The sequence below is a fragment of the Mirounga angustirostris genome, unplaced genomic scaffold (assembly GCF_029215605.1).
Source record: "Mirounga angustirostris isolate CCGP_5_RB_7025 unplaced genomic scaffold, mMirAng1.0.hap1 SCAF_13, whole genome shotgun sequence".
NCBI classification, from domain to species: domain Eukaryota; kingdom Metazoa; phylum Chordata; class Mammalia; order Carnivora; family Phocidae; genus Mirounga; species Mirounga angustirostris.
In genome coordinates, this window is record NW_026991721.1 from 1,450,199 (window position 1) to 1,586,307 (window position 136,109).

Below are 136,109 nucleotides of genomic sequence, written 5' to 3' on the forward strand. Positions count from 1 at the left end.
GCGTCCCACAGAACAAAGGTGTGACTTGTGTCCCGGCAGCTGGAGGCTGATGCCGTGGAGGGGTGCTGCCCAAGCATCCTCATCCGGCTCCACCTGAGATGTGACCAGCGGCTACCTTTCCAGGCAGCTGGCTGCAGCTGACCTTCTCTGGAAGAGGTCACACTGGGCCAGCTGTTCTTGGGGGAGTGGGGGCAGGCCATCTTGCCGCAGTGCTCCCAGAGATGTCCTTGTGGCAGAGCATCAGGGAAGGGGGTGTCCGCAGGGGACCACCCCACAGTGGTGGGGGCCAGTCCCAGCTCACCTCCACGGCTGGGAGAACCTGCTCCACCTCAGCCTGACCCGGAACAGATGTTATCACTCCTGCAGCCCTCCACCCTCGGCCCACAGCCAGCAGGGCCGCCGGGCTCTTTCCCAGGGCTGGGCCGGTGGCTAGCGGTCAGTACCTGCCTGCTCTGGGGGATGCCAGCTCCTTGCGGCACCCAGCCCCTCCCAGGCAGCCTGACAAACGGGTCTGGGGCTGCAACGCCCCCTCTCTTTGGAGCGATGACTCAGAAGGGCAAGGAGAGTGGGTGGGGGCAGGTGGCCCCTGTGTCCCGTAAACAATGCCCCTATTCTTCCTTCGCAAACGCCCAGCCGGGATGATGGGGGCAGCGTTCTGGAGACTCTAGCTCAGACAGTCCATGAGCTGAGGGGCAGGGAGGATGGGCCTCGGCCCCGCCCGGAGGCAGACGCCCAGGCCTCCCCGTTCAGTCCTGGAGGGACCCGGCGGGGCAGTGGGGGCCGTGGATGCGAACCCCCACCCTGCAGGTGACCCAGGGCTGTCCCTTGCACTTCCCACTACACGCTGCCAGGAAGCATGGCTCTGAAGACACACATGATTCCCGCCGCCCCCCCCACCGCCTCGCGAGAGCTCTGGCAGACCCTCAGCTTCTCTAGGCCTTGGGATCATGATACAGACCTCTCCTGCAGTGGGCGGGGGGGGGGGGGGGGGGGAGGGGGGAGGCACAGCTCCCGGCGTGGCCCAACCCCCTCTGTCTGAACGAGGACTTGGACCACCTCCCTTCTGACCTCGCTCTGTACTTTCTAACTGAGGAAGCTCCTTGTTCCGGCTCATCCCGTAACTCAGGCGGAAGACCCCAGGGGAAGCGTGCCCTGATGGGACCCGCAATGAGCCCTCCAGCACAAGGACGGCCCCGAGCCAGCGGGACCCCCGCGTGACAGACCCCAAGACAGTGATCAACCTTGACTGCCCACCTGCACAGACCTGCCCACCTTCGCCCCACATTCTCCTTACATAAACCTGCAGGGACTTCCAGCGCTTTGGAAGCCGTGTTGGAAAGGCCAGTCCGCAGTCCTCCCAGGAGCGGCCTCGTGGAAATAAACCCCTTTCTTATGTCATCACCACTTGTCTGTCTGCCTCTGGATTTTCTAAGTGGCAAGCAGCTGAGCCGAGCAGTTTGGGAACCCTGGAGCCAGGTGCTCCCACACCCCCGCCCCCCAGCTACATGTCCCCTCTGCCCACAGGCTGAAGGGAGAACCCCAGAGCATGCGAGAAGTGTGGGGACAGAACTCGGGGACTCAGAGGCCAGGGAGGTTGGGGTCCAAGGGAAGGGCAGCCGAGGTGGAAGGGGTTTTGCTGGTGAGTGGAGGCCCCGAAGGAGTGCACCTGGGGGGCCCCCAGCGAGGGCAGGGCGGGAGAATTCTGTGTGGCTCCTTCTGGCGTGGCTGGGACGGATGGTGCACGGATGGAGGGTGCTGCAGATTTGGAGGCCGGACGGGCAGGTCACGGGGTATCGTGAGGAGCCTCGAGTGCCGAAGTCAGGGGCTGAGTCTGTTTACAGGCGATGCCCTTGCAGGGTGCTGACTGCAGGAAGCAGACCCCCTCTCTCGGCCCCAGCCCACCACTCACGGGTCTGCCCTGAGTTCCTAGGATGGTAGCCTCATAGGAGGCTCAGGCCCTGGGCAGAGGTCTCCGTGTAGGCCGGGTTGCGGGGGGTCTCCTGGGGCCAGAGGTCCAGGGTGGAGCAGCCGCACCAGGGAGATACCTGTGCGGCGTCCACGTGGGCACTGGGGACGCGTCATGAGCAGGACCAGCCGGGCCCCGGCCCCCAGGAGCCGATGGCCCGGGTGGGGGCAGAGGCGGGAGGGACGAATGTCCTGAGTCAGGAGGGGACAGCCACTCGAAGAGCCATTGAGAGAGGGGGCACAGCGCTCTGGCCAGGGGCATGTCACAGCTTACATGGGAGGTCGGGGTGATGACCCAGGGAGAAAGTGAGCCTCCTGACCACTGGGGGCAAGTGTCCAGGCAAAGGGACAGGGCAGCAAGTGGGAAGGTCCCAACGTGAGCAGAGGAGCCCGGGAGCCGCCCTGAGGTGCTGGAGCTGCTCCTGGGGCAGCAGAGACGGGAGGAGCAGGGGGAAGGCGCCAAGCGCAGGGAGCGCGGCGGGAATGGGGCAGAGGAGGGCTGGCGGCCACCGCTCGCTTGTCATCCCTGGAAGGAACAGCCCGCAGGGATGCGGTCAGAGGGGCAGCTGGTGACACGGGGAGAAGTGTCCCCAGGGAGAGCCCTTCAGGGGAAGACAGAGTCAGAGAGAAGCAGGCAGGTCACCGAGATGACCGCAGGGTCCCTGGGCGCCAGGAGAGGCCCCGGGCCCAGCTGATCTCTGAGCCCGTGATGAGAGGCCTTTGTGCGGTCGGCAGGCTCAGCCAGCAACTTCCTTCCCTTTCTTCAGGCGGCTTCTGCTCTCGGGGTGTGTTTTGGGGGCAGTCATGGGAGGCTGGTCTTTGCCCTGGGCTCCACCTGCCCTGTCCCATCCGACGCCCTGCAGCACCGCCTGGGGGAGGCAGCCCCTCTTGGCGGCCACAGCCGGCCCCCTGCCCACAGGGGCCCGTGCTCCTGAAGGCCCTTCGAAGTGGCCACAGCCCGTGGGCCCTTCAGGTCCTCTCCCACAGGCCACTGTCACCTGGGTGGCCCTGCTGGTCCTCCCACCTGCTGGGACCTCCGACCTCTGCCCACCCAGCCCCCACCGTGGAAGGTCTCAGGACCTGCCCGGCAGCTCGAGGAGTCCAGGCCCCGTGCCCCCGTGGGGGACAGAGCAAGAGCACTGCATCACCCCGTCCCTGACCCTCAGTCCCAGTGCCCTTCTCTGTCCTTTCTTGCTGCCCAGTCCCTCTGTCCTTGTGCTGGGTTGACTAGTGCTCCCCGCCGATCCCTGCCCCAACAAGAGATACCCATGTCTGTAAGGGTCAGTTTTATGGGTCAACTGGGCTGGGCCCCAGGGAGCTCAGATGTTCGGTCAAACATGATTCTGGGTGTGTCTGTGCAGGTGTTTCTGGATGAGATGCACACGTGATGGGTGGACTGAATAAAGCAGATGGTTTGCCACAGGGTGGGTGGGCCTTGTCCAATCAGTTGAAGGTTGGACTAGCTCAAAAGGTTGACCCTCCCCTGAGTCAGAGGGAATCCCTGCCTGATGGCCTTTTCCTGCCTTCAGACGACTGGAACTGGAACGCCGGTTCTCCTGGGGCACCAGCTTGCCAACTGGAGCTCTTGGGACTTGGCAGCCTCCGTAATCATGGGACCCAAGTCCTTGTAAGATGGTGCGTAGATAGATAGACGGATGGATGGACAGAGAGACAGATATCCTACCGGCGGTCTGTCTGGAGGACCCTGACTAACACAACACTCTGATCCCCGGAACCTGAGAGGACGTGCCTCACTGGGCAGAGGAACTTGGCAGGTGTACCCGAGTGCAGGGGGGACTGTCCTGGAAGGTTTGGGTGGGTCCTAACTGCAATCCCAAGGGTCCCGACGAGATGGAGGCAGGAAGGCCAGAGACAGGGAGCTTCGGAGGACACGAGGCCACTGCCCCCGTGGTTGGGGGACGGGGCCATGCGCCACCGAGTGCGGCGCCCCCAGAAGCTGCCAAGGGCCAGGAGCGGATCCTGCCTCCGAGCCTCCAGGAGAGCCAGCCCCGAGGATGCCCTGATTTTAGTCCAGTGAGACCCACGTTGGACTCCCCACTCCCAGACTGTAAGGGGTGTTGAGCCTGCACGTTGGCCGTGGGAAGGGGATACGGCCCTTGTGGAGGTGACTCACCCTCCCGGCCGGCCCAGACTCCCCGTTTTCACAGTGACAGTCTTCTCGTCCCTGGGGCAGCCAGGGCGCCTGGTCAGTCTCCTTGTCCCTCTCGTGTGTTAGTCCCCAACTTGCCAAGGAGCGACGACGTTGCCCGCGTGCCCACTGTGCCGGAGCAGAGCGCTGTGTCCGTCCTGCCCTCCTCGGAGAGGGGCCCACTTCGTGGTGAGGACATCGAGGCATGGACGGGTCAGGCAGCCCCCCAGCAGTGGTCGGGAGCCTGAGCCCCACGACCACTGAGGGGGGCCCCCAGAGAGGAGTCTCCCCCCCAGACAGCGCCTCCCCAGCTCCCTGACACTCCCGGGCCCTGTGCCTCACGTCCTGCTGATCTTGCTCGTCACCAAGTGCAGCCCCGGCGGAGACCCAGGGGGCCTCTGGGGGTCAGTGCCAGGAGCCCCCAGTCCCCGCCAGCGGCAGGGGCCAGGCGGGGTGGTGACAGCAGCCTGCTCGGCCCCCCTCCCGCCCTCCCGGCTCCCCTGCAGGCCAGCGACAGAGGGCTGGGCACTGTCACCTCATGCGCCACCCGGAAGCAGCCCCCCAGCATGGGCGGACCTGCCTGCCCCTGACTCCTCTGGAGCCCTGCTTCTGTTTTATCAGTTTTACCCTCTTACTGCTGGGGGCAAACAGCTCCCTGAGGCTTGTGCAGAAGCGCTAGGACCTCGTTTGCTCAGAGCCACTTCTGCAAACACCACGGACGGGGCTCACAGCAGAGACTCACTGTCTCCCGGTCCCGGAGGACGGCCGGGATGCAGGCGTGGGCAGGGCGGGGTCCTCCCGAGGCTCTCTCCTCGTGTGTGGACGGCCGTGCTCTCCCTGGGTCCTCATGGGGTCATCCCTCCGTGCAGTTCTGTGCCCCGATCCCCTCTTCTCGTCAGGACCCCGGTCTCGCTGGGTCAGGCCCACCCCGGGGATTCTGTGTCATCTTAAACACTGTAAAGACACGACCTCCGCGTGTGGTCACATTCTGAAGTACTGGGGGCCAGAACTCCAACATATGAATGTGGGGGACACAATTCCGCCACCACAGGCAGCATCCTCTGCCCCCCACTTACACCTGCAGCTTTCTCAGTGGGTTCTTCCTATGCGTACTTGCACCTCCGTATTTCCCACTATGCAGTGCAGAGCCCTAGCCTTCTCTGGTCACGCCCGGGATCCCCACCTTCCGACCCCTCTGCCGGCGCACCCAGGCTGCCAGTCCTCTGTTCTCTGCACTCCAGAGCCCCCAGACTCCTGTGCTCACTACAGCAAGGCCTTGGGGGCTTGTCAGAGCCCATTCCTCTCCCCTGAAAACTTGCTGATGGTCCCCAGTGCACCTGGAAGCAGGACCAGGTCCGTGTGGTCTCCCCAGGGCCCCACAGCCCGGCACTTCACCCCCGCTGAGCGCGGCCGCCCCCTTGGGCGCCCCGTAGACCCTTCCCCAAGTGGCCCGCGGGCGCCAACCCCAGGGCTAGCTTGCTGTCCGTGCCCCCTGTCCTCCAGTCCTGAGGCCCTGCCCCCCAGTCCAAATCGACAGCACATTTCCTTTGAGCCGCCGGCCACCACGTTCACGGCACCTGCTCGGGAGAGGTCACGTGCTGCGCGCCCGAGGTCCCCTTGTCCCTGCCTTTATCAGCGGCCGCTTGCTGTGGCGTCCGCGACACGTGACCACGCACTCAGGGCCTCAGAACAACACAAACACATCACTCCACAATCCCGGGGGTCAGAAACCTGGACGGGTCTCACTGGGCCAAACTCTGGGGGTCACTGGGCCGTGCTCCTTCGGGAGGCTCTAGGGACCCCCCGGCTCCTTGTCCCTTCTGGCTGCCCGAGGCCCCACATTCCGTGACTCATGGCCCACGTTCGTCTTCAGAGCCAGCCACGGCAGCCAGTCCTGGTGCCGGGGCCTCCCTCCGGCCTTCTGCGAAGTCACATGTCCCGCTCCCGCCCTGAACACCCTGTGACCCCAGGGCGCACCGGGATAATCCAGGGTAATCTCCGGCTTCAGGGTCAGCTGCCTAGCAACCGAAATTCCATGTGCAACCTCGTTTCCCCTTCGTGGGGGTAGCAGAACCTGGACGCAGTTCCTAGGGTGGGGGCATGCCCGTCTTCGGGGACCCTGTTCTGCCCGCCTCAATCGCTGTCACGTTACTTTTCGCTGACGACCAGTGTCCCAGAACTCGCATGCGTCCATTTCAGCGCAGATGCGCGGGTGGGCGGCTTCCAGCCGCGGGTGTTCCTCGTGCCAGGCTTCGCGTGGGCATCCGGTTTTGACTCTCCTGGGTGGACATCCGGGAGCGCAGGGTCGTGTGGGAGAGGCGGGGAGTTTGTGGAGACACGTCCACATGGTGTCTGCTCTCCACTCACACCAGGGTGTGTGGGGACCCCAGCTGCTCCACACCCTCCTCGGGGCCCTGGTTCCAGGGTTAGCTGCGCCAGTAGGAGTCTCGTGGCCTCTCGATGTGCATTTCTTCTGCGTTTCCCGAATGATTTATGAATTTGAGCACCTTTTCCCGTGCTCATTGGCCACTTGTGAATCTCCGTGGAGTGTGCCTTAAACCTTTCTCCCATTTCTCTGTTGGGTCCTGTTTGTCTTATCATCAGGTGGGGAAAGTTTTTTACATATTCTAGCTCTACAGCCTTCACTTTTTTGCAAAAACTCGATGTTTTGCAAATATTTTCCCCCAGCTGGTGGTACGTGTTTGCGTTCTTTTGACAGCGTCTTTCAAAGAGAAGTTTAAAAAAAAATTTTTTTTTGATGACGTCAAATTTATTGATTTTTTTATACTGTTTTTTGGAGTGCCGAATTTAATAAATCTTTGCATGACTCAAGGCCAGTATGATTTTCATCTGTGCTTTCTTCCAGAAGCTTTATAGTGGGATCTCTGACATTAGGTCTCGCCTCCCTTCTGAATGAACTCTTGTCTACAATGCCAGGTAAGGGTTATGTTCCTTTCTACGACTACACAGTTGTTCCAACACCTTCTGTTTAAAAAGTAATCCTTTCTCCGTGGATTTGCTTTGGCAACTTGGCCGAAAACCAGTCGACCAACATGTGTGGGTCCAGTCTGGACGCTGTTCCGACGCTCACGGTCTGGGCTTTAATGGAGCTCGGACACGAGGTTCCACGTCAGCTCCCTGAGTCCCCAGTGTTCTTCTGCAACGTGATTTTAGCCACCTTACATCCTTGCATTTTTTTTTAAAGATTTTATTTATTTATTTGACAGAGAGAGAGACACAGCAAGAGAGGGAACACAAGCAGGGGGAGTGGGAGAGGGAGAAGCAGGCTTCCCGCCGAGCAGGGAGCCGGATGCGGGACTCGATCCCAGGACCCTGAGATCATGACCTGAGCCGAAGGCAGACGCTTAACGACTGAGCCACCCAGGCGCCCCCAAATCCAATGAATTTTTAAAATTAATTTATTTTTGTAAATTCCAGTATAGTGATTCGCCAATTCTATGCATCACTTCTCAGCGCTCGTCAGGACGAGTGCACACCCTCATTCCCATCCCCTGTCCCCCCGGCCCCCCTCCGCCGACCCCTCTCCTGTCCCCTGCCCTCCTACCTCCCCATATCCTGTCCCCTCCGCTGTCCGCCATCCCCCGCCTCCCCCGTCCCCTATCCCTCATCCCCTCCCTTGTCTCGTTTCTTTGCTCGTTTGTTTTGTTTCTTAGATTCCGCACATGAGTGAAATCATACGGTATTTCCCTTTCTGACTTATTTCCCTCAGCACTACACCCTCTAGGTCCATCCATGTTAAAGGTGATTTTATGTATTTCTATGCTGTGTTTCCATTTTCGATCTGCTTGAAACGCTCTCTAATTTTCCTCTTGAGTTCTCTGATGCACATTACTTAATTTCTATATTGTTCTCGTTTACCATTTGCTGCATGGCCAGTTACATATGTGGTGGCTTCCAGCAACACCCCCTTCTCTCCGCTGGTCCCAGGGGCCAGGATCCGGCTAGGCAGCGCTGAAGCTGGGGTACTGGTGGCCTGGCCCCCAGCTGGAGCCCAGGGTCCTCTCTGCTCATGCCTGTCGCTGGCTGAACTCAGGCCGTTGCAGCTGGAGGACTGACGACCGTGCCTCCCGGTTGGCCCTGAACACCTGGCACTATTCTCAGCTCCCTGAGGCCCCTCTCAGGTCCTCGCTCCTCCGCTCCCGTAATGACCAACCTCTTCTCTCTCCTGCTTCAGATCTCTGCCTTGGAACTCTCTGATGGCGTTGGGCCCCGCCCCAAAAATCTCCCTATCTTAAAGCCAACTGAATAGTAACCTTAATTACATATGCAAAACTCCCTTTGTCCAGTTAACATAAAAGAGTAACACCGGAGGGCACAGGTCATGAGTCCATCTTAGAATTCTGCTCGCCACCCAGGGATTTTCCACATACTGTTCTCTTTGACGTTCAAATTCAGTTTTATTGTGGCCTCACTCTGTATGATTTGAATCCTTTTAAATTTACTAAGAATAGTTTTATGGCCCCAAATATGGTTTACCTTGGTAAATGCTTCATGTGTACTTGAAAAGAATGTGAATTCTGCTGTTTTCAGGGTGGGGTGTTTTATAAATGTCAGTTATGTTGGTTGGATTGGCAGTGGTAATCAACTCTTCACTGCCTTCCTGACTTTCTACTTACTTCTCTCAATTATTGACAGAGAGTTGCTGAAATCTCCTCATGTAATTGTGGATTTGGGGGCGCCTGGGTGGCTCAGTCGGTTAAGCATCTGCCTTTGGTTCAGGTCTTGATGCTGGGATCCTGGGATTAAGCCCCGAGTCAGGCTCCGGCTCATCGGGGAGTCCGCTTCTCCCTCTCCCTCTGCCCCTGCCCCCTGCTTGTGCGCACTCACGCGCTCTCTCTCTTTCAAATAAATAAATAAAATCTTAAAAAAAATAATTGGATTTGTCTATTTCTCCTTACAGCGCCAATAATTTTTGTTTCCCTGGTGGGAGACAGCTCTGTTTCTGTTCTCGTTTTTATTTCCTTAGAAGGTTTTGACATGGAGGCCGCAACTATTTCTGGAGCAGTGAAGCCAGTTTTTGCTTGGTTCTGTGTTGCGATCTAATTGCGACTTGTAGCAGAAGAACACACAGACGTGAGCTCTTGTAGATAAAGTAGAAGGAAGATTGTTCCGGCAGGTGATAGTGTGTTTCTGATACACATCGGGGAGACCATTCCTGCCGAGATGAAGCAGCAGGGACCAGGTTCACCCTCCATCCTGAAACCAACCAAGTTTCTAAAAATATGGGGAAAAATTGTTTCTCAGGCATTGGATGCCTGGCAATTGCAGGGCAGGGGTCCTTGAGAGAGGAAACCAACATGTGAGAACAAAAGTTGCACCAGCCACCTGCCTGGAGAGAGCTTTCAGGATCCAGGCATTCCCTTTGTGCTCAGAGAGGTTTTAACCTGCCAGTAGGCAGCCCCTGATGCAGGTGCTGCGTTCCTGGGCCCCAGGTTCACCTCCTGGTGTACCTCCACCCCCCAACATGGACCCAGGACACCCTTGAGCCTACAGGAAGGTGAGTGTGTGGGGGGGTCACATCTCTGCCTTTGGGCACTAGATCTGAATTAGTTTGAAATCTCTAGAACCAGAGCAGGACTTCAAGGGCCCTGCTCTCAATCCAGGTGGCACTGGGAGCTATAAGCAAAACTGACCTGGTCACAGGTCAATATGGACACTAGACTTATAGACAATTCAATATGGACACTAGACTTATAGACAAAAGGGAGCAAGGACATCAGCATGGCCCGCCATGAGCTGCTGATGGGAGTTTCTACCAGACCCCGCTTAGAGATCTGGAGGGAAATAATACACAGTTCCTGATACCCGTTTCTTTATATTTTGTGTGTTTTGAGTGAGAACAAGTTTTGCTGATGGATACAGAGTGGGATATGAAGCAAGGAGGGGTTAAGGTGTATGGCCCGAGCCCCCAAGGGAGCAGGGCTTCTCTTTGCAGAGCTGGGCACATCAGAGGAAGGAGGAGGCTGGGGATGGGAGCATGTAGGGCTTGAGGGTGGGGCACCCACGCCGTGAAGCTGAGAGTTGGATTCAGGAGTTCAGGCTAGAGGTCTGTGGATACATGGAATTTAAGGCACGGGAATCACTAATCTCCCTGGGGATGGAGCACACCCAAAGGAGAGACAGGGTGGAGGCTGAGGTCATGAGGCATTTCAAACTGGGGGAAGATGGAGTGTTGAAGAAAGTGGCAACGGAACCATTATTTCACAGCCAGGAGAAGGTGTGTGCCTCATCTCCTCAAAAACCCATCCCAGATAGATCGATGGTTGAACAGTAAAGAATGGGGGGCGCCTGGGGGGCTCAGTCGTTAAGCGTCTGCCTTCGGCTCAGGTCACGATCCCAGAGTCCTGGGATCGAGCCCCGCGTCGGGCTCTCTGCTCGGCGGGAAGCCTGCTTCTCCCTCTCCCATTCCCCTTGCTTGTGTTCCCTCTCTCGCTGTCTCTCTCTCTCTCTCTCTGTCAAATAAATAAATAAAATCTTTAAAAAAAAACCCAGCGAAGGTGGAGCTCTACAAGGAGCAGCGCAGACAATGATGGCAGCAGAGTGGAGTGAATGAGAAGAGTCTCTGGAGGTTGAGGGTCAGGGTCCCAACTGGCTGGGCCAGGTGTGACCTCTGTGACCCTGTGAAGGTCACGAGCCTCCATGCCTCCCATTACTCATCTGCACAATGGAATAAAGGTAGGGTTACCTCCCAGAATAAAAGGCCGGGCCCAGATGAGTCACTGGATATGAGCTGGCCATCATCGTCCTCATTACTGTTTTTATGTTTTGTGGCTTTAGTGTCTCAGAGGCGGGGGACAGCCTTTCTAAGTGTGACACTAAACCCAGAAGCCAAAACCCTGAAAGACTCATGAATTTGGTTACATACATTTGTTCTTTTATGTTTAATTAGGTTAAAAAATTGTTGAGTGTTTCATTAAGTAAAAACCTAAATGGGCAAAGTCAAAAGGGCACTGACAAACTCGGAATGAGTTACGATCACAGAAGTTTCGTTTCCCTAATATACAAGGAGCGCCTATAAATAATTTTCTTAAAAAGAATCCAATGGAAACGTTGACAACCAAGATAAGCAAAAATTCAGAGGAAAGGAAATACAGTTGGCCTAAATATATGGAGACAATAAAAGAAATGTGGATGAGAACACAGAGATACCATCAGTTTCTTATCAGATGAGAACAAAGCCAAACAAACAAAGGCTTTAACGTGCACACAGGTCTATAAAACAAGAGAATGGGGCAAAAAGTCCCGGGTGCTTTGCTGGAGGGAATATAAATCAAAACAACTTCTGCAAAGGCAATTTGATAAAATGCAGTGAATTTGAGGCGTACATAACCTTTGACACAGCAGGTCGCATTCCGGGATTTCTCACGCAGACATCCTTGCACACATGCGTGCTAGCAGGGGTCCATCAGACCTGGATGTCCATCCCTGGAGGGCTGGTCAAGTATGTATGGAACACCCATGCCATGCGGCACACGTAACTACAACAGAAATAAGAATAAGAAGGGTCCTTATATACACTCGGAATGATCTGAGACATTTGTTAAGCAAAACCAAAAAATACGGCACAGAATAATTGGTACGGTATGCATAGAAAAGAGGAGTCCCAATCATATTTTTTAATGTTCCTTTACTGTACAGGATATCTCAGGATGGACACAAATGCATCTGGGGACACAGGAGTCTTCTGGGAGGAAGGGGGTCTGGGGAGGTAGAGAGGGGAAGCTGTCCATCAAGAGTTTTGACTGTACACCCCTCTGAGTTTAGAGCCATGTGAACACATTACTTAGTCAAAAACAATAAATTGAATTCTAAACATGTTTCAAGAAAATCCGTTAACAGAAAAAGAAGGAAAACCATGTGATCATCTTATAGGCTGTGGAGATTTTCCTTATAAAATTCAACATCTGATCATCATTTTTTTAAACGAATATCATAGCCAATTAGAAACCGAAGGGAATTTCTTTAGCTTGATAACAATTAGCTACGGCAAATACTATATGATGAAATACTAAAAGTGTCTTTTCCAAATCAAAGATATAACAAGAATGCCCACGGTCACGGTTTGTTCTTTAGCATTAGCAGAAAGCCTGGACAGCCTATAGACTAACCAAATCAATCTAAGGAAGGAAGGAAAAGGATAAGGATGTGAGAAGAAAATTCTTATCAATTTCAGATGATGTCACTACTAAAACTCAGAGAATCTACAGGAAAAAAAATTAATAAGGGAATTTAGCAAGACTCCTGGATAAAAGATCAATATACAACAACCACAAAAATGAAATGCCTTTGTACAAACTAGGAGCATCAGAACATATACTTAAAAATTACACGCATCATTTACAATAGTAAAAAAAAAAGGTACCTGACAAACATGTTTATGATATTTGTGGAAATAATTATAAACACTGTGTCGAAGGATTGAAAGGAAACTAAATTAGTGGAGGGATAGACCTCTGCTCCCCGAGGGCTTAACTCTCTGCAGACTCATCTGTAACCTGCCTAATTCTGTTCAGTTTCAGGACAGTTTCCCATTAGACTAGACAACCTGGTTCTAAAATTTATATGTAAGAACGGTGTTGTCAAGAATTACCTTGTATTTAGTAACTGGAGAGAGACAGAGACAGAGAGAGTGTGAGGTGGGGACCTGTTCCTTGATTTTCTTTCCTCTTTCTGGTGCGTTCTACCTCTGATTTCACGTCTTCCGAGCTGTAGGTACACTCGGGTTTTATTGTTCTTGGACTGGCCTAATGTTCTTTTTCTGGGAAGTTGTTCATCCCAAATACAACTTCAAATTGCTTTGTATGCAGTTGTTGATAGCGTATTTTGAAAAATTTTGGATGCACCTGTATTTGTCTCCTTTTCACTGTTGATATTGTAGGTTTATCCTCTCCCATCTCTCTCCATCTCTCTCTCTCCATCTCTCTCTCTCTCTCCATTTCTCTCTCTATGTCTTTTTCTCCATCTCTCTCCCTCCATTTCTCTCTCTCGGGTCTTGTGAGCGCTTCTGATACGTCTTTGTTTTCAATGTCATTAATTCCTACTGCATTTTTAAAAATTTTTTTTTTAAAGATTTTATTTATTTATTCATGAGAGACAGAGACAGAGACAGAGAGGCAGAGGGAGAAGCAGGCTCCCAAGGAGCAGGAAGCCCGATGCGGGACTCGATCCCAGGACCCTGAGATCATGACCTGAGCCGAAGGCAGACGCTTAACCATCTGAGCCACCCAGGCGCCCCCCTACTGCATTTTTAAAAATGTGTTTCTCTTAAATTCTGGGAAGGTGGTTATTCACTGTCTTCTCCTTCATATGCACTGTGGCCACCCCTCTGATCTCAGCCCGGTGTCCTTTCCAGTGGAGAGATCCTGGTTTTCCGAGCACAGCGCCGGCTGCGTTACTGAGGCTCTGCTTCACAGCTTTTCTTGTTTTCATAATTGCTTTGTGCCAAGCTCTATCTAATTTCCATTATGAGTTATTCTTTGCTCTCCAGCTATTTTAGAATGTCTATTTTTTTCAGGCTCAAAAAGGCATCTTATATGCTCTTGTTGCTTTATTTTTCTAACTTCCTTGTAATACGATCAGAGACTGGGGTCAATGTGATGCAAATTCACTGACATATGCGAGATGGACTCTGTGGGCTCACCTGTCATCAGGTGTCACAAATGTGTGCCTGTGGAGAATGCTGATTCTCTAACTGTCGGATACAGGGCACTACATCGGTCTGTTAGACCGCGCTTGTCAACTGTGTTGTTGAATCCTCCAAGCAGCCTGGGTTCCAGAAACTGCAAGTAGCTTGTATCAGACTAGCTCTCCGTAGACAAAATATACATCTTTTTGACTTCCTAGAGGAACTTGGCAGAGCTACAAGCAGGCAGAAGCCTGATGGGATTCAATGTAAGGGCAAACCCTGGGGGCTGTGATCCTGAGGGTCTCCAGCCCGGGCAGCAGGGCGGCCTCAGTGCGAGCAGCAGGCTCCATCTTGGTGGGCTCAAGGGCCAGAGGGCAGAGTTTGGGGTGAGGGAGGAAATCCCAGGTAGGGAAGGGCCACAGAGAGGGGAACAATCTGCATTGACTTACTCCAGATCCGGGGCTCCTGACCCCTAAAGCAAGCGTGTGCAGGAGGAAATCCAGGAGCCTGGCTGAGAACAACAGCAGGAGCCTGAAAGAGCTCGGAGCTTTCAGAAGATGCTCACCAAAGCAGCACCAGAGTTAAAGTCTGAATCCCAGCACAGTAGAGACTCTGGTACACACCTCGGGCATCCATCAAAACCCCAGAAGGGCCCTGGCCTCAGAGCACAGACTGTGCCCCAAGATTAAGTCCCAGGACAGAGCGAGGTGTGAGACGAAGACTTTGCAAGGTCCAAATGTGTGGGTAGAAAGTAAATGGTCCGCTCCCTAAAGGCAATGCTAGAAATCGAGGGCGGATTTGAACTCGCAGATATGACAGATGAGCAGAAATGGACCAATTTCTAAAAACCCACAGACTACTCATATTCGACTGAGACAAAATACATCATCTGAATGTCCCTAAAACTACTGAAGAAATTAAACGTGCAATTTAAAACCCCCCGAGAAAGAAATCTCCAGGCCCTGGAAGAATTAGCACCAATGTTAACACAAAGTGTTCCAGAAAGTTGAAACTCATTCTGTGAAGCCAACTTTGTCCTGATACCAAAACTAAAGACAGTGCAAATCAGTTTCAAAACCTTCAGAAGATGTAAGTGTTAAGAATATTTTATTTGGGCCCAAATGGAAATTAGGAAAAAAAATTAAAAATACTTTAAGAAGCCTCCAAATATTTGATATTTGATAAAAAAAAATTATAAGGGAAATTAGAAAGCATTGGAGCTAAGTAAAAATGAAAGTAAAAACACGCCATCGTGGGATGCAGTTATTGCTTAGAAGGAAATGAATAGTTTAGAGGGACTATTTTAGCAAAGAACAAAGATTTAAAATACATTTCCACCTAACTTTAGTTGGAAAACTAAAACTGAGAGCAGATGCCGATAAAGTAAAAGGCAGAAGAATAATAGAGAAAAATTAACACACAGACGCAAAATCCCAGCTAAAGTAAGGGAGGAGAAGAAGGAAGCACAGTTTAGGGCCGTGGGATGAGGGGCTCTGGCGGCCCACGCGGCTCTCGCGTTCTTCCCAAGGAAGGCCGCAGAGCAAGCGGCCTAAGAAGGTCCTTAATGCCCCCGAGGGGCAGAAGGCGGACTGTCCAGAACAGCGGGCATAAGGTCTCCCTCCCGGGTGGGTGGGCTTGCTAGCAGCCCCTTATACCGTCTCGGGGTGTCCTAGATGGGGGGTGCTCAGCTGGGACGCAAACCCCCGGCCTTTATGAGCCTGTGTCAGCCGGGGAGGGGGAGGGCGAGATTTGAAGAAAATAAAAACCAAGATAAATGGAGAGACGGATGCACTTTGAGGGTCCGTTCCCTCCAGCCCCGTTTGCTGGGGAGGCACGAGCAGGGTGGCTGAGAGGGGCCCCCTCTGTTGCGGCCACGGGGTGGAAGAGGAAGTGGTGAGCCCAGGGAGCCCTGTCGCTGAGGCCGAAAGCAGCATTCCTCATAATCACGAAATGCTGTAAACAATCCCAGTGAACTGCGACGTGGGGACAGATAAATGCACGGAGACACGTCCACGTAACCGAAGAACAGGCTGGCAACACCGACCCGGCTGCCGCGTGGATGCGTCTCGGGTGCATCACGCCCCGGGGCGAAGACTGTTTCCTACAGTGGCCGGAACCGCTTTGCTGCCCAGCAGCCGTGCTCCACACCCTCGTCAACCTGTCCTCCTCACAGGTGCGATGTGTTCCTCGCTAGGCTCTGATCTGCACGTTCCCGATGGCTGATGATGCTGAGCATCTTTGCACTTGCTTGTTGGCCACGAGTGTGTCTTCTTCGCAGAAATGTCTACTGATGAGTGCAGGTTTAATCAGCATTCCCTGATTACACATGGGGGGAATATCTTTTTTATGCATTTACTGGCCATTTGAATTTCCATGCTTGTGGAGTGGTTGTTTAAACAGTTTGCCCATTCTCTATTGTGTTATCTGTTCTGTTTTCTTACTGATTTGTTGGGAGTTGACTGTACACCACGTCTTTGCTTTTAAATGTGTTCCAAACCCATTGTCCAATTTGTGGCTTTTCCTCGAACCCTGTTTTACGGTGCCTTTTGATGAATGGAACTTAGGGAGTTAGCTAGATTTAAAAATGCAGTAAAATACACCAATCTAGTTTCCTTTCAAATTTGGTTTAAGAAATCTTTTCCTGCCTTAGGTCGTGAAAATACCCTCCTGTAGTCTCTTTTAAATGTTTGGGACATTGATCCGCAGAAGGGGTTGTATATTTCTTTCTATGCACGTGGATATCCTCTTGTCCCAGCACCACGTTTTAGAGTCACTGGTCAGGGCCAGCGCTGCCCTATGTCCCTTGTTCAAACACATGCGGCCTGGCCTCTGGAGCTCCATTACACCCCGTTTCTATCAGTCATCCCTCGCCGAGCATACATACACCCTACTATCTCAGCTGTGACAGCTCTGTACACTCATACAGTCTGCTTGGGGACCTTCTCCCGACTTCCTGTTCTCCCAGAGCGTGGCATTTTCAGTTTTAGATTCCCACCCACCTGGGGAGTGTGTCATATTGTTTATTATACTTGCAATTTGCATTTCCCCAACTGCCAATAAGCACCTTTTCACATAATTGTAAGAAACCTGGAAATGCTATTTTGTGATGAGCTGGTTTCGGTCACTTGCTGATTTTCAGTAGAATTACCTGCTCTTTCCTCACTGAGTTCCAGGAGCCCTTTCATTCTGAATATTCAGCTCCATACATTATCTTTTCACTGTTCGTGGGGATGCACTTCATCCACTTTACTGAGGATAAAGTTAAATCCAATCACATGCACAGACTTTAAGTGTATAGCACCGTCCGGTTTAACACATGGACGCTAATTGAACTCTGATTGTATTAGGGTATAAAACAGCTCCATCCCTCCATGAAACCCACTCACGTCTCTTTGGAGTTAATCCACACAGTGCCGCCTGCCCCCACATTCCCACTTGTCTGTCCCAGGCCACCACTGATCTGAGTTCTGTCAACAGTAAATAAGTTTTATTTGCTCTCGAATTTCACAGGTATTAATTTTCATCTAGCTTCCTCCACTCAAAATCATGTCTGCAGGATTCACTGGTGTTGGGTGTTTTGGTTGTTGATCTATTGTCATTACTGGAATCGAGATGGCAGATTTGTTTGTTCTGTCAACAGCTGATGGACATCTGAGTTGTTTCCAACTTCGGGCCACCATGACTAAGCAGCCCTGAATATCCTCGTAGAAGGCTTTTTGAAGATACGTGTTTACACATTTCTTTTGTAAGTTTCTAAAATACATGGGCCATAGGAGAGGTGTATGTGTAACTTTATGGAAAACTGCAAGACCACTTTCCAATCTGGTTGTACCTTGTAATTAATTATTTACTTACTGATTTTCACCAGTCGAGTCCTGCACATTTTCAGATCCAGAAAACACTCTTACAAAATATCCTGAGCTCGCCATTGTTAAACTTCCGGAACTTTTTAAAGAGAGCTTTATTACTGTACAATAAACTGCAGACATTTAAAGTATATGGTTTGCTAACTCTTGACATACATTAGCACACAGTCACCATGCTAAACCTTCCCATTAGTTCCCAAAATGTCTTCACATCCTTTTAGTGTCTGTTTCTCCCTCCCAACCCATCCCTAAGCAACACCTGGCCTTCATCAGGTGGATAGCTGAGATTCTCCCTGATATCATTTTCCTTTATCCTCGAGGATCATCTGGTATTTCTCCTCGTGCAGGTCTGCTGGCAATAAGCCCTCCCATCTTTTATCCGAAAGCTCTTCTTTCACTCCCGTTTTTGAAGGATTCTTTCACCAGATACAGAACTCTGGCTGACAGGTGTGAGTGTGCCCATGCACTTCAGAGATGTCGTTCCGTTGTCTTCTGGCCTCTGTTGTTCCAGATGAGTAGTCGGACGTAATCTACACTGTTGGCCCCAGTACGTAATTTATCATTAGATATGATTTTTTTGGTATGTATCCTGACTGACATTCACTGGCCTTGAACTTCACAGTCAACGCTTTTCATCAAATTGGTGAAATTTTCATCCATTTTTCTTTAAATATTTTTTTCTGTGACTTTCTCACCCTACTTGTTCTTGGGGATTCCAGTTACACTTACGCTAGACTATTCGATGTGTTCTGAAAGGTCACTCGGTCCCTCTCTCTAGATCATTGTTATGGTCTGTCTTTGGCTACCCGGACCTGTCTCCTGTCATCATATAACTGCCAGGGAGGCCATTTAGTAACTTTTTCATTTCAGGCCACTGTACTTTTGAGTTCTAGAATTTCCATTTGGTTCTTTTCAGTCTTAATTCCTCTTGAACATTTTCCTGTGTGTTCACATATTAAGACTGTACTTCAAGTCTTGAACATATGTGTAATAGTTGCTTAAAGTATGCTAAATCCCAAATCTGGGTCATTTGGGAGTCTATTTCAATTAGCTGCTATTTTTACTGACCATGGGTCATATGTTTTAAATTTCTTGCATATCTGGCCATTTTTAGCATGTACTTGCCCATTATAGCTGACACTAGAGGATTCAACACTGTTTGTATGACACTGGTTTTGTTAGATTCCACATCTAAGTGAGATCAGATAGTATTTGTTGTTCTGGGTCCTGCTCATTGCACTGAGCATAACGTCCTCCAGGTTCATCCATCTTGTCACAAATGGAAGGACTGCCTTCCTTTTTAAAGCTAAATAATATTCCACTGTATCTATGTACCACATGTTCTTTATCCATTCATCTGCCAAGGGACAGGTAGGTTGTCTCCATATCTTGGCTGTTGTGAATAATGCTGTAATGAACATGGGAGTGCAGAGCTCTCTGAAATACTGTTCTTTGTTTCCTTTGGGAAAATACTCAAGCAGAATTGGGGATCACATTCTATTTTTACGTTTTTTGAGGCGCCTCCATACTGTTTTCCAGAGTGGCTGCCCCAGTTTGCATTCCCACCGACAGTGCACGAGAGTTCCTCTTTCTCCACATCCCTGCCAACACTTGTTGTTTATTGTCTTTTGTGTTCTAGCCTTTCTGACAGGTGCAAAGTGATATTTCAGTGTGGCTTTGATGTGTATTTCCCTGGTGATGAATGACGTCCAGGATATTTGCATTATCTGTTGACCATCTTTATGTTTCCTTTTGAGAAATGTTTATTCAGGTCCTTTGCCCATTTTTAAATCATGTCATGTGTTTTCTTGCCATTGAGTTTCTGCTTTATTTTTAAAAGATATTTTCAATGAGTATAGAATTAAGTCAGTAGATTTTGTTTTCAGTCTTTGATGAGATCACTTCATTTTTTGTGGGGTTTGTTAGCATTTCTGGGGAGAAGGTGGCTGACAGTTTACTTGTTGTTTCCATTCAAGTAATTTGTCTTTTTTACTCTGCCCTCGTTAAGATTTTCTCTGTCATTGGTAACTATAATATATCTAGCTGCCAGATTTCTTTCTTTCTTTCTTTCTTTCTTTCGGAGTTTATAGGGTTTCTTCAATCTGTGACTTGGTGCTTAGGTCAGTTTTGCAAAGTCTCGGCCATTACCTCTTTGACATATTGTTTGGATTCCATCCACTTTCTCCTTCCAAAGTCTGATTACACGTTAGATATTTCCATTATGTCCCATACAGCTCTTCTGTTCCTTTCTGTATTTTTTTAAAATCATTTTGTCTTTCTTCCCCTTTAAGAATTCTCATTTAAGCTGCATCTAATTTGCTGTTAGGTCCATCACACCACCACTGAGGGGTCTGTGCTTTCTATTTCTACAAATCCCATTAGATCCTTTTTCATAATTTCTAGTTTTCTGCTGAATTTCTCCACCTGGTTCCTTAAGTTCTTGAACGTCACAACCTGAGAATTATTAGTCATGTTAGAGACACTTCCAGCATCTGAATCTCTCGTGGGTCTGTTCCTATTGTTTATTTTTCCTCTGTTTGCAGGTGGTTCCCATGTTTTCCCATGTGTTCTCACTTCTGGTAGAGTTCCAGGCCTGCTGCTTAAAAAATCCAAGAGAGAATTAGAAGCTCCGTGGGATAGTATAACCTCCAGAGAGCATTTTCTTCTACAATTGTTGGGTGACCATACTAAAGAGGATCATTTTAGTTTAAGCGAGAATTGAGTTGACTCCAAGTGAGATTTCAGTTCTTGAAAAGGCGGGTCTGCTTCAGCTCATCCTTCCTCCTTGTGGTGGCATTCCAGGGTCCCAACAAAAGTCTGTGGTTCTCACCAGGGCCTCTGAGATGCTCTTTGTCCCTCCTGCCATGAGAGACAACTCACAGTTGTCCTCAACTTCTCAAACTTTCAGCTATGGAAATTGTAGGAATGTGTAATTTCCCAAAGGGAAAAAGTGGTCCCAGAGTCTGACCTCACCTCCTGGGCTCCTTCCCTCCTTTGCTCTAGCTTGGACAGTTAAATAACCGTGATAAGCCCTCCAGTGTCTTGAAAATCTCTTTGGGGGCGTCCTGCCTCCCCACCACCAGTTTTTCTAGTTGTTCTCAGCAGCAGAGTTGGTCAAAACGATTTACTTGTCCATTTCCAGAGGCTGAGTTCCTCCTTTTTTTTTTTTAAATCCTCTGGGGACTGCTCTTGTTTTTTTGGAAAGCCCAGCTGTAGTGTTTAAAAGGATCACAGTTTCCCATGTATGGCTATTTTGTGTGGGGAGATATTTAAGCCTTGTGTTCTCCATTTTGCTATAAATTATAAGTCTCTGCTCGTTTTCTTAATTGCCTCCCAGCAGAATGTAGAAACGGCATCTACACAGTGCTGGGAAAACCGCGATCACAGACAAGTGTGGTCTTGGGGTGGGTGGGTCAGTCTTGGTGACCAGGTGCCCCTGGAGCTATCAGAAGTAAAATTCTCTATTTTCATTTTGACCTGAGTAAATGTAAACAGAGCCCTCTCCTCTCAGTTGGGCTCTGGAGGAAACATATTCCACACTTGGGAATTCTGCTCTGGCCCACGAGCTGGGCGACACAGAAGGCCGCCAACCTCAGCAGGCCCTGCAGCAGGCCCAGGTTGCAGGGCGAGAATCCCCACCAATTGAAACGTCCAGTCCCACAGGCCCTATGGCATTGAAGTGACAACCAAGGGACCAGATGGCACGTGGATGCACCTACAGCCGAGAATCATCTACGTTCTGAGAAGCAGCCGCCGCACTGCAGGATCCTGCCGGAGACCAGCGCCCGCCTGAGCTCGATGGCTGGGTCCTGCTGTACCCGTCAGTCAGGGGCCCCACAGCAACTTGGAAATGGTGTTGCAGGATCAAGCCCAAGGAGAACCAGCGCGCTCGTGTAAGCTACGGGACCGACTAGCCTGGACCACCTGTCACCCAGCTCATGCCTATGGCCGTAGGGCGGTCCCCTGTGACCAGGGGGAAGAGAAGGAGGAAGCCTGGGCTTGACTTCTGGAAGGCTTGGCTCACATGTAGGTGCGAGGCAAAAGGAATGGCAGTTACCCGCTGTCCTCGGTCACAGGCGGCCTTTAAAGGTATTGGAGGAGGAACGCCCACGCATGGCGACACGCTCTGTTAAAGCGCAAAATTGGAAGCGACCCACGTGCCCCTACGTGGGGCCTGGTTGGATAGACCACAGGGCACCCACTCACCGAGTCCTGTGCGGCGGAGGAGGGAGGGAGACGTCCACACCGTGCGGCCAGCCGGCCTCCCGGACTGGGGTGGGGGAGCAGCAGGGGCAGGCCAGGACGGGCACCAGCGGTCGTCGCTTCAACAGAGGGCCTGCGGTGCGAATAAATAACATTTTAAACAGGTGACAGCTGTGAGTACCTACAGGCAAGAGAAGAAACAGCCCCAAGGAGCTGGGGGTGGGGGTGGCCTTGCCCTGTTCCACTGTGACCTCAAATCACAGAAATGTATGATGTGGTATAAAACACAATGATGTCGGAATGGCAAAAGCAAGCCCCGGGTGAGAGAGAGTGGGAAAGAGTGGACTGGGCTGTCCATCCAGTCGGTGACTTAACCACCCAGAAAGTTTACTTCAGGCCACTTTAAAACACAGTCATTTGAAGACATCTGTCACGTGTGGGTTGTGTGTGTGTAATTGTGTTAAGTGCTCTTAGGAAACAAGACTTCCAACGTTTAAGACAGACTGAAATACACAGTCTATGGAACGAAGAAAAATCTTGAAATCCTGCACCCAAATTGGAAATACAGTGTGATTCCAGGATGGATTTTATTTTTAAAAATATGTTTTTCCTAAGCCAGTCACTAAAACACACTGCAGGATTCCACCCGCATTAGGTCCCTGGAGTCTCCAGATTCACAGGGACAGAGAGTGGACAGAGGGCGCCGAGGGAGGGATGGGGGTTGGTGACTCAGGGGGACAGAGAGTGGACAGTGGGCACTGGGGCCGGGGGAGAGATGGGGGTCGGTGACTCGGGGACAGAGAGTGGACGGTGGGTGCCGGAGGAGGACGGGGGTCAGTGACTCAGGGGGACAGAGAGTGGATGGTGGACACCAGGGGAGGGATGGGGGTCGGCGACTCGGGGACAGAGAGTGGACGGTGGGCGCTGGGGGAGGGGTGGGGGTCGGTGACTCAGGGGGACAGAGAGTGGATGGTGGGCACCGGGGGAGGGATGGGGTCGGTATCTCAGGGGGACAGAGCTTCCCTTTGAGATGGTGGAAAGTTCTGGAGATGGATGGTGGGGACAGTTGCACAACAGTGTGAATGTGTTTAGTGCCCCTGAGCTGTGGGCTTAAAGACGGTGAAGATGGTACATTTTATGTTATGTGCTATTTTATCACAATAAAAAAAATTGGAAAAAACAGGAATTTCCTGGTTCTATTCACAAAAAGACCTAGAAACAGTGGCCAAACCAGCAGCAGTGAGGACCCTGTTGCCCCAAGTGGGGCCTCCGAGTACCCACGAGCATCCCTGTGAAAGGGACCCAGGATCATTAGAGAAATGGCTGGTTCCAGAACTGGATACAACTTTCACAAGACTCACAAATCCGTCCAGACCACTGTGTCACATCAGGACGGCACACTGGTCAACGGGGAAGGGTTCCCTTTGGTCAAAGACAGGCAGTCTGGGCACGAGTCAAGAGAACAGGGACAGCGAGTTGGGACACACCTTGTGGCGTGGGACACACCATGAGTCAAACAGGCATGCACCACACCTGCCCCTGGGTGCATGCCAGGCTGGTGACTTGCTTCCCGCCGGCGGACTAGGGCAAATGCAAAAGGATTCTGCAGAGGTAGGCAAGGCCTCTAACCAGCTGCCTTTGCGTTGATCAGGGGAGGTCTTCCTGCTGGACTTGAGCCAGTCGGGTGAGCCCTTTAGAAGAGGGTGCAGGCCTTCTCGGAAGTCAGAGGCCAGGAGCCGCTCTGGGAGAGCAGGATTTGGTTTGCTGACTCCGGGTCCCGAAAGTGTCGCCAGGAGCTGCTAAAACCATGAGAAACCATGATGGGGACCCTGATGGCAGGTGGCTCTAGCTGGCCACACCCTGCCCACCGACAGTGGAGGGGACACACCTACCTGATGTCACAGGAAGGGACACACCAACCCTCAAGGGCCTTCCCCTTCTGAAGCAGTCTTGCCAGAAAACTTGACCTCAAACCAATCAGGTCTAACGAGAAATACAGAGTGTGGAAAAACATCCATAAAGTCTGGGATGTTGGAAACTCCATAAGACCCATGAGCTTGTTCCTTCCACAAATTAATGGCAAGAATTATAGGGGGGGCTTATTGATCAAAAGGGGGGCCTCCGAGACAGGGCAGCAGTGCCCATGTGAGTTCTGCGGGGGTCTAGACGTGAAGAAGCCACCCCAACCCATTCGGGGGGCACGCGGGAAAATGTGCTGACGTGGAAGGGTTATTGAAGGGTTACTGGTGCGTTGTTCAGACGCGATGAATGAGGGCGGAGGGTCTGTGAGCAGAGCGGTGTGTGTCTGGGACGGGCCTGAAAGTCGTCTGGACAGTGAGTCGAGGGGCGTAGCTGGGACCAGACTTGCCTCTGGGTGACAGTGGCCGAATCTGGGTAAGGATCCTAATGTCGGTGCTCTGGTCTGTGTGCGAGATTCTCCAGCCGCAGTGCACGGTCCTGACAGGCAGGCGGGGGAGGGGGGTGGCTGGGAGTTTTGGGAGAGTGGGGCCCATCCCGTTAGAGGACCCCAGGGGAACAAGGATCCACGTGGGGGCTGGGCCCGGGCAGGGGGGCCGGGAGCTCCCCTGGACCACCAAGTGTTTGTGAGCGGGGCCGGTGTGTGTCTCAGGGATCCCTTCCCTCCATAGGGCCCCTCGGGGCCCTGTTTCCGTGCCCAGGGATGCCCACGGGGTCCTGAAGCTCGCCGCAGGCATGCCGGGACATGGGGGCCCCAGAGTGGGGTGAGAGTGGGCCCCACAACTCAGCAGCAGACCCACCAAGTGAGGGAAAGTCAGTGACCATCCCTGGGGCCTGTGTGGTTGGCCCACCTCCCTCACAGGCTGTGGGCGCCTCTAGCCGGCGCTGCCCCCCTGCTGCCAGGGTCAGAGGCAGGCTCGGCCGCCGGTGCTCTGGCCTCTGGCATCCTCTGCTCTTCCTGGGACTCGCCTGGACACTTGTGGGACCTTAGCACATCCCACCTGGGTCCCCTTAGGCGCAAGGCCCTGGCCCAGCTCAGGTTAGAGCCCGGCCGGCCCGTGGGCGCCAGCTTCCACGTCCCCCATCCCACGGTGTGCCCTGCAAGTATGGTGTGTCGTGCTTCCCCGGTCTTCTCTCTCGCTGAGCAGGCCAGGGTCTCAGGCCGGTCAGTGGTGCTCCCAAATCCCCTGCCTGGCCCTCAGGCCCACATCCCATTCTGCCAGGGTAGAGAGACGTCCAGGGGCCTCGGAGCGCTCCAGGATCGTGGTGAGCCCTGCAGCTGGGCTTGCCGGAGTGCACTCCCAGTGTCCGGTCCCTCCGGCAGATGAGACCCTGCATCTTCGCCCAGCAAAGTCATGGGGAACGACTTCAGGGGCCCCCATTCCACATGGCCGAAGGCTCCTGGGAGAACTGCGTGGCAGTGGTCGCTTTCCTTGGGACCCCTAGACCATCAGGGTCCTTGGGCACAAACTCCCACACTCCGCTGCCGAGCTGGCCTCAGGCACGTCCACCCTGGCTTGTCCTCAGGGCCTCAGGTCTCCAAAACTTCTCTGGTCTCAGGAGACTGGGCCAGGGCTGCAGGGGGTCAGACATGGGGGGATGGACGGGGGGAAGCGAGGAGAGGGTGGTACAGTTGATGGGGTCTGAGGTCAGCCCCTCCAGGCCGGGCCCCAGCCCTCCAGGGTCCCTGTCGTAGGACACGCGGCTTCCCGAACCTGCAGCCTCAGCAGGAACCAGAGCCCTTTGCTTGCTTGGGTTAAGGACGTTCTGGGCCATCTCTGTGCAGAACCAACTTGGGATGAGCAGTGGGGTAAACACGGAGGTTGCCGGGCGCCTGTCTGGGGCTCCTGGCAAGGAAGGGGCTGTGCTGGTGGAACCCTGGGGCTCCCACGGCCAAGTGCAGCCTTGTGGGTTTGCACTGCTGCCTCCGTGCTGAGCACCAGCTGCTCCTGCAGTCCCCGGCCTCTCCCTCCCCGGCTCCTTTCCTACCAGTCCTTTGCCCCCCACCCCCCCACCCCCCGCCCACCCAGCGCAGGCCAGGCCTCTCCTGAGAGCAGGGTCCCCTGCCCACGGGCAGTCTGCGCCCCTGATCTGCTGCAGCGTGGGCCTGGGCCCAATGTTGATGGGCTGCACTGTGGGCTGGGCCTGCTTGGACCTGAGGAGTCCTTTCCTCAAGGTCAGGGTCAGCATAGCAGTCTCTTGCCCCTGGCTGGGGCCAGTTCAGAGGAGGGAGAGCCCCAGGGGGCAGCTGGAGGCTGGAGGCTGGGCTGGGAGGCCGGCATCTGAGCAAGAAGCCCAGCCCAGGGCCAGGGTGGGCTCTCGGCTGGTAGATGTGGCTGGAGCAGGAGGTGCTGGGGGGTCAGACAGAGAAAGGTGGGGGTGGAGGCCGGCTGGAGCAGCAGGGGGCTGGGCAGAGGGGGCCCCTCCCCCATCCCCCGGGACGAGGCTGGCTCTGGGCTGGGTGCTGGCCACGTGAGGCCCCACCTGCGCTGCTTGGGGCCCAGGGCTCTGGTCCAGTGGCTCGCAGCTCGGGTGGAGGCAGCCGGAGAAAACCGGTAGCCTGGCCGGTGCCCGATCACGCCCCGGCCAGAGAGCCACCTGCTTGCGGCCAGAGCAGCGCCCGCGGGTGTCTGTGTGTGGCTTGCAGCCGGGCAGAGCGGTGGGCCGGAGCCGGTGGCCTTTGTGGGACCAGGACTCCTGCCGCCCAGAGCAGGTCTGCGGCAGTGGGAGGGCAGAAGGACGAGCCGTCCGCGGGGCGGCCTCCCAAGCATCAGCTCCCCCTGAGGGAGCACGTGCAGGTGTGTGCCAGCAACCTGTGCATGGCGAGGGGTCACCTGTGCTTCCCGGAGCCGCCTGCAGGCTCCGCGGCCCCCGGCTGGCCGCATGCTGGCCCCTCGTAGCCGAGGGAGGGGAGGCCCCCTGCACTGTCCGGTGGGCCGGACCGTCTTTCCCTCGTCCTCTCGGCCTCCCCAACACCTGCTGCCCCAGGCGGGCCACCCCCATCCTCACGGCTCCTCTGCCCCAGGCCACTGTGCACCTCATCACCCCAGCTGCACCCCCAGGAGCTGTTCCTCTGTCTGTGAGCTGATGGGAACCCCGTTCCGGCCGGTCCCAGGGTCTGGGAGCTGGGTAGCATCCCTGTGCCTCCCTGGCTTCCTTTCTCCGTCCCTCCCAGTCGCACAAAGCGACTCCATCCTGGCCCTGGATGCCTCCCTGTCTAGGACGTAAGGTGGCCCTCTGGCTGGGGGGCTGGAGGGAAGGCCCGAGACCAGGAAATCACACCTCTTTCCACGATGACCTGGCTCTCCCGGGGTCCCAGCCAGCCGGGCCCCGAGCTCGTCGGGGGGCAGGAGGGGTCCCAGGCGAAGGGCTGCTTGGGCAGGCCTCCGGTCAGAGGCTTCTGCTCAGACCAGCCCCCCCGGGGGGCCTGTCATCCGGAAAGAGGGTCCCGAAATGGTGCCTCTGTGGGTAGGGGCCCCAGGACGGAGCGTTTTGGAGGCTCGGGGTCCCAGGACGGGCCTCTGGGAAGAGGGTCAGGCTGTGGCTTGTGCTGAAGGGGCCCAGCGAGAGGCCTGTGTACGGAAGGGGGCGCCCACACGCAGGCCAGGGCTGGGCAGCAGGCGGAGCCAGGCTGGGCGGGCAGGGAGGGAGCACAGGGTCGGGCGGGAGCGGGAGGTCAGGCCGCCTCCAGGAGCGGCCAGCGGACAGCAGGGGGAGCTTGGAACCTGACTGATCCGGCCCTGCCCGGGCCACCCCGCCACGTAGGCCCCGGCCCGACCTCCTGGGCCAGGGCGCACCTAGGGGCCTGCGTTCTGCAGGGGACTCCGGCCACCCCGGGGGTGGCAGCTGTGGGCCAGGAGAGGCCCAGGAGGGGGACCTGTGGGGAGGGGCCCGGGCCAACCAGCACCCCCACGATCACCTGCAGGAAACCAGCTGCATGCTGGGACGCAGGCCAGGGAGCCCCGACTCGCCTCATGGACACCCCAAACCTGAGCGAGGGCCGGGGTGGGGGAAGCAGATGCTCCAGGCCAGGAACGTGGCTGTGCAGGGACTGGGGTGGGAGTGGGGGCCTGGGGGCGCCCCGGCTCGCTCCCTGAGTCTCCGTTATGGGGCATCACAACCCTTGCCCACAGTCCACACCTGGACTGCAGAGTTTCCGCGAGTGCTGAGATGTGTAAGTCACTGCAGGCTCGGTGTCCCCCGCTCACTGTCCCCACCTGACAGGAGTGTCCCTGCAGCCCACGAACCTGGGAGGTGGCCCAGAAAGGAGTACACCTGCTGTAGACGTGTCCAGAAGGCCTCCCAGGGCCCACGGCCTGCAGTGCCCCCCAGGCTTGGGTCCCCATGGCCTGAGCTCCCCCCACCACCTCCCAAACATGCTTGAGAGTGGGGTCCTGTGCATCTGGCCAGAAACCTTGGTGGGCCTGCCACACCCCTGGGGAGGACTGGGGGGCAACAGGGGTGGTGGGAACAGGGCCAGTGGCCAGGCTTTGCGCTGCAAGGGAGTGGGAAGGGGCAGGCGGGGGCCCACAGAGCGTGAGGGAGGTAGGCAAGGACAGCAAGGCATGGAAGAGCCAGGATGCTCCAACCTGGACCTGTGGGGTCCTGAGAGAGGGGTCCACCCAGAGATGCCCCAGAGAATACAAACCAGCCTGCCCCCACCCTGGGAACCTGAACCAGAAAGCCTGGGCAGACCCGGCTCACATCCAGAGAACACATGCCTGTGTGTCCTCCCCTCACTGACCCCCAGGGAGCCTGCATGTCCTGGCCTGACCAGGCCTCTCGCACACAGGGGCCCTAGGGGGTGCGTCTGGGTCCTGGTTCACAGGGGACCCCAGGGAAGCGGGGAACCCCCTGGGCAAGAAGAGGTCACGTGCACACTCCCTTCCTACCCCGGACACGGGCAGGAGACAATGGAGGCAGAGCGAGGCCAGCTCCAGAGACAGCTGGATGGGGAGGGGGTGCCGGAGCGAGGGGCCCATTGTCCCGTGGGCCCCACAGCCCCCAGGTGGGGAGGCGGCCGGCTGGGCAGCCAGGGGTCTGCGGCCTGCCGAGACGGTACCCCCCAAGCAGCCTCCACCCCCACCCCTGGCCTGGGGCCCCGGGACCCTGCCCTGAGCTGCGGGGGACAAGCCTTGCAGCCAGGTTGCCCCCACCCTTCCCGGCAGGAAATGGCGGGCTCGGTGGAGGGGTCTGGAACGTGCACACAGCCACTCCCGTTGGCAGCCTGTCCGGGACATGCCCCGTGTACGGAAGGCTTTGATCGCGTGCTCCCGAGCCGAGGGTCCCCACTCTCCCTCCCCATGGCCATCCCCCTCCCCTGCCCCACTGGCCAGTGCCAGCAACACCAGGGTTTGCATTGGCCTTCGGCCAAACCCCGGAATGTGCCTGCTGGCTGCTCGGCAGCTGTTCCTGGAACAGGCGCGACAAAGCACAGACTGTCTTTGAGACGTGGGCGGACGGGGTGCAGCCTGCCCAGAGCCACGCATGAATAGGGCACAGAGGCGCTGGGACAAGATGAATGGGCTCACACAGGCCGGACACCCATGAATGGGCCGCGGGCGTCCAAAGACGCGGTAGAACTTGGAACGGGCCGGTGGGGCCCGAGAGCCGGGGACATGAGCCTACGTGAGGTGTGGAGTGTAGGCCGCTGAGGGTACACGCCTCTAAAATCCCCAGTGAAAGGGGGAACAGTGCACCCCAAGACCCAGTGTCATGAGTGCACTCAGGAGTGGGGTGCAAGCTACAGAGCCCAGACATCCCCGTGAGCATCTAGAGATCCACAAAGGACCGGTCTCCAGTTCCTGGATCCATGGGGCACTGGGCGTCGGCTATGCACGGTCACGGGGGGCCAGGACCCAGACCCTTGCATGGTGGGGGATGGCACCCCTCAGATGTTCCAGGAAGTGTGGAGGCTTCAGACCCCCAAGGGAGGGAAACGGAACCCCCAGACAGAGTTTAGACAGCAAGGAGCAGCCTGCCTAGAGCCATGCAGGAGCTCAGCACGGAGAGGCCAGGAGGGGCCTGAATGGGCTCCTGCAGGCCAGATGCCCGCGAACGGGACCAGACGTCTAAAGATGGGGCCTGAGCCCTGGGATGTGGGACTATGTGGGAGGCAGATGGTGAGGGGCTAGGCTGCCTGAGACCCTGATGACTTTGGGGTTCAGGCAGCCAGAGAAGAGAGCGTGGGAGCCAGCATTCCAATGCTCAGGGACTAGGGGTGGACGGCCCCGAGGCCATGGAAACGGCGGGCAGAACACTGTCAGGTTGATGGTTGAAGTCGGAGGAGTGGGGTATGGGCTGCCCGGAGTGGTGGGTGTCTGGGGCCCGAGTCTTCAGGTAAATGGTGCAGCCAGATTGGGAGGCTTGGGGAACGGAGGGCCAGACCCACATTCAGAGTTGGGTGGTGGAATCTAGAAATTCAGGGTGGCAGGCCCCCGGCCCCCATCTGTGCGGGCGAACAGGCTGCAGACACGGGCAGTTACCCAGAGCCACACAGAACTCGGGTGGGGCGGCGGGATGGACGCCGGCTGCGCCGGGCTAAGGTGACCTGGATTGGGCAGCCAGAACCTTGGCTGGAGGAGCAGGAGAGGGCCACCTCCCATAAGCCAGATGTGACGTGCCTGGGGCCCGAGGCACCCAGATGCAGGACTAGTGGGGTTCCAGGTCTGCAGTCTCCCAGCCGGACTGGGTGCACACCATCCAGCTCAGAAAAGCTGAGGGGGCTGAATGGCACAGAAGTCCCCCCATGGTCCAGGGAGCGGGATACAGGTCCCTGAGCCTCAAGAACAGAATCCACAAGGACGGATACAGGCCACCAGGCTGTAGATGCTAAGGCATGTGGGGTGGGCAGTTCAGCTTTTCAGCAGGGGGGACTCGGGTACAGGAACCCAGATGCTCCAACTGAGGGGGTTCAGGACCCACTCAGGCTAATGGGGTACAGGACCCGCATACATCAACGAATGGGGTATGGGACCCAGGCTCTCAGACTAATGGGCTCCAGAACCCAGACACTCAGTGCAATGGGGGACAGGGCTCCATATTCAGGCACATGGGCTTCAGGACCCCAGGCCCGTCTGGGTGGAAGCCCCACTTGTGGGAGGCCTAGCATGGGCATCCCAGACACCTGGGCGGCAGGGCAAGCCAAAGGCCCAGCACACAGATGAATAGCGCACATAGCCAGAGACAAGGGTGACAATCACAGGCAGGGGGAGGAGAGAGCACAGGGCGTCCAAACCATAGGAACGAGGCCACCGGGCCTGGCCTGGTGCTCTGGCCTACAGGAGATGTGCCTACGGGGGACCCAGGCACCCAGGGGGCCAACGAGTGGGTATGGGTTGTCCGGGCACCTGGTGACCACAGCCCAGAGAGTCCCAGTGTCCAGACCTCAGGAGTGAGGGGAGAAGGTCGTCAGGTGCTCAGGGGGTCAGGCGCGTCCCCAGGTATTCGCCCCGACGCCAAGGGTACCCCCCGATGAACAGAGACCCTGAGAGCAGGTGAAGGGGGCCCTCCCAGAGCTATAGAGGAACGGGGTATGTGGTCCCAGAAGCCCCCGGGAGGGGCCGTCCATGGGGAGGGGTGCCGGCGGTCCCAGGAGGGCCCCGGTGCCCGGGTCACAGAGAATCCCAGTTTTCTGACACGGGGGCTTTGGTCAATGGATTCCACACGCAGTCATGCGATGAGGAGGGCATCCACCAACTTCCAGGTGAATGGGGCCAAATCACCCAGACACTCCACAGCACGGGGTCCACGTCCCCCAGGAATACGGGCTCACAGACAGCGCGGGGACTCTGGGAGAAGGGAACAAAGCTCTGCGAACAGCACCTCAGCGTCAGTGTTCAGAGGCGTAGGGCAGAGTGGGGTGCAGGCTCCCGGAGGCTCACATGATGGGGTAGGGGCAGCCCAGACGAAGAGGGCGCGGAGAGCCGGAATCCCGGCGCTGGGGCACGTGCAGGCTGAGAGCCAGCAAACGGGCACAGGGCTCCCCCCCGCCGCCCGGGGCCGCGGCCAGGCGAGCACCCCGGGGCCCAGAGGAGTGGGGGGCGGCCGCCGGGGCCCGCGCGGGCAGGGTGCTCACGTGCTGTCCTGGCACGTCTCGCGGTTCCGTGCCGGCAGCTCTCGGCTACGCCGAGCCAGCGTTTGCCATGAGTTCCAACCTCAAACATTCCCAGGCAACCTCAAAGGAAGCACCCCCGTCCAGGAGCCCTGCCAGGGCCTCCGTGTGGCTGCTGGCTGCCAAGCCGCCGTCTCGGGGGCTGTGGGGCTAGCCGGGGGCTGCCAGCTCTGTTTGGTTTTCCCCATCCCGCCCTGGAGCCTCAGACGCCCGTCTCGCCATGGAGGCGCCCGTATCCTGGGAAAGGCACAAAGACCCTACAGTGGGGCCGGGGAGCGCCGCACGCGGGGGCCATGTGCTCGCTGCACGCCAGGACCCCCCAGCACATGCGGCCAGCGTGCGTCTTGCCCCCAAAGCAGGGGCGCCGGCCGGCCCCCGGGGCACGGCCGGGGCTGCCCTGGTCCACGAGGTGTTCGCTGCTTCTTCCAGATCCCCCTCACTGGGTAGGACTCGGAGAAGGAGCCGAGCCCCGTACAGGCGGACACGTCCTCAGGGCCGCGCGTGACCGGCACGCCCGCCTCCCACCAGCCGCCTCCCAGAAGTCCTGCCCCACCAGCCGGGCCGGCCGCCCCCATGTCACCAGCTCTCCTGTTAAGCATTAACCAGCTCCATGTCCGGTCGCAGCAGGAATGGGTTCAGACACCCTGGCCTGGGAGGGCCATTTAGGGCCGGGCCCAGGGAGGGACCTGAGCCAGAGTGACCAGACCAGATGAGCTGGCCAAAGTTGCGTGGGGGCTGAGCTCATAGGCCTGCTGGGTCTGTTGGAGCAAGGGGGGGCGGGGTAGGTGGGCCAGGACTTCCGGCCTGCTGGCCCGAAGGGAACCGAGACCTCTGGGGACTGGCCCGGCCCAGCCAGAGGCAGAGGCATGGATGAAGTGACCTCCAGAAGGTTCTCTGGGCTCCGGAAGTCCAGACGTCAGCAGGACCAGGCAGGCTCAGATAGTCACCTGGCGACAGTGCCACCCGGCCAGGGGCCCTGCGCTGCACACACAGCATGGTCCTGGTTCCAGTGGCACCTGAAAGCTATGCTCCTCCAAACCCAGACGTCCTCGTGACTCAGGGCACCCCCCTTGGGTGTAGAACCTTCCCAAGTCCAGCCTGACCTCCCTCCCTCCTGCTGCCCCTCCCAATGTTCAGCCCAAATAGGCCGTCACCCCCTCTCACAAGGCCTCTGGGAGGATGAAGAGACCCCAGCGTCCCTGGAGGGACCCCTGAGGGTAGCCCCACGCCTGGACGCCTGGCGCCTGGGTCTCGGGAGGGACCCTCCTCCCAAGGGAGTTCCCTGGTTGCTGAGGGCCAGCAGTTCCGGCCCTGAGGTGGGGCTCCCCGAAGCCCTGCCTCTCACACCCGCTCCCCCACCAAGATTAGGGTCTCATTCCCTGGAGGCCAGGGCTCCCAGCGCGGTCCTCGCCTGCCCGGGGTAGAAAGGCCTGGAGGCCAGGCCAACCACAGACGTGCAGGCAGCAGGTGAGAACGTGCTATACCTGGGGGTTGCCACCCCCGACATTTGGGGAGCCTTGCTCTTCTCCAGGAGGGGGGCCCGCAGAAACTTGCTCCCATAGTACAAACAGTCAGACTGAAGAAGGAGGGGGTTGCTTGGCTTGGCTTTCAGGGGTGTTGGGCCCCAGGCTGACGTGGAGCCCCCTCGGCCTGGGAGAGCCGGGGCTCCTGACTAGATGAGGCAGGCTGGGTCCAGCACAGGCTGCCAGGCAGGTCAGGTTGGAGGGCGGGGAGTGATGGGAGGGCTTCCTGGAGGAGGTGGGGCTCATGCAGGCCTCGAAGGGGGAGGAGGATGGGGATGGGATGGAAGGACAGCTGGAGCCGGGCCAGTGGCAGCAAAGCCCGGTCTGTGCAGGGAGGTGGCCAGGAGGCCGGGCTGTCCCCGAGGAGCCACAGGGCTGCATCTGCACAGTGGCGGGAGGGGGTCCCACGACAGGTGTCTGGGACAGGGACCCCATAGGAAGGACGCCCGGCTGCTCCGTTCCTGGGAAACAGCCTTAGCGCTAGAGAGGGATGCCCCCCTGGGCCACGGAAGCCAGAGCAGAGGAGGATCCAGGAGGTGGTGCCGGGAAGGCAGCCCCGGAGGCAGCCCCAGGCCGGGGCTACCTGGCTGCCCCGGGTCCCCCTCCCCCGCGCTTCCCGAGCCGGATGTGGCTGGGTCCACTGGAGCCCACGGCGCCACCTGGTGGCTGCGTGTCTGCCTGAACCTTCACCACCATGGGGACCCGGAGGTCCTGAGGGACCCTGTGCCTCCCCTCCAGGCCTGGGGGTCCCGCAGCGCTGTGGCCCGCATCCCCAGTGTCCCGGGACCCTCCGGGGCCAGCCTCCAGACATGTCCTGTGGTCCCGGGGTCCACCTTCACTGGGATGGCCCGGGAATCCTGCCAGGCCTGCAGTCCCCAACCCCGAGAGTGCGTGCCTGCCCCGCCCCCGCCCCCGCCCGGGGACACGGGGAGAGGCACACACACGCAGTCCACACGCACACGTGCACACACACACACAGATGCTGTGCTGACCTCGCACCTGGAATTCTCAACCATAAGTCTCCAGTGAAGCGACTTTAGTTCCAGAAGACACATGGGCCCTGGCATTCCGGAAAGTCAGGCTTCACTCTCAGTTCCATGTGGGGGCTGGGGGCTCGGGATTTGGCCTCGGGCGTCCTGCTCCAGGGCCCTGCAGGACCCCCAGGAGCCCTCAGGCCATCCGCCGCCCCTCCCCGAGGCCCTCCACCAGCCACGTGGACTGCAGAGCAGACCTAGGGTGTCCTTCTGAGGACAGAGGGCGTGGAGGCCTGTGGGCTTCCCCGAGCACCCGCACCCCACGGCAGGGGATCACCCAAAGGGAGTCCAACCAGAATCAGCCCCGTAATTTGCAGGGCCCATGCAGAAAACGTGCAGCCTTTGGTGCCAAATGGTTAGAATTTCAAGACAGCAATGGGGGGCGTTAAACCAGGCCCGGGCCCTTCTCTCTGAGCGCTGTTTCCTCCTGCCTGCGGGGCGGGCCTTCTCGGTGCTGCAGCTCCCTGGCCGTCTGCCCCTCCCCCAGCTGTCAGCTTCCTATTTGTACAAGACCCTGCAGGGACAATGCACACACAGCCCCTTGAGGGTGGCACAGCCGGGCCTGGGAGTGGGACACCTGGGGCCTGGGCACTCTCTGAGCTAAAGCTCCCTCCACCGAATTCAGAAGGGTCAGGGGTTCTGGGAGCAGGGCGGCCTCCATCCAGCCCACTGGGGAGGGGGCATCAGTGCCGTGTGCATGGGTGTCATCTGTGGGATCGCGGTGGGGCTCCTTCCTGCCTCTCCCCATGTGGGGTGCAGAAGGGAGGGGATCCAGCCCTACTGCCCCCTTACTCCTGGAGGGAGTGTGGCCCAGGCCCCTGGGTGGAGGGGAGGCAGGCTCTTGTGGATGAAGAGGCAGAGCCCCTGGTTGGAGGAACCATGACCTTGGCTGCCAGTGCCCCCCAGGGGAGGGGAGGCCAGGAGGAGCTGAGCTGGGGGGGTTCCCGTGGGTCGGGGGTCCCAGCGTGCCCCGGCGTGGCATCCGGCCCCCCCGCTCCGAATCCCCGGTCCCTGCTGTGGGCGGGAGCAGCCCGCCCAGGCGGGCCAGGTGTACTCCCGGCCCGGGCCCCAGGCAGCTAGGCTGCGCCAGGCCCACCCTCCCTCCCACCAGCAAGAAGGGTGGCAGGTCGGCAGGTGGGCAGGTCCGGGCAGCGGCTGCTGAGTCAGTTTGCAAGGAATGTTCTGGCCGCTGTCAGCTTCACCCTGTCCCTGCCTGCCCCCACCTCACCTGCTCCCCGGGCGCTCCTGGCACGGCGCCCTTGCTGGGAACGTATCTTCAGCCCAGGCTTGCTTGGACAGGCTCCCCCCAGCAGCCGACCCCCACTCCTCTCCCTACGTGCCCCCATGACCCCAGCAGAGCCCTGGCCCCTCAGGGCCCCCGTCTCCACGCTCCCCGGTTACTCCCGGGCCGCCGCAACCCCCACGTGTGAACAGGGCTTCACCCATGTGACCGACAACCAGGGCGGGCCTGAGGTCAGGGCCAGGGACGAGTCGGGACCCGCAACAGCCCCCAGGTGGGGCCCAGGGCCCAGGGGAGAGAGGCCGGGAAGGAGGGGGCTTCCTGGAGGAGGAGGCTCTGTAATGAGGAGGCCTGGCCTGCTTGGCTGGGGGCTGGGGGCTGGGGGCTGGGGAGGTGGCCAGGAGGCTGGGCCTGTGGCAGGCAAGCCGGCACTTTGGCCAGAGCCCAGCGCCTCCCTCCCCTTGGCTCCACTCAGAGCCCTTGCCCCTGGCCACCCTGGGCTGCCTCCTTGCCCAGGCAGACCCTGGGCCCGCTGCTGCTGGGCAGATGGGGCAGTTGGCCGGGGGCCGGGGGGCCAGCCCCAGAGGTGAGCCGGCCACCCCGGCTGTCTGCTCCCAGCCAGCAGGGACAGGAGATGGGGCACCCCTGGGGCCCCCACAGCACCCCGGCCCCGGCGGGCACCACGGCTGTACCCGGGCTCATTCCAGACCTCATCGTCAGGCTCCCCTGTGAGTTGTGGGACCCCTGGGGCGGGGGGGGGGCAGCTGCTGTCCATGGAGGCATCTCAGCTGCATTTCTGCGTCCACCCCCAGGGCCCCGCTGGGTGCTCATTGCCCTCGCTGTGGCAGCTGGTGTCCTCACGGTCTCCTGCAACCTCTGTGCTGCCCACAGGAAGAGGCCCAGGGACAGGGAGGCTGTGGGCCTGGGTGGTCCTCAAGGGACCACCACCGGCACCTACCTGGTGAGGAGCATGCACCAGCGCTCCCCGGTGCCCAGCTCCGGGCTGGGCCGCCCCCGAGGGCAGCTCAAGGCCCAGGGTCGGGGCAAGCTCAGCCCCCAAGCTGGTCTGGTTGCCCAGGAGCAGAGGCAGGGAAGGCCCTCCCAGCAGGGGAGGTGAGGAGCGAAGGTGAGAGGGAGGCAGGAGAAAAGGGAGGCAGGTGGGACTAAGGCCTGGAGGCCCCAAGTGCCAGCCCCAGAGGTTGGTCCACGGGCTGCGGGGAGCCACAGGAGGTTCTTCAGGAAGGCAGTGGTACTCGAAATCAATTTAGGGGAGATCCAGCAGCTAAGCCCCGTCTCACAGAGCTGAGCTGAGGATGTGAGCCCTTGTGTGGCCTGGCCTGGGATGTGGCGCTGCCTCCTTGGGCGTCCCAGCAGCACCTGTCACCTATCCCTACCTACCCAACAGGTGCAACCGGACATGGATAACTTGGAGACTGCCCCGGGGGGCCCCCAGCACTGGGGGCGCCTGCAGCTCTCCCTGGAGTATGACTTTGGAAGGCGGGAGGTGCGGAGCCCCCTTTGCTGGTGCAGAGGGCCTGCGGGTTCAGGGAGGGGTTGGGTGCCGGGTGGGTGCTGGGTGCGGGGCTGACCAGGGAGGGCCCAGGGGGCTGAGCCACCCCTGACTCCCAGATCAAAGTGGGCCTCAAGCAGGCTACAGACCTGAGGGCCTGTGGTCCGGGCGGCACGGTGGACCCCTATGCCCGAGTCAGCCCGTCCAGCCAGGCAGGGCACCGCGGCACACTCTGCCCCACGTTCTAGGGGACCTGCTGCTTCCACATGCATCTGGGCTGGGTGGCCAGGGGGCCTGGGCCGCGTGGGGGTGCCCAGCTCACACCCTTGCTTGCAGGTACTGCAGGAAGAGCTGTCTCAGACCACCCTGCAGGTGTGGGTGCTGAGCTTCAGGCGCTTCTCTGCCCACGAGCCGCTGGGCAGTCTCAGCCTGCCACTGGGTGCCATCGACCTGCAGCACGTCCTGGAGTAGTGGTGCCAGCTGGGCCTGCCGGGCGCCACCGAGGTGAGGCCATGGACTGCCGCGCTCCAGCCTGGCCCTGCCCTGGGTGCCACACGGGAGACTGAGGCCCCGTCTCGCTGCCCACAGCCCGAGCGGTCTGGAGAGCTGTGTTTCTTGCTCCGGTACGTCCCCAGCTCGGGCCGGCTAACCGTGGTGGTGCTGGAGGCGCGAGGCCTGAGCCTGGGCCTGGCAGGTGAGAGCCGTACCTGCCCCTCTGCGTGGAGGGGGGAGCCCCGTGCTTGGCCCTCAGACCTGGCACACCTCTGATCCCTTTCGCCTGCCCAGACCCCTGCGTGAAGATCCAGCTCATGCTGAACCAGAGGAAGTGGAGGAAGAGAAAGACTTCGGCTCGCAAGGGCACAGCCTCCCCCACTTCAACGAGGCCTTCACCTTCCTCGTGCCCTTCAGTCAGATCCAGGTGGGCTGCCTGGAGGAAGCGGTGGGTGGGAGCACCCTTGGGGCCAAACCGACTGCTGTCTTTCTCTTTCCCCATGAGCTTCGGCCTGCCTCCGCCCAGAGCGTGGATCTGGTGCTGGCTGTCCGGGACCGGGGCCCACGGGTTCGGGCTGAGCTGCTCGGCGCCCGGGCCTCTGGGCAGCCTCTGGGCAGCCTCTGCAGCCGCGGGCAGACACGCTGGCCCACGCCCGGCGGCCTGTTGCCCAGTGGCACCACCTGCAGCCGGCCGGGGAGGTGGACCAGGCTCTGGCCCTGAAGCCCCGCCCGCACCTGCCCTTGCCTGGCCCACGGGACTGAGGTGTGGGTGCTGTCCAGGCTGCCCCGTGGGGCCGCTGTAATAAATCCCTCCTTTTGCTGGGGCCGTGTGTCTTTCCCGAGCCTGTGGGGACACGGGGTCAGGGACTCCTCCATCGCTGCTGCGGGGAGAGGACTCTCTCCAGGCTCGCTGGGCCCTGAGGCCTCTGGCCAGTGCCCGACCCCTCAGGGGGGTGAAGGGGTCCCCTTCAAGCCCGACGGGGATGGTAGGAAGACGTAAGCAGTCCTCCCTGTCAGTGGGGCTGCTGGGTCCGGGAGGAAGACTACAGCCGGCCCCATGGGGACACAAGGGGTAATTGGGAGGCATTTGGGGGGTAGTGACAGTGGAGGGAAAGGACCCCAACCCAAGGGGCCGCCTTAGCCCCCCCGCAGGGCCCCACACTTTCCAAGGGCTGTTGCTGCGGGGCTTCCTCTTCGAGACGGCAGGGGGCAGTAGATGTCTTAGGAAGCCTCCTTGGGCCTCCGGGGGCTCAGCCCTGGCCAGGAATGCAGCTCTAATCCCCACACATCTGGACGGCTTCAGCTCCCCTGACCCTCCCCACGGCCCTGAGGCCGGCAGGGCTGGGGCCACGCACCCCCAGCTCGGAGGATGCCAAGTCATGGTCCTCCGGATGTCTCTGCTGGGTGGGGGCCCGGGCGGGGGGTGCAGGCCCGGGCCAGGGTGAGAAGGGCAGCAGTGCCGGGCCTGCCCAGGCGGGCCCCAGGCCCCTTGGGTCAGGGAGAGGTTCCCAGGCGGGTGGTGCCGCCATCCTTGGGTTGAAGGACGTGTTCCGAGTGAGCCAGGAACCACCCCAGGGCAGGGCGTTCCGGCCCACTGCACGTCCAGGCACCCTCCCTCCTGTTCCCGGGAGGACAGGATCCCAGCGGGGGGAGGGCAGCCCCCACCCAGAGGGCCCCCGCCACTGCCGTGGGCCACATTTGGGGGTCCAGGCCTTGCCCCTGAGCTGGAGCCAGCTTGGAGGAAGGAAGGGACGCGGCCAGCTCATGCCCGGGGACGCCTGGCAAAGGCAGCAGTGAGCTGCAGGGGAGCTGCTCCACCCCAGGAAGCCGGCCCCCTGGGGAAGCAGAGGGGAAACTGAGGTGTGGACCCTGGCTTAGGACCGGAGTGATCCCTCAGCTGACCCTGAGCCTGTGCCCTGCGGTGGCCCAGCAAGGCCACCTACCGCTGACCAGAGGCTCCTTGCAAGAACAAGGGAGGCTTCTCGAACTTGTCACTGAACTCTAAATAGAGCAACCCAACCTCGGCACCCCCCCCCCCCCCGACACACCAAGACTTCTTGGACTGGACGACAGCACGCGGCTGGGCCGGGCCAGGCGGCCTGGGCAGGTGGGGAGGCCCCTGTGCCCCCATTGGTCTGAGGAGGGCTCCATGCCCTTTCTGAGCGGGGGCCCAGCCTGGGGGAGGCCATTTATACCCCTCCCCCTGGGCCCACCAGCCCAGCTTGCCGCCGCCGGCCTGACCTCGCTCCCGGCACTGCTGCCCAGACGCTAGGTGAGGCCAGCCCGGCCAGCTAGGCCGACGACAGGCACTTCTTGAGCTAGCTTGCAGGACGACGTCCCAGGGTGGGGGTCCTGGGGGTTGGGGGCCGCCTCCAGCAGCCTCTCTGGGGGGGCTTCCATGGAGCTGGGAGCCAGACGGAGATGCACTGGGATGCAGCTGGTGGGGCAGGGGTCGTGGACAGCCCCTTGATCACCGGGCCTCACTGCCGGGTGGGACACGAGGAGGAGATTTGACAGGTTGAGGGACCCCAGGCCAAAGTGGGGAGCAGTTTCTTGCATGCACTTGGGCCCAAAGCCGAAGGAACAGAACTAAAAATAGCTGGATGGCTCTGGTGGCCACCTGTGCTGGCCCGCCCCCCCCACCCCCCCCCCCCGGGACAGCTGCAGCAACCCAGGCCCCGCCCGGGACATTTCGGGAACACTTTCTCCTCTTCTCACCCTGGGAATCCCAAGACAGCGCCTCCAAGGAGGTCCGAGCTGGGGGCAGGGCGACAGGGGGCAGGGTTGGTCCGAGGGCTGCCCCCCCCACCTGTGGGTACGGGGGCCGTGGCCCTCATGCCCAGGCCTTTTCTCTTCCACAGGCTCTAAGCCCAGGACTTCAGGATGGGGGAGTAAGTTCAGCTCCAAGCCCAGGGCCCCTGCCGCCCCCACCCTCCCCCCACTGGGGTGGAGGTCTCTGCAGCTCCCCAGCCAGCTCTGGCCACCTCCCCCACCACCCCATCACACTGCCCCATCCATGTCCCTAACCTCTCTCTTCTCTCCCTGCTACCGCACCTGCCCCCTCCCTGGGACAGTGAGGAGGTGAGTACCTGCTTGGGGCTGGCGGGGCATGAAATACAGAAGGGATGGTTCCCCTTACTTGGGATAGGTCCGAGGTCAGAGCTCAAGGGAAGCTGCCCAGCCCTCCCCTGTGAAGGTGCCCCACCCCACCTCCCAGACACTGACGAAACAGAGGACGTGGCCTCCGTGCCTCACGGGGCAGGGGAAGTGGGGCTGTGGCTAGGTCACCAGAATCGCTTCTTCTTTTGACCGCTCCCCCCACCTCCTGGGCCCTGCCGGGATCCCCCGCCCCTCCCACTGCCCCTAGGCACGGCCCCTCTCCACCCACTCCCAGCCTTTGGACCTCACCTGCCACCTGGACACAGGTGTCCTGGGCCCGGGGCCCCCCAGCAGGGCCTCCGGAGCCCCCAGGTCCAGCTGCCCCCCCAGGCAGGGCTCACCGACCCAGGTGGGCAAGCGTGGAGGGATGTGGGGGTGCTGGGGACCCGGATGGGCCCTGACTCTGCTTCTTCCCCCCATACCCTGCAGAAACGCAACAGGGCCATCACGGCCCGGAGACAGCACCTGAAGGTAGGTGCTGCCCCCCGAGAGGGCCACCCTGGGGTGTGCGCAGGCGGGGGCCCCACGGCCCCTCACTGGCCTGCCCCCTGCCCCCCGTCCCCCGCAGAGCGTCATGCTCCAGATCGCCGCCACGGAGCTGGAGAAGGAGGAGAGTCGCCGTGAGTCGGAGAAGCAGAACTACCTGTCTGAGCATTGCCCCCCACTGCACCTGCCCGGCTCCATGTCTGAAGTGCAGGTACCCTCCCCGAGCAGCGCTCCAGCCTGCTGCCTCAGTTTCCCCATTGGTCAAGAAGGGGGTTAGGGCAGGTGGACCACTGCCCAAGCCCCCCACCTGCTGCTCCCCCCCAGGAGCTCTGCAAGCAACTGCACGCCAAGATCGACGCGGCAGAGGAGGAGAAGTATGATATGGAAGTGAGGGTCCAGAAGAGCACCAAGGAGGTGAGCGGGCGAGGGGCGGGGCCGGGCGCACGGTGAGGGGCACTCCGAGCCGGCGGGGGGGCCTGGCCACCGCTGGCCCCCACCAGCCCTCGCCCCCACCTCACAGCTGGAGGACATGAACCAGAAGCTGTTCGACCTGAGAGGCAAGTTCAAGAGGCCCCCGCTGAGAAGGGTGCGCATGTCGGCCGATGCCATGCTCAAGGCGCTGCTGGGCTCCAAGCACAAGGTGTGCATGGACCTCCGGGCCAACCTGAAGCAGGTCAAGAAGGAGGACACCGAGAAGGTAGGTCGCGGTCCCCTCCACCCGCAGCGCGGCCCGGCACCACCGCCCAGCGCCCGCCCCGGCGGGGCGAAACCGAGGCCACGGGGGTCTGCAGCCCCTTCCTGAGCTCCATACCAACCCCTCCCCAGGAGCGGGACCTGCGCGACGTGGGCGACTGGCGGAAGAACATCGAGGAGAAGTCTGGCATGGAGGGCAGGAAGAAGATGTTCGAGACCGAGTCCTAGGCCGCCCGCCACCCCCACGCCCGGCCTGGTGCCCCCCGCAGAGTGAGGGAGGACACGGCTCGTCTCAGTGGTCAATAAAGGATTCCAATCCCCATGATTGGTCCGGTCTGGTCTGGTCCTGCCCAGCCTCACTGCCCACAGACTGCCACTGGGCGCCCAGCAAACTGCTGCGTGCCGGGGAAACCCGGGCCGAGGGGCCGCGGGCAGCTGCACGCAGGCTTCTGGGACTTCAGGCGCTGCTGGGGGCGGGGTGCCTGCACCTGGGGCTGGGCAGCGCGGTCAGCCCCCTGCTGTCCCCCAGGGCTTGGCCTGGACACGCCCGACCCAGCAGGCCTGCAGGTCGTGGCCCGAGTCCTGTCTGAGCCATAGTTCTGGACCACGGCATGGTCATCCTAAGGGGACCTGCTAGGCCCAGAGACCCTGTCCATGCGGCATGGTTCCAGGCCGGGGGTCATGCAGGCGTGCCCTCCCCAGGCAATGTGGGCAGCCCCCATTCCTCCTGCAGGGGGCACACGGGCACAGTCCAGGATCAGACAGCTCCCAGGGTGGCTTGTGCCCACGGAGCAGGGACACACAGAGCTGGAGTCCACGCTCCTGTCTGCCCCACAGCAGGCCCAGGGGGAGGGCTTGCTTTGCCTCTGCTCCTCCCCAGGGCCGTGGCCCTCCTCATACATCAAGGGACGATGTCCCAGACAGGCCCTGATGAGGACCGTCACAGCAAGGTCACGGCTGTCCCACCTCCTCTGTGGGGAATGACACGGTGACCCGCCAAGGTCCCTCTGCTCAGATCTTCGGAGGGGTGCCCAGGGAGGCCAGGCTGCCCGCCGTGCCCTTGCCCTCTGGACGTGCCAGCAGCTGGACACGGGAAGGGTATGCCCTCAGCCGTGGGTCACCTCGAGGGACCACGTCAGCCTGCCCTGTGGCCTTGCCTGAGTTCTGCTCCCGGGCCCCACTGCCGCCCAGGGATCTGGGTCCGTCCCTCCAGGCGCTCCCTGAAGGCCCTCCTTGGAGAGCCTGAAACTTGGGGCCCAGCCTAGGCAACCCCTGGGCCCTGCGCCTGTAGGCAGGGTAGAGAGGACCCAGGGGTGTTCCGGGCTGAGGCGCATCCCATGCAGAGCGGAGTGTGGGGATTCAAGGAGCAGGCTTTGGCGGCTGGATAGAGATAGAAGCAGTGCCCCACCACGGACCCGACAGAGTGGGGAGCCGGGCAGCCGTCCAGGGTCTGTGCCCACCGGGAGAGGAGGCAGGGACACTGGGGACCTGGCTCCCACAGCTCAGCTCACTGGGTTTAGGAAGACTCACTGCGTGGTGAAATGAGTTTTTTTTTAAAGTCAAGGAAATGTCAAATACAAAATTCTGGGTAGCGATCCCCCAGGGCGGGGGTCCGAGCAGGGACAGATGGAGTGGAAGCACCTTGATCCATGTAGGTTTGGGGGATGTTGTAAGTCTTGGACTGGAGCGGATCTGTGGGTGTTTGCTATACTCTAATGACCACGTGAGTGAGGGAGGGAGGGAGCAGAGGACGCGACAAACCAGACCAGACCAACGAGCAGAAATGGAGACCAGCTCCGCTCTGGCCTCCGCACCTCTCTCCCGCCCGCCCGGCCATCCAGGTACCCCGGGCAGAAGGGCCTGCAGACACAGCCTCGGCGGGATTTCTGCCAAGCGTGTGGTCCAGCACCTAGCACGTGGGTGGGGACGGCTCTGCGTTCTAGAAAGATCTCTGCAGGGTGGAGAACAGGGGCTGGAGTGGGACAGGGCGTAGGAACCACGGCCACCTCCTGGGAGGGACAGCAGTGGCGGATGGGGACATGTATAAGAGGCGGAGTCCCCCCGATTTGGTGGACAAGGCAGGTGGGACGCCCAGGCCCTTGTTGAGGGGGACCAGGCTGGGAGCTGTTCTCCAGGGAGGGGGCTCAGAGCAGGTGAGGGGCTGGCTCTCAGCTGTGGGTTTGCTGGATGCAGGGGTCTGGGCTGGAGATGGGGGTCTGGGCGCCCTCAGAAGTGAGTGCCGGGTGATGCCCCAACGACGGGCAGGCAGGGGAGGAGGGGAGGAGAATGCTGGTCCAGGAAGCCCCAGCCACACGCAGCCCAGGAAGGACCCCCAAAGGGAGGAGGAGGGCAGCAAAGGTGCAGGGACGCAGCCTGCGCCGTGGGTGATGCTGGAGGTCAGGGTAGACACGCAGCCCCAGGAAGCCCCGGGGGGACCTCAGCTGGGCTGTGGCCGGGAAGGGTGAGGGGCCTGGAATCAAAGTGCTGGAGGTCAAGGACAAGAGGGTGTGGGTGGGCGAGGTTGGTGTGTGTGCAGGTGGGTGGGGTGCACCTGCCTGGGGCAGGCTCGTGCCCACAGCCCTTTCCCTGTGTCCAGCCATGAGGCCGGGAGGCGAGCAGCGCCCCAGCGCCCAGGCCTTGGTCCCCGACTGCATCCTGCACAGAGGGGCTCGTGGAGGAGGGGCTGAGCGCTGAGCTGGGCGAGCAGTGACATAAGTGAGGGACCAGGCGACAAGGACGCTGCGAGGCAGGTGCAACGGAAGTGGGGTTTCGTGCCGAACGGGCTGCCGGCCCTGGACGCTAGCACGTGGTGATGCTCCCTGCAGCCATGGTGGCTTGAGTTCAGGCCTCCGTGGGCCTCGTGCCCCCGTGCTCTGCCAGGTCAGGTTCCGACCCAGCCGTTGTCCTTCTCTGGCCTGACCTGTTCTGTATGTTGACCACTTCCCTGCTCTTGACCCCTCCTCTCACTCTGTCCACCCTCTGGTCTTGTCACCCAATGTCACTGAGTGTGTGGTCCTGACACCTCCTTCCCTGGGGAACCCGCCCCACCCGGGCCTTAGAGGCCACCTTGCCCATGGACCCTGCTGCCCCTGGACAGTGGCCTTGGTGTCCCCCCGACAGTGTGAGTCAGTAACCCCCCAGCTCCTTCTGTGCCGCCCGCCCCGCAGAGACCTCCTCCCGGCCTGGCTCTCAGGGCCTCGCGCTCCTCGGCTCGGCACGTGCACTGTCAGAAGCCCGCCTGGCGCCCCCCGGCTGCCAGCAGAGCTGGTTCCGGCCTGGCCTGGGGTCAGCTTGCGGCTTCACTTGACCACTCACTGTGTCACCGGACCCGTCACCGGCCTCGGAGGGTTTGGAGGCCCGAGGACGGACGACACGAGACCTCTACCCTCTCGACACCACCCTCTTGCGCTTTGAACGAAGCCAAGGGGACAAACGGTGGAGTGTCTGTGTCTCGGGCAGACTCAGCTCCTCAGTGGAGGGTCCCCGGATGCCTCTCACCGCGTCCAGCCTGTCGGTGCAGGCTGAGTGCAGATGAGGGACCAGGAGGCGCTTCCTGCGAAGGGAGGCGTGGGAGGCCCAGCGGCCAGGGCTGGATGGCCCGGGGTTCTGGGGGGCGCTGCTGAGCAGGGGGCAGACCTATGCTGACCTCCACGGCCTCTGTGAAGTGAGGGTGACAAGGAGGGAGGCCCAGGTGCCCCTGCAGGGGGGGGACGGCAGTGTCTGAGCCCCTCCCTCCCAGGTACCTCACCAGGTGGCACCCCACGTACCCCCAGGCCCCACAGAGCGTCCTTGGGCATCGTGGCCCCACCTGGCGCCCCCAGAGAAGTGGACTGCCTCCTGCCCTTTGGCCCCAGCAGGTGTTGGGGAGACTGGGGGCGGGCAGCTGTCAGAGCCCCATGGCCAGAGCAGCGTAGACAGCAGAAATGCATCGTCCCTCCCGGTCCTGGAGGCTGGAAGGCCCAGCTCCAGGTGTGGGCAGGTGGGTCCCTTCTGAGGCTGGGAGGGAGAGTCCATTTTGGGTCCGTCCCCTGCTGCTGGTGGTTTCCTGGCCTCTTTGAAGTTCCCTGGCTTTTGGCCCCACCCCTTCCCCACCGGCCTTCGCCTCCATCCTCACATGGCCTCTCCCTGCGAGCAAGTCTGACTCGAGTTTCCCCTTTTCATAAGGACACAGTCATAACAGATGAGGGGCCCACCCTAATGACCTCACCTGCAAGAACACTATTCCCAAATCAGGTTCCGTTCTGAGATCCTGGCAGTCAGGACTTCCCCCTAGGAATTTGGAGGGGGACACAGTTTAACCCCCACCAGGAGGGATCGGGCTGCCTCTGGGCCTTTGGGGCTGGGGGTAGGCAGAGGGGGAGGGCAGCACAGTCCGGAGGGCGCTGGGGTCTGGGGAACACAGGTGCCAAGTTCTGAGAGGAGATTAAACAGGTGGGCTGGGCAGGTCAGGCCAGGCCTTGGAGGACAGAGCCGGCCTCGTGGGCCTGGAAGGGGCCTGCACTTGGTTTCAAGCACCACTGTTTCCCTTTGGAAATTCCTCATAGCTTTTGACTCAGAGGCCCCGCATTTTCACTTTACTCCCGGGCCCCTGGCGTCAGGGCGCAGGCCTAGCCCTCAGGCAGCGAACGGCAGGGTAGGGAAGCCCTGTGTCGGGGGGCGCCCCGCCTCCATCTGCCCTCACCCATCCTGGCAATACCCCTACTGTTAACAGCCGGGATGCTGGGATCAACCTCACCACAAGCCAGAGGGAAGGACCCCAGGGGTGGGTTGACCCGGGGTCGCAGCCACGGACGAGGTGCTGGGATGGTCTGTGTCCCTGGGCATGCTGGGGTCCAGCCCCCACTCGGGTGGACATCCAGCCATAGCATCCTTGTCCGTGGTTGGACAGCGAGTGACCCCTGGAGACCACAGAGGGGACAGGAGAGGCCTCAGGCTGAGGGGTCCCTGGGGGCCCTGTGGGCTCCCCCGTGCAGCCCCTGGGCCTGGCCTCAGTCCAGCCCCGCCCCATAATCCCCGGGGCGGGACCCTTTCCTATGTCTCCAAGTGGGAAGGCTTCTTGGGTGTGTGTGGCGGGTGGGGGCTTGCGGCCCCCCCATCGGCTTGTCCCTTGGCAGGCCCCACCTGCTGGCTGAACACTCTGGGGGCCCTGTCGCCCGCCCCCACCTCACTCTGCCTTGGGGTCCTCTGCAGGTCACGTCCAGCAGGATTTCTAGGCCCATGGCTGACCTGGGTGTGGCAAGATGGCCCGGCGCTCCCTCCTTTCCTTCTTGGGGCCCGGGATCAGCCCAGCTTGCCAGGGAAGTCTCTGACGCCTTCATGGCCAATTCTGGGTTCTGGCCCTCACAGCCCCCTGACACCCCTCACTGACTTCTGAGCCCCTGGTCTGGTGACTCCCAGCAGTCAAGGACCGTGAAAGGTGGACGTGGCCTCAGTCCATCCTCTTGTCCTGCCAGTGCCTCCCGGGGGAGCCCCTGAGCCCCCTGCCTCCAGACCCCAGTGACGCTGACTGGGCGTGGTCAGCTCCAAGCTCCCTGAGTATGGGGGTGAGGGGGCCGGGGGGAGGGCAGCTCAGAGAGCAGGGAGCCCAACAGTTCAGGAAAGTAAAGGAGGCACAGAGAAGATATGGGGGCGTGCAGCACGGGGCATTTCCTGCAGGGCCCCAGCTGTCAGTCGTCTGAAGAGCTCAGACAGGTCGGCGGGGCTCGGAGCAGGGCCTTGAGGACCACCCGGTCCCTCATCTGCACTTAGCCTACACCGATGGGGTGAGATGGCCCAAGGCCCAAGGCTCAGAGACAGGTGCATCCGTGCTCCACTCTGCAAGCTCCAGGAGAGCTCCATCCAGAGAGGCCAAGGTGCTTCACCTGGAGGCCCGGGGTGCTCATGGAGAGCCAGCCAAGCACAAAGAGACGTCGAGGCCCGGCCTGCAGGGGATCCTCAAGGAGCGTGGGGGGCTGCCGGGCAGGTGTGTGCACCCCCCGCCGCCTTCCCAGGGCCCCTCTCTGTCACCCCTGCCCTTGCAACTTGCCTAACACTTCCTGGTTTTTTCTCTCCTCTTGCATCAACTGATTAAAAAACAGCACCCCAGCCCCAGCCCCAGCCCCAATGTACTTCAAACCTCAACCTGCAGCCGGAAGCGGGAAGTGAAACCCGGCTGGGGGTGGGGGCTCTGGGGCCCGCCGCCTGAGGAAGCACCCAGAACCACAGCACATACGCACGGCCCGAGTCGTCCTGGCGCCAGCCCAATGGCGGAGGCTCCCAGCCACCCCAGCTCCGAGGAGCAGGAAGAGCTGTTGGCGGAGAAGGATGCCGGGTAGGGGTCTGTTCTGAGCGCATTTACACGGGGGGCGGGGGCGCTTCACCTGGTGGTGGACGGTGCCGTGGGGGCCTCAGGGCAGCACAGGGGCGGCAGGGTGCTCTCCTGGGACCCCGTCTCTCCCCACGCTGAGTGGACGCCTCTGCAGCGGGCTTTGCGGGGAGAGGCCAGCTCTGCCCACCAGTCCGTGGGACACCTGGGCACCTGATGCAGGGACTCGGACACGGCCCGGACAGCCTGGGAGTGGACGGGCCATGGTGGGTCGGCGCGGGCCAGAGCTCCGAGGGCAGGAGGTGGGGGTGGGGGTGGCGGCGGGGAGGGGCCTGGGCCAGGAGGACTGGACGAGAGGGGCTGCTTGGCCCCGGACCTCCGAAGCCTGTGCGTGAGGCCAGGCCGGGCCCCCGCCCCCGGGCTGCCCCGCTGCCTCGCGGTGACGGAGGAGGCCGAGGATGCCGGCCGGTGCCTGTTCTGGGGCTGGAGATGGAACATGAGGGGGCATGGGCAGCGGCTGTGCGCTGGCAAAGAGCTACCCGCACCACTGTGGCCAGAGCCAGGCGGAGAGCCTGCGGAGCCGCCGGGTGGCAGCCCGCACGGGGGCAGAGAAGGGCTGCCGGTGGGCCGGCGTCGGGGCTGAGCCAGGCCGTGGGGGTCTGACGGCTCCGGGGCACAGAGGAGAGTCGGGGCTCGGGGCCGGTGGGGCTTCGAGGGGCAGACCCGTGTTCAGACAGGCCGGGGACGGGAGCCAGTGGAGGATAGAGGCCCCCCGCGCAGGAGGAGGACCGTGGCTGGGGGCTGCTGCCTGGGGAGCGGAAGGCAAGGAGCAGGTGCCCCAGGCCGGAGGGAGAGGCGGGACACACACCGACCGCAAGCAAGGAGAGGAGAGTGCTGTGGGCCGCGGTCACCTGCCACAGGGCAGAGCAGCTGCCGGTGGGGCCGGGGGGGCCACCAGGCCTGGCCTTAGCAGCCCCCGGGCCCGACTTGCCTGCGGAGGCTGGTGGCCGCTACCTGATCCCGTGACCATGCCTTTATTCATAATGAGGGAAACGGTGGAAATGTCGGCCGTGAGTCTGTGTGCGTGCGTGAGGGCGGGGGACGGTCACCTCCCCTTGCCCGGTCCCACGGGGGGCCCTGGTTCGGGGGCTTCGGGGACCCGAGCGCTGGGGCGTCTGGAAAGAGCAGTCAGGGTCAGGGTGCATGAGCCAGGCTGGAGCTGTGGGGGCCACACAGCCCCTCGAAGGTCGCTAGGGGGCCCGTCGCCAGGGGTGGGGCCGTGGAGCTCGCCGTGTCCTTCCACCCAGGGACGACCGGCACACAGCTGCACCCCACTCAGAAATGGCTCCTCACGTCAGCACCGTCCCCGGGCTCCTCGGGCCACCGCATGCCCATAGAAGGGCACGGCGTGAGCAGTCTGGCCACGGCCCCCCCGCCTCCCTCCTTGGCCCCATCCTTGGCCCCCCCGCCCAGCTGTCCCGCAGGCGGAGGAGAGAGAGGACAGCGTGGACCCGGCCGAGGCCTGGGCAGGCGGGAGGCGGGGCCACACCTGTGCTAGCCTTTGGTCAGGCGCTGCGGCTGGAGAAGGGGCTGGCCGCCCCCCGCCCTAGAGCCTGGGACCCCGCGAATGTCACCCCCCCAGTGCAGCGTCAGAATGAAACCGAGACCCAGGGTAAAGCAGGGTTCTCATTTCACAAGGTGACTAAGGGAACCAGGGATTTCCCTGTCCAGGGTGGTGAGAAGTCCTGGTGCCCAGGGTGGGGATGTGGGGCCTGGGAAGCCCCACCCGGGGAGACCCCAGGATGGCCAAGGCTGGGGCACTGCAGCCAAGACCTGCTGCCAGGCCCCCCCACCTTGCCCCACCACTCCCGCCCAGCCAGATCAGGCCGCACCCCTCCAACGAGGCAATAGGCTGCCCCCTCAGATGCCCCAGGATGGGGCCTCCCCACCTCAGACAGCTCCAGGACGGGGCCAACCCCTCAGAGGCCCCAAGACAGGACCACCCCCCTCAGATTGTCCCAGGATGGGGCCACCCCCCCCCCCAGATGCCCTAGGACAGGACCACCCCCCTCAGATGCCCCAGGATGGGGCCACCCCCCTCAGACTGTCCCAGGATGGGACCACCCCCCTCAGATTGTCCCAGGATGGGGCCACCCCCCCTCAGATTGTCCCAGGATGGGGCCACCCCCCCCCTCAGATTGTCCCAGGATGGGGCCAACCCCTCAGATGCCCTAGGACAGGACCACCCCCCTCAGACTGTCCCAGGACGGGGCCTCCCACTTCAGATGCCCCAGGACAGGACCACCCCCCCTCAGATTGTCTGAGGATGGGGCCACCCCCCCTTAGATTGTCCCAGGATGGGGCCACCCCCCTCAGATGCCCCAGGATGTGACCACCCCCCTCAGATGCCCCAGGATGGGACCACCCCCCTCAGACTGTCCCAGGATGGGGCCACCCCCCTCAGGCTGTCCCAGGACGGGACCACCCCCCTCAGATGCCCCAGGACGGGACCACCCACCCTCAGATTGTCCCAGGATGGGGCCACCCACCCTCAGATGACCCAGGACGGGGCAACCCCCCTCAGATGCCCTAGGACAGGACCACCCTCCTCAGACTGTCCCAGGATGGGACCACCCCCCTCAGACTGTCCCAAGACGGGACCACCCCCCTCAGATGCCCCAGGATGGGGCCTCGCCCTTCAGATGCCCCAGGATGGGACCACCCTCCTCAGACTGTCCCAGGACAGGACCACCCCCCTCAGATGCCCCAGGATGGGGCCTCCCCCTCAGATGCCCCAGGACAGGACCACCCTCCTCAGACTGTCCCAGGACGGGACCACCCCCCTCAGATGCCCCAAGACGGGACCACCCCCCTCAGACTGTCCCAGGACGGGACCACCCCCCTCAGATGCCCCAGGACGGGACCACCCTCCTCAGACTGTCCCAGGACGGGACCACCCCCCTCAGATGCCCCAGGATGGGACCACCCCCCTCAGACTGTCCCAGGACGGGACCACCCCCCTCAGATGCCCCAGGACGGGACCACCCCCCTCAGACTGTCCCAGGACGGGGCCACCCCCCCTCAGACTGTCCCAGGATGGGGCCACCCCCCTCAGATGCCCCAGGTCGGGACCACCCTCCTCAGACTGTCCCAGGATGGGACCACCCCCCTCAGATGCCCTAGGACAGGACCACCCTCCTCAGCCTGCCCCAGGATGGGTCCCCCTCAGAACCTCACACTGGGGCCCAGGACCAGGGCACCCCAGCAGCGAGCCCCAGGCAGGGCGTTGGCCCCTCTGTCTCACCTGTAGACCAGGTCAAGATGCTCTCTCCTTGCTCCCGCTCCCAGCTGTGGGATCCCACAGCGCTGGCCAGGGCCACGGGGCTTAGCATGGCTCTGCGGGGCCTCCCTGGTGGAGCTGAGGTGTGGCCGCGCACCCCGCCCTGTGGGGAGCGATGGACCCGGGACCCCGAGGAGGGCAGGGGCGGGGCTTCCATACAGGTGCCCCGAGAAAGGGCTTTCAGGATGCCCCAGGGATCCCGGGTTTGACAGGTCCAAAACCTTTGAAGGCCCCGTGTGCACCCCAAACTTCACCAGGGCCGACCATGCTGTGCTGAGTCCTCCCTGTGTCCACATGGCAGAAGAGCTGCCCCTCACCTGCAGACAGGCCTCATCCCTGCCACAGCCCAGCCCGCTCCCCAGCTTGGCAAGATGCCCTCTCCTGGTGGTCTCCAGGCCCTTATCCACCACGTTCTTTCTCCACGAAGCCACTGGACCCCACGTGTGGAACCATTCACCACAGGGCAGCTTCTCCGTGCCTCTGGGCAGCGACTACAGGCCTGCCCTGGTCGCCCTGACCTCACTTCCCCTCCAAGGTCTGGCACTCCGGCACCTCCCAGTTCCCACAGGAGCCAGATCTTTGCAGCCTTAGCCCGGACCCTTCCCAGCGCTACCTGCTGCCCCGCCCCCGCCCCAGCTTTCCAAGGCTCATCGGCCCACCTCGGGTGCCCACTGCCCTTGGTGCCCACCACCTAGGTCCGGGCCAGCCAGGGAACCCTGGTTCTGTCCTGGGAGCCCTATTTCTGTCCCGGGAACCCTGGTTCTGTCCTGGGCACCCTGGTTCTGTCTTGGGAGCCCTAGTTCTGTCCTGGGAACCCTAGTTCTGTCCCGGGACTGGAGTTCTGTCTTGGGAGCCCCGGTTCTGTCCTGGGAGCCTTAGTTCTGTCCCGGGAACCCTAGTTCTGTCCCAGAAAACCTAGTTCTGTCCCGGGAACGCTAGTTCTGTCCTGAGAACTCTGGTTCTGTCCTGGGCACCCTGATTCTGTCTTGGGAGCCCTGGTTCTGTCCTGGGAACCCTAGTTTTGTCCCAGAAAACCTAGTTCTGTCCCGGGAACCCTAGTTCTGTCCCGGGAACTCTAGTTCTGTCCTGGGCACCCTGGTTCTGTCTTGGGAGCCCTAGTTCTGTCCTGGGAACCCTGTTTCTGTCCTGGGAACCCTAGTTCTGTCCCGGAAAACCTAGTTCTGTCCCGGGAACTCTAGTTCTGTCCCGGGAACCCTAGTTATGTCCTGGGAACCCTGGTTCTGTCCTGGGCACCCTGATTCTGTCTTGGGAGCCCTGGTTCTGTCCTGGGAACCCTAGTTTTGTCCCGGAAAACCTAGTTCTGTCCCGGGAACCCTAGTTCTGTCCCGGGAACTCTAGTTCTGTCTTGGGCACCCTGATTCTGTCTTGGGAGCCCTGGTTCTGTCCTGGGAACCCTAGTTTTGTCCCAGAAAACCTAGTTCTGTCCCGGGAACCCTAGTTCTGTCCCGGGAACTCTAGTTCTGTCTTGGGCACCCTGGTTCTGTCTTGGGAGCCCTAGTTCTGTCCTGGGCCCTATTTCTGTCCCGGGAACCCTGGTTCTGTCCCGGGCACCCTGGTTCTGTCTTGGGAGCCCTAGTTCTGTCCTGGGAACCCTAGTTCTGTCCCGGGACTAGAGTTCTGTCTTGGGAGCCCCGGTTCTGTCCTGCGAGCCTTAGTTCTGTCCCGGGAACCCTAGTTCTGTCCCAGAAAACCTAGTTCTGTCCCGGGAACGCTAGTTCTGTCCTGAGAACCCTGGTTCTGTCCTGGGCACCCTGATTCTGTCTTGGGAGCCCTGGTTCTGTCCTGGGAACCCTAGTTTTGTCCCAGAAAACCTAGTTCTGTCCCGGGAACCCTAGTTCTGTCCCAGAAAACCTAGTTCTGTCCCGGGAACCCTAGTTCTGTCCTGGGCACCCTGGTTCTGTCTTGGGAGCCCTAGTTCTGTCCTGGGAACCCTAGTTCTGTCCCAGAAAACCTAGTTCTGTCCCGGGAACCCTAGTTCTGTCCCGGGAACCCTAGTTATGTCCTGGGAACCCTGGTTCTGTCCTGGGCACCCTGATTCTGTCTTGGGAGCCCTGGTTCTGTCCTGGGAACCCTAGTTTTGTCCCGGAAAACCTAGTTCTGTCCCGGGAACCCTAGTTCTGTCCCGGGAACTCTAGTTCTGTCTTGGGCACCCTGGTTCTGTCTTGGGAGCCCTAGTTCTGTCCTGGGCCCTATTTCTGTCCCGGGAACCCTGGTTCTGTCCTGGGCACCCTGGTTCTGTCTTGGGAGCCCTAGTTCTGTCCTGGGAACCCTAGTTCTGTCCTGGGACTGGAGTTCTGTCTTGGGAGCCCCGGTTCTGTCCTGGGAGCCTTAGTTCTGTCCCGGGAACCCTAGTTCTGTCCCAGAAAACCTAGTTCTGTCCCAGGAACGCTAGTTCTGTCCTGAGAACCCTGGTTCTGTCCTGGGCACCCTGATTCTGTCTTGGGAGCCCTGGTTCTGTCCTGGGAACCCTAGTTTTGTTCCAGAAAACCTAGTTCTGTCCCGGGAACCCTAGTTCTGTCCCAGAAAACCTAGTTCTGTCCCGGAAACGCTAGTTCTGTCCTGAGAACCCTGGTTCCGTCCTGGGCACCCTGATTCTGTCTTGGGAGCCCTGGTTCTGTCCTGGGAACCCTAGTTTTGTCCCAGAAAACCTAGTTCTGTCCCGGGAACCCTAGTTCTGTCCCGGGAACTCTAGTTCTGTCTTGGGCACCCTGGTTCTGTCTTGGGAGCCCTAGTTCTGTCCTGGGCCCTATTTCTGTCCCGGGAACCCTGGTTCTGTCCTGGGCACCCTGGTTCTGTCTTGGGAGCCCTATTTCTGTCCTGGGAACCCTGTTTCTGTCCTGGGAACCCTAGTTCTGTCCCGGAAAACTTAGTTTTGTCCCGGGAACCCTAGTTCTGTCCTGGGAACTCTAGTTCTGTTCTGGGCACCCTGGTTCTGTCTTGGGAGCCCTAGTTCTGTCCTGGGCCCTAGTTCTGTCCCAGGAACTCTAGTTTTGTCCTGGGCACCCTGGTTCTGTCCTGGGAACCCTAGTTCTGTCCCGGAAAACTTAGTTCTGTCCCGGGAACCCTAGTTCTGTCCCGGGAACTCTAGTTCTGTTCTGGGCACCCTGGTTCTGTCTTGGGAGCCCTAGTTCTGTCCTGGGCCCTAGTTCTGTCCCAGGAACTCTAGTTCTGTCCTGGGCACCCTGGTTCTGTTTTGGGAGCCCTAGTTCTGTCCTGGGCCCTAGTTCTGTCCTGGGAAGGCTGGTTCTGTCCTGGGCACCCTAGTTCTGTTTTGGGAGCCCTAGTTCTGTCCTGGGAACCCTAGTTCTATCCTGGGCACCCTGGTTCTGTCCTGGGCACCCTGGTTCTGTCTTGGGAGCCCTCGTTCTGTCCTGGGAGCCCTAGTTCTATCCTGGGCACCCTGGTTCTGTCCTGGGCACCCTGGTTCTATCTTGGGAGCCCTCGTTCTGTCCTGGGAGCCCTATCCTGGCCTCCTCCCCACCCTCCACCCCAGGCTGGCTGGGCTGCTCTGGCCCTGGATGACCCTGATGGGGGCACCAATTGGGTGAGCAGTTGTCTCCCTACCCCCTAGGCTTCTGGCCCCCACTGCCCTTTGGGCAAGGCATGGCTCCTGGTCCCAGGTGACTCCAGAATGCTGCCTCCATCACTTCTTCCTGTGCCGAGCTAAGAGGCGGGAAAGGGCAGGGACCACCTTCAGGGTCACTCTGGGCAGAGGCCCTTTCTGGGCTATCTGTCCCTGCAGACTGTTTTGGCCTTGCCCTCTGGGCTCCAGGGTCTTCGAGAGAGGCCACAGTTCCCCCTCAGGGCTACAGGTGGCTGGCAGCTGTAAGAAGGGGCTGAGCTGGCTTAGAGGCCACGAACACCCTGGATTTCATCTTCCTGTCCAGCTAAGGGAGGGGGCCTGCTGCATTGGAGGGCCAGGACCCCACAGGTCAGAACCCCCATGCAGCCAGACACACTGGTGGTCCTTCTACCCACCTGCCCTCCCAGGGAGCCTGGCCACCACTTGGTAGGGCCAGGATGCATGGCCACTAAGGAGGGAGGGTGGGACCAGGACCCGGCCTCAGTGGCAGGCTGAAGCGTGGGTGAATTGGGGTGGCACCCTGGGGCTCCTTCCCCAGCCCTGCCCAGGGTCCGGACCTGCAGACAGCAGTCAGAGCTGGGTCAGGCCTAGGGACGCCCAGATGGGCCTCCTCTCCTCCTCCCTCCAGGTCAGGGGTCTCAGGCGCCCGGAAGTGTCCCGGGGAGGGGGAGGCTGAGCTCAGCCCAGATGATGGATGCCTCCTCCCGTGCCGGGGCTGGTGGAGGTCACTGACTTCCTCCTGCTTTCCATCTGGGCCCTGTCACATTCCTTCCCTAGGTGGGGGACAGGGAGAGGACACTGCACCACACTTGGGGACATTGCAGGCCCCCAGCCCTGCTGATTCAGGAAGCCGGAAATCCTCCCCTGCATCCTGGCCCCCTCCCTGGTCCCTCATCTGCCTTATGAAAACAACACTGGAGCCACATGGGGCCAGTGCCAGGAGGGTCTCAGGGAGCAGAATGGGGCAGGCCCAGATGGGGTGGCATTGAGGACCCCACCAGCCTGCCTCTGCCTCAGTTTCCCTGGGAGGGTGCCAGACTGACAGGTGAGCTCTCGGTCAGGAAGATGAGAGTCCAGCAGTGTGGCTGAGAGCTTGGGCTCTGCTCTCCTGGGGTCTGAGTTCCCAGTGCCTGGGGGAGGAAGAGGAGGAGCACAGGGTCCCAGAGTCACGTCCAGCACCTCTTTCTGGAACCCTGAGGCCCCCTGAGGCCTCAGTTTCCCCATGTGTCATCCTCCATCAAGCTCTTCAAACAGAGGTTCTCATTTCATGGTCAGAGAGGCACTTCACAGGGAAAAACTAAGGCTTAAAAAGACTCAGTGCCGTCAAGAGATACTGTCCCGAGCCTGGAGGGACACTGGCTGGGCCTAGCTTGGAGGCATGTCTCCTAAGGATGCTGCCCTGCAGGGACCCTCTCTGGGGAGCCTGTGTCCCCTGTGGGCTCATGGTTGGGGTGCTGGGGATCTGACAAGGCCTCAGGGAACCCAGGATGTCTGGGCTGCCCCTTGGAGGCGCTTGCTAACCCCATGCAGTGCTGCCAGATGGCTCTGCACCTATGGGTTCCCAGAGGGGCGAGGGTGGTATTTCCTGGGGCCCATCCAGAATAAGGCATAGCTAAGAAGACACCCCCAGAGACCTCCCCAAAGGCAGAAATGGGATGTGGCACCATCAGAACAAGCTGATTCTTTCTAGAGGTGTCTCTCCCAGGCCCCAGTCTGTTCCTATCAAGGAATCTTTCCAGGGGCTTCTAACACCTTCTTGGAGATTGGGGATCCAGGGCAACAAGCAAAGGGAGCTCTCAAACCTCTCCTAGTGGGTGGGAGTACACACCACAGGCCCCCAGCCCCTGCCCCTCCCCCATACCCCCGAGGCTAGAGAGAGGGGCTGGGGGCCTATGTGGGGTATGGGGTGGTCAGGAGATTAGGAGATTGAAGAAATCAGGCCTCCTAGCCCTGCTGGACAGCACAGCCCTGTGGTGCCAGACGCAGGCAGATAAGAGGTGAAGGTGGGAGGTGGGGAAGAAAGCCCCTTGCCCTTTCCTGGGATCAGGCCAGTCCTGTCCAAACTCCATCTGCTAATTGCCTCTGAACTGGGAAGTTGGGAGTTGGTGGGGTGGGGGAGGGACCAATATCTGCTCCGGCTGGCAGGGAGGGGCTGTCTGGGAACCCAGAGCCTGTCTGTGACCCCCTATGAGGCACCCACCTCCCCCCTGCAAGAGTGGGAGAGACTTGGGCCTTAGAGCCTACAGCAGGAGCAGCTGTGTGGATGTGCAGAAGACAGCAGGGGTGTGACAGTAGTGGGGGGGAGTGGCAGATTCTGCACCCATTCCCCCCCCCCCCCCCCCCCCCCGCCGAGCCTCAGCTTCCTCAGCAGCACATGGGCTGTGTGGGAGGATGGGGAAGGGTCAGTGCCCTGCTCTGTGCCTGACAGGCGGGATCTCAGATGCTGCTCCTTCCCTGCTTCCCACAGGTGTCTGTACCCCTCCCTGGGTGTAACTGGCTATTTTGATGGTTTTGCTTCTGAGGTAACCCAAGGCTGTCTTCTCCTCCCTCCCCTACCTCCCCTCAAAAGAGAAGGTGGGACTCAGGATGGATCTCACCAATTGATTCTGGAGGAACCTAGAAAGAAACCTTCAGTCTGCATCTCAGTCCCATCCCCAAACCAATCCCAGCTTCCTCAGGACACCCACCACCCCACCACCTTGGCCCCTCTCTCTTTGTTGGGCTAGCCCACGTAAGACAGATAAGGGTTCAAGGCATTTGGAGGCTGCCTTCTCTGTAAGTCAGAACATTTCTCTATTCAGGATCACCCAGGAGCCACGGAGGCCACCTCCTTACCCTTTCTCCCCACCCCCACCTGGGCCCCACAGGCATGCTTGTTGCACATTTCATTGGGAGACCGCTCTGTGAGAGTGTGGTGTGTGTGTGTGTGTGTTGAAAATGTTTGAACAAGAGAACAGATTCCTACTTCTCCAGCCCCTATTTAGGTTCTGTTGTAATGCTCAGCCTACTGGGCCATGAGGGTCTTCTCTTTTATCTTCTTCATGAACCATGAAGAAAGAAAAAAATAAAAGACTTAAAAGGAAACTAAAAGACTTAATGATGGAGAAAAATATGAATGAAATAAAAGTGAATGAAGAAAGGTAGGAAGTAGGAACAGCTGGCTGGCTGGATGATGGATGGATGGATGAGTGGATGGATGGGTAGATGGATGATAGATGGATGGGTGGGTGGGTAGATGGGTGGATGAATGGATAGATGGATGATGAATAGATAGATGGATGTGTGGAGGATGGATGAGTAAGTGGATGTGTGGATGGATGGGTGGATAGATGGATGGATGTGTGGGTAAGTGGGTGGATGGATGGATGGATGGATGGATGGATGGATGGATGGATGGAAATATGGATGGATGGGTAGATGGATGATGGATGAATGGGTGGGTGGGCAGATGGGTGGATGAATAGATAGATGGACGATGGATAGATGGATGTATGGATGGATGGGTGTGTGGATGGATGGATGGATGGATGGATGGATGATGGATGGATGATGGATGGATGGATAGACTGGTGAATGGACACATGAAATGGAAGTATAGGTAGGTTGATGGGCAAATGGATGGAATGCTGACAGATAAATGATTTTGATTGGATAGGCTAATAAAAGTTATCAAGACATATAGGTGGATATGGATAATGGATTGATTTTTAGATGGGCAAATTGGGAAATATAGGAAGTGATAGATGAATGGAAAGATTGATGGTGAGTAAATAAGCATACGGTTGATGCTGGATAAACTATCAAAGAGATAGATTGATGAACAGAAGCACCTAAGTCAGGAATTTTGCACTCACTGTTCTCTTTCTAGAATACTTTTTCCCACCAATGTATATAGCCACCTCTAATCTTTCTCAAGTCTCTTTTCAAATAAGGAAAAGATTATCCCTTCCTATGAGGTTTTCTTTGACTATCATACATAAAATATCAATTTCCTCCAAGACCCCATATCCTCCCACCCTGAATTATATTTTCTATAGTATTTACCACCATTTGATATATTACAGTATATACTTACTGTTTATTTTTGTTGTTGCTCCAGCTAAAATGTCAGCCTTGTGAGAGCATGGGCTTTGTTAATGCCAAATCCCCAGTACCTAAAAAGTGGATACAGTAAGTGTTCAATAAGTTTGTTGAAAAATATATAAGGATAAATGGAGTTATGAATAAATCAATAGTTGGTTGGATGAGATATGGATGGGTGAATGTATGGATAAAAGTAGTCACCTTTATGGAAGGTTTACTAGGTTGCACCATTTTGTTTTAACTCATTTGGACGGCTTAATGAGCAAAGTAATGGGAAATATGTATATGGAAATATAAACATGTATGTATTTATGCACATCTGCATGACTTGCTAGATGGGAATATGGGTGGACATATTGGACAGATAGATATATGAATGGGTGTATAAATGAGATTGATCAATAGTAAAATATTTGGAGAGATGAATGAAAGTAAAGACAAAAATATTTGGAGAGATAGAAAGATGTATTAGAGAATGAACAGATAGTTCACTGGTTGAGTAGTGGTCAAATATATATAATAATTGATGGTTGAATATATACATAATAGTAATTAACATATATTGAGTTCCAAGTGGATGGATGGCTAGCTGAGTATTTCTTCTAAGTGTTTTATATGTATTATGACATTTAGATAAATGGTGGGATGGGTGGGTGTGGGGGGGTGGATGGATGAACGGAGGGATGGGTATACATGTATTGATAAATGCTTGAATGGATTGAAAGAAGGTTATTGTGTTTATATGGATAATTGAATGGATAGGTATCCTGAAAAGCTGATGGATTGATAATGATGCATGGAAAGACAGATAACTATATAAAGAGGATGGATGGATGGATGGATGGGTGGATGGATAGATGATGAATGAGTAAATGGATGGATGGATGGATGGTTGGATAAATGGATGGATAGATAGATGATGAATGGGTGAATGGATGGATGATGGGTGGACAGATGGATGGATAGGTGGATGATAGATGGATGATGGATAGATGGGTGGGTGAGTGGATGAATGGATAAATGAATGGATGGGTGAATGGGTGGATGGATGGATGGGTTGAGGGATGGGTGGATGGATGGCTGATGGCTGATGGATGGGTTGAGGGATGGGTGGATGGATGGCTGATGGCTGATGGATGGATGGGTGGTTAATGGGTAGATGGATGAATGAATGGTTGGATGGATGGATGGGTGGATGGATGGATGGGTGAATGGGTAGATGGATGGATGATGGATGGATGATAGATGGATGATGGATGGATGGGTGGTTGGATGGATGGATGGGTGGATGGATGGATGGGTGAATGGGTGGATGGATGGATGATAGATGGATGATGGATGGATGGGTGGTTAATGGGTGGATGGATGGATGGTTGAGAGAATGGATGGATGGATGGATGGTTGGGTGGGTGAGTGGATGGATAGAGGGAGGATAAATGGATGATAGATGGATGGGTGGTTAACAGGTGGATGGATGAATGGATGGATGGATGGGTGGCTGGATAGATGGATGATGAACGGGTGAATGGATGGTTGGTAGGTGGTCAGATGGATGGATGGATGGGTGGATGGATGGATGCATAGATGGATGATGGATGGATGGGTGGATGAATGGATGGATGGATGGATAGATGGGAAAATAGGTAGATGGATGGATGGATGGGTGGATGGATGGGTAGATGGATGGATGGGTGGATGGATGGGTGAATAATGGGTGGGTGGGTGGATGGATGGTTAATGGGTGGATGACTAGATGGATGAAGGAATGGATGGATGGATGGGTGAATGGGTGGATAGATGGATGTGTGGGTGGATAGATGGATGGATGGATGGATGGATGGATGGATGGATGGATGAGTGAATGGATGAATGGGTAGGTGGGTGGATGGATGGATGGATGGGTTGGTGGATGGGTGGATGGATGGATGGATGGATGGATGGATGGATGGATGGATGGGTGGTTGGATGGATAGATGGATGGATGGGTGGATGGATGGATGTGTGAATGGGTGGATGGATGGATGATAGATGGATGATGAATGGATGGGTGGTTAATGGGTGGATGGACGGATGGATGATGGATTGGTGGATGGATGGATGGGTGGGTGGGTGGGTAAGTGTATAGATGGATGGATGATAGATGGATGATGGATGGATGGGTGGTTAATGGGTGGATGGACAGATGGATGGATGGGTGGATGGATGGATGGATGGATGGATGGATGGGTGGGTAAGTGGATAGATGGATGGATGATGGATGGATGGGTGGATGAAGGAATGGATGGATGGATGGGCAAATAGGTAGATGGATGGATGGATGGGTGGATGGATGGATGGGTAGGTGGATGGATGGGTGGATGGATGGGTGAATAATGGGTGGGTGGGTGGATGGGTGGGTGGGTGGGTAAGTGGATAGATGTATGGATGATAGATGGATGATCGATGGATGGGTGGTTAATGGGTGGATGGACAGATGGATGGATGGGTGGATGGATGGATGGATGGATGGATGGATGGATGGATGGGTGGGTAAGTGGATGGATGGATGGATGACAGATGGATGATGGATGGATGGGTGGTTAATGGGTGAATGGATAGATGGATAGATAGATGGATGGATAAATAGATGATGAATGGGTGAATGGATGGATGGTAGGTGGTCAGATGGATGGATGGATGGGTGAATGGATGGATAAATGGATAGATGGGCAAATGGGTAGATGGATGGGTGGACGGATGGATGGGTGGAAGGATGGGTGGATAATGGGTGGGTGGGTGGATGGATGAATGGATGGATGGTGGGTGGACAGATGGATGGATGAATAGATGCATGGATGGATAAATGGATAGATGGATGGTTGGTGGGTGGGTGGATGGATGGGTGGGTGGGTGGATGAATGGATGGCTGGATGGGTAGGTGTATGGGTGGATGGATGGGTGGGTGGGTGGGTGGGTGGAGGATGGATAGATGATAGATGGATGATGGATGGATGGGTGGGTGGATGGATAGATGATAGATGGATGATGGATGGATGGGTGAGTGGATGGATGGATGGGTGGGTGGGTGGATGGATGGGTGGGTGGGTGAGTGGATAATGGGTGGATGGGTAGATGGATGGATGGGTGGATGAATGGGTGGCTAGATGGATGATAGATGGATGATGGATGGATAGGTAGTTAATGGGTGGATGAATGGATGGATGGATGGGTGTGTTGATGGGGGCTAATGGATGGATGGATGGATGGATGTTTGGATAGATGATGAATGGGTGAATGGATGGATGGTGGGTGGACAGATGGATGGATGGATAGATGGATGGTTGGATAAATGGATGGATGGATGGATGGGTGGATGGATGGATAGGTGGTTAATGGGTAGATGGATGGATGGATGGATGGGTGGATGGAAGATAGATGGATGAAGGATGGATGGGTGGTTGATGAGTGGTTAATGGGTGGATGGATGGATGGATGAATGGATTTATGATGGGCGGACAAATGGATGGATGGATAGATGGATGGTTGGATAAATGGATGGATGGGTGGATGGATGAACAGATGGTTGGTGGGTGGGTAGGTGGGTGGATGGATGGGTGAATGGGTGGCTGGATGGATGATAGATGGATGGATGGATGAATGGCTGGATGGTGGGTGGACAAATGGATGGATGGATGGATAGATGGATGGTTGGATAAATGGATGGATGGATGGATGGATGGGTGGATGGATGGATAGGTGGTTAATGGGTAGATGGATGGATGGATGGATGGATGGGTGGATGGATGATAGATGGATGAAGGATGGATGGGTGGTTGATGGGTGGTTAATGGGTGGATGGATGGATGGATGGATGAGTGGATGGATGGTGGGCGGACAAATGGATGGATGGATAGATGGATGGTTGGATAAATGGATGGATGGATGGATGGGTGGATGGATGAACCGATGGATGGTAGGTGGGTAAGTGAGTGGGTGGATGGATGGATGGGTGGATGGGTGGGTGGATAGATGGGTGGATGGATGATAGATGGATGATGGATGGATGGGTGAATGGGTGAATGGATGGATGGATGGATAGATGAATGGGTGGATGGATGGATGGATGGGTGGATGGATGGGGGATGAATGGTAGAATGGATGAATGACAGATGAGTGGTGGATGGTTGGATGGATAGATGCATGGACAAGTAACAGTAGAGTTAATAGTTGATATCAAATACTCTGCCCTATCGTTCCTATTAGGACATGCCCTAGTTATGAAACTATGGATGCTGGCCACTGCATTTAAAGATCTATTCTTGCCACTTCCCATCCATCAGCATTTCTGATAGATAATCAAATAATTGTATTTTAAGTTCTTAGTGACAGAGAACCGCTGCCATTCCAAGGCAGCCTTCTCCCCATGGGAATATTTTTACTTCTTTTGAACCGAAATATGTCTTGGCACATTTCCTCCCTGGCTGTCTGTGACTGGGATTCCAGAACCAAGAGCAGGAGGCAAGGGAGAGATGCGTAGGTTGAGATGGAAATGAGGCACAGGGTCACTTCCCCTGGGTGATCTGGCTCAACCTGAGGGCCAACCCTGCGGCTCTGCTCCCGTTTCCCTTCTCCATGTTCCTCTAGAATCTTGAGGCATCTGCAGCTCTGGCTGGATGCTGGGATGGATGGTGGGCACAGCTGCTTCTGGGGCACACCCTCACATTCTCTGGCTCCCCTGGGGTTGTGGGAGGGGAGAGCTGTGAGCTCCCCTCCCGGGCTGGCCACAGGACCCAGCCTGGTGTGTGTGTTGGGGGGGAGGTGGGGGACGAATCAGAGCCAGACTTCATGACGCCCAAGAAGTCTGCACCAGCCAGCCCCTACCTGAGTCACCGCAGACCAGAGCTATGGGCCATGTGGCTGGCACTCAGACACACACGGCCTTCAGAGGGACTTGGTTGCGTGTGCGCCCTCGTCCAGCCTCACGTCCCCCAGGTGCTCTCGGCCCTGGCCCCCTGGCCCAGCAGAGGCCAGGCTAGCTGCGGAAGAGAGAGGGGCCGTTCCCCCGTGCTATGGGGATGCAGGGCAGCAGGGGCAGGCAGTCAGCGCACCAGCTCGTGGTTCTGGCTCTGCCGGCCCCAGCTCTGCAACCTCGGATGCCAGTCTGAGCCTCGGTTTCCCCATGCGGGACCTGGGTGCAGCAGCCGTGAGGGTTGGTGAGCCGGGCAAGCTGCTGGACGTGACTGCTGGGCACTGAGCTGGGCTCGGTGACGCCCCGCACACATGAGTCCAGTACCCGCCTTGTCCGGTCACTCGCCCGCGAGCGTTCTCGAGTGAGTCACGGCGACTGAGCCCAACCGGAGGAACAGTGGGCTGGGCTGCACCTCCCGGGCCTTGGCCGGAGCACGAGGGGCAGGGGGCCCGCCGGCCAGGGCACCGCGCTGACCCTGTGCCCACCGGCCTCCCTGGGAGCGTGTTCTCTGCTACCAAACGGGGCAGGCCATGCTCGTCTCTGCCTCCGGGGTCTCCCTGCTCTGACCTCCCAGTGCAGTGCGGTGGGTGCTGGGGAGGGCAGCAGCCTCCCCATTTGGGGAGCAGAGAGGATTCCCCCTCGAGGTGATAAGTGGAGCAGAGAGCTGGGCATAAACAAGGGGAAAACTGGAGAACCAGGAGGGAGGGGAGGGAGGGGGAGGGAGGGAGGGGAGAGAGGGAGAAGAGGAAGGGAGGGGAGAGGAAGGGAGGGGGAGGGAGGGAGGGGGAGGGAGGGGAACAGAGATAGGGGCAGAGAGAGACACAGAGGGAGAGGAGAGGAGACAGGGTCTGAGTGTGGGAGCAGGGAGGGCTGGGGGCTGGCAGGGAAGGAGCAGAGGGCCCAGGTCGGGAGGGGGTAGGGCAGGGGGGCTTGACCCAAGAGATCCATAAAGGCCAGGACAAGAGGAGGGCCAGAGGACTGGCCAGGCCAGGCCCAGGGCGAGGGGAGAGGCAGGGAGGGATGGAGAGGCAGATGGGGGGGGCTAGATGCCCCGCAAGTGGTGGGGATGAGCTGGAGGAAAGCAGAGTAAGGCTGGAGCGGCCGCCAAGGTGGCCGAGGGGAGACCATGCCCATCCCAGGCCGCTGAGGTCCTGCTAAGCCCCAGGGCTGCTGGGCTGGAGGGTTTTCTCTCTGACATTTTTACTAGTCTCGGAAGGAGGGGGAGGGGGAGGAGGCCGAGGGGGGAGAAGGGGGCTGGGGGGAACAAAAGGGAAGCAGCTGCTAAACGTCCTGAAGGAGAGACCCACAGAGTCCGTGAGGCCGCACAGACGGGGACAGACAGACGGGCACCCAGACGCCCGGGGGGCAGCTAGCAGGGAGCCGGCCCGGGAGACCCCCAGGGCCAGGGGGCCCGGGGTGGACAGACACAGGCCACAGACAAGGAGACAGGGCGAGCAGACAGGGAAAGGGTGTCAGAGCCAGAGAGCCCAGACGGCCAGCCAGACAGAGAGACAGCTTGGATCGAGGGACAGGGACAAGGGAGTGAAGGAGGGGACAGGAGAAAGAAAAGAGAGAGGAGGGGGGAGAGGGGTCCCAGTGGCAGGAGGAGGAGCAGGGGGAGGGCAGCAGACAGAGGCCGGCGGCCTTTGAAGAAGGAGCAGCCGCGTCCCCAGGGCTGGGGTCAGGCCAGGTCGCCGGCCCGCGGGCGGCGGCCAGCAGCATGAGCGGCTCAGCCCTCCAGAGGAGCAGTTCCGGCAAACGGGGCCTGGACAAGCTGGTGAGGTAGGTGCCCCACGGCCCAGGCTGAGGCAGGGCGGGCAGGGCCGGGCAGCCGGGCCAGGAGCCCGGGCACCCAGGGCAGGGTGAGGGCTGTGCACTGCGCCAGCTGTGTGCACGCGGCCCGCTTCCTCCTCCCGGCCCGCGGCTCTGCACACTCTTGCCCACCTGCGCGCCCGCTTGGCCTTGGCAGGACCGCTCTCTTCCCAGACACCTTCGCCTGGCCGCGGGGCCTCTGGCCCGGTCCGCTGCTCCCAGGGCGAAAGGGGTGTCCTCGGCACGCTTCCAAGGCCTTGCCTGTGCTCCTGCCGGCCCCTGGGGACCACCCTGTCACCCCTTGCTTTACAGATGATGAAGCCGGACTTCGCGGCCACATTCACCACCCCCTTAGCGCACCAGCCCTGCATGGGAGGCGCCACAGGGCCGTGGTGAGTGCTTGGGCCTCGGAGTCAGATTCTCCCCAGGCTGGAATCCTGGCTCCTGCGTCTCGGGCTTTGGGCCAGGACCCTCTCCTCCCTGGGCCTCAGTTTCCTCCTTTGTAAAGTAGTGGCATGGTGTCACCTACCTTGAAGAGGAGTGAACAGAAGCAAAGGGCCAGGGGCGGGCCCAGAGCCACCACTCCATTCCACGGGCTGCTCATCACTTTACTCTGAGCCGCCTGCAATGCCCTTCCTCCTTCTCTACCCTTCCAGGCATCTAAGGCCCAGCTGAAATGCTTCCTCCCCCATGCAGCCTTCTTTGGCTTCTCCTTCAATGGCATGGAGCGTGCTGGGCAGACTGCAAGCTCCTGGAGGGAGGGACAGGCATCAGCCTCCCCAGCTCCACCCACGCCTTGACTCTGGGAGGGAGGAGAGACACAGTGTGCAGGTCGGCTGAGAGCAGCCCCAGACCCCTCCCGCTCAGGCCGGTCGGGTCCCTCAGACACTGAGTGATGGTTCTCTCCTGGCCCCTCCCAGGCATGGCCCACGGGCCACCACTTAGGGTCAGGACCAGCAATGGGGTTTGAGGGGGCCCCTGCTGGCCATGGTCCCCCGCAGCCCCACCCTGCACACTCGGAAGGTGGATCCCCATTCCTGGGCTTCACACCTGTTCCTTCCTGGCTCTGCCAGGCCCAACTTGGTGCTGCTGACCAGGGGACCTCCAGGCAGGGCTCCTCCTCCCTGCCCAGCCGGAATGTGTCCTCGCAGGAGTCACTGCGGCTGTCCCCTTCCAGAAAGCTCTGTGGCCCGAGGACTACCGGGTGCCCAGGGTCAATCCATGAGGCTCACCAGCACTGCTTAACAAATGGGGAAAAGGAAGCCCAGGAGGGCAATCATGACAGGAAGAGTCCCAAGGTGCGCGGGACCCACGTCCCTTGTCCCAGGAGGACCTGGGTCACAAATGTCTGTCCAACGGTAGCTTTGGCTCCGCTCCCAAACCCAGCATGAGGCTGCTGCCCTGGGTGAGCAGGGACAGTGGAGGCACCAACAGGGCTTGGACGTGTAGGTCCAGCTTGGCTGGGGGAGTATGCAGGCTGGGGAGTGAGCCCTGAGCCCCTGAGGGACCTGCAGAGGCCGGTGGGACAGAGAGAGGACGTGTCCCTTTGAACTCCGTGCGCCGTCCTGCTGCCGGGGGGCCAGGTGGGGAGCAGGGGAGAGTCTCTTCCAAAGAGTAACGTCAGGGTGTCTGCGTCTGGCTTCGGTGAACGAACCATACAGCTCACATGGTGATGCTCATAGGTGTGCGGTCAGCGCAGGCCCGGAGCCTGCCCTGGGCCGGGCGATCCACACCCACCTGTGGACTCCAGGGGCCAGGCGGCTGGTGGCATTCCCGCCACCCTCCCCGACGTGAGCGCCTGTCCTGCCTCTCACGGGCTTCACTTCTTGAAGCGCAGGCAGATGGCCCCTTGTCCCTGCTGGACAGACAGAAAACCAGGCTCAGAGAGGCTAGCGACTTGCCCTGGGTCACCCTGGGAAGGGGGAGCCTGCCAGCCGTGCCCACCGCGTCACCCTAATCCTTCGCCGGGGACTGCTGGGGTGCAGGGTGGGGCCCCTCTCTGTGACAAGCTAAGTGGAGGCATTCGGGAAGCCAGCAGGGGTGGGTGTAAATGGAATCCAGTTTAAGTAGACTAAAAGTGGGCCCAGGAGGGGGGACTTGTCCCCGTGCCCACCTGTTCCCCTGTCTCAGCTCAGCACCATCCCCGTGGCCACTGTGCAGGTCCTTGCCAACTGTCACTGCCCAGGAGGAGGCTTCAGATGGCAGGGCTGGCCAGGGCCGACTCCTCTTCCTGCCATACCCCCAGACCCGGCTCCGTCCCTCTGTCCCCTCCTATTGCCCCTGGTGATCTAAAGCTCAGCCAGGCCCATCCTGGGCCAGGCCAGTGTTAGGGATGAGTAGCGAGCAGCACTCAATTCCACAGAACCCCTGGGTTCCGGCTGCCTGCCTGGTCAAATGGTCTCTGGGGACTGGGCTTTGTGAAGGGGGGCCTTGGCTGGCACAGACCAAAGGGGCTGGGTCACCCTGCTGGTGTCTCTCTCGGCATTCAGGCTCATGGTCCCCCCGGGGAGGCTCTGGGAGCTGGAGGAGCCCTGAGGCAAGCCCCTCTGCCCACTGCTCTGGGCACACGTCCACCATAGACGTGCCGGCAATCTTCATGCCTGGCCTCCACCCTGGGCAGCCAGGTCTGGGAGGCCTCTGGGGACCCCGGTGTGGCCAGCAGGGCCAGCGATGGGCCAGCCTGAAGAGGCAGGGGTCGGGGGGGGGAAGCCAAGCCTCCAAACCAGTGTCCAAAGGGGCGTGGCTGCCTCGGGCCCACACAGGGCCCCAGATGGGAGGGGGGCTGGCCCTCACCCTGGCAGAGCCCGGGCGTCTGGTGGGTGGTGCTGCCCTGGGACCAGGCGGTCTGCCGGCCAGAGCTGCCCCAGGAGCCCGGGCGAGCTGGCATCGCGGGGGTGCGAGGACTGAGTGGCCCAGCCCCCTGGGCAGGGCGTCAGGGCCGGAGCCCAGAGCACTGAGGTTCAGGCTCCAGTCCCATCCCACGAACAAGAGCAGAACAGGGCGGCGAGCAAGCAGCAACCCGGGTGCACTGGGCACCTGGGGGCTCGCCCCCCCGTGCCCCTGCCGGAGCCGCGAGAGGACACCCCATGGCCCCTGGGCCCCGAGGGTTGGCTGGAGTGGGCAGGGCTCCCAGGAACACCTCATCGAGCTTGGAGTGGCTCAGCACAGGTTGGTGGCCCGGGGCCAACCCACACAGGTGTCCGGGGGCAGGTGGGAGCTGGGTGGGGGGAAGCCTCGGCGGCCCCTGGGGGCAGGGAGAGTGTGGGATCAGGCCGTGGGCTGCCCCAAAAGGTGAGAACGTGGCTAGGAGGGGTGCTGCCCACCTGGGAAGGGAAAGGTCCTGAGTGGGCTTGAGGTGAGGTGGGCGGCAGGGGGTCGTGTGCCCAGCAGGCTGTAAGGCTCTCCCAAAATGTGTCCTAACAGGTATGGGGGGGAGGAGATAAAAAGAGAGAAAGGAAGTGAGAGAGAGTGAAGGAGGGTAAAGAGGAGGGGGCAAGGAGCGGGAGTCCCTATGAAGGCATAAAGAAGGTGTGCAAGGATAGGGAAGGGATGGGGATGGGGATGGGGACAGGACGGGGACAGGATGGGGTCAGGGAGAGGATGGGGACAATGGCAGGATGGGGACAGGGCAGGATGGGATAGGGATAGGACAGAGGGACAGGATGGGGACAGGGGCAGGATGGGGACAGGGCAGGGACAGGACAGGATGGAATGGGGATAGGACAAGGACAGGACTGAGACAGGGCAAGATGGAATGGGGATAAGACAGGGACAGGGCAGGATAGGGACAGGGATGGGGACAGGATGGAGACAGGGCAGGATGGGGACAGGGCAGGGACAGGACAGGATGGAATGGGGATAGGACAGGGATAGGGCAGAGTGGGATGGGATGGGGATGGGACAAGGATGGGGACAGGATGGGGACAGGGCAGGTTGGGGACAGGGGCAGCATGGGGACAGGATGGGGACAGGACAGGGAAGGATGGGATGGGGATAGGACAGGGATGGAGACAGGACAGGGACAGGGACAGGGACAGGATGGGGAGAGGAGCAGGATAGGGGCAGGGAAGGGACAGGACAGGATAGGATGGGGTTGGGACAAGACAAGGGCAGGGCAGGATGGGACAGGGCTGGGGACAGGCAGGGACAGGGACAGGATGGGATTGGGGTAGGACAGGGACAGTGATGGGGACAAAATGGGGACAGGATGGATAGGATGAGGATAGGACAGGGACAGGAATGGGGACAGGACAAGACAGGAGGGGACAGGACAGAGACAAGACAGGAACAGGACAGGATAGGGAGGGAATTGGACAGAAACAAGACAAGGACAGGGATGGGGACTGGGCAGGGATAGGACAAGATGGGATGGGACAGGGACAAGGATAAGACAAGATGGGACAGTACAGGACAGGGATGGGAACTGGACAGGGACAGGGACAAGGGTAAAATGGGGATGGCATGGGACAGGATAGGGGACAGGACAGGGACAGGACAAGACAGGAGGGGACAGGACAGGGACAAGACGGGGACAGGACAGGGAGGGAATTGGACAGAAACAGGACAAGACAGAGATGGGAACTGGACAGGGACAGGATAGGGACAGGGACAAGGATAGAATGGGGATGGAATGGGACAGGATGGTGATAGGACAGGGACAGAACAGGGATGGGGACTGGACAGGGATAGGACCAGACAGGACAGGATGGGGACTGGATGGGGGCAGGAAGGGGACAGGAGGGGGACGGGGACAAGATTAGGATGAGGATGGAATGGAACAGGGATGGGATGAGGGCAGGGACAAGAGGGGACAGAGACAGGACCGGATGGGACAAGGGGATGGGATGGGACAGGATGGTGGCCAAGAGGAGGGAGAGGTCGAGTGAAAACAACAAAGAGAAGGGATGGATGAGGCAGGGCATGGGGATGCTCCAGGGGTAATGGGTGCTGTGGAGGTTTGTCAGCTCCTCCCACATTGTCCCTCCCACATGCCCATCTCACAGTGTCCGTTCCCACGTGTCCCCTCCCATGCTGTCCCCTCCCACACTGTCCCTCCCATGCTGTCCCTCCCATATGTCTCCTCCCACTCTCTCCCTCCCGTGCTCTCTCCTCCCACATGTCCCCTCCCACGCTGTCCCCTCCCACACTGTGCCTCCCTTGCTGTCCCTCCCATATGTCCCCTCCCACTCTCCCCCTCCTGTGCTGTCCCCTCCCATGTGTCCCCTCCCACGCTGTCCCCTCCCACACTGTGCCTCCCTTGCTGTCCCTCCCATATGTCCCCTCCCACTCTCTCCCTCCTGTGCTGTCCCCTCCCATGCTGTCCCCTCCCACACTGTCCCTCCCACGCGGTCCATCCCATGCTGTCCCTTCTCACACCTTCCATCCTATGCTCTGCCCTCCCACATTATCCCCTCCCACGCTGTCCGCCCCACACTGTCTGTCCACGTTGTCCCCTCCCATGCTGTCCCCTCCCACCCTGCTCCTCCCATGCCGGTGGCTCCACACCATCGGTCCCGCGCTGTCCCCAGCAGCGCAGGGAAGGAGGCCCCGAGGGCCAGGTGGTGCGGGTGCTGAGTGCCGGAGGTGCGGCGGCCCCGTCTACTGCCCACTCCTGGCCCACCAGGGAGATGGGAGGGGGAATGCAGAGGAGCCGCAAGAAAGGAGGGAGGGAAGCCAGTGAGGCCAAGAGAAGGTGGAGAGGAGGAGCGAAAACCCCCATAGGGAGGAAGGACAGGAAAGGGGACTGAGGGTGGGATGTGTGCATCTGGACCGGGGCCCCCGAGCGGGGGCCCAGGCTCTCCCGCCCCTGACCCCCCTGCTGTCATGCACCAGCCTGTGGGAGCTGTGGGGCGGGAACGCCAGCATGCCTTCCTTGGGGGCGGGGGGAGCCCCAGGTCAGAACCCTCACTGCTAAGTTCAGCTTCCTCTCCTGTAAGGTGGTGACGAGCCGCATGCTGGCCGGGAGGGGTCACTTAGCTCCCAGCTCCTGGCAGGGTCCTCAGGGACAGAGACCGGGGCGGGTCCCTCCTGACCTCAGCCGGCAGACCATCCCAAGGCTGGCCCCGCGTACCCATTTGTGTGCATAAGGAAGCTGAGGCTTGGGGAGGTTCGAGGCCCGGCGGGCAGGCAGCGGGGGTCTGCAGAATTAGAGGACGCACGGCCAGGGGGTGGCCCGGCCCTGACTCCTTCTATCCTGCCAAGCCCCTCTGCCCCCGGATGCTCCGCACAGAGGGGCCGGGGATCAAGGAGCAGCCCAGAGGAGGGGCCGGGCCGGGCCGGGGGTAGGCAGGGTACCCAGGGCTCCGGCGGCAGAAACAGTGTGGCGGGCGTCAGGCAGAGGGTCAGGCTGCTCCGTGCACCTGGGGCCAGGTTTGGAGACCCCATGATCGGCCCGAGGAGGAGAGCCGTGTGCGGGACCCTGGGCTGTCAGGAAAACCCGCGCCCCCCTCCACCGGGGCAGGACGAAAGGGGAGAGCCACGGCAGAGGCTGCGGCCAGTGGCAGCCACCCGTCGCGTGTCACGGGATGTGCCAAAGCCTGGCCTCGTGAGCGCGTCGAGAGCCGTGCCAGGCAGCCCCAGCCCGTCTCGGGAGGGACGGGCTCCCCTGGAGGGCCGCCCAGCGCCAAGAGGAGCCTGGGCCGGGCCTGGAGGTGAGGCCCCATGGTCAGCCCCTCATGCGGTCCCGGAGGTGGGCCCGAGGGCTGCGCAGGCGTGGCGGGGGGCGGGGTGCCCGGGCAGTCTCCTGGGCGGCCACGACACTTGGCCCAGACCCCTGCGGCGCTGTGGTCAGGGACTCAGAGAAGGGATTGCGCAGCGAGCACGGTGTGCAGGGCAGAGGCGGGAACGGCAAGTGCAGGGCCGGGGCCGGTCACAGCCACACCAGCGCCCCACAGGCAGGCCGAACCTGGAGAGGGCGGGCCTTGACCTCTGACCCCAGGCCCAGAGGGGCGAGGGCAAGGAGGCTGACCTGGGAGCACATCACAGGAGGTAGGACCCCCCGGCAACAGGGAGGTGATGGGCCAGCCAGCAGGACGTCGGGTTTTGCTCTGGACCCCACTCTGGGGCAGAAGTGGACGGTCCCCGACCCAGCCTGTGTGCACCAGGGGGAAGCCTGGGAAAGAGGGGCTTGGGTGGCCCAAAGCTCTTCATGGGCCCACGGGTTGGGGCTCTGTGGAGCCAGGCTGTAGAGGGGACCCCTGAACGGGCAAGGCCCCACTAGGAGGGTTTTGGGGGCAGAGACTCCCTCTCCCTCAGGCCCTGCCGGCGAGTGGGCACCCAGGCAGCAGGGACTCCCCGCACGGCACCCTTCCCATTGGGCCGTTTGAGCAGACGAGGAGGGTCCCGCCTGCCCGGGGAAGTGGAAGGCAGTTGGAGGGGACATGAGGTGGGGGGAAGTCCTGCTTCCTCTTGGCTGGTGCTATTGGCAGACCTGGGCCCCCAAAAGGATGCTGAAGCACCACGGGGCAGGCCTGGCCCACACCCCACACCACAGCCCTCCTGGCCCTGCTGGGCAGGTCTCATCTGAGAAGCCTCCCCGGAGGAGGGGACATCTGCCTGCCGAGCTGGCTTCCCCAATACCACGGAAAGGCTGGCTCCCCGAAAGGCACAGGCTGGGGGCACAAGCTGGCCCTGAGGTGTGGGGAGGGAGCGAGGCCCCGAGGGGTCGGCGGCATGATGGGCCAGCCTCGGCTGGGGTTGCCCTGACCGGCGTTTGGAGGCTGGTCCCCCCAGAGCCTTCATGGGTCTGGGAAGCCAGGACGCTGCAGGCCTGGGGGGACAGTAGTGGCAGGAAACTGGGGGCCAGGGGCTGCACGGGGGCTATCAAGGGAGGAACCCATCTGGCCCACGTAGACGGCGGGCGGGCCGAGCCAGCGACCAGCAGAGCAGCTCAGCGTGGGGCGTGGGGCAGGATGGGGGGGAAGGGAGCCCATGGGCACAGATGCCCCCCACATAACTCTGTCCCCGAGGGGCGCCTGTGTGGGAGGTGCTGGGACCGTGGGTCCCCCTGAAGGGATGATGGGGCAGAGAGGAGGGGTGGGGACACCTGCAGGCTGATTAGCTGCCCCATCTTCTCTGACGGGCGTCCGCCCACCACGTCCACTTTCGCTGTCCTTCCAGGCTGGGCACAGGCACAAACGCCCCTCCCCTGAGGGGACTTCCTGCGGGCTCCCCACCGCCCCCGGATCCAAATAGGGGCCCTTTTCCGGGGTCCCTGAGCCTCGCCTCGAGGTCAGCCCTGGCTTTCCGGGCAGCCCCTAAGGTCCCTAGAGGCAGGGACCTCACTGTGGGCCCCTAGCACCCGGCTGGATAGAGAGCCGGCTCAGGGAGGGGGAGGAGCCTGAGGCTGAGGCAGACAGGCCAGCCCAGGCCCGCAAGAAGAGGGCTGGACCACAAGCCTGGCTGCCTGGGAGGTCATGGAGCAGGCAGCAGATATGGGGGTGTCAGCGGGGTGGGTGGGAGCCCAGCCCAGCGCGGGAGCCTGGGACGGTGGCACACTGTGGTCTCCTGCCTCCCCTTTCCAGGGGGAGACCTCCCAACCCTACTCTTCAGCAGCGCACTGGGGTGACAGTCCCCCTTGAATGGGGTGAGAACGAGGTGGCATTTCGAGCCAGTGGTGGGGCCATCTCCGGCTGAGCAGGGCCTGGCGTCTGTGCCCCGGAGGCGTCCCTGTGGCCTGAAGCCCGAGGCAGGGGCCACCCTTCCCAGTCTGGCTCTGGGGCCAGCCAGGAAAGAAGGGCAGAAGGGGGATTCCTTGGCTTTGGGGGCTGTGTGGGGCAGTTAGGGGGCTTCCCCAACAAGAGGCCCCAAAGGGCTGCCCCACTGTGGGAGGACGAGGGGGTGCTGAACAAAGAGGCCGGCGAGGGCCCTACGGAAATGACACTGTGATTAAGGAGGCGCCGGCCTCGGCCGTGAGAGGGGCTGCCCCGGCAGAAGGTAGTCCTGGCTGGGGGCTCGGGGCTCACGTGGGTGGAAAGATGCCAATAGGCAGGCCGCTTGGCCTTTCCCACCGAGGCCGGGCTCAGAGAGCCCAGAGCCCCTGCCCAGGCCACATGGCCCTGTTCCCCTGCCAGGGGCTGAGCGGATCTGGAGTCGTGCGTGGGGCCACCTTTGGATGGCCTGGCCTGGGGCACGCGGCTCACAGGGCGCACGGTCCAGCCAGCCGTGGGGCTCCCGGAGGCTGCGACTGTGCCCCATCTCCCCCAGCACCAGCCCAGCAGTGCTGGCCCCTCGGGGCCTCACTCCCTCCCCACACCTCAGGGCCAGCTTGTGCCCCCAGCCTGTGCCTTTCGGGGAGCCAGCCTTTCCGTGGTATTGGGGAAGCCAGCTCGGCAGGCAGATGTCCCCTCCTCCGGGGAGGCTTCTCAGATGAGACCTGCCCAGCAGGGCCAGGAGGGCTGTGGTGTGGGGGTGTGGGCCAGGCCTGCCCCGTGGTGCTTCAGCATCCTTTTGGGGGCCCAGGTCTGCCAATAGCACCAGCCAAGAGGAAGCAGGACCTAGGGTGGCCTGGGGAGAGGTCTTGGTTTGCACCCTGCTGAGCAAGGTCTGCGCCCCTTTTTACAGCTGGGGAGCTGAGGCCGGGCCCGGGGTCTCACCCTGGGAAGGGGATCAGAGAGACCAAAGCCACAGCCCTGCCCTGGCCCCAGCGCCTCCTCCTGGGGTGACCTCCTGTGGTTCCCTCCATTCAGCCCCCCATCCTCCTCACCCCAGGGAGGGCAACATGTCCCCCCGCCTCGTGTCCCCTCCAACTGCCTTCCATTGAGCTTCTCCCTGCTCAGAACTTTCCAGAGCCCCCAGGGTCCCCAGCTGCTCTGCCCTGGGTCTTCCAGAGACCTAACACCACCCCCAGGCCGCCGGGTCCTGCCCCTTCTGGGAGTGACCACAAAGGGGAGGGTTAGGAAGGGCTGCACTCCTGCATAGCAGGGGCGGAGCTGAGCACTCAGCGGGGACACTTAGGCCCCGGGGCTGGGGTGAAGGCCCAGCTGTCCCCGACCCTGCAGCTCTAACCCCTATGAGGCGCCCAGCATGGAGGAGGAGGGAGGGAGACAGGAAGGGGGCCTAGGGGCTTGGCACTCCAGGCGTTTCCCTGCGCCCCCCGCCACTCTCTGCTCCCTGGTAACCCCAGAACCCTGGTGCTCCCCCGCTGCCCCTCAGCTCCCTCAGGGGTGACTCATCCCCAGGGCTCTCCCCGGGTTGGCCTGGGTCCCTCCTGACCACGTCTCCGGGAGTCCCCATGCACCCCACACTCTGCTCACCCAAGCTCACCTTGTGGTCTCCCCCCAACCCGCCCCCCTTCCCTCCTGGGATGCAGGGAGTTCTGGAGGTTGCTGTCCCTTGGCCCACACCACCTTCCTGGCTGGTAGCCCCCTTCCCAGTCCTCTTGTGCCCCATGGGGGGCTCGTAGACCCTCCTGTCCATCTCCCCACAGCTGCCCCTCCCTGGCCACGGCCGCACTGAGCCTCTGGCCACTGGCCTTCTTGGCTGTCTTCTTGCTGTACCCTCTCTCTGGCCCAGGAACCCTGGCTCATCTTTCAGACCCAAGTTCAAGGTCGCTGGAGCCCTGGGCTCCCCGGGCCAGTAGGGTTGGGCTTGCCCAGGGGGCTGTCTACCTGGCCCACTGACTGGCTGGGCCTTCGAGGAAAGGGGTCGTCTCTCCCCATGCGCTCCAGGGCCCAGGCACAGCCAGAAAGGTGCTGCTGGAGGAGGGGCGGCCGGGAGGGCAGGCAGCCGGGGCGTGGGGGAGCCAGGTTCCCGGCAGCTGCAGCTCCCTGCCCACACCCCTGGCCTGGGGCAGCAGTGTGCGCCTCCCGCCGCCCCACCCACCCCCCGCCTGCTGCTCTGGGGCTGCCTTCGCGCTCTGGGCTCCCCCCAGCTGCCTCTCGGCAAGGATGGGCGACAGCACCCTGGCCGTGCCACACCCGCGGAACCCTCCCCACACGGCCTGGGGCAGGACCCTGCCTTGCATAAACAGCGGGGGGCACCCTCCGAGTTGCCCAGACACTGCCGCTCTCCCCTGAACTCCCTGCCAGGGCCGCTGACCTCTGCCCTCGGGGGCTTGCTCTCTGGTAGTTGGGGACCCCCAGAAGCCAACGCTAAGAAGGCCTCTCCGTGGGCTCATCCCCCCCACCCCGTGCCTTCACTCGTGAGCTCTATGGTCACTTGAGGGACCAGTCGCTCAGCAAGTGCCCACTGGTGGACAGTGTTGGAGACCCTGGGGAGGCAGGGCATGGAGGGGACGGAGACCGTGCTGGTCCTCAGGGAGACCTGTGCTCTCTGCTCCCGGCAGGGAGGCCAGTCCCACTCCCCAGCCTCTCGGGCACCTCCCACGCGCTGTGTCCGGGACCCCTGTAGCCAAGAGCATCCCCTGCAAGCCTAAAGGAAGAATTCTCCTCTGGCAGGCCTGGCCCTGCCTGGGCCCCAAGCCCAGCCCCCAAGCTCTCCCCATGACTCTGAGCTGACCTTTGGGCACAAGAGACAGGTGGGGTGGCCCACAAGCCGCCTGCAGGGGGCAGAGTCAAGCTGGGACCAACCCACACAGGCTGGGGCGGGGGGCGGGGGGCAGCTGGAGGGGCCAGCCGGCTCAGGACCCTATCCTCTAATCCTCTATCCTCGGACCCTAGTGGTTGGGGGGGCCACAAGGGGGGTGCTGCAGAGGGAGGAGAGAGGGGGGCTGGTGCCTCGAGTCAGGGCCGGTAAGCAGTGGACATGACCAGCAGGGGCAGTCCCTGGACTGGGGGACCCCCACCCAGAATGGGGAGCTGTGATCCTTCCTGGGGCCTGCTGGGGTCTGCCCACACTGTGCACCCGGCTGGAGCGAGGCCCCACGGCGGAGCCTGATGCTGGGGTGCAGAGCCCCACTCCGCGGCCCCTGGGGCTGAACCCTTGGCTGCGCAGAGCGAGAACAGACACAGGAAACAGCCTAATTGCATTTGCTAAGGAACACCAAATCCCTTACAGCTGCACTAGGGCTGAGCCAGGGGCCACGGGGCGGGGGTGGGGGGGTGGGGGGGGGTGGGAGGGTGGGGGGCGGCCATCGCCCGTGTCCTGACAGTTCCATGGAGCCTGCCAAGGGGTCTGGGCTGCTGGCCGGGGAAGGGGGGCGCCTTTCCCAGGCCAGAGGCCCCCACCCCACCCCAGGAGAGCCGCCCCCTCTCAGTTCCCAGAACGGAGCCCAGCTGTGGAACAGTGAGGGGTGAGGTCACGGGAGGGGCCAAGAGGGGCTGCATTACTCACATCCTGGGGCTAGCGGGAGGGAGGAGGCGAGGGGGGGAGGGCTCCTTGTCCTTAGGCCGCTGGGTCTCCCAGCATGGGGTTTGGGGGACAGCAGGAGACCCCTACCCTGCAGCCCTGCTCTGCTCCCTGCAAGCTCCTGCTGGTGGGGCCTCGGGGCCACATGCAGATGGCAGGTCATGAAGGATGACCCTCGGAGGGGTCGGCTCCTCGGGGATGCTGCTCTCAGAAAACATGCCTCGGTCTCCCTCCTGGGCCACTGTCGAGGCCATGGGGAGGGTGCCGGGGTGGGGGCACTGGACCTGCCATTTCGCCCCTCCCCTTGTTCCCACTTCTGAGTCTGCGTGTACAGATGGACACCCGTGTGTGGGCACGTGTGTGCATGCCGGGGGGCGTTTGGGACGGTGGATAGAGCCCATGGAGGAAGTGCGTGGGTGTGCAAGAGAGGTCCGGCCACGCATTGTGTGTCCGTGTGTGGGGCCCTGCCGAGTGTGGGCCCGCACGGGGCTCTTGTGGCCCGGACCTATCGCTGTACGGGCAGACCCCAAAGGCTTAGCCCAAGTCTGTGTCTGGGGTTACCAGACACACTGTGGGTTCTGCGCTCAGACCTCGGCAGAAGGGCCTGGGAAGTAGGAGCAATGTTGGAGAGAGGCCCCCACGGGGGTTCCCAAGAGCAGGCCCGAGGGGGACCTGAGGCTCAGCTCAGGCCTCGGACGCAAGCACACCTTCCCCGGCCACCCACACCCCGCCTGGGCCTACGCACTCACACCCACGCACCACCCATTGGCCAAAACACTGCCAACACAAACTCGCCGATAGGCATGTGCAGCTGGGACATGGGAGCAAGTGGAACAAGGTGGCCAGTCCCGTCAGGAATGGCCAGGAATCCCTCCTGGGGTGCCCCCAGGGGCCGCCCCACAAGAAGGCTGGTGGGTCCACACTCCACCCCACAGCCAGGGACACAGCATCGAGCTCCCACTGCACCCACCTGCTCCCACCCTCCATTAAGAGGGTCTGCAGGGGTGAATGGCGGGAAAGGACCTCAGACCCCAGGTCCCCACAGCCCGAGAGCACCCTAGGCTCTACCTCCCCAGAAAACACAGCCCTGCAGCTTCCGAGCCGAGGGCCTGGGGCAGGATGGGAGCCGGGTGTGGGGCAGGAGGGGCTCCCTGGGGCCCTGGGGGTGGGAGCCAAAGGCCCTGCTGAGGAGTGAGGGTGGGCGGACTGGGGGTGCTGAGGTCTGAGCACAGCTGAGGTCCCAGGGGGCCACAGCGGCGGGGAGGGGGCCCCGAGCGGGGGCTGCGGAGGGGCCTGGCTTTTGTCTGGGAGGCTCTGGGAGGACTGAGGAGAGATTAGATCATGGCTGGCAGGGCTGCTGAGACCATGGAGCCGGCCATCCTGGCCAAGGGATGGAGGCCCAGAAGGAGCGGGCTGTGGGGTCAGGCAGCGGACACCAGCAGGAAGGGACTGAGACCCCAGCTTGGGGCAGTGGGAACCCCTGCAGAAGCAGAGACCAGGGCTCCCCTCCCGGGGTCCAGGGGAGCTGGGGGAGGCAGGGCCATGTCAGTGACCAAGGCCTGGGGGCCCCCCGGACACCAATAGTCTGAGATCTGCTGGGCCAGGGCCAGGGGGACCAGGCTGTGGACCCCTGGTTCCAGGCCCACCTTGCATAGCCCCGACTGAGGGACCCCGAGAAGCTGTGGGGTCAGCATGCACTGACAGAGGAAGCTCTCCGATGCTGGCTCTGCAGTGGGCCTCAGTTTCCTCATCTGTGAAACAGCCCAGAGAGGGGTCAGGTTCCGGCTGGACACAGCCTCTTCTGTGGACCTTGGGCCCTTCCGGGGGCCACCTCCTTTCAACATGCCAGACCCTTGGGGAGCAGGAGGGAGCACCCCAGCTGGGCCCGTCGGCTAAGAAGGTGGCTGCCTAGCCAGGTCTGCCCCTGGCGGGACCCCAGCCCAGCCCGGCAGTGCCTGATTGGCCGAGGCTGATCCACCTGATGCAGGTAGGACGCGTGGCACCTCCAGCAGCCTCTTCCCACGCCCTCTGCGGCCCAGCTCTGCTTAGGCCAAGGGAACCTGACTGGTGGAGGGGACACAGGGGTCTTACTCAGTACTGGGGTTGCTCCAGCCTGCCTATCACCGGAGCCCCTCCATCCCCAGGCCTACAGAGCCCTGGGAGCTCCCCCCCAGGCCCCGAGGGCACCTCTGTGACCGGCTCCCACGACCTCTGCTCTATAGACGAGGGAACTGAGGCCTGAACAGGAGGCCTGCTCGGACCGGAGTGGCCCGGCGTGGGCTGTGGTGTGACCGTCTCTCGGTGTCCCCCAGGCTCACCACTCAGTGGAGCGTGGAAGATGAGGAGGAGGCAGCCCGGGAGCGGCGCCGCCGGGAGAGGGACCGGCAGCTGCGGGCCCAGGACGAGGATGGAGGCAGCCAGTCTCCCGAGCTGCCCGAGCAGGAGACCCTGTAAGCTGCCCCCTCCCACCAGCTTGCCCAGCCCCGTCACCCCTGGGCAGAGAGGGGGGTGCTGGTGGTCGGGCCCTGGGCTAGAGGTCCCAGAGCAGCTGAGACCACGGAGGAGCTCAGCCCAAGAGCAGGAGTGGGGAGAGTTCTCAGGGTGAGGGTCCCCGAAGCCCCCGATGCCAACAGAGCTTACTGGCCGGCTGGCCGGATGGACTCCCGTGCGGCCACCCCTCCCAGCCAGCCTCCCAGAGCGCTGACTCAGGCTCTGGCCGCCCTGCACAGTCCTGGCCCCTGCTTGGACCGACACTGACCCCAGCTGCGTGGCCCTGGCCCCGGAGCCCCCCGCCCAAGCTCCCCGCTGCCGGTGACTCATGGAGGCCACGTCCAACTTGGCGGGCCGCAGGCCGGCTCGTTTCCTCCCTGGGCCCAGGAGGCCTCCGCGGCCGGGCTGGGCTGTTTTTACAATAATGCCCCCCTTCCTCCTGCCGCTGTTTTGTTCCATTTTCTCCGAGTCAGCAGCTCCGGGCGGGGTGGGGTGCCGCAGCGGTCATGGCCCCTCAGGCCGGGTCCTCGGTCTAGATTGCAGGGGCTGGGGGCAGAGGAGGAGCCCACCGGCACCAGATCCCAGGCCTGCCGTGGGGGGACAGGGTACAGGGGCTTTCTGGGGAAGGAGCATGTCACCAGAGCCCTGGGGGCTCAGCTGAGGGGGCAGAGAGGGGCATAACCCCACAGACGGGGACCCCAGGTGACAGAGGAGGCACGGCCCAGCAATCAGGGGGCCCTAGACTGAGGGGGGAGTACAGCCCCACTCTCAGGGACCCTAGACTGATGGAGGGGGGCACAGCCCAGCTCTTGTGGAGCCTTAGACTGATGAGGGAGGCATAGCTCAGCTCTTCAGAGGCCCTAGACTGAAGGGGGAGACATCGTCCAGCTCTCAGGAGGCCCTAGACTGATGGAGGAGGCACAGCCTAGCTCTCAAGAGACCCTAGACTGATGGAGGAGGTATAGCCCAGTTCTCAGAAGGCCCTAGACTAATGGGGGAGGACAGCCCAGCTCTTGGGGAGCCCTGAACAGATGGGGAAGCATAGCCCAGGTCTCAGGGAAACCTGGACTGATGGGGGAGACATAGCCCAGCTCGAAAGAAACCCTAGATGGATGGGGGAGGCATAGCCTTGTTCTCAGAAGGCCCTAGACTGATGGGGGAGCACAGCCCAGCTCTCGGAGAACCCTAGACTGATGGGGAAGGCATAGCCCAGTCCTCAAGAGACCCTAGACTGATGGGAGAGGCATAACCCTGTTCTCAGAAGGCCCTAGACTGATGAGAGAGCACAGCCCAGCTCTTGGGGAGCCCTGAACTGATGGAAGAAGCATAGTCCAGCTCTCAGGGAACCCTAGACTGATGGGGGAGGCACAACCCAGCTCTTGGGGGACCCTACACTGATGGGGGAAGAATAGCCCAGCTCTCAGGGAAACCTAGACTGATGGGGGAGGCATAGCCTTGTTCTCAGAAGGCCCTAGACTGATGGGGGAGCACAGCCCAGCTCTCGGAGAACCCTAGACTGATGGGGAAGGCATAGCCCAGTTCTCAAGAGACCCTAGACTGATGAGGGAGGCATAAACCAGTTCTCAGAAGGCCCTAGACTGATGAGAGAGCACAGCCCAGCTCTTGGGGAGCCCTGAACTGATGGAAGAAGCATAGTCCAGCTCTTGGGGAGTGCTGAACTGATGGAAGAAGCATAGTCCAGCTCTCAGGGAACCCTAGACTGATGGGGCAGGCACAACCCAACTCTCAAGAGACCCTAGACTGATGGGGGAGGCATAGCCCAGTTCTCAGAAGGCCCTAGACTGATGGAGGAAGCATAGCCCAGCTCTGAAGGGACCCTAGACTGATGGTAGAAGCACAACCCAGATCTTGGGGAGCCCTGAACTGATGGAGGTAGCATAGTCCAGCTCTCAGGGGACCTTAGACTGATGGGGGAGGCATAGTCCAGCTCTCAAGGGATCCTAGACTGATGGAGGAGGCATAGCCTAACTCTCAAGAGGCCCTAGACTTACGGGGGAGGCATAGCTCAGTTCTCAGAAGGCCCTAGACTGATGGAGGAAGCATAGCCCAGCTCTGAAAGGACCCTAGACTGATGGTAGAAGCACAACCCAGCTCTGGGGGAGCCCTGAACTGATGGAGGAAGCATAGCCCAGCTCTCAGGGGACCCTAGATTGATGGGGGAGGCACAGCCCAGCTCTTTGGGAACCTTAGACTCATGAGGGAGATAGAGCCCTGTTCTTGGGGGGCCCTGGCTTAATAGGGTGAGACAACCTTGGCCTCAGGCAGCTCCAGACTATGTGGGAGACACAGTCCCGCCCAATGGGGAGGCTCAGCCCAGCCATGGGGTGCTGCCTCTGGCAGACAGGGTCTCCCACCCCTGGAGCCCAGGGTCTGAGGAAGGGAGGAAGGGTGTGGGTAGTGTGTGAATGGCCTCTCATGGCCTGGCCCAGCTCTGAGCACCCTGTGCGGCTCTTCCAGCCTCAGCCTGAAGCCCTCAGAGGCTCCAGAACTGGACGAGGATGAGGGTTTCAGCGACTGGTCCCAGAAGCCAGAGCAGCGACGGCAGCCCTGGGGGGCCGGGGAGACCTCCAACTGCGGGGAGCCCCCTTGGGGCGAGAGTCTGGAGGGGCAGCAGGAGGAGCACAGGCAAGTGGGGGTCAGCGTCTGGAGGCAGGGCTGCCAGGCAGGGGCTCTCTCCAAGCCCCCAACCTGTGCCTGAGACCCGCCACCAGCCCCGCGATATGCCCCGGAGCTGGGAGCAGGGGGGAGGGAGGAAGAGAGCTAGACAGCGGGGCGGCGGGCCGAGGGGCTGCGGGGAGGGCTGGGGAGGAAATCTCATTCCTGGGCTCCCCAGGGCCCCTGGGCCCCGTCCAGACCAGCTGCGGCCCGGGCCGGGCTGTTGCCACGTCAGCACACATCTGCAGCCCACTTACGTAATGGAGGCTCTGCGCCCCTGCCGCCCGCCCGCCCTTCCTCCCTCGGGGCTGGCTGATCTCCATTCCCACGGAGGGGAGCAGGTATTTCCAGATGTGCGGGCCTGTGAGCCGGCCTGGAGGGACAAGCTTTCCAGATGTGCAGACGTGTTTGCTGGTCTGAACCGGGCAGGCGGGGGTGGGGGCCGAAGCGCCCCTGGGGCCCAGGGACGGGATGGGGGCTTGCGCCCAGAGCCTCACCCCCACCCCGATTCAGGGGTCTGAGTGCCCCCCACGCCCTGCAGGCATGCTCAAGGCCCCCGACTGTGGACAGGGTCCAAGCTCTGCTCAGGAGCTTCAGGCTTGGGGGGCAGGGTCCCCCGGTTACCTTGAATGTCACCAGACCCGTGTCTCTCCCCTCTCTGGGCCGCCTCCCGGCCCTTCGAGGCCCCTCAGGAGCCTCGAGCTCTAGCTAAGATCCCCCAATTGTCCCGCCACCCTTTCTCCACCCTGCAAGCAAGCTCCCACACCCGCCTGGCCGGCCCCTGCCCACCAGTGCCCCTTCCGGGCCTCAGTTTCCCCCATCTGCCCTTGGGAGTCAGTGCACACTCTGCATGTCTAAAATGGGTCTGGGGTCAGCAAGGCTGGCCTGTGCGCTGGCGTCCAGTGGCTTAGCCCTGCCGGCTCCCTCCTCTCTCCTGCCGGCACAGGCCACCGCTGTCCCAACAGCAGGGGGCACTTTGGCTCTTCTGTCGAACCCTCCTGCTCTCTAGCAGCCCTCCTCCCCGCCCCACACCTGCCGAGTCCTGGTACCCGCCGCAGCTGAATGGGCCCTCTGTGTGCCTGCCGCTGCCTGGGACCGACCCACATTGGGTGGTGGGCCTGGGTCTTGAGCTGGCACCAACCCCAAGGGGCGTGAAATCATGGAAAATTCGAGAATTTCCCATCTTACCCAGGTTCAGTCCTGCTCAAACGCAGAGCCATGCTGGCTGCCAGGAGGCAGCGATCTTCGCTCTGACCTCTGCCCTCGCCTTGTCCTCCAGCTGACCAGCCCCCAAACCACCCACAGACCCTGCCCCACTCCTATGCAAAACCCTTCCTCCTCAGGCTCCTTGCCTCCCTCACAGAGCAGGGCAGGAGCAAGTGGGAGCCAAGGCCAGCAGGGAAGACACGGACAAGCACGACCTGGGCTGCGGTCTGTCCAGAGAGCCTGGAGACTGGGTCTAGCCTCAGAGTGCAGGTGGCCCCCGGTCAAGAGAGTGCATCCTGAGCAGCAGAACTCTGGCAGTGGGCACCATTCTCCAAGGGGCCCCAGGGACAGAGGGCTGGCTCTGAGGTCCTTGGACCCATCTCCCCAGTGAGGCTGGGGTCTCAGGATTCCTTGGCACTCAATTGGTCTGACTGCCCCCATCTTTCAGATGGAGAAACTGAGGTTTGGACACAGGAAGGGACTTGAGGCAAGCAACTGAACGATCTTCTGTGGGATTGCCTTCCTCTTCCCAGGTCCCACCAGCACACCTTCAGGAACCGGGATGGAGATGAGCAGAGCCCAGCCAGTGTTTGCCTGGAGGCGTTGCATCTGAGCCCCAGCTCAGAGCTCCAGGAGGGGCCTGGGACAGAGGAGATAGAGCCCAAGAGCCCAGAGGGGACCATGCAGGGCAGCCTGGGCCCAGCAGAAGCTGAGGAGGCAGATGAGCAGGTGGTGGTGGCTCCCCTTGGGGTGGGCACACTCGAACCGCTGGGCTGGGTCTGTGTCTGCTGACTGCATGTTCTGTGAGCCTTGCTGGGCTGGCTTAAAGGGGGACCCACCCCCACCCCCAGACTCTAGCACCCACATTCTCGGAGGGTGGAGGGGCTTGCTGACCCTGGGATCAAGTGAGAACTGCAGAGAATTCGAGAACCAGAGCATGTCAGGGCTGGAAAGGGCCTGAGGCCCAGGGAGGGGAAAATGTTTGCTCCAACAAGTCCTGGACGGGGCAGGAGGGGTGCAAAGGGGGTGCTCATCATATAACCTCCGATGTTCTGTTTCTAGCACCAGGAACGCCAGCAGCCCAGGACACCCAGCCCCCTGGTCTTGGAGGGCGCTACTGAACAGGGCTCGCCTCCCCTGAGCCCCAGCACCAAAGTAGGTCAAGCCCCACAGCCTGCTGCCTTTTCCTCTTTCCCAGAATCACGACCAAATGACAGCCCCAGAGAGGCAGCCACACGTCACCTCCAGGAATAGGGAGCACATCCTGCTCTTTCTCTGCTATTCCCCCAAGCCCAGCACTCAGCCCAACCCTGAGAAATGAATCGTGGAAGGCTGGATTGGTGGACGGGAGCCACTGGGGCAATGGGGGGGGGGGGGGGGTGTGGGCTCTGGCTGAAGGCTCACATCTCGGCTTGCTCTCCACAGCTCATCGACAGAACTGAGTCCCTGAACCGCTCCATCAAGAAGAGGTGTGCCTGCTCTTTTCCAGACTAGGACTCAGGGTTCCCCAAGAGAGGGTTGAAGAGAGGGGTCTGGGGGCCAGAGATCCAGGGGCCTGAGGGAGCTCTGGTAGGGGCTTGGGGTGGGGTGTACAAGCCAAGTGAGGGAGCATGGGGCGTGACCCTTCTCCTACCCTCCAGTAACAGTGTGAAGAAGTCCCAGCCAGCGCTGCCCATCTCCAAGATTGATGAGCGGCTGGAACAGTACACCCAGGCCGTCGAGGTATGCTTAAGCCTCTCCTCTTCTGCTGGGTCCCTCCTCCATTCATGCACCCATTTCCCATCCAACCAAGACTCTTCCATTCAACCAAGACTTCTCCATCCAACCAAGACCCCTCCACCCAACCAAGAGCCCTCCATCTAACCTACACCCTCCATCCAACCAATACCCTTCCACCTAACAAAGACCACTCCATCTAATCAATACCCCTCCATCCAACCAAGAGCCCTCCATCCAAACAAGACCCCTCCATCCAACCAAGACCCTTCCATCCAACCAAGACCCCTCCATCCAGCCAAGAGCCCTCCACCCAACCAAGAGCCCTCCAACCAACCTACACCCTTCCATCTAACCAAGACCACTCCATCTAATCAATACCCCTCCATCCAACCAAGACCCTTCCATCCAACTAAGACCCCTCCATCCAACCAATACCCTTCTATCCAACCAAGACCCCTCTATCCAAGCAATACCCTTCTATCTAACCAATGCTCCTCCATCCTACAAGTGTCCTTCCTTACAAACAACACTCCTCCATCCAACCACCACTCATTCAAACCTATACCCCTCCATTCAACCAACACCCTCTCATCTAACCTATATTCTTTTTTTGAAAAGATTTTATTGATTTATTTGGGAGAGAGAGAGAGAGCAAGAGAGAGCGAGCACATGAGTGGGGGGAAGGGCAGAGGGAGAAGGAGAAGCAGACCCCCCGCCAAGCAGGGAGCCCGATGCAGGACTCAATCTCAGGATTCTGAGACCATGACCTGAGCCGAAGGCAGACGCTTAACTCGCTGAGCCACCCAGGCGCCCTAACCTATATTCTTATATTCAACCATCACCCCTCCATCCAGCCACCACTTATTCCAACCTACGTTCCTCCATGCAACCAGCACCCCTCCATCCTAATGCCCCCTCTCCAACCAACACCCCTCCATTCTACCCATGCTCCTCCAGCCCTCTGCCATGAGCGGCATGACAGCACCATCTCTGTCTCTAACCCCACCATGTCACCTGTGCTTTTCGGATTAAGAGAATGAATGCTTCACAAGTACGCCGAATGGAGGAACATGCATTTTTTCAGAGTGCCCTACTGCAGACCTTCACTGGGAAAGCATTCCTGTGGAAATACAAAGATGTAGAGGAAATCGTCTGTGTTGGAGGGTCTCACACTGGCCTCTCTAACATGTCCCATGTGGCTGTTCACTAAAGTGGTCTCTTTCTCCTCTGCAGACTGCTGGCCGGACCTCCAAGCTAACCCGCCAGCCCTCCATTGAGCTGCCCAGCATGGCCGTGGCAAGCACCAAGAGCCGGTGGGAGACGGGAGAGGTGCAGGCTCAGTCCACTGCCAAGACCCCCTCCTGCAAGGTAGGACTCATCCCAGGGAGAGTCGGAGTTCCCTTGATAAGGCAAGTATGAGACTGTACGGGCTGAAATGTGGGTAGACAGAGCACTGGGACATTTGGGGGGCGGCATTCACCAGGCTGGCCCCCAGAGTGGAAGGTCATATGGGGCAGCTGGTTGGCCCAGGGCAGGTAGATGGTGCCACCTTCCCTTTCCTACCTCCTCCCCTGGGCTCTCACACAAGGAAGCAGGTGGGCAGGCCTAGGCCCCAGCCAGGAAAGGCCAGGCAGGAGAGAGAGGACCAGCACTTCGAATCCTCCATAGTCGAGGGTCTACACCCGTAACATGTCCTTCCTCTGCCCCCAGGATATTGTAGCTGGAGACATGAGCAAGAAAAGCCTCTGGGAGCAGAAAGGAGACTCCAAGACATCATCGACAATTAAGGTAGGTGTATATGTGGTTGATGCAGGGAGGGCAGGTCCAGCAGTTGAGAGCGAAGAGGGGCCGTCCTCAGTGCATCTGGGAGGGCTCCTCAGAGGCAGCATTGCCTGCTCTCACCTTTGCTCTTGGTCTCTTCCCCCGCAGAGCACCCCATCTGGAAAGAGGTACAAGTTCGTGGCCACCGGACATGGGAAGTATGAGAAGGTGCTCGTGGACGAGGGCTCGGTGCCCTAGGCGGCCCTTCCTGGTGAGTCCAAGGCAGTGGCCCGAGCATGAGGCGTTGTGCGGTGGGAACGTGGTGGCGTGGACAGGGCCTGCTTGTTACAGGCTGCCAGGGCGGCCTCGGAGCTGGCCGGAACCTAGGCTTGGCTCGGCCTCCCTGCCCTACAGACTCCCCTGAACAAGCCCCGTCTTACACTGCACGCGACTGCTTTTCTCCCATGGCTGGCTTCAGCTTTATACAGCTCTACTGTGCGGGGAAGCTCAAACCTCCTTCTGGGAGGCGGGTGAGCTCATCCTGGCCACTGCAGGACTGGCATCAGAGGAAGTGGACGGGAAGGGGTCCTGGGAACTTGGGTCTGTGTCTTTGAGGGGCCAGAGCCGTGGTCCCGCTCTCCCATCAGGGGTCCGCTCCAGTCTCCACCACCCTGCCGAGTGAAGAAACATGGTCCACTGCCACAGTCAGACACACTTTATTCGTGGCCTGGGTCCCGGGATCCGTTTCCAGCACCCATTACGCCTCGGGTGATGCAGCTGGCCGCCTACTGGCCTCTTCTTCCCCTCCTGTGTCCTGCTCCCAGGCACCGCTGTGTCCCTCTCCCATCGCTGCTGACCCCATCAGAGCCCTGGCCCACACCCTGAGTCAGACCCCAGCTGACTGCAGACTGGGGGCCCCAAAGCTGCGTGAGGCCTGGGGTCCCCTTCACTGCCTCAACCCCTCCATTGGGCTCCTCTCCTGCCCCAGGACTGAGGACAACCTCCTCACCTAGCCATTGAAGCTGGGTCCTGACTGATGGTGAGACCCTCCCCCTATCTCCTAGCAGCGAGCCCCCATCATGCTTTGCCCCCTAGGTGAGAGAAACTGAGGTGGGCAGCAAAAGGGACAGGGCATGGGGTCCGGCTCCCCAAAATGTCAGTCAAACCACTGATGCAGCTATGGGTGCTGACCGACAACTGAATCACCCTGACCGGTCCCACTCTGCACAGCAAACATAAATCTGTCCCGTCTTTCATGGTGGGCGGGGGCCGGGGGGGCACCGCAGAGCCTAGCCCCCGCATCCTCCCCACCCTGTCGAGCCTCAGAGTTCATGTCATGCTCAGAGGCCCTCCCTGCCCGCCTGCAGCCCCTCAGGAGCCCCGGGTGCACCCCTGCACCTCTTTGCCCCGGGTCCCAAGCCGAGGGCCGGCCTGTGCGAGGTGGACTCATCTACCCCCCTCCATAGCTGTGGTGTGTGCTTCCCTTCTCACGCAATCCTTTCCCCCGTCAACCCCCACATTCTACCCCAATGCAGGCCCCTCTTCTGGAATCTGGCCTCCTCCCTCGCCCCACCTGCCCCCGGCCTCTTCCCCGATCCACCGCAGTTCTTCATGCTGCCGCCCACCCGACATGCCCCCTCCTGGCTGCCCAGCATCCGTCTGGCCCTGGTGTCCTCTTCAGCGGCCGTGGCCTCCCAGATGGACCCCCTGTCCCTCTTCTGTCCACACCACGGTCCTGGGCCCTGGTGCTGCCCGGGCCATTCACTGGAGCCTCCAGCCGGCCGCCGTCCGGTTAAAGTTCTTGGGCTTGGGGTTCAGGTCCAGGATGGAGGAGTGGACTCCGGGAGGGGGCCGGGTGGCTGCCTCCCGCAGCTTCCGAGCGTTGAATCGTGGCCTGCACAGGAAGGGCAAACGGCCCAGGTCAGCCGGGGTACAAGCCCCGTCCCTGGGCCCGACCCGGCCGCTTTGGGACTTGGCCACTGACACGCGATACAGCACCGCGTTCCACATCCTGGAGGCCCTGGAGGCTGGGGGCCGGGACACTGGGTCCACAGGGCATGTCACCTCCTGCTCCCCACACTCTGGGCTCTGCTCTGGCCCCGGGAATGGAGACGCTTCTGCCTCCTCCATCAGCTGCTTCTTGAGGCGCGTCCAGCCACTGAGCTGGGGCTTGGGTGCAACTCTGGGGACAGGACATGGGTGCGGGCCTGAGAGTGGAGCAGGGGATGAGGCTCCATAGGGTCTGGAGACCAGCTCAGCCTCAGTGGCAGGGCCAGACACAAGGGGCTCCTCCAAGTGCTCAGCTTCAGGGCCCTCAGAGGCTGGCCTGTGAGGCGAGGGTGCCGGTGAGCGGTAGGCGGGGGCGATGGGCACCACAACCTGAGTGCTGGCCTCTCTGGGCACCGAGACCTCAGAGCCTGGGAGTGGCCTGGGCACAGGGGGTGCCTCAGGCCAGGGACTGGCAGCTGGGGCCTCAGTGGGCAGCGAGTGGATGTGGGCCATGGGGACCAGGGGCTGGGCCCCAGGAGGGCACGGGGCTGTGTCTTGGTCCTGCCCCCCAGGTCCCCCATCTGGGGCCATCTGGCGGGGCTCAAGGGTCCTGGCCTGTGGGGATGGCACTAGCCGGATGTGCACCTGGCTGACATGGGTGACCCCTGCTGTGGGGGCTGAGACCTGTGTGAAGCCACTGGGGGACCGGGCAGGGTCTGGGGCCGGGGTCGTGAGCCGAGGCCCTGTGGCCTTGAAGTGAGTGGCCAGGCTCCTGCTCTGGGTGAAGCTGAAGGGGAAAATAGACTTCTGCAGGGGTGACGCCACATGGTGGATGATGGAGCTGCAGGGGGAGCGGGGCAGGGCGGCCACAGGGCGCGGGGCCTCTGTGGGACACGGGACCTCCGTGGGGCATAGGGCCTCCGAGGGACACAGGGCCTCTGTGGGGTCTGGGGCCTCTGCGGGGCACGGGGTCTCCGTGGGACGCGGGGCCTCCGTGGGGTGTGGGGCCTCCGCCGGGCGCGGGGCCGTGGGCTCCTGGTCCTGGCTGGCCTCGCTCACGGGGGACAAGGAAGTGCGGAAAGCCCCCAGTGGTACGGGGGGCCCTGTCATCTTCTTCCGGGCGGCCTTCCTCAGAAGTTTCTGCAGACGCACGTTGTCCTTCCCTGGCTTGGGCAGCAGGGGTGGTGGGGGTCCAGAGGGCCCCTGGGGGCACAGGCCAGCCACGATGAGCATTGTTGCACCCTGGGGAGGAGAGGGACAGCCATCAGGTTAGCCCTCCGCACTGCCAGCACCCCTCCCACAGGGGCACGATGTTCCCCCATCATGTGGGAGGACCTGAGGCCGAGGGGTCACCGCCTGACCATCAGAAGCTCTGCTTCCTGAGCACTTGGCATCTGCCGGGTGCGTCCCTGGCAAATCTGTCTGCATCAGCAACTCGGCAGGGCGGCTCCACCTCCGGCTGGCTTGGAAAGGAGTCCACCCAGGCCCGAGCCCCTCAGTGGGTGATGGACGAGGGAGGGTGCCACCCGGGTGCACAGCCTGGGCCGTGAGACCCGCGGGCAAGCTCCAAGGGGGAGGCACGTGCTGGGCTGGCGGCCCACCAGGGCAGGAAGAGCGCCTGCCCGCAGACGCGTGAGGGGCGCCATGCCGTCGCCAGTCTGACCACAGGCTCGTCCACTGTGAGCCAGCGGTAAGGGTGGCGGCCAGAGGCTCAGGAAAGCTGAGGCTGCATCATCAGAGGTAGATTGGCCGGGAGGTGGGAGCAATTTTCGCTGAGCTACGCTAAATGGGATATTCCCGCAGACATCCTGGCTGGGGTGGTCCTGGCCAAGCCGCCTGCCCTGGTTTCTGGGCGCCACGTGCTTGCAAGGACTTTGACAAATGGCGTCTGGGCCAAGCCAGAGGCCGGCCGGTTTGTGGGAGGAAGGAGGCCTGGAGCTGCTGCCCTGTGGGGGCTGGCTCTGTCAGGCAGGAGCGGATCTGCCTGGGGAGGGGCCTGAGGGGTCTGCCCGGGGCTCACTCTTGGCTGTGCCTGCTTCTGGGGGCCCAGGACCCCAGGAACCACGGGAACGCCAGGTCTAGCTCTGGGGCTGCCAGGCTAGCAGGCGATGGGCAGAACCCCCTCCACCTTGAGTCATGCAAAGGCCCAGGGCCCCGGGGCCCAGCGTCGGGAAAGCAAGCTTCCAACGTGGAAGCAGACACAGGGTTTCGGTGGCTGGAACAGGAAGGCTGCCCCTGGGGGAGGGGGGAGTGTAGGTAGGGCGAGGGTGGCCTTTGGAGACAGACTGGAGGCACGGAGGGCGGGGCAGGTAGCCCCTCCCCAGACCGCAGCCTCATGCTCCCACCCACGCCTGTGTTTCAGCTCTCCTGAGACTACGGGTGCTTCTGGCAGCAACCTCCACGCTCGAGGGGGAGAGTCCAGCCTGATGCCCACCCCGGCCCTGCCATGGAGCCGCTGCCATGACCTGTTTGGCCTGCCTGCACCCCTCCATCACCCACCACAACCGCCACCTCTCTGCTCCTTGACCCCCTTGACCTCTCTCCCCTCCCACTCTCTGACCCCCACTCTGCCTCTCATGGCAGGGGCAGGAAAGGGACTGTCACTGGTGATTGACCCAAGGGGCCACCCCCACAGAGGCCGAGGCTTCCCAAGGAAGGCCCAGGCTGGGCAGAGAGAATACCTGCTGGGGAACCTCCAGATCAAGAGACAGTGACTCCTGCACCACATTCTCAGGCCCTGCGCCGCCCCCCCAACCCCTGCTTGCAGCCTTCTCCTTCTGGTGCAATAAAGCTCCTCGTGTGTTCCAAATTCTCATTCTGTGTTCACTAACTGGGGGGCAACAAGGGAGCAGCGCCAGCCCAGTTGGAAATCCCTCCCCACCCACACTGGACAGTGGTAGCACCCAGGTCTCTGGCCTCCAGAATCAGATACTGTTCGGTCCCATGGCCTTCTGCAGTGTTAGACTCTGGGATCTGAGGTGTATGGTGGCTTAAGTTGGGGTGCAGGTGATGGGTGAGGTCCAGTCTTCTTCCAGAACATCTGTGATGCTACCCCCACCCTTGAATGGCCTGATTAAACTTTACTGCCCTTGAAACAGTGTGCTTTTCTGGTCTTTGCCCCTAGACTGTGCCCCCCCCCCAAAAATAACACTCTCCCTTGGGCTTATCCCCCATCTTAGCACCTGGGATATGCTCAGTGAAGATTTGGTGGATGGACAGATGTAGATGGTGAATGATGGGTGGGTGGAGACAGATGGGTGGATGGATGGATGGGTGGAAGGGTGGGTAAGTGGATGGGCGGAGGGATGATAGATGGAAGGGTGGAGGGACAGATGTAGATGATGGATGATTAGTGAAGGGGTAGAGGGATGGATGGATGGATGGATGGATGGATGGATGGATGGATGGATGGGTGAATGGATGGAAGGGTGGGTAGATAAATGGGTGGAAGGATGGATGGATGGGTAGATGGATGGGTGGATGGATGGATGGATGGATGGAAGAAGGGGTGGAGGATGAATGGGTAGATGGATGGATGGGTGGGTGGATGGGTGGAGGAATGATAGACATAGATGGATGGGTGGAACAATGGGTGGGTTGTAGGGGTGGAGGATGGATGGGTAGATGGATGGTTGGGTGGATGGATGGATGGGTGGGTGGATGAGTGGAGGAGCGATAGACATAGATGGATGGGTGGAAGGATGGGTGAATGGGTAGATGGATGGATGGATGGATAGATGAATGGATGGGTGGGTGGAAGGGGGGTGGATGGATGGATGGATAGATGGATGGATGGATGGATGTTTGAAGGGGTGGAAGGATGGATGGATGGATGGATGGCTGGATGGCTGGATGGCTGGATGGAAGGGTCAGTGGCTGGATGGGTGGAGGGATGATAGATGGAAGGGTGGGTAGATGGATGGGTAGATGAATGGATGGATGGGTGGGTAGATGGATAAATGGGTGGAAGCATGGGTGGGTGGATGGGTGGTGGGATGATAGTTGGAAGGGTGGATGGACAGATGTAGAAGATGGATGATGGGTGAAGGAGTGGAGGATGGATGGATGGGTAGATGGATGGATGGGTGGAAGAATGGATCGATGGATGGATAGATGGATGGATGGGTGGATGGATGGAGGGATAGATGGAGGGATAGATGGACAGATGATGGGTGAAGGGGTGGAGGGATGGGTGGATGGGTGAAGAGGCAGAGGGATGGATGGATGGGTGGATGCGTGAAAGGGTGGAGGGATGGATGGAAGGCTGGATGGATGGATGAGTGGAGGGATGGATGGATGGATGGATGGGTGGGTGGGTGGATGGGTGGAGGGATGATAGATGTTAAGGTGGATGGACAGATGTGGATGATGGATGATGGGTGGAGGGATGGATGTATGGGAGTATGGATGAATGGATGGAAGGGTGGGTAGATGAATGGGTGGGTGGATGGATGGATGGATAATAGATGGGAGGGTGGGTAGATAGATGGGTGGATGGATGGATGGGTGAAGGGATGGAGAGATGGATGGATAGATGGATTGATGTATAAATAGAAAGATGGGTGGATGAATCTTGGGTAATGGATGGATGGGTAGATAAAGAATAGATGGATGGGTACATGGGTGGATGTACAGAAGGTAGATGGACAGAAAAATCATTGTGAGAACAGTAAATGGGAGAAGAGGTGGAGAGGCAGTTGGATCAGTGTGCGCTGGACATTGGGTGGCTGAGTGGCTGGGTGGGTGGGTGTGCTGGTGGATAGCTGGATGCCGGTTGGATGGACAGTGGAAGGGAGGAAAGAAGGAAGCTAGTGAATATGAGAATGCATGTATGGGAACAAATGGGTGGGTGGGCAGGTGGGGGAGTGGACCAGAGTGTGAAGGGGGAGAGCACGACCATGCTCCCCAGCCTGAGCCCGGATGGCCTCATTGTCTGGGGAACCCTTTCGAAGAGCAGGACCACTGGACCTCTGGCATTCTAGGCCTGGCTCTGCTCAGAATGTACGTTTTTTGAAGTCTTCGAGGTCACAGTCTGCCTGCCTCCCCGAGGATAGAGTAAATATGGGCAAGTCAGGAGTGTTAAAACTCCACGAAGCCACAGCCATCTCTTCTCACCCACAGTCCACCCCGGAGACTGCATCCAGGGCCATGCTCTACCAGCTAGGGAGTATCTCCCAGGGCACATGATGCTCTCTCCCTTCCCACCCAGCCCGGATGGGATGTCCGCCAAGGGCAGCCGCAGAGGTGGCCACGGTATCCATGGCTGGGCACTGAGCCGGGACCAGAGTGGATGGCCCCGTGGGATGTGAGGCGGATGGGGTGGACTATGCCAGGCAGCCAGCCTGCCCTGGCCCACCGGGGCCCCTCTCAGAATACTCAGCACCCCAGCCCAGCCTCAGGGATGAGGATCCAGGGTTTGACTCCTCTGAGAACTGCTGACCCCACTGCTGCCGTGATGTCAAGCCTCCACCCCTCAGAGCCTTCCCACCTGCCCACCTAAAGGGTCCAGAGGACCAGAAGGGCCACTGCCCGAGGGGTACCTGGCCTGGGATGCTCAAGCACTGCCCCTCTGTTCTGTGCTGCCTGCCTGAGATCCCCGGCTACCCCATGACTCCCTGTCCCAAGCACCAAATGCTCCCCGCAAAAGGAGCAAACCAGTGAGCTACCATGGTGCAGAAGCACCCAAGGCGTGTGGTGTGGCAGATGCACAGGGCTGGGGCAGGATTGTCCCCGAAGTGCTGTGTCAGCAGCTTCTATCTGGGGCCTGGCAGAGCCCGAGCCTGTGGGGCTGGCAGAAGCGTGGGCGCCCAGGACCCGTTCAAGGTCCCTTGGGGCCCCACCACCCCCATCCATGCAAACTGGGGCCAGGACCCAGACTGGGGGGGAGCCTGTTCTCCCCCCCCACTCTGGGGTCACCCCTGAAGACAGCTGGAGTCAAGATCTTTGGGGGGCCTCCTCTCCCTCTCATGGCTTTCCCCATACTCTGTGGCCTCACTCAGCTTTGCTGGCTTTAGAAGCCCACCCTCCACCGTCCCTGGGCCGCACTGTCCCTGAGGTCCCCCTAGCCAACCCCTTTCTGGGGTTGAGATCAGTCCTCCACCCCAACCAGGGCTGGGCCACCCCTATCCCTTGCCTCCACCCCAGGTCCCCAGACCCCCTCCAGCCCCCAGGGCAGGCTCCTGCCCTGCCCTTTCCTCCCACCCCGGCTGGGCCAGGCCAGGTGGACTGGGGTGTGGATTACCTGTCGAAGGCTCTCGGAGGCCTGCGGCCTGTCCAGCGGTGCCGGCTCAATACTGTCCCGCTGCATCATGGGCCTGGTGCCCCAAGGAGGAGGTCATGGATACTCAAAATAAAACCTGTGCGATTCCTCTGACCTCAGCGCCCGCTCTCTGGCTCGGCCCATTCAAGGGAGAGCACCTGCCAGAGGCCGAGGCCACTGAGCGGGCAGGCACCCTCCTCTGCTGGCCGAGCAGGGCCACTGCAGGGCCTGTGGCATATGCCCGTCTGCAGGTGCAGCTCCTAAGAACAACCCGGCCTGGGCAAGGGGCAGCCGGCAGCCCCCGGAAGCCGGGCACCTGCAGTCTGAGCAGGGCTGGGCGTGCACGGGGCTTCCCGGGCCAGACTCCAGCATGGCCTACTGACGAGGACAAATGCTCCCGAATGTGCTGTCCCCACGTGTGTGCCCCCATCTGTCTGTGTGTGTATGTTGGGGGTGGGGTGTCCTCAGGTCTCTGTGAGCGGAGCGAGAAGCCCACCATGGGGAGGAGGCATGGTGGGCCCCCAGGAGCTCCTCGGGGACCTCCCCTGGAAGGAATTCTTCAGGTGGTCCCACTGGGCAGAGTTGGCCAAGGGTCAGCGGCATGTGGCCCGTCAAGCCCTTGCCCATCCGAGGACCCGGGCAGCTGGAGGGGACAGCTTTCAGACAGGAGGGCAGGGCCGTCCCCAGCAGCTCGGGCCTCGGGGAGGTGGGCGGGCGAGGGTCTCTGTCCCCTCGCTGTGTGGCTGTGGGCATGCCTCTCCTGTCTTGGGTCCCTGTGGCCTTATCTCCAACATGGAGGGACTGTGGAACCCTTCCAGAAGCCTCTGAGGACCCAGAGCAGGCACGGAGCCACGTGGAGCTGGGGCTGGGGCGTGTGAGTCTCCTGCCGGTCACGCTGTCGTCCCTGACTCAAAGCCTCCAGAGGGCAGGGGCCTCATCTGCGTCTCCCCAGGGCTCACCCCTGTTCTGTGTGCGGGCCCACCAGCTGTTGCCCTGGGCCAAGCCGTCCCACAGACCTCACCATCTGTGCTCGGCAGCCCCTTGCCTGGAGTCCTCGGGTCTGGAAAGAGGTACCCAACGGCTCCGGCCCCTCTCCGAGTCTCGGTTTCCCTAATCCGAAGGCCAAGCAAGGGGACCATCAGAGGCCTGGGCAAGATGTCTGTGGGTGGATGGTATCGCCTGGAGTCCCGCGGACAGAAGGGCCAGGCTCTGCCGGCAGAGGATGGAGCATGTGGTGAGCGGCACGTGGAGCCTGGCCATGGGGGGAGAGGTCCCCAGGATCTGGACCCCCAGACGGGGAGCTCCCAGGCTGATGGCAGAGGAGCAGCCCTGGCCTTGCGGAGGGCCAGCCACTGGGGGCGATGAGGACCCTTAGCACTCGAGATCCTGCTTGGGCTGTTACTTCTCTGGCCCATCCGTCCTGTAGGCTCCAGGTCTGGTCACTAAGCAGGGCTCAGACGTGACAGATGCCTAGCTGAGGACTCACAGAGCCCTCCACTCCATGGAGTGCTCTGGGACCTCGGGCCACATGCTCTGACTGAGGAGGCAGGTGGGCCTGCAGCAAAGGACGCACACCCCAGATACCGCGCAGGGAGGGCAGCGGGGCTGGGGGAGTTGGGGCCCCAGGCAGGGGCCCCCACAGCAGCCCAGCCCACAGAGAGACTTGGGCTGCATCCCCCGGGCCACCCAGTTGGTCCTGTCAGCCCTCCTCAGCCCGTCAGGAATGTGCCCTCTGTCGGGGGTGGGGTGGTAAAAATAGAAGCTGACACTCTTCCTTGTCTCCTTCTCCACACACGTCCCCCCACCCTCGTCTCCTCAGGCCCCCTCCTCGGCTGTTCCTATACTTGGTAAGGGGCCTTCATGGGCACAGCCCCTTCCTGCCTGCACCAGGCGCCCGGCCACCCAGCCCCTGGCCAATGGGCTGCTGGGCAAGATCGAATGTCACTATAACATGAGTTCGTGAGCAGAGCGGGCAGTGCCCAAGCCGGTCCTGTCCACGGGGAGCTCCAGCCCGTCTCTCCAGACTCAGCCACAGGTCGGTATGGCCCAGGGCTGGGCAGGGCCGGCCCAACATTCGAGGCGCATCTGGGGTCCCGGGGTGCTGAGGGTCCAGGACACCAAGTTCCCACATGTCTCAGCTCTGAGCACAGTAGCTTGGAGAACCCACAGAGCCACCCCCAGGTCCCAAGGGTGCTGGCATGGAGGGTGATGCTCTCCGACCCGAACATGGGGAAGCCGTTCCAAACCACAGCCCAGCAGCCGGGGAGGCCTGAGGAGGCAGGTGGGGGCTCCCTGGAGGGAAGCAGGGCGGAGGGCTGGGGAGAGGGGCAGGTGTCGAGATGAAGAGCCCAGGAAGGACACGGCCCACAGCTCAGAGGGCCGCCCAGTGCAGGGTCCTGGCTCGCCCCCGGGGCCATCTGGGCCTTTCCACGGGGCTCCAGTAAGCTCAGGGGCCGAGGCCAGCTCCCCTCAGAAGTGGGGGGCTCTTGGCCTCAAGTGGTCACAGCCTCCAACCCCAACATTTGTAGAGCCAGACACGAGGGGTCTCGTGTAATTGACCCCAGGAGCGGTTCCATGGGGAGAGGCGGCTGGGGGCTTCGGGGACAGCTCCCAGAGGCCAAGGACAGGAGCAAACAGGGCCAGGCCGGGGGCGGAGTGGGAACCTGGGATCTGTCCCCCACCTCTGCCCACGGAGGAGGGCACTTGCGCCCCAGAGGCACCGCCCACGCTCCTTGCCCTTCCCGCCCTCCCCGCGCCTCCCCTGCCGGCTCCTTCTGGATGCCCTCAGTCATCCCATCGTGGGGGAGACCCGGGCAAGGAGCCCCTGCAGGGCAGGATGGGGGCCGAGGCTATGCCGGGTGACACAGCCAGGGGCCCCCAGCCAGTGGGGGGCAGGGACTCCCACCCTCCCCACCCCATCGTGTCACCTGGGAAGGAGGGAAGGAGGGTGTGCGTCTCCAAGGAGCTCTGACCTCAGGAGCTATTTTCACTCTACCTCCCTCCCCCACTCCACGCTGAGGGCAGAGCACGAAATGGACAACTGACTTCCTTCCCAGCTGTCGAAATGCTGCCCCCTGCCCTCCAGCACACCCCACCCCGGCCCCTCCCCGACAGACAGCGAGCTGGGGGCACGGAGCCACCCCGTGGTGGAGCCTTCGGGGCTCCACTGGACAGAGGGGCAGGATCCTAGGGAAGCTTCCCCCACGTCGGTGAGGCTTTGCTGCCCTGACTCACAAAAGGGGCTTCCAGGCACCCTGCCTGGGGATATGGGGGTCCTCCTGGTGCCCCGCCCTTGGACTACAGCCCAGAAGGCGGGAGAGCAAGATGCAGGAGCTCTGGCGGGCCTGGGACACCTGCGGGGGCCGGGGGCTGGGGAGCTGGCCAGGAGGAGACCTGAGCCAGCGGCTCCCCTCACAGCCCCCCTCCCCGCGTCTTGGGTTTCTGGGCAGAGGTGTCTTGGCTAATTTGGGTGCCTATTTCTGGACACCCCAGCTGCCACTGTCTTCTTAAAAATAACCAGCCCCTGGGCTCAGGCCACAGCCGCCCCCTCTTGAGGCTGCTGACAGGTGTAGGGCCCTGCCAGGGTCGAGGGGAGCCCCAGGCTCTCACGACCCTCCCACCCTAGAGAGTGGCCCACGAGGAGGCTGAGACCCCCAGCTGCACACAGGCGGGAGGCTCTAACTTGAGGGGGCAGCAGAGTCCTCTTCCAGGAAAGAGCCATTTCTTGGGCTGGGGTGGGGGAGCAGAGATCTGGGGGTTAATTTTGCACGGAGCTTAAACTGCTCTGGGAAAATCAACATTCTGGACAGAGGCGTCAGAAAGCCGTTCCCACCTTGGCGATGTGATGTACATGCATCTTCAGATGATGAGCTTGTGTTCTTATACGAAGCTCCCGGGGGGTGGGGGGCACAACTACTGTGTCTTCCACTAAGCTGCGATATGTTGTCCTGAACGCCATGTGTCAAGCCCCGGGCCCCTCAGGCGTGTGCGGGGGCCAGCTCACGGAATGAGCGTCCCCGAGCGCGCTGGCCCGGCGCCGGCCGCACCTGCATACGTACAGCCGGGCCCGGGCACAGAGCTTCCCTGCAGACATTGACAAATTCAAGAGCATCCACGGGGCCTGGGAAAGCAGGCTGAGAGGGGCCGGCCGGATGGGGCTGTCCACTCAGTTCTTGCTCAGAGCCCCGGCTGGGGGATGCACAGAGAAACAGGCCAGACCCCGGCCCCATGAGCTCGGGGCCCAGTCTGCTCTGTGGGGGTCGGGGGAGAAAAGGAGAATGGCTCATGCATCCTTGTGGTTTTGGGGAGGGGACTGCACAGGACCTGTGGGGGACTCCCAGGGCACCCCCATAGGGGAATGTGGGGTCCCTGCAGGAAACCATCAGTTGGGGAAGGGAGCTCTGGGCTCACACCAGGAGCGTTTGTCATGGGGATGGTGAGGCACGAAGACCCAGGAAGGTTCAGCACGCCCACTGGGGGAGTGGGGCTCTGTCACCTAGGGGCTCCCGGCGAACCCCCAACCACCTCGGCCCAAAGGCAGAGACCATAAAGAAGCAGGTTTCGAGCCACATCGGCAGGACTTCTCTGCTGTCCAAAACAGTCTGGACAAGCACCGTGCATTCTGGATGACCCTCCTCGGGGAATGCTATAGAGAGGATGTCTGCCCTGGGTGGGGGTGGACGCCACGACCTTCCAACATCCCGTCCAGCCCCGAGATTCCAAGCTCCAGGCTGGAGCCAGGGCAGGAAGGGGGGGTGGGGAGGGATCAGAGTCCAGCAAGGAGGGCTGGGGGTGGGGGCTGCGGAGGAGGCCCATCCCAGGCCGGAGAGCTGGCCTCCACCCTGTCCTTGGATGTCCCCTCACACCCCCAGCCCTGGGAGCCCAACACTCACCCTTTCCAGCACTTCTAGACCAAGGCCATTCTGACTCTGGTCACGTTCCTTCCCCCACAGAAACAGTCCCGCCACCATGTCGGACGAGGAAGTGTGAGTACCAGTCCCGGCAGCCACACGCCCTGCGCGGGCCCCCTGGACCTGGGCTGTGTGCAGAGGCCAGGGGACCCGCGGTCTCAGGAGACACAGAGTGAAAGCCAACTCAGCCCTTCTCTCTCTCTCTCTCTCCCCCCACCCCCGGCCCCAGCAGTGAACAGGTCGAGGGTAAGTGTCAAATGATTCTCCCTCTCCGTCCACCCTCAGGGACAAGTCACACATGAGACAAGCCCGTAAGGCCGTTGACAGCATGGTTCTCCTTGGGAAGCCCTGGTGGGAAGCCCGAGTTTTGCCACGTTGGCTGCAGTGGGCGCTAGACCGACCCCCTCTGAACATGGGCTCCCCACTCCTGCCCCTGCACTCGGGGCCCCCTCTTCCTCCCAGGACAATCCCGAGATGTGGTCACATCTGAACCCTGCCCCTGTACGCCCAGCAGGCCCTGCAGAGCTGTCCAGGGCAGTGTTCGGGCCAGGGCTTCTGGGGCTGGCGGCCTCGCCACGCTCTCCCAGGGGGACCTGGGCCCCCCGCCCCCTGCCCCGGCAGGATTCCCAGGGTGTCCAGAGCCCAAGCCCCCCAGGCCCCCTCCTCGGTGGTTCGGGGGTGGGGCAGCTGGCTCCCAGGGCCGCCCGCTAATACGGTTCCCGTGTTCTATCCCATTGCAGAGCAGTACGAGGAAGAAGGTAATCCTGGCGGCCCCACATGCCCCCCACCCTGACCCAGGCCGCCCCACTCAGCTCAGGACGTGGCCTCACCCCCACTGGGCTTCTTGGACTCCCATCCTCCTCATCATTAATGACCACTTGCTGTCACCTCTAATCTCCCACATCTTCATCCACTAATAGACACACTCGTTAATCGTTCATTATACCTGTCCTGGTAGTGCTGTGTGGACAGACCTGACGTGTGCCTTACGACTCACCCTCATTAATATCAAGGGCCGGCTGTGTGGACCCCGCTTGTCTCTCCCTCCCTTGTCTCTGTGTCCCCGTGTCTCTCAGCATCCCCGCCTCATCTGGAGACCCCTCCCTCGCACGGCCTGGCGTCTGTGGGAGTCTCCCGGTCGTGCCCGGGCAGGTGTGGGGTGCAGGGGAGTTGCTGCACCTGGGAACCGCGCGGAGAGGCGGCTCTCGAGCCCGGGTGGGTGCTCCTCCAAAATCCCTGGAACGCGCTCAGGCCCAGGGAAGCGTCCACGCAACTTCACCAGGCAGGGCCCAGCTGCGAGGTGTGCTGGGTGCTGTGTTTTGGAAATATTTTGAAAACACTTGGCTACCCTAACAACGTGAGCAAAACATTTCTTTTTTGTGCTGAAAAGGTGGAAAAACTCACTTCTGAGCAGGCCACGTGGTCCTGGGGAGCTGCCCCTTCCCCAGGGAAGACCATGTGGCGGACATGAAGGGTCCCCTGCCCCCATTTCCTCCAAGACCCTCAGCGTCCACATCACCTCGGGCATGCGCAGAGACCGCGTCGCCTGCCTGGACCCTCCCAGGCTTTTCTCACCACAGTGGATTTCGTCCCCTGTCCTCACTTCCGTCACCCGCGGAACAGGACTTGGCTAGACCCTCCCGCAAAGACACCCCCGTGTGGGGGCGGGCAGGCAGGCGGCGGGTCCCAAGGCCCATCTGGGGGGCCTAGGCCCCAAGGAGGGAGCAAGAAGCCTGAGCCCTGGGGTCCCAGGGGTGGTCACAGGACAGAGGCAGGGTCTAGGCCCAGGTCTCCAGGGCTCCCCACCTCCAGCCCGGAGTGCCAGTTACCCCTTCTCCTGGGGGACCGGTCTCTTTCCCCACCACACCAGGTGTACCCCTAAATGACTGTCCTTGTTTCCTCTCTCCCTCCCGCTGCTCCCACCTCAGAAGAGGCCCAGGAGGAAGGTAAGCGGGGTCCCGGACCCCAGCCCCCACAAGTATCTTCAGCGCTCTGCGCCCCCCCGCCCAGCGTGCCCCCACCCCCTAAGGATGTGCTGTGTGCTCCTGGCCTAACTTCTCCTCTCTCCTCCTGCCGCCTGCACACCTGGCGCCCCTCCACCTGCAGAAGTCCATGAAGAAGGTATGAGGACACAGGACTTCTGATCCCCATGTGGGGCCCAGGGCCTGGCTGGAGCCCACGCAGGGTGGGGGAGAGGGCAGGGAGGCAGCGAGGTGCCAGCCAGCAAAGGACTCCCACCTGTGGCCCTAACATCACCCACTAACCATGGCCAACGCTTGACCAGAGTGGGAGGGGGGTCCCTGAGGGCCAGGCACTCCCTTGACTCAGGCTGAGCTGCAAATGGGACTCATGAACCCAGCACAGGGAGACTGGGTTGGTGGGGGGACTGCTGGATGGGCCTGGCCTCGCCAGCCCTGAAACTCTCGGCCTCTGGCCCAGGGTGGGGAACTGAGAGCCTGCGGCTGAATCTGACCCCTTGACTAGGTCAGGGTACCAGGTCAGATGGCAGGTGAGCACGGGGTGATGGACAAACAGCCCATCAGCCCCCAGCAGGGACGTCCCCTGGCCATGCCCCCGAGACCTGCCCCGTGGGCCCCTCCTCGGGATCCTGGGGGACAATGAGAGGGTTGGGGAGCCTGCGATCTGATCAGTGGGCAGGGCAGCCGAGGTGGGTGCCCATGTCCGTGTGCCCTTGGAGGCCAAGACAAGGGCAGTGGGGGCAAGAAGTGGGGTGCCCTCTGGGCCTGCTCCTCTGGGCTGTGGGCCCTGCCCCGTACCAGGCCGCAGCCAGAGCCTGTCAGCCCCTGCCAGTCCCTCCTGGGGGGTGGAGGACAGGTGGGGACCCCTTCCCCCCACAAGTCCACCCTTGAGCCCCAGTTCCCCGTCAGGTCAGCGAGGCAGGGACAGGATCTGGGGCCGGCAATGCCCACCAACACTCACCGTGTCTCACTGGCTTCCCGCATGCTCCCTGCCCCTTGCCCTCGGCCACTGACCCTCCCGAATGGCGACCGGTGTTTCCATTAACCTCGGATCCTTCCTCCTTTGACCTCTTGTTCCGTGGCCCTCCCTCCCCCATGAAGTCCATGAACCAGGTATGTGCCATGACTTCAGTCCCGTGTGGGTGCCCATGCACACAAGTGACCACGTGTGGCTATGAGCAGGCGCCCAGGCCACACGCAGGAGCAAGAGGGGCCCCGTGTAACCTACTCACAGTGTGGTTCTGCTCAGACCCCGCCGCCTCTGCCCCCTCCCACCGCCCCTGCCCTCAGCCTCTGCCCAGGCTCAGGGCTGATTTTCTCTCTCCCCTGCCCCACTGTGCTCTGCCTGCAGAGGAGGTCCAAGAAGGTACGTCCCCGCCCCCGAGCACATCCCTGCACATTTCCTCCCCCCAGCCTCGCTCCCTGCCTGACTCCCACCACCCTCCCATGGGCTGGGGACACAGTGGGAAAGACTGGGTCTGGGTGCAGTCTTCCTCCTGGCCCCCCGGCGCACACCCCTCGGGGGTGTGGGGATGAGGCCCTTCCGGGGCCACCAGCAGGAAGGTGGGGGCGGCCAGCCCAACACCGAGTGCAGAGCCCATGGCCCGAGAGGGTGCTGGCCTTGGGAGGAGGGTGCTGAAGTCCACCAGGACCCTCTGGACCGCACAGGGCCGAGTGGAGAAGAGCAGAGGAGGAGAGACAGGGCAGACGCCTCCACCCTGCCCCAGATAGCGCGTCAGAGGGGGAGTCAGGAGGGGTGAGGTTGAAGCGAGGGTGGAGGGCCAAGTGGGGTGAAGCAGAAAGTCAGGCTGAGGCCCGAGGCATTACGGCAGCGACCTGGAACAGCCAGGGGCCTTGCGTGCAAAGGAGCAATCAGTCAGGTCCCGCATCCCACCCACCACCTGGGCCGCAGCCAGGCACGCCCTGGCGTGAGGAGGCCCCTGGGTGGGCCGTGCCTGGGCGGGGGCAGGGGACTCGCAGGTTCGAGTCAGGGAGCTCTTGGCCCCTCCGCTCAGTGGGGCCGCGGGGGCCTCCGGGCTGGGCCTGAACCGCGAGCACAAGCCTGAGAGTATCTTCCCTCCCTGGGCCCCAGAGAGGCCGCCTGCACGATGAAGGGGCGTGCTGGCCCCTGCGTGGGGCGGCGGACGCTCGGCCGTGCAGGTAGAGGTGTCCAGGGGGCTGCAGGCCTGTAGGGGCCCACGGTCAGCAGGGCACCCTGAGGCCAAGGCAGACAGGCAGATGTTGGGGCTTGGGGGTGGCACCAGGCCGCCCCCCCACTAGCCACCGCTGCAAGAGGGCTGCAGCGTGGCCCCTCCTTCCACGGGCTCCCTCTCCTGCTCTCGGCCTCCCCCCACACCCCCCTGCACCCGGGAGCCGCTCCAGCTAGGCCCCCAGAGAAGGCGAGCACACCTCAGGGGCGCCCCTCTTCCCCACCAAGCCTTCCTTCTGCCCCTCTGTCAGGTTCCTGCTCCCAAAGCACCCCCTTTTCTTGCTCCGTTTCCCCATGCTCACAGCCCCCCCCCAAGGTGCAGGGAGAGGGTGACATCAAGCCCACTTGCTAAATGGCCAAAGTGCTGTCAGTGGGCATGTGGCGGGCTCCTGAGCACCCAGGGGAACCCGAGCCGAGGGGAGCCGAGGGGCCACACCCAGTGCACGTACAGCAGCCCCCCAGCCCCCTTCCCCGGGCTGCCTCAGGCAGAGGACGGAGTGCGGAAGATCCAACACATGTTCTCAGCCAGGCCTCCTTGGGTTCAGATAGGCCGAGGGCCCAGAGCGGAGACCGAGGGCTGAGGACAAGACCTTGCTAGGCTGTGCGGACCCCAGGCTGTGACCCGGCCAGCCAGGACCTCTCTGAGGCCTGAGGGTGGGGGTGGTCAGAGGAAGCACCCCCACGTGAAGGCAGCCAGGATCGTGCAGGCAGGCGGGGGCTCGTCTCAGGTCTGGAGGCCTGCGTGGACCGCCACACGGCAGGCCCCAGGGAGTGGTGGAGGGAGAGCTGGGGGGCCCATCCAGCCTCAGGAAGAGCAGCCTCTTAAGGCTCTGCAGGGAGGTCAGGAGCGCCTTCACCCTCGGGGGCAATCCAGCCTGGGCCCCACGGCCCGCTGCGGGAGGCTCGACCTGAGGGTCCGGGCTGTGTCTGGACAGACCCTGAGATGGAGAGGACCCCCTGGCTCCCCACCCCTCTCCCTCACCTGCCTTGTTTTTCTTCCCTTTTCCCGGGGTCAGGCCTGGCTGTCCCACAGGGCGTCCGCCACGGGGCTCTGCAGCCCAGGGCTCGCACGCTTCTGCCCCACACAGAAGTGGGGCGGTCAGTGGGGACCGGCCTGCAGACCAAGGGCCTGGACAAGGGGTGCATCCTCCCCTTCCCCTCGGTCCCCATCCCTGCCCACTCCTGTCAGACCACCTTCCTTCCTCCTTCCTCCTGCCCTGCCTGGCCCCTGAGGACTCTGTGCCTCTGGCTTACAATCCCTCCTTCGTCCCGCATTCCCCCTTCTGGCCACGTCCTGGTTCACGCGCCCTGAGCTCTCCTCCTGGGAGCCCACAGGGACCTTCTCCTGTTGCTGGCAGGATGGGAGCATGGCTGGTAGGCTCAGCTGGAGAGGGAGGAGCAGGTGGGCGTGCAGGCAGGAGCCCCCAGCCCCTAGGCGGGGGTGCCCCCAGGGGCCTGTGGGCAGGAGGGGACCACCCCACTCACCGGGTTTCTCTTCCCTCTCCCCATGCCGGCGCCGTGGTGGCCAGAGGAGAAGCCAAGACCCAGGTGAGTGTGGGGCCTGGGCAGGGCTGGACGCTGGCGGGGCTGGGGGACAAGGACCGAGGTCACCTGGGAAACTGGGGTCCCACAGAAGACAACACATTTGGGCTCTGTGGGGGATGCACCCCCAAACCCCTGAGAGAAAGTGGCCGCATCTTTGCTCCTTGATTTGGTATTTAAAGCTCTAGGCGTCTGACGAAAGCCCCTGATGAAAATGGGATTATTTGGGGCAGCTGGTACCTTCCCCCACAGGTAGGGAGCAGAGTTCACCAGGGCGCTTCTTCCCAGCAAGGAGCAGAGATGAACTCTGGGGGCCCAGCGGGGTGTGGCTGTGCCCTACTGTCCAGTGTAGGCAAGGAGGACTCCCTGCAGGAGGAGGTGGGGGGCCCACGAAGAATGGGGGGTGGGGCTGGGGGAGACGGGACAGAGAGGGGAGCTGCCTGGTCCCCCGTGGCTGCCGGCCTGCCGTGGGGTCCCCCCCAGGCCCTAGCCGAGAGGCGGCCCTGAGAGGTGGGTGGAGGGAGGGTCTCGCCCCCGTGGCCCCTTCAGAACAGAACCACCAGTGGACCCGCCATCTTTCACAGCCCTGGGGCCTCTGGGGCACCGTCGTCCTCATCTGGAGGGTCTTTCCCGCGTTTTACCCACTTGTGAGCATTTCAGAGATTTTGTTTTTTAACCCGACGATTCTGACTTTTCTGTGTTCAACGAGTACTTGTAAGTGCACAGTGCGTGACTCCCCACCCCGGTCCCGTTGAGTGTCCCTCCTGTGCCCGGCGCTGTCCGGCCGGACCTGCACCAGCGCGCCCGGGCTGTGCTCCCGCGTGGGACGCCCTCGGGGGTCCGCGGGCACTGCGGCGCGTCAGGGGTCCGGCCAGCACGCTCCCATCCCCTGCACTTTTATTTCTCAGCAATTTTAAATAACACTGCTGGGTCCCAGATATTTTCTAGTTTTAAAAAAATGTTTGTGTTTTCATTATGAAAATAAAACACCTCATTAAAGAAAATTTGGAAAATACGTAAAAGTCCAATGAAGAAAAAAAAACCGTCTATAACTCTCCCAGCCCGCCAGCCAGACTGCGGGAAGGCGCAGGGAGGAATAAAAGCCCTACTTCTTCCTCCTCTTTCCGTGCGTAGGGCTCGGAAAAAAAGATTTAAACTCTGAGCTGTTTTTCAAACATCGTACTGTCTATACAACCTTCAATTCTGCTTTTTTAAAATTTAGCACTATTCATAAGTATTTTTCCGTGTTTTTACATAGTCTTCTTAAATATTTTGAATGGCCACATAATATTCCATCAATTGGACAAACCATAATTTTTCTAACCGTTCCTCTTCTGCAGGACATTAAGGCCTTCCCCAATATTTTACTATCATAAATAATGCTGGGTGGAAAGCATTTTCTGTCTTTCGGGTTATTTCCCTAGGCCACATTCCCAGAACTGGAATTACTGGGTCAAAGAGTATGAACGTTCTTCAGGCTTTTGACGTCTGCTGCCAAATTGCTTTCCACGGGGGCCGTTCCAGTGCAGGCTCCGCCGTGGACGTGAGCGGGTCTGTGCCCCGCGCCGCCGCTGCACCCAGGGACACTGATGGATGAGGGGGGCCTCTCAGGGCCGCTCTGGTCCGCACGCCTCGGCTGGCTCCAGGAGCGCCTTCCCGCGTGCTTGCTAACTGGCCGCCTTTCTTCCCGAGACTTGGCAGCGCGCGCCTCCTGCCCATTTATCTAACGGCAGAGACGTCTCCACGTGCTCTCAGCCATCGGTTTGCACAAGGATATAAGTCTTCTCTGTGCTTGCTGAAAATATTTTTCTAGTCTGGGCTGGGTTTTTTTTTCCCCTTTCAATTTTTTCTTTTTTTTTTTTTCACATACATAAGTTTTTCATTTGCGTGGAGTCGTCTGGCTATCTTTCCCCTAGTGGGACCTTCTGGTGCTTCTGAGCTTAGGAAAGCCTCTCCCGTTCCAGCACTTGGGTCCATATTCAGTTCCACGTTCTTCTGTGGCTTGTTTTGAAAAACCTTGTTGTTGTTTTAACTCTTTGCTCCATCTGGAATGCATGGGGGCCGGGCCCACGGCTGATGGCGGGTTATGGCCGGCCGGATCCGGGGGTCTCATTTCTTCCCCAAACTGTTTTCTGCTCAGGCCCCTTCCTTTGGGTCCCCAGAAAGAAAGATTCAGGAGGGGTCGGGGACCTGCAAAGGGTCAAGACAGCTGTTCCTGGCCACAGAGGCCAACACCCCTCGGGGGCCTGCGGTGACCAGCCTGCCTCTGGCCTGGCCTAGCTGCATTTCTTTGTTTGAGAACAAAAGGGAGAGTGCCCTTCCTGGACAGATGGGGCTGAAATGGCCCTTTCGATGTCCAGATGTTGGCAAAACAGAGGGACATGAAGAGACTGAAACCTTCTCAAAGGGGTTCGGCCACCGTGGGGACAGTGGGTTATACATCTGACTAGAATAAAGGTCAGGCAGTGTGTCCTCAGCTGGGTGCCCAGGTGGGAGTGCAGGAGGGCCAGCACCCTGGTAGGGTCTCCACCTGCCCCTGCTCACGAGCCTCTCTCTTCTTCAGACTCACTGCTCCTAAGATCCCGGAAGGGGAGAAAGTAGACTTTGATGTAAGTTTATGGGACCCGGATCAACACGGCCTCCACCCTCCAACCCCTAGCCTTCAGGCTCCAGACCTGTGAAGGTCATCTGCTCTCAAGCAGCCAGAACTAGCACTTCCTGGTTGCAGGCAATTCTGCCTTAATTTATTTCTGGACCAGAGGAAACTCCCTCAGTGTGAGACATCTGTCTTCCCTTCTCTCCCACCCATGTATCCATCATCCATCCACCCACCCACTCATCCATCATCCATCCATCTACCCACCCACCCATCCATCCATCCATCCTTCATCCATCCATCTATCCATGTATCCATCCATCATCCATCCATCCATTTATCCATGTATCCATCTATCCATTATCCATACCCATCCATCCACCTATCCATCCATCCATCCATCATCCATCCACCCATTATCCATGTGTCCATCCATCCATTATTCACACCCATCCATCCACCCATCCATCTATTTAACAAAGTACCTCACTCACCAGTTCCCTCTCTGTCTGGCCCATGCAGAACATCTCTGGGGATGACAATAGACCCAAGCCAGAGCCAGCCCATCCCAGGGTTGCTGATGACCTCAGGGCTGTGCAGGGCCCAGACTCACCCATGGGGAGGGCACCATTCCTACACTGGAGCTAAGGGATCGGGCAGCCTCTGGCCCCCAGGAGGGCAGCAGCCGTGGGGACATGGCGAGGGCGAAAGGTCCCTGGCCACCCTCAGAGTTTGCAGTGGCCAGAGGAGGCAGGGTGTCCCTGCCGGAACACAGGAAGGGACTGCCTGCCGCACGGTGGGCCAGGCAAGATGAGGTCCAAGAGAAGGGGCCTCCTGCACCCACAGGACATCCAGAAGAAGCGTCAGAACAAGGACCTCATGGAGCTCCAGGCGCTCATTGACAGCCACTTTGAAGCACGGAAGAAGGAGGAAGAGGAGCTGATTGCCCTCAAGGAGAGGATAGTGAGTTGGGGCAGTTGCGGGTGGGGGTGGAGGTACCAGGCGCTCTGGTGGGGGGGCGCTGGGGTTGGCAAGGCTGGGCTGAGCTGCTCCTCCGGCCGCAGGAGAAGCGCCGTGCGGAGAGAGCTGAGCAGCAGAGAATCCGCACCGAGAAGGAGAAGGAGCGCCAGAACAGACTGGCGGTGAGGCTCATGTCCCCTCTCCCACCCCGGACCCCAAGCCAGTGACCAGAGCAGATTCCCTGTCCTCCTCCTGAGCATCCCCCTGACACCGGTCAGGGACCAGAGACCCTGGCTAAGTTCCCCATGTCCTGCAGACCCTGCAGAAAGTGCTAAGCCCAGGGTGGGTCCTGGAAGCCTGCCCGGGGGACGGGGGCTGCCCCGGCCCAGCACTGAGGGCCTTGGGGACGGGGTCTCCACAGGAAGAGAAAGCCCGGAGGGAGGAGGAGGATGCCAAGAGGAGAGCCGAGGACGACTTGAAGAAGAAGAAGGCCCTGTCCTCCATGGGCGCCAACTACAGCAGCTACCTGGCCAAGGTGAGCACGGGCCCTCGGAGCCATGACCTCCGACTGCACCCCCAGCCACTGCCACGGAGCTGTACGGTGCTCCCCTCCTGAGGCCAGGGCCCTCTGCTTGTGCCCCACAGGCCGACCAGAAGAGAGGCAAGAAGCAGACCGCCCGGGAGATGAAGAAGAAGGTGCTAGCAGAGAGACGCAAGCCGCTCAACATCGACCACCTTGGCGAGGACAAGCTGAGGTAGGCAGGTGTCGCAGCCCAGGGGCAGCAGCTCTCGGAGGTTCCCGGGAGGCCGCTGGGCTGGCTCTCCATGGTGGCCGGAGGGGGACCGCAGGTGGCCTGGACCCTGCCTCCCAGGGCTTACCCAGCCAAGCTGCACCTTTGCCGCCCTCCCAGGGACAAGGCCAAGGAGCTCTGGGACACCCTCTACCAACTGGAGACGGACAAGTTCGAGTTTGGGGAGAAGCTGAAGCGCCAGAAATATGATGTGAGTGCAAACACCTTGCAGCTCAGCCGCCCACCGGGAGCCACCGCCTCCCCGAGTCCCCACAGCCACGGCCCTGAGAAGCCCATGTTGGCTGTCCCCATGGACCCTGCCAGAGACTGTGCCTGGGGACACCCTCTGAGCCCGCCTCCATGTCCCCAAGCAATCGGCCCTGCTCTGAGGGCCGCAAGGGAGAGCAGAGGGCTGAGCAGCCTCGGGGTCCAGTTCCCGAATTGCCTGGGGCTTGTGGAAAGCCCACCCTGGGTAGCAGTAGGTTTCTCGGGCACCGGGGTGGCCTCCCTCACAGCCTTCTCTGCAAAGCCAGGTCCCAGCCGTGCCCGCCAGAGACATTTGCTTCCTCAGAGCCCCTGGGGGTCCTGGGCTCGGTCCCCGAGCTGTCCCTTCCTCGGTCAGAGCAGGCAGAAGGGTGTCACGCATCCCCACTCGGCAGCTGGGAAAGGGGTCTGGGACTGGGTCATGTGGGGGGTGGCTGCCTAGAGTTGCCTGGGAGGGGCTCACAACTCAGAACAGCAGTCTTATGCAGATACTGTCCCCTCGGAGGCCCTTCGGGCCCTGGGGAGAGGGTGCCATCCTGGTAACCAGCCTGCTCTGGGCAGACTCAGACACCTCCCGCTTCCCCATCAGAGGCACGGCCCCCACCCCTCAGTGTCCTCCAGGGTCCCTGGCGGAAGACAGTTCACACCCGAGGGGCATCTCCTGTGGCCGTCCCTACAGGCCACCAAGACAAAGGGTGTCCAGTGACTCCTGGCTCCTTCTCAAGAGCCGTGCCCTAGGGCAATTCGCCTGGTCCTTCTGTGCCTGTTTGCTCACCTCTACCAGGAGGAGGACCATCCAACCGGCCCTGGGGCTGCCCCCCACCCCCAGAGCACACGCATCCCTGCAGCTCCGCAGTGTCCAGGCTCAGGGACAGTGCTGCCCTCTCCCGATGGTCCCCTGGGATTGGAGGGCTGGCTTGCAGAAGTGGGTCCATGGGGTTGAATCAGGGACCCACTGCTTCCTGACACACGTCTGCACGACCCATGGTGGGTCCCCGGGGAGGGCTGTAAGGGCCACAAGGGCCCAGGCCTGGGCTAGCCCAGCACACAGCAAGGCCCCGAAGCCTCAGCCACCCGCCCAGCCTGTTAACCATCTTGGTCTTTCTAGATCATGAATATGCGGGCCAGAGTGGAGATACTGGCCAAGTTGTAAGTAGGCAGAGTCCACCCTGGACCAGGCTCGTGGTGTGCAATGCACGGTGAGCCTCTCGCATGGCAAACCCGGCTCGTTGCGGATGGCGGCGGCGGGCACGGCCTCCGGGCCCCCCCTCCTCCCCAACACCTGCAGCCCGTGGCTGCTGAGGCTGACCTGCTGTCCTTGCTGGCAGGTGGGGGAAGGGCCTTGCCTTCCCCTGAGCCTCTCTGCCCGGGCCATCAGGAGGAGGGAGCCAGGGGACCGCAGGGCTGGTCGCTCCAGCAGCCACCAGACTCAGGGGCTCTGCCAACCTCGCCTCCCTCCCCATGCCCCCGCCCCGCATCCCGCCGCAGGCTGCAGGTGAGTGGCCAGCTCTAGAGCTGCTGTGTGTCTTGGCCCGGGTCTCCAGCACGGGCCACCAAAAGTAAGTCAGAGGCAAGAACCTCAAGGGCCGAGGGCTGGTGTCTTCCACCCAGAGGAATCAGGACACAGTAAGGGCGCGGCGGCCCAGGTGAGGCGGCGAGACTCCACCGAAGAAGGGCACGCCGGCCACAACCGGTCTGGCCCTGCCTGGACCTGCCAGGTAAGTCACTGTGTTGTTCGCAGATCACCAACCTCAGGAGCCGCATCGATCAGGCCCAGAAGCAGTGAGTAGCCCTCCTGCCCCGGGCTCTGTGGGGGGCACGTGGCCCCATGGGGCCGGCCGCCACTGCCCGACCCCGGGCCCAGCGATTTCGGCCAGTCCCAGTGGCAGCCGGCCCTCGGCAGAGCAGTAACAAGACTAACCAGTGGCCACTGGAGTCCGCATGTCTGGGCCCTGCACCCCTGGACCTGCGGCCTCCTCTTGCCCCCTCCTCACCTCAGAGCCTAGGAGGAGGCCGACTGCGGGGACATGGGCGGTGCCGGGCCAGCTCCCCGGCAGCCTGGCAGAGCCAGACGGGGCTCATGGACATCTCCACACTGAGCCGCCTCAGCAGTGAGCTGGCATGGGCTGTCAGAAGCCCGGGCTTTGTCCTGGGTCTCCCTGCAGCCCCAGGGAGCCTCTGGTTCCTCGGAGCATGAACCCTCTGTCCGTAAGGTCACCCCGGGGCCTGCGGGACCCATGAGCACAGCGGCTGGGAAAGGCTCCACCTGCCCTGAGGTGTCCCTCCCAGCCCGGTCGCTGAGCCCGTCCCCACCCCACACGGTGCAGGGTCCCCAGGACTGCTCAGACAGGGGTTTCCTTCTTCCACTGGCCCCTGCCCCCTTACTGCTCCCAGGGCTAGGATCCTCCACCCTGGGGGACTAGTGAAGGTGACCCCCTCCTCCCTGGGCTCTGTTGTGTGCGGCTGATGCGGGCCTTGTGAGAGCCCTTCCATGCGTGTGCACGCGTGTGCATGCGTGTGTGCATGTGTGTAAGGGTACTCAGGCTGACCCCTGCAGGACACGGACCACGGGCACGACCACCGGGGCCAGGGCTTCTCCCGAAGCCAGCCTTGGGAACTGCAAGGCCTTCTCCAGCCAGAAGTCGTCCCAAAGGGTCGGCTTCTGGGGCCCACACACCCTGTTCCCCACCCATGGCATCCTGACCCAGCACCCAACTCCCTCCTGGCTCCCTGGTGTGCAGAGGGCGTCAGACAGACAGGGCAGGCTCCTAAGGATGGCCACCCTGCAGGGTGCTGACCTCCCCCCACTCCATGGTCCAGCTCTAACAGGGGACTGAAGGCCGGACGGAGGCCTCCCAGGCCCCAAGTCTACCAGGCCCGGTCCGCTGGCCAAGAGTCAGGGACCAAGGTAGCTGACTGTCCGGAGCCTCTCCTGCCCCAGGAGGCTGTGACCTGGGAGGCTCTTTCCAGGTCACAGTCACTGGGACGATGATAGCCATCTGCAGAGACGGCTTCCCTGGCAGGCCTGGGGTCTACCCGAGGTGGGGCCCCTGGACCCAAGCTCCTGGCAGGGGTTAGGGGGTGTCCTGTGCTCGCTGGTCCCTCCCCTAACCACACTAACTGTCCCAGCACAAGGCGCCCAGGCCCAGCCGGGCCAGGTACAGGTGAGTCGCCGGTGCTTGGAATGTGTGCCCGGAGCTTTGAGGTCAGACTGGGCGTTTCGCTCTGATAGCGGCCTGGGTGGGCAGAGCTGTCAGGGCTGGGGGTCTGCCGGGGGCCGAGGAGGGGCTGGGCCGAGGGCCCAAACACCCAGCCGCTGAAGATCAACTTGCTTCCATTTGCAGTAGCAAGAAGGCCGGGGCCCCGGCCAAGGGCAAAGTCGGCGGGCGCTGGAAGTGAAGCAGCCAGAGGAGTTCCCAGAGGCAGAGACCCTCGGCCTGTGCAGCCTGCGCGGCAGCATCCAGCCCCCAGGCCTGGGGGCGCGGGGCCCACCCCCGAGCACCCCCCACGTCTCTGTCCTGGCTGCCCCCATCTCCCGGGGTCTGTGAATAAAGCTGGCAGACTCCCCTCCCCCAAGTGTGCGCTGGCTCTTGGATGGGGGGCGCTGGGGGGCGCGGACTGGAGGAGGGGACTGAGTGGGTGGGCTAGGGAGGACAGAAGCGCAGGGCGGGGGTCTGAGGGACACTGGGGACTCCCTTCAGGGGTCGGGGCATGTAGCCGGGCCTGCCAGTGGCTTCCACATCTGTCCCCTCCACCCTGCAAGCTCCTATGACCCTCAGTTCTCCACCTCAGCAGGGGTCTTTGCCCCCCGTGAGCAGTCCCCCACCGCCTGAGTCTGCTCTGAAGCCAATTTGGGGTAGAAGAGCTTTGCCTTTGGAGGGGTCTGGGGGGAGGGGAGCGGGAACACAGTGGGAGACCTTACAGGCGTCCCCCGGAAATGTGGGGGCAGAAGCAGGGTCCGGAACAAGGGGGCGCACATAGCCAGAGGGGCCTCTCGCCCCCAGAGGAAAGGAGCAGGAAAGCACGTGTCAAGAGAGCAGACTCAGCAAACACAGACCGTTCTTTCTATATTATAAGAGAACACAGTGCACAACTGTGTAATAAATTTGAAAATCCTGACCAAACAGAATTATGGAAAATATAAATCACAAAAATTGGATGAAGACGTAGAGCCTTGCACAGCGGAGTATTCATGGAGGAAGCTGAATTTCAGAGTCCGGAGGCGCCCCGCCGGGAAGGCTCTGCAGAGTGGAGGGAAAGAGCGAGCGTGCCCTGCGGTCTGCCATGGGGTGGCGTGACCCCAACAACAAGGGTGAACCCCCAGAGAGCACATGCACATGCGTGCCCGCCCCAACACACATATCCGTGCCCCACATGAACACACATCCCGCGCGGGGCCACACGCCCAACAGACACTCACCAACTCACCAGCACACACATGCCCCCCACATTCGTGCACCCCCAGCTCCACATGCCACACCCGTATGCAGGTGCCCTAACGGCCACTGACCTTTACTGCAGTAATGTAAAGGGGACACCTTAACAGAACAGCGGGTGGGAGCCATGGAGCCCCCATCCCCCCTCCCCGCACCCTGGGGAGCTGGTCAGCACAGGGGCAGGAGGGCCAGCCCCCCACCTGCCCCCCGGAGTGGTGCGGATGCAGAGCGGCGTGAGCTCCCGAGTCACCCGCCAACCACAGGGAACACGAACAAGTCTGGGGTCTCAGTGGGAGGTTTTAAAGCACATCTCAGTTGCTGCCGGGCTAGGAGGACCAGAGTGATGGGGGCGGATATGAACCAGACAGTCAGGAGGGAGAGACGGGCCTTGGTGGAAGGCCGTTCCTGCAAACGGGGAGCACGAGTGACACCTTCTAGGAGTTGCCTCAGCCATAGACCAGCACCCAGCACATGGAGCCTGAGGCCAGCCCTCTGCAGCCAAGTCCCACGGGGGCAGGTAACTCATTAGCATATGTCTAGAAATGTGAACACACCTGGGGGAGGCTGGGCTCTGCTGAGTGGCAGCAGGATGCTGGGGCTTGAAGGGGGCCGATGGGAAACCCCGGGGAGGGACCCCCAAATGCTAATGTTGAGCATCTAATTCAAGAAATTGGAAAATAAGCCAGAAACCGAAACCCAGAGAAAGAGAAGCGTGGGAATAATGAGGAAAGAGAAGATAATGGGAATTCCCAGTGAATGCACAAACTCAAGGGTCAAACATCGTTTTTGCAAAAGGGCTGGTGACATGGTCCCGCATCAGCCTCATGGGCAAGCGGGAGGGAGAAGGCCCAGATGAGGAGGATTAGGGTGAGGAGCCGAACGAGAGGACAGCTGTAGCCGAAGCAGAACTACTGGGACAAGCGCATCAGAAACCGCTTCGTGACGGTATTCTTGAAAACTGCGTAAAATGGCCAATCTCCACGGGAAATGGGACTTACTGCGTTGACTCAAGGTGAAGAGCAAAACGTGAATAGACTGATGTTGTTTTAAAAAGGTTGAGCCACCAAGAGTACGAAGAATTGTTTTAAACAACATCCTCCTCTCTAATGCGGTGGTTCTTGAGTCATTAACGGAGCAGAGGCTTGGGGGGAACTCAGTGGAAACAGAACACAGGTTGTGAAGAAAATTCTCAGCCAATTAAGAATAGAAGACAGTTTCTTCAACCCAAGGAAGGCGACTTCCAAACACCTACACCCTCCTCAGGGAAAACCTGCAAGAGTTAGGTAGGAAGGTGCCCTCCTCGGCTTCCTCCTCCCCGGCCAGGTGCCTGGGCCAGAGCTTTGGGTCAAGAAAAAGAAACTTCCCAAAAAACAAAAGAGAAGACAGTAGGGGTGCCTGGGTAGCCCAGTAGGTTAGGCATCTGACTCTTGATTTCGGCTCAGGTCATGATCTCAGGGTCGTGGGATCAGGCCCCATGTCGGGCTCCACGCTCAGCGCTGAGTCTGCTTGAGATTCTCTCTCTCCCTCTGCCCCTCCGCCTCCCTCTCATGTCCTCTCTCTCTCTCTGTCAAATAAATAAATGAAATCTTAAAAAAAAAAAAAAAGAAGATAGGAGGGCAAGGAAAAAAGTATTTTGTCTTACCTACTTGTGCCTTAAAAAATTGCCACTATTCCCAACCAAATAATTATCTACAAAAAATAGAAAATCTGCAATTCTGAATTATTAGAATTAAGAGTTCCGTGTGGGTACACGAGAGCATAAGACAGAAAGATCGAGAGTTAGGGGACAGTGCTTAAAAATATCATTTACAACAGAAATGTTAAAACATAATGATAATAAAGATAAATCTAGCAAAACATGTGCAAGACAACCAGAGAGATAATAAAATCACTTTATTGAAAATATCTAAAAAGCACCAATAGCTGGAGATTGTTATATGTTCCCTAAGAGAAAGCAGTAACAGCTTAAAAGTGTTAATTCTCCCTAATTAATCTATGAATTCAGGGCAACTTAACCATGTTCCCACAAGGACGTATGTAAATTCATGCTGATTCTAACATGCGTGGGGAAGGAAAGGGGGCTGTGGACAGCCCAGACCATGTGAGGGGAGGTGCCAGCTCCCAGAAAGACACGGACATGGACATGGACACGGAAGACAGGCCCACGTGCAGGGTCACGGGCACACCTACTCTGTCAGGGGGGTATCGCAGAGGCAGATGGACCAACACTGAGAATAAATAAAACAGGGTACCACCTCCTCACACCAGCCACCAAAAATCAGCCCCCCCACCCCCACCCCCTGTTTGAAGAACTATATCTGAGAAGGAAAACATTACAACTTTTAGGAAGCAGCTATAGGAGAGCATCGGAAAGCTGTTGGAAAAGGGGAATTTCTTAAACCAGGTGGAAAACCTCCCAACCATAAAACAAGAGTTTGATAAATTCCACAGGCATAAAGAAAGTTTTAAGAACATGAATCTCTCCGGGTTAGAAAACAGGGTCCAAGTGAGCGAGCTCTAAAGACCTCGTTGGCTTCACGCGGGGGCTCTGGACTCAGGCAGCGCCGTGGAGCCGGCAGGAAGGGGCCCCGGGGAACAAGGCACGAGGTCGCACAGGGAGAGGGGTGTGGGCGGGCAGGGCGGCCTCAGCTGCCTGGGGGGACGCGGGGCTCTGTCAGCTGCCACCTCATCCCTGCACTGGGCCACTACTAAGTCTCAGTTTGGTGGCGTGGGCTCTGGACAGGGGACTGCATCTGGGGCCTGCCGTCTCTTCCCACATCTGCGCAAAAGATGCCGTGAGCCCAGTGGACCACAGGCCATGTGTTAGGAGCGGGTATTTGTGGCACATCCCTGACGCAGGTCCGTGTTGGGTGTATATAAGGAACTTCAGGGCACCATGAGGAGAAAGACAAGCCGCTGAAGAGAAAAATGAGCAAAGGGGGTACGGAGTTCACAGAGAAGAGCCCGGGATGGTCAGTGAATGTACTGGAGGCGGGAAGCAGGAGACCACCTCACGCCGCCACGAAATGCCAGTCCACGCACACGAGGGGGGCAAAGGACAGATGTCGGTTAGGGGAAGGGGGGCTCATGTTTCCAGGAGCACACCAGCTGCTGCAAGCAGGTGACAAAGGACGGGCTGGGAAAAGCTCCGCTTTGCAGCCAGAGGGACGGCTGAGGGAGGCGAGGGTCAGGACTGGCTGGGGCAACGACTGCACGGTGCGGACGGCGCCCCCAGTCCAGTCCCTGGGCAGTGGACGCAGCACCCCGCCCATTACCTGTCAAGCGCAAAGCACCTTGAAAACGGGGAAGCAAGCAGGTGGCAGCACCCTAGCCAAGTGGTAACCCCCGGCAAGGGGTCGCACTGAGGACACGCCACCTGAGCCATGTTCTAGCCCGAAAGTTCAATCTGATTCGAATCGTGAAGAAACCGCCCAACAAATCCAGCTGTGGGACCCCCTTCTAGACAACTGGCCCAGACTCTTCAAAACTGTCCCTGACCTAAAAGCCCCCGCCCCCCAGAAAGAAAATTAAAAAAGAAGGAAGGGTATCGATAATTAAATACAACGCATCAGCCTTGGTCGCATACCACATCCAAAGCCCACAGTGACGCCAGAGGACATTTTGCGACCCTTGCGTCGGTGGTGTGGCGGCGGAAACATGGCTGTGGAGGAGGAGGTCCTTGCTCTGAGACTTGTCTGCGAGCCTCCCTCAGGGCTCAGGGAGGGAGGGAGGTGGGGAGCAGGTTCGGCAGAACGGGTCTGACCGCAGCCAGCACGGCACGGCGCTCGGGAGGGGGTGCGTGGAGGTGACTCGCCACACCTGGTCAGCTCGAGGAGGTTGTCAGTCCCTCTCTGGGCACCGGTCGCTGTGGGCAGTTACAGAAAGTTCGAGCCCCCATCCAGAGCACGGTAGCTAGGTAAAGCATGGTATAGTCACAGATGGACTGCACAAGGTTAAAAGAAAGGACCTACAGCTAAATGCAACCACTGGCAACGTTTTGAGAATACAACACGAGCAAGTTGCACAAGGAAAAAATTGCTTACATAACATTTTTTAAAGTATGAAAACAAATTATCCATGCCTCGATGTGAGGAACACACGTTGCAGATGAAGAGTCCCTTCCAGGCAGGAGAAGGGGATTTTACTGTGAAGGGGCGACCCAGAGCATTGAGACAGGGTTCATCATGTTTTATTTCTTAAGCCAAGTGGTGGGTGGGTAGATGCAGGTTCTTCCTATTTTTATTTATACTTTCTGGTGTATCTTAAATAGTTCATAATTGTTAAACATCGGGGGAGGGCACTTGCCAAAAATCAATCCTTATTTCTGAGAACAAAACAAAGGCTCAAGAAACTATAGAAAACTATAAATAAGCACTTCCTTTATCTACGCTTGGTGGTGGAACACGAAGGCATTTCAGTCCAAGACAGGAACCAAATGAGGATGCCTGCTTTTACCATTACTCTTCAGCCCTGGGCTGGAAACTGAAGACAATGACAAAGATGTTAAACGGAAATAAGATGTATAACTTCTGGAAAGGAGGAAACCAAACTACCACATTCCTAGGAGCCCCGAGAGAGTCAACGGAAGAGCTTTCAGAATAAATGAGAGAACTCGGGAAAGTAGCCAGATGCAAAATACATATTTTAAATAGACATTTTTTATTATTTTGTAGCAACGACCAGCAAGAAGATAAAGTGGAATAAAAATATTATTCTCAAACAAAACAAAACAAAACAAAAAAGAGCATAAAATACTTAGCAATAACCCTCTTAGGAATGTCCAAGGTCTGTAGGAAGAGAAGGACAAAGTTTAATGAGAAACATAAAAATGAACTTTGAAAAAAAAAAGAAAATGAGAGAGAGAGAAAAACACAATTTGTTCTTGAGTAAGAAGTTTATAAAAATCAGTTCTTCCCAAATTAATGTATAGATTTGCCAGATTTTCAACCAAAATTTGAATAGGATGTACTTGGGAGAGAAGGGTGAGCCAGGGGTGGGGAGGTGGTTGGCAAGATGAATCTCAAATTCATAGAGGAGGAAAAATAGGCAGGAATAGCTAAGAAAAATTTGAAAATTAAGAGCAGATTTCTAAAGTGAAGGTATTGTAGCTGATATGTGCTGAGTGCTCCCTGCAGACCCATGGTCTGACAAAGCTTCTTTTGCTTTGCCTCATGCAATGTTCACAGTAGACCAAAGAGGCAAATATTCTCATCATATGCATTTTCCAAAAGAGCAAACTGAAGCTCAGAACAGGCTACACCAGGTCCCAAGGTCACACAGCCACTCACTAAGTGGTGGACTCAACCGTAGACCGTGAATTACAACTCCACACCCTCTGCTCTTGACGGTTGCAAAATTTCTTCCAATTCTATAGTGTTTATCAGCATGATAGCACGTATATGTAAGCATGTGAAGCATCTCAATCAATGAAAAAGGGGTGGTAAGATATTTAATAAAAGAGGTTGAGAAAATCAGATGTGAGTGTTAAGAAGAAAAGGCAATGAGATTTTCACTCCATGCCAAATACCAAAATATATGCCAGGAGAATTAGAGAGTTCAGTATGAAAAAAAATTATTAAAACTAAAACTAGTGAGAAATGTAGGTGCATGTTGGTCTGCTTTCATGCTGGGGAAATTTTTCTAAGCTCACAAACAATGGAAGCATCAGGGAAGTAAAGGAAAAGCTCAGTAAATTTCATTACTTGGAAATTTTAAGTTTCTATATATCAAAAAATGTTTGTCAAAAGGCAGACATCCACTTCTAGCCAAGATGGAATAACAGGGGCCAGATTTATCCTCCTGCCTGAAACAACCCAAAAAGAAAAAAAAAGGACAAAAATACATAAAACAATGTTTTTCAAGACTGTGGACATTAGGGGCGCCTGGGTGGCTCAGTCATTAAGTGTCTGCCTTCGGCTCATGTCATGATCCCAGGGTCCTGGGATCGAGCCCTGCATCGGGCTCCATCCCAGGGTCCTGGGATGGAGCCCTGTGTTAGGCTCCCTGCTCGGCGGGAAGCCTGTTTCTCCCTCTCCCACTCCCCCTGCTTGTGTTCCCTCTCTCTCTGTCTCTCTCTCTGTCAAATAAATAAATAAAATCTTAAAAAAAAAAAAAAGACTGTGGACATTAGGCAGTAAATACCAGTGGTCCCAGGGAGATGGGAAACAGTCAGGCTGGGTCCTACAATTGCCCAGCTTGCTTTCTTGAGAGAGTTTCCAGGCCTCGGTGTAGGATGGAGGACCTGTGGAGTGTCCAGGGAGAGAACCCTTGGAGACATGCTGAGGGGCTCCTCCAGCATTCAGCAGAAACTGTCCAAGACTGAGAAGAGAGCCACTGGAAAGGACTGCAGAGACAAATGCCTGCTGCTCACACAGCGGTGGGAAGAGGGTCTGTGCCCAGCAAACAGACTGGAAAAGTGAATATTCGTGAGGCATCGGGTACTCAGAAATGTCTTGTCTCGTAGCAGGAATAATTAACCCTGGATAAATAATGGAGCACTTGCTCCAGACCTGCCTTACAAATCGGAAAAAGACCAGAAAGGATCAAACTGTGTCCAGGTAACTTAACTGCACCTCAGAACAAAGCTCTAGAATATTTGTAGAAATATAAAAATATCCCACTCCCACCAAGGAAAAATTCATAACGTCTGGCATCTGATCAAAAATGATCGAACAGGCAAAGAAATAGGAGAACGTGACCCATGAGGAGGAGAAAATCAACCAAAACCAACTGTGGGAGTGCCTGGGTAGCTCAGTCGTTAAGCGTCTGCCTTCTGCTCAGGTCATGATCCCGGGGTCCTGGGATCGAGCCCTGAGTCGGGCTCCCTGCATTGGGCTCCCTGTTTGGCGGGAAGCCTGCTTCTCCTTCTGCCACTCCCCTTGCTTGTGTTCCCTCTCTCTCTGTCTCTCTCTCTCTGTCAAATAAATAAATAAAATCTTAAAAAAAAAAAACTGTGATAAGTTAACACGGTAAACTAAAACCCTTAAAGCAACTACTAAAATAAAACAAATAGTCACAGCTAAAAAGCCAACAGAGGAGATAAAAGGGAATGAATAAGACTTGATGAATTCAAAAGAAGGCAGAAGAGGAAAGGAGTAGAAAGAATGGGTGAGACAAATAAGAAAGCAAGTAACAAGATGATTAACTCACACCCAACCACACCGATAAGTACATTAAGTATAAATGGTCTACACAACCCAATTAAGAGGCAGAGATGGTCAGATTGGATTTAAAAGCAAGACCTCACTGTGTGCTGCCTATAAGAAACTCATTTTATTTTATTTTATTTTAATTCAGTTAATTAACATATAATGTATTATTAGTTTCAGAGGTAGAGTTCAGTGATTCATCAGTTGCATATCACACCCATTGCTCATCACATCACATGCCCTCCTTAATGTCCATCACCCAGTTACCCCAGCCCTCCACCTCCCTTTCCCCTCCAGCAACCCTCAGTTTGAAGAAACTCGTTTTAACAAACAAACACACCAGTTGATTATAGGGAATGACAGAGTTATATGAAGCAACAACCAATAGAATTGAAAGGAGACCGACAAATCCTTGGTCCTGGTCAAAGATTTCAACACCCTCTCTTGACAATTAATCAGACAAGCAGGCACAAAATCAGCAAGGACATAGGAGACTTGAACAATACTGCCAACCTACTTGACTTGCTTGACATTTATAGAACACTCCTCTCAAATACACATCATTTACCAGTGCAGACCATGTTCTGGGCCATAAAAAAATAACTTAGTTAGTTGAGAAGGATTCAAGTCACATAAATTATATTATTTGACCATAGTGGAATTAAGCTAGAAATTAATAACAGAAAGATCCTTGGAAATTTCTCAAATGTTTGGAATCTAAATAACACACTACTAAATAATTCATGAGTCAAAGAAAAATAAAAAAGGCAATTAGGAAGTGTTGTCAACTGAACGAAAATGAAAATGCAACATAAGGGAACTCATGGAATGCCATTAAAGCAGTCCTGAGGGCGATATTTATACTACCACATGACTATCGTAGAAAATAAGAAAGGTCTCGAGTCAATGACCTCAGCTCCCACCTCAAGGAAAATCGGAAAGTAAATGCAAATGAAACCCAAAGTAAGCACCAGAAAGGAAATAACAGAGATCAAACGAAAGTCAATGAAATAGAACACAGAAAAATAATAAAAAAAAATTTAAAAGATCAAATCAAAACTTGTTTTTTGAGAACATCCATAAAAATTGACAAAACTGTAATCAATTTAGTCAGGAAAGAGAGAGAGAACAGGGAATTACCAAAATCAGAAACAAGGAAGGTGACATCACTACAGATTGAACAGATGTCAGAGATAAAAGAATAATAAGGAACTATTGTGAGCAACTTCATGCCTATCAATCTGACAGGTTAGATGAAATGGACACATTTCTTGAAATCAAATCTGACTCAAGAAGTAGACAACCCAAGGAACCTTGCATTGATTAAAGAACTGGAATGCAGTTAAAGCCTTTCCCACAAAGAAGGGTCCAGGCCCAGATGGCTTCACTATTGGATTCTACCAAATATTTAAGGAAGGAATAATAGCAATTACATACCAGTTCTTTGAAAAAAAAAAAAAAGTTGAAGAGGAGGGAATACTATCCAACTCATTCTATGAGGCCAGCATTCTCCTGATACCAAAACCAAAGATGATACAAGAAAACTATAAACCGCTATCCCTCACAAACATGGATGCAAAAATAAAATTTTAGCAGGTGGAATTCAACAATGTATAAAATGGATTACATATCAAGTGTGGTTTATCCCAGGAATGTAGGGTTTGTATAACATTCAAAAGTCAATCAGAGTAATTCACCATTTTAACAAACTAAAAAAGAAAAACCATAGGACCATCTCAATAGTTGCAGAGGAAACATGTGACAAAATTCAACACCCATTCCTGATTTAAAAAAAAAAAAGAAAGAAAAGTTCTCAGCAAACCGGGAGTAGAGGGAACTCCCTAAACCTAATACCCGCCATCTAATGGTGAAAGACAAAAATTTTCTCACTAAAGATAGGGACAAGACAAGGATGTCTGTTCACCACTTCCATTTCACATTGTACTGGAGGTTCTTACTGGGGCAATTAGGCAAGAAAAATTCACACAAACTGTAGAGGGAAAAGGAAAACTGCTTTATTCACAGACAAATGGATCATCTAATCCAATGGAATCTATAGGAAAAGCTACAAGAACTAACAAGTAAGTTTACCAAGGTTTTGGGATACAAGGTCGCCATACAAAGTCAATTGTACTTCTGTAAAATAGCAATGCATGATCAGATATTAACATTTAGAAAACACCACTTCCTAATAGTGTCAAAAAATAGGGATAAATGCAAAAAAGGGTGTGGAAGAGCTACATGTTGAAAATATGAAACATTGCTGAGAAGTTAAAGACCTGGATGAACAGAGGGATGAACAGTATTCATGGATTGGAAGGCTTATTCAACACTGTTAAGATGCCGAGTCTCCCTAAGTGTAACCTGTGGATTTAATGCAGTCCTAACCAAAGTCCCAGCAGGTTTTTTTATGTAGAAATTTACAAGCCTGTTCTACAATTCATATGGAATTGCAAAGGACCCAAAGTAACCAAAACAATCTTGAAAAAGAAGAATAAAATCAGGCTAACATTCTGAGAATTAGGATCAATCTAGAGTAACCAAAACAGGGTGGTATTGGTGTAAAGATATTCAAATAGATCAAGAGAATAAAATAGACCCACACATATGCAGAAATGATAGCTCTCCCAATAAATCACGCTAAAACAGGTGGCTAGCCACCTGCAAGAAGAAAGAAAGAAAGAAGTAAAGGAAGGAAGGAAGGAAGGAAGGAAGGAAGGAAGGAAGGAAGGAAGGAAGGAAGGAAGGAAGGAAGGAAGAAAGAGGAGGCTTATTTGAATACAAAAATTAAGACAAAATGGATTGTAGACCTAAATAACTATAAAAACATAGGGGAAATCTTTATGAATATGGATCAGCAAAGATTTCCCAGGCATAATACCAAAAGCATAATCCCCCACCACCACCAAGATTGGCAAATTGAAATTCATCAAAAATGCTTAAAATTTGCTCTTCAAATTTCATTGTATTTCACTGTAAAGCAAATGAAAACATAAGACACCAGCTGGGAGAAAACCTTCGCAAAACACATATTTCATAAAGGGCTGATCCAGAAAACAGAAAGAACTCTCACAACTCAATAATCAGAAAGCAAACAACCCAATTTTTAAAAACAGGCCAAAGATTAGAATGGGCACCTCACTAAACAAGATAGATGAATGGCAAAAAAAGCTTGTGACTAGATGCAAAACTCTGTCATTGGGGAAATGCAAGATAAAATCACAGGATACCACTCCATAAGAATGGTTAAAATTGTAAAGCCCTTTAAACATAACAAATGCTGGGCAGAATGTAGAGGGACCTCACATCACTGGTGGAAATGTTAAACGATACAATTTGGCAGTATCTGTTTTCTGAAAAAGTTAAACATACACCTGCCATGTGATGTGGTCATTACGTCCAGGCATTTCCCCATGAGAAAAGGAAATGTTTGTCCTCACAAAGACTTTCACATGAATGTAAATAGCAGCTTTATTTTTAATCGTCAAAAACTGGAAACAGCCCAAATGTCCATCAGCAGATGAATGCGTAAACAAATTGTGGCCCATCCATACCATGGCGATCAGAAGGAATGTAGGGTTGAGGCACGCAACAGCACGGATGAATCCCAAAATAGTTATGCTGGGAGAAAGAAACCAGACAGAAAAGAGGACAAGCTATATGCTTCCATTTATAGAAAACTCCAGAAAATGCAAGCTAACTAGGTCATTGGTTGCTTGATTGGGAATGAGGAGGGGCACAGGGAGGGATGAGAGGAGGGGTTGCGAGGGTCCAAGGATGCATTTGGGGATGATGGTCCTTCTGAGGCCTCTCTCCTTGTGTGTGGACGGCCGTGTTCTCCCTGTGTCCTCATGGGGTTGTCCCTCCATGTGTGTCTGTGTCCTGATCTCCTCTTCCTATAAGGACCCCAGTCACGGTGGATCAGGGCCGCCCTGGTGACTCCTTATTACCTCCAGCCCCTCTGTAAAGTCCCCATCTCCAGATGCGCCCACATCCTGGGGTGCTGGGGGCCAGGACTCCAACATAGGACCTTGGACAGGACACAATTCAGCCCACAGCACACCCTCATAGGGAGAAGATGAGCAAAAGACATAAAGAGACAAGTCACAGAATCAGAAATGCAAATGAGCGATGAATGAGAAATGTAGGAAAGAGTACAAACACCTGTCACCAAAAAGTAGAAGTGCAAACATGTGAGACACCGCGTTTCACCCACCCCTGGGTTGACGGAGGTCACGAGGCTTTGTTACTGTGTGCCAGATCTGGCTAGAGATGTTCCTACAGGAGCTCTTGGGGAGAGAACTGTGGGCTCACAGGGCAGAGTCTCATAGCCGGGCCATGAAGGCAGGTGCGTCCCATGGTGGGACCCGTTCGTTCTCCTGGGCAGGTGAGCTGGGCTCTGGGGAGTGTGGCCTACTGGGAACCCCAAAGCCAGGACTGGGACCCAGTGAGGTGCAGGGGACGGGCCAGCAGACCCCCCAGCCTACGGCCCTAGCCTGGGCAGCCCGGCCAATCTAACCATCAGCAAGCAGGGCCACCTCGCCCTTACGGAGCCTTCAAACAGAAGGGAACCACCCCAACCACACGGGAGGCACTCAGCGTCACAGGGACACAGGCCCTGCTGGACTGCTCACTGCCTGAGCCCCCTGGAACAAGAAAGCCAGGAGACCTGCCATGTGGAGGGGCACGCCTGGCAGTTGGTGTCTCCCATGGTACAAAACCAGGCTGTAATCCACCCCCAGGGAAGGGGCTCGGAGAGCTTCCAGGCTGGCGAATCTGTGGAGATTCGGGGACAGTGGCGCCCTCAGAGAGCCGGAGGCTCCACGGCCTCCCCCACACCTCACCCTGTGAGGCTGTTCCGATCATGGGTTTTATAATGAACTGGCGATCTAGTAATAGCACCCAAGGAGGGGCTTGTGGGAACCTCCAACCTACAGCCCACCACTCAGAGGCACAGGAGACAACCTGGATTTGCGATTGGCGTCGGGAGGGCAGGGAGATGCCCTGCCCCTTCCAGAATGTTTTGTTTGCTATGGTCTCTCACGGGTTTCAGTTGAGGAGGCAGGATTTTGAGCAAGCAAGCCTCCATGTCACCTCATGCCTGTCTCCGTGGCAGGCACACCGTTCTGGCCTTTAGAGCCCAATGCAGACTAAAGTCAAACCAGGTAGCCAGGTGACCACTGTGCTTGCTTCTACAAAGCAGTTCAGACTCAGCTGTAAATAAAGACGGGGGGGGGGGGTGTCTCAGTCACCCCCGCCCCTTCAGGTCCTCCTCTCCTCTTTCTTTCCCCACCAGGCGCCCCTGCACCCCAGGGTTACCTAGGGCTGGTCTGTGGGCATCTGCCTGCCCAGAACCCTGCTTCTGGGGGGCCGGGACCCTCTCCCTCCAGAAGCCTTCTCAACCCCATCCTTGCCCACTGTTCCTGCCCTCGGTGGGGGAGCCCTTCCGGGAAGACGGGGTGGCAGAGGATTACGTGCCCTTCACTCAGGTGACGAGGGGCCTCTGAGGGCCAAGGGCTTACACGTGCCACCAGGCCTTTGCACGTGCTGTCCGCTCCCACCTCCTGCTACCCTTCCCTACATGCATCTCCAAGAGCATCTGATGTATCTCGCTAGTTTACTTGGGTACCATTTTTCTCACATGGGGGACGTGAACCACGGAGGCAACAAATTTATCGGTTTAATGCTGTATGCTCTAATGCTGTGTACTCAACCCCTAGAAGGACACTGGACACATAGTAGGTTCCCAGCAAATATGGGTAAAAGGAATGAATTAGCATATGAATGAGTGAGTGCACACGTGTCCTCTCTCCTTCCTCCTACCCTCTTGGTCTGCAGCCTGAAGTCACCTCCAAGCTCACCTCGTCCGTCCCCTCTAGCCCAGAGTCTCCCGCCACTCTCTGAAAGGAGCCCCAGCTCCCCAGCCTGGCCTGGGAAGCTCAGCATGTAAGCTGCCCTCACAGGATGGCTCCTGCCTGGGCCCACTCCTTGTCTGCCCACTGGGGGCTCCTCCTCCCCCGGGCCAGCTCACGTCACTCCCAGGGCTTCCCCAGCACCAGGCCCTGGGGGGGGCCCAGGTGGGGGTGTCAGACGTCAGCCAATGAAAATGCATGCAAAGATAAAAGCGGTGTGTTCCTGCACGCCTCTCAGAATGGCCAACATCCAGAACACTGACAACACGAAATGCTGGTAGGGGTGAGGAGAAGCGGGAATGCAGAACGGGGCAGCCCCTCTGGAAGACAGTTTGGCATTTTCTTCCAAAACTAAACACACTCTTACCATACAATCTAGCAGTGGTGCTCCTTAGTATGTACCCAACGGAGCTGAACACCCATGTCTGCACAAAAACCTGCACACCGATGTTTGTAGCAGCTTTACTCATAATTGGCAGAACTTGGAAGGAGCAAAGATGCCCTTCAGGAGGTGGATGGATGAACGGTAATCCACCCACACAAGGGAATATTAGCAATACTAAAAAGAAATGAGCTATCAAGCCATGAAAAGACATGGAGGAGCCTTAACTGGATCTTACTGAGTGAAAGAAGCCAATCTGGAAACGCAAGACCCTGTGGGATTCCAACAATGTGACATTCTGGAAAAGGCAAAATGATGGTGAGAGCAAAGAGATCAGTGGTTGCCAGGGGTTGGGGGGATGAGCAGGAGGAACACAAGGGATTAGGGCCATGAAACTACTCTGCATGACCCCATAATGGTGGATATATGTCCTTATACGTTTGTCTAAACCCACAGAACGTCCCAACATCAAGAGTGAATCTTAAGGTCAACAGTAGACTTCAGTTAGTAATAATGTATCAGTGTTGGTCCATCAATTGTAACAAAGGTACCAGCTAGTGCAGGCTGTTAACAATAGGGACAACTGGGGATACTAGAATTTCTTGGTACTTTCTGCACAATTTTTCCATAAACCTGAAATTGCTCTAAAAATAATGTCTATTAAAAAACAACTAAAAACAAATGAAAAAAAGTTATCAGAGCTTCATATTTAGTGGAGCATCCTGCATTTTATCTGGCAACCCTAGCCCAGGGAGGCCATGCTGTTGGTGATGGGGTGGATCTGATGAGACCAGAGAATGAGGAAGAGAGAAGGTGCATGCAGGTGCCCCCGGCTCTGAGACCAGCCTCTGCTCAGAAATTCCAGGCCTGCTGGGGAGGAACCCCGTTGGCAGAGAATCAGAGAGGTGGGGACTAAGTGTCAAGGGGTCTGCACCGTGGAGACCCCATTCCTCCCCGCAACCTCCTTGAGGACCTCAGCTCCCTGTTCAGATGGGACCCCCTCCCCTTGGACCAGCAGCTCCCTCAACTGACACAGAGTCCACTGACTGCCTTCCCCCCTGGGCCACACACAACTCGGAGCCCAGCATCCAGCCACACCTCCGAAGACCCTTCCCACGCAACATCATGCCTTGGAGTTCAAATATGGCCAGAGTCAGCACTTCCTAAAAAGAAGCCTCCTGGCCCCGGGGACCCCCATGCTCCCGCTGCATCCCTCTCCCTGCCACCCAATGTGCCTCCTCCCCACTGACTTCTTCCTACACAGGACCTGGGGCCCTGCCTTTCTCCCTTCTCCATGCCTCCCCCAGCAGGCAGGCTGAACCCCACTGTCTCAGCTAACCCGTCCCTAGTACCCACTCCTCACCTTTAGTACCTCCATCCTAGGTGAACCCACTTATGCACTCCAGCCCCGCTCTATGACCCAATCCCTCCTCTCCTCAGCCTGAGGCAGCCATCAGCTCCAGCCTCCCTGCAGCCTTCCCCATGATCCACCTCCACCCTAGAGATGAGACACTTCCCCTGATTCCTGGGGGTTCCTCCTCTCCCTGCAGATTGCCTGACCCGCCCCTCATGCCCTCTTGGCTTTGAAAAGCATTGAAGTTGCTGTTGGTGCAGAGAGAACAGGCCAGTCTTGGGGGTCGGGGAGGGAGGCAGCTAAAGGGATTGAGGAATGGCCAGAAGCCATGGAGCACAGGAAACTGGTCAAGAGTGGGGTTTCGGGGCTGCAGCCTGGTCCTCCCCAAAGGTCTTCATGCTGTTGCGGGGGAGGGTTCCAGATGTGCCCTACAGAGTGGGGGTCCCCCGAGTGACGGCTGTGTGGGAAGCTGTAGGGGGAAGGGGTCCCAGGGGATGGGGAGTGGGGCCCAGGGCTGGCCAGAAGGGCTGGGAGGGGCCTTGGAGCCCCAGATCAGGGAGGGGATGAAGCCACCCTGGCCGGGTGGAGAGACGGGCCTCAGATGAGGGCCACTCACCCACCCCTTCCCCACTTTCCCATCTCCCACCTCTGCCAGCAGCTGGAAGGGTGGCTGGCCATGGTCTATAGTTGCTGTGGGCACCAGGGCACGACATATGGGGTGCAGAAGGGTGTGGGGGCGACATGCGGGACTAAGTGGGTCTGCAGGGCATTGGCCAGGTGTGAGGGGCAGGGAGTGGGCAGGATGAGGTGCCTGGGCAGGGTGAGGGGACTGGGCAAGATGGGTTCTGGACACTTGAAGGGTTTGCGGGACTTGGGAGAGACCCAGGGGCATGAGGGATTCTGGGCTCTTACAGGGCGTGCAGGTCAAGGGTGCGGCCCAGATGTGCAGGCCAGGTAGGGGCCAGGTGCGTGGGTCAGGGGGCAGTGGACAGGGAAGGGGCAGTGGGGTAGGGACGTGGGTCAGGGCCGAGGAGACAGGAAGGTGAGGCAGAATGAGACAGGTGCAGTAAGTGCGGCAGGTGCGGTAGGCAGGGCGGTGGGGGCAGGTGTGCAGGTGAGGGGCCGTGGGAGAGGCAGTGGGCGGGGCAGTGTGGGCAGGTGCGCTGGGCGGGGCGGTGGGTCAGGTGAACGGGGCGGGGCGGGGCGGGGGCGGGGGCCGAGGCAGTAGGCGGGGCCGTCGTAGGGGCAGTAGGGTGGGGCGATGCCGTGGGCGGGGCGTGGGCGGGGCTACCTAGTGGGCGGGGCGACGGGACAAGTGAACGGGCGGGACGGCAGGTGATTGGGGCGGGGCGGTGGGGCAGGTGCGCGGGGCGGGGCCGGGCGGGGCCGGGGCGGGGCCGGGGGCGGGGCGCCGCGGGCCCTCCCGGAAGCCAGGGGGCGCTGCGCCGGGTCCACGCGGGCCGTGCGTGCCCCTCCTTCCGCCCGCGGCCCGGAAGCCGGCGATGGCGCGGAATGTGCTGTGAGTGGCGGGGGGCGCGGGCCTGGGGGCCGGCGGGGGGGAGGGGCGGGGGGGCGCGGTGCCGGCCAGGGGCTGCGGGCGCGGCGGGGACGTCGAGCGCCCGCCCGGAGGGGCGCCCCCGCCCGCGTCGCCGGGACCCCCGCAGCGCGCCCCCGCAGCTGAGGCTGACGCACTCGTGTCCCCGGCGAGCGCGACCGGCCCCCTGATGAATGAGCGATCGCATGCACGCATGCGCGCTGGCGCCGGCTGGGCCCGCGGCTCGGGACCCCGTGTTGGGGGGCGCGAGTGCGCGCCGGCAGGTGCAGAGGGGCCGAGGCGCCCGCGCGGGCTTGGGAGCCGCGGGGCCGGGGCGCGGCCTCGGGGCCGGCGTGTCCACGCGGCGGCCGGGGAGGCCCGGGAGGAGAGCGGGCGGGGGCGCGGGGGAGGGTGGGATCGCGGGTGAGTCACCCTCGGGGCCGCGGGGAGGTGGGGCTGGTGGCAGCCTGCCAGGTCGCTGAGTCGGGAGCAGGCGGGAGAAATTCCGAGTTGCACTCGAGCCGTGTGGATGCCGGGCCTGTGAAACCCGGGAGGGCCAGGCGGCCGAGGGCGCGGGGTGGGCCCGCCGCTGGTGCGGGCCGGCGACGGGGGGCCAGGAGGAGGGGGCCCCGCAGCGCTCGGCGGGCCCTGCGGCTTGTCCCGGCCCTCCCGCGGGTGGCGAAGGACGGGGGGTTTTCGAGACCGTGGGCGCCTCGGGGACTCATGTCCTGCCCACCTCAGGCCTCTGGCCGCTGACCCTCACACTGGGCCTCCCTCCACCCCCACCCCCACCCCCGGCCGCGGGCGGCCCTCCATCCTCAAGCCCAGGGACCTGGGCAGAAGGAGGCTCCCCACCCGCCCCGCTCCCCGAGGGCCTGCCCCTGCCCCCCTGCAGTGCCGCAGTTGGTCGCCAGGGGGAATAAGTGAGCCCCCTGGGTGCCCGGCCATTGGCTCGAGCTCCAACGGAGGGCAAAACAAGGCAGGCCTCTCGCTCGGTGGGCCCTGAGAGGACGAGGCCTGCGCGCTTCAGAAGCCGCCCTTCAGCCTCTCAGCACGCCCGCCCTGCGGTGGAGACGGCCCCGGGGGTGCTGCTGGGCCACTGGCCGGCCTCGGGTGGGTGGCCCTTGGCCGTTCAGTCCTGCGCTGCCCTAGCCTCCCGGAGCCCCCGTCCCGTCCACATGCCCCGGTGCCCGCTCAGCCCTGAGGCTCACCCTGGTCCGCTCGCCCCCTGGCCCTCCTCATCCTGCCCAGCGTGGAATTTGGCCTCCCTGAGCCCCCCTTGCAGGGTGCGGGTTGTCCCCCAAGCTCGGGGGGCCCCGGGCGGTGCTGCAGAGTGGCTAGCAAGGCTGCTGGTGAGACTCGTGGCCTGCGTGCCCACCCTCCCCAGGCCCGGCCCCCTGGCCTCCTGGCAGCCTCTGCAGACCACAGGCGCCCCCCTCGGCTGGCTGCGTTGCCCTTGCAAGCCCAGAGCGCAAGTGCACGTGGCAATGGCTGTGGGTGGTGGTGGCCTCTCACTGCTTTGCAGCTGCCTCTGCTCGCCCTGGGGGTTCTCAGGGTAGGGGTGGGGGTTAACGGGTCGGGTGACGGGTGCTTCTCCCACCCACATGGAGAGCGTGCAAGTGACGCCCGCCCTTGCTGCGGGGTGAGCCAGGGCTGGGAGCGACTCCACGGCAGGCAGCCTGCCCGTGGGGCCATCACTTTGAGCAAGCGAGGCCTCCAAGCCTGGCCACCAGCACCTTTCGGGGGCCACGGTGGGCGTGCTCTCTACAGGCCTATTTCTTGAGTCACTCCATAGCCCTTTCCGAAGGGGCCGCAGCCCACACGAGTTGATGGGCACCGGGGGTCTCGGGGCCCACGCTGGGCAGAACTGTGCAGTGAGCAGAGGGGGCCCTGGGGCGCTGGCCTGTGGAGAGCCCCCCCCCTTTGCTTCCCGCTCCTGTTGCAGTGGGTAAACAAATGGAGGTCTGCCGGGGGCGACCCCGGGGTCCCGTGTTCTGTGTTTGATGCGGACAAATCTCCTCGTCTCAGGTACCCTCTGTACCAGCTGGGCGGCCCCCAGCTCCGTGTCTTCCGAACAAACTTCTTCATCCGGCTGGTGCGGCCCGGCTCGGTGCAGCCCGAGGACACCGTGCAGTTCCGGATCCCCATGGAGTAAGCCCCTGAGGAATTCAGGCTGGGGAGTGCCCCCGGGGGCTGGCCGTCCTGCTGGTGTCGCAGACCCGGCTCCTACGTGTGGCTTCTCCCCGCTGTGAAAACACCACAGGCAGCTCTCTGAGCTGCTCTGCAAATATTGACCGAGGGCCTGCTGTTTGCAGAGCCTGGGGTGAGGCCGGGCTGCCCCCCACGCCCTCCCCTCCCCCCACGGCCCCCCCACCCGGGGGAAGCCCAGTGGAGGGCCCAGCGCCTCTGTAACTGCATTGAGCTCCGTGCTCTTCCCAGGCGCCTGGGCCCAGGCTCTCGGAGCTTCTCACCACAGCTTCCAAAAACCTAGTTTTCCAGCGGTTCCCTCGCAGAGGCCCCGGGCACTGTCCCCCAGGCTGCAGGGCGCTGCTCTGATGCCTCAGGATGTGACCGTCCCCGTGCATGGGCCTGGGGTCAGCTTGAGCTTGAGTGGCAGCCTTCAGAGGCCGGGCAGGAGTGGCCAAGGGCCACGGTGATGATGCCATTTCAGGTGGAAAGGGGAGGGGGCCTAACCCACCAGCACCGTGGCCACCTGGTGGGCTGGGCTCTTGGCAGCCTGGGGCACCGCCACATTGGCCCTTCCCTGGGGAGAGCTCTGCCTGGGAGCCTGGCCCCTACGGCCCCCCACTCATATGTGGGGGACAGGAGAGCACCGGGTGGGGTCGGGTGGCTGCTTTTCATCTCAGCCTGGCTGGGACTTGCTTTTCTTTCGTCTCTACCCCAGGATGACCAGGGTGGACCTCAGGAATTACCTCGAGCGCATCTACAACGTGCCCGTGGCCGCCGTGCGGACGAGGGTGCAGCATGGTGCGTGCCAGGCCCCTTCTGCCCTCTGGGGGGGTGGGCACGCCCCCGGAGCTTACGAGGCCTCGTCCCAGCCACTGTGGGGGACTGGTTCCTGCTGGGGAGCTGAAGTGCTCAGGGCCGCAGGGGCTCCCCCAGGCCCACGCTGCCAACAGGGCAGAGCCGGGGCTGGAGCTCGGGTGGGCCACCCCGCTTCTGCTCTAAGCTCTGTCCTCGACCACCTCGGAAGCGGGGTCAGCAGGGCGCTTTCCTCTTGGTTCCCTGACCCCCCCACTGCACTCCGAGTTGTTAGGGACAGCAGCCTTCTGTGTTGGGTCGCTGTGCTGACGAACGGGAGAAATGGGTCTCCTTACTTCTTTTAGACACATTTGGGTGTTTCACGGAGCAGAGAGCCACGGTGGTGACGCTGGCTCCTCGAGCACAGCCTGGACCCGTGAGCCGGTCACATTCGGCTGTGACACACTGTCATCAGTGGGAGACCAACCAATTCTTAACATGTCTGCCTCTTTCTAGAAAGTGGGTTCCTGGGTGAGTTTTACTGGAAATCTCGTGCTTGGAGTAAAGTGTGTCTCCCCCTCCCCAACAGGTTCCAACAGGAAGAGGGATTACAGAAA

The 136,109-nt window shown here is 59.7% G+C and overlaps 6 protein-coding genes and 1 long non-coding RNA gene across 27 annotated transcripts in view; 5 read left to right on the plus strand and 2 right to left on the minus strand.

Annotated features, from left to right (window-relative positions):
* Positions 1-10,965: 10,965 nt before the first annotated feature.
* LOC123856326 (uncharacterized) lies at positions 10,966-25,782 on the minus strand. Its single transcript, XR_006793709.3, has 3 exons — positions 23,317-25,782; positions 21,833-21,962; positions 10,966-11,613 (listed from the first exon to the last, which is right to left on the minus strand). It is a non-coding gene; the product is annotated as an uncharacterized LOC123856326 (long non-coding RNA).
* A 10,562-nt stretch (positions 25,783-36,344) lies between these two features.
* SYT8 (synaptotagmin 8) lies at positions 36,345-38,480 on the plus strand. Its single transcript, XM_045895213.1, is given in 10 exon segments — positions 36,345-36,444; positions 36,529-36,677; positions 37,122-37,220; positions 37,346-37,496; positions 37,567-37,730; positions 37,815-37,920; positions 38,013-38,090; positions 38,093-38,145; positions 38,245-38,320; positions 38,323-38,480. Coding segments are annotated over 10 exon segments (1,128 nt in total). The 5' UTR covers positions 36,345-36,350.
* Positions 38,481-40,685: 2,205 nt separating this feature from the next.
* Positions 40,686-42,378, plus strand: TNNI2 (troponin I2, fast skeletal type). Its single transcript, XM_045892527.3, has 6 exons — positions 40,686-40,799; positions 41,307-41,348; positions 41,446-41,574; positions 41,688-41,777; positions 41,884-42,060; positions 42,189-42,378. Exons 3-6 carry the CDS (start codon positions 41,452-41,454, stop codon positions 42,282-42,284), a joined length of 486 nt encoding a protein of 161 aa, XP_045748483.3. The 5' UTR covers positions 40,686-40,799; positions 41,307-41,348; positions 41,446-41,451; the 3' UTR covers positions 42,285-42,378.
* Positions 42,379-48,272: 5,894 nt separating this feature from the next.
* On the plus strand, positions 48,273-93,043 carry LSP1 (lymphocyte specific protein 1). Of its 6 annotated transcripts, XM_045892998.3 has the most exons (12): positions 65,255-66,117; positions 66,460-66,539; positions 80,706-80,843; positions 83,362-83,529; positions 85,299-85,494; positions 85,828-85,920; positions 86,191-86,234; positions 86,406-86,487; positions 87,718-87,852; positions 88,195-88,272; positions 88,414-88,516; positions 92,597-93,043. In XM_045892998.3, the coding sequence occupies exons 2-11, from the start codon at positions 66,460-66,462 to the stop codon at positions 88,501-88,503; spliced, it is 1,104 nt and encodes a 367-aa protein (XP_045748954.1). In that variant the 5' UTR covers positions 65,255-66,117; the 3' UTR covers positions 88,504-88,516; positions 92,597-93,043. The 6 variants fall into 6 exon arrangements, with proteins under 6 accessions (XP_045748957.1, XP_045748954.1, XP_045748958.1 ...); XM_045893001.3 differs by lacking the exons at positions 65,255-66,117; positions 66,460-66,539 and adding an exon at positions 48,273-48,366; XM_045893002.3 differs by lacking the exon at positions 66,460-66,539 and having other exon boundaries at positions 65,258-66,117.
* On the minus strand, positions 89,981-96,673 carry PRR33 (proline rich 33). The gene is made up of 3 exons (XM_054511782.1): positions 96,476-96,673; positions 91,189-91,476; positions 89,981-91,116 (listed from the first exon to the last, which is right to left on the minus strand). The coding sequence occupies exons 1-3, from the start codon at positions 96,542-96,544 to the stop codon at positions 90,007-90,009; spliced, it is 1,467 nt and encodes a 488-aa protein (XP_054367757.1). The 5' UTR covers positions 96,545-96,673; the 3' UTR covers positions 89,981-90,006.
* A 1,734-nt stretch (positions 96,674-98,407) lies between these two features.
* On the plus strand, positions 98,408-115,315 carry TNNT3 (troponin T3, fast skeletal type). Of its 14 annotated transcripts, none has more exons than XM_064576002.1 (16): positions 98,408-98,528; positions 101,446-101,478; positions 101,633-101,649; positions 102,144-102,161; positions 103,332-103,349; positions 103,510-103,524; positions 104,734-104,748; positions 107,121-107,139; positions 109,697-109,742; positions 110,576-110,692; positions 110,794-110,871; positions 111,111-111,224; positions 111,335-111,444; positions 111,601-111,691; positions 112,853-112,893; positions 115,089-115,315. In XM_064576002.1, exons 2-16 carry the CDS (start codon positions 101,462-101,464, stop codon positions 115,141-115,143), a joined length of 771 nt encoding a protein of 256 aa, XP_064432072.1. In that variant the 5' UTR covers positions 98,408-98,528; positions 101,446-101,461; the 3' UTR covers positions 115,144-115,315. The 14 variants fall into 14 exon arrangements, with proteins under 14 accessions (XP_064432072.1, XP_064432074.1, XP_064432081.1 ...); XM_064576004.1 differs by having other exon boundaries at positions 98,411-98,528; positions 101,636-101,649; XM_064576001.1 differs by lacking the exon at positions 112,853-112,893 and adding an exon at positions 113,486-113,526 and having other exon boundaries at positions 98,419-98,528.
* A 16,965-nt stretch (positions 115,316-132,280) lies between these two features.
* The window catches only part of MRPL23 (mitochondrial ribosomal protein L23), a 7,282-nt gene continuing 3,453 nt past the window's right edge, over positions 132,281-136,109 (plus strand). For 2 of the 3 annotated variants that reach the window (XM_045893025.3, XM_064576013.1), the window contains exons 1-4: positions 132,371-132,495; positions 134,539-134,661; positions 135,416-135,498; positions 136,082-136,109. The exon at positions 136,082-136,109 is cut by the window's right edge and continues 46 nt beyond it. In XM_045893025.3, coding sequence (XP_045748981.1) covers positions 132,479-132,495; positions 134,539-134,661; positions 135,416-135,498; positions 136,082-136,109 — 251 coding nt within the window. In that variant the 5' untranslated portion in view covers positions 132,371-132,478. Of the gene's footprint in view, positions 132,312-132,370; positions 132,496-134,538; positions 134,662-135,415; positions 135,499-136,081 lie in introns of those variants that run through there. The other variant, XM_064576014.1, reaches the window with a different exon arrangement.

Bases quoted from the DNA above. Each gene is read 5' to 3' on its own strand.
- PRR33 (XM_054511782.1), bottom strand. From the start codon at position 96,544: ATGATGCAGCGGGACAGTATTGAGCCGGCACCGCTGGACAGGCCGCAG. The intron at 91,477-96,475 runs GTAATCCACACC...TCTCCTCCCCAG, and splicing joins CCTCCGAGAGCCTTCGACAG to GGTGCAACAATGCTCATCGT. The intron at 91,117-91,188 runs GCCCCAGACCCC...TGTCCCACAGAG, and splicing joins AGACCCCGTGCCCCGCAGAG to GCCCCGCGCCCTGTGGCCGC.
- TNNT3 (XM_064576002.1), top strand. The intron at 111,225-111,334 runs GTGAGCACGGGC...TGTGCCCCACAG, and splicing joins ACAGCAGCTACCTGGCCAAG to GCCGACCAGAAGAGAGGCAA. The intron at 111,692-112,852 runs GTGAGTGCAAAC...TGGTCTTTCTAG, and splicing joins TGAAGCGCCAGAAATATGAT to ATCATGAATATGCGGGCCAG.
- LSP1 (XM_054511776.2), top strand. From the start codon at position 68,918: ATGGGAGGGGGGCTGGCCCTCACCCTGGCAGAGCCCGGGCGTCTGGTG. The intron at 85,495-85,827 runs GTGGTGGTGGCT...TTCTGTTTCTAG, and splicing joins CTGAGGAGGCAGATGAGCAG to CACCAGGAACGCCAGCAGCC. The intron at 88,273-88,413 runs GTAGGTGTATAT...CTTCCCCCGCAG, and splicing joins AGACATCATCGACAATTAAG to AGCACCCCATCTGGAAAGAG.
- TNNI2 (XM_045892527.3), top strand. From the start codon at position 41,452: ATGCTCCAGATCGCCGCCACGGAGCTGGAGAAGGAGGAGAGTCGCCGT. The intron at 41,575-41,687 runs GTACCCTCCCCG...GCTCCCCCCCAG, and splicing joins GCTCCATGTCTGAAGTGCAG to GAGCTCTGCAAGCAACTGCA. The intron at 42,061-42,188 runs GTAGGTCGCGGT...ACCCCTCCCCAG, and splicing joins AGAAGGAGGACACCGAGAAG to GAGCGGGACCTGCGCGACGT.